At 38.0% G+C, this 144,179-nt stretch overlaps 2 protein-coding genes across 12 annotated transcripts; one reads left to right on the top strand and one right to left on the bottom strand.

The window, feature by feature from the left end:
- The first annotated feature begins 23,460 nt into the window (after positions 1 to 23,460).
- ZDHHC17 (zinc finger DHHC-type palmitoyltransferase 17) lies at positions 23,461 to 117,868 on the top strand. 2 transcript variants are annotated; one of them, XM_054506910.2, is made up of 17 exons: positions 23,461 to 23,689; positions 49,254 to 49,357; positions 55,986 to 56,108; positions 63,750 to 63,827; positions 64,429 to 64,573; positions 69,951 to 70,015; positions 70,664 to 70,826; positions 78,014 to 78,139; positions 93,747 to 93,889; positions 95,825 to 95,927; positions 103,399 to 103,521; positions 104,604 to 104,666; positions 107,371 to 107,464; positions 108,530 to 108,613; positions 110,082 to 110,239; positions 111,151 to 111,245; positions 113,957 to 117,868. In XM_054506910.2, the coding sequence occupies exons 1-17, from the start codon at positions 23,597 to 23,599 to the stop codon at positions 114,093 to 114,095; spliced, it is 1,899 nt and encodes a 632-aa protein (XP_054362885.1). In that variant the 5' UTR covers positions 23,461 to 23,596; the 3' UTR covers positions 114,096 to 117,868. The 2 variants fall into 2 exon arrangements, with proteins under 2 accessions (XP_054362885.1, XP_054362886.1); XM_054506911.2 differs by lacking the exon at positions 108,530 to 108,613.
- Positions 117,869 to 121,928: 4,060 nt separating this feature from the next.
- On the bottom strand, positions 121,929 to 141,056 carry CSRP2 (cysteine and glycine rich protein 2). 10 transcript variants are annotated; one of them, XM_064590854.1, is made up of 6 exons: positions 140,949 to 141,056; positions 130,196 to 130,308; positions 127,396 to 127,564; positions 124,038 to 124,167; positions 123,262 to 123,355; positions 121,929 to 122,235 (listed from the first exon to the last, which is right to left on the bottom strand). In XM_064590854.1, the coding sequence occupies exons 2-6, from the start codon at positions 130,305 to 130,307 to the stop codon at positions 122,159 to 122,161; spliced, it is 582 nt and encodes a 193-aa protein (XP_064446924.1). In that variant the 5' UTR covers position 130,308; positions 140,949 to 141,056; the 3' UTR covers positions 121,929 to 122,158. The 10 variants fall into 10 exon arrangements, 9 of the variants coding, with proteins under 9 accessions (XP_064446924.1, XP_045728877.1, XP_064446923.1 ...); XM_045872921.2 differs by lacking the exon at positions 140,949 to 141,056 and adding an exon at positions 140,488 to 140,729; XM_064590853.1 differs by lacking the exons at positions 130,196 to 130,308; positions 140,949 to 141,056 and adding exons at positions 135,794 to 136,022; positions 139,792 to 140,473.
- Positions 141,057 to 144,179: the final 3,123 nt, after the last annotated feature.

Here is a 144,179-nt window from a genome sequence, read left to right as displayed (position 1 = left end):
ACAGGAAAATGAAGTGCAGGATCACCTAGAAACCTGTCCTCGGCATTATGTTAGGTGTTTGATAAACACACACATATACACACACACCCCTATATGGATAAATAAATATATATCAATTTCTTTAGTTTAAAATTAACATTTTAATCTTGATATAATTTCAGACCTTTGTTGCAATAACTACAGAAAATTTCCACATATCCTTCACCTAGATTCCTCAAACATTAATATTTTATTATCATTTTCTCTGTGAGACTTTCAGACATGATGTTTCATTACTCTTAAATACTTCAGCATATATTTCCTACAAACAGGAACATTCTTTTATAAAACCAGAGCACAATGATTAAAATCAGGAAACTGGGGCACCTGGGTGGCTCAGTCATTAAGCGTCTGCCTTCGGCTCAGGTCATGATCCCAGAGTCCTGGGATCGAGCCCTGCATCAGACTCCTTGCTTGGCGGAGAGCCTGCTTCTCCTTCTCCCTCTGCCCCTGCTTGTTATCCCTCTCTTCCTGTCTCTCTCTCTGTGTCAAATAAATTAATAAAATCTTTAAAAAACTCCATTTAAAATTAGGAAATTAACATTGATGCCAAAGTATTGTCTGATATATGGGTCATATTCAAAATTTGCCATTTGTCTTAATAATGTTTGCTATAGCAAAACAAAAGTCTGGGTCATATGTTATATTCAGTTTTTATTTAATTTGAAATAATTCCACAGTCTTTTTTTTGTCTTTCATGACATTGACATCTTTTTGGAGTACAGGCAATACATTTTGTAGAATATCCCTCAATTTAGGTTTGTCAGATATTTCTTCATGATTAGATCTAGGATGTGGCTTTTGGTAGGAATATCACAGAAGTGATGTTTTCTTCTTAATGTATCACTGCAGGATGCATATAATACCAATTTATCCCATGTCCCTCTTTTTAAAGTACTTAGCATCTAGGATTGGTGACAGGCACACAGAGAAATAACTGTAATATAGTCTGCTTAGCACAATAAGAGAGGCATGCATGTGTGTGTGACATCTTTCATTCCTTCCTTACATTCTCTTGGCTCTCCTTTTTGCCCCAGTCATTGCTGCCACAACCAACTATGTACACTCTGCCATGGCCTTGCCTCAAGTGCATGGATCATCTCTTGCTTTTTTGCAGTAAGGGCTTTTCTGCTACCATCATGGGGAATGCCTGCAGAAGCCCATCCAGCTGTTTTGGCATAGGCACAGACTGAGGAGTGTGAGGGAGTTGACACTCACCGAGGCAACCTTCTACCACTGAGATGTAGAGCCAGGGAATCCATCATCTCCTCTTCTGTGTCAGACAATTCTGATGATTCTGAGACACAATTCACACAGCCCTCCAAGGCCTCTTCAGTAGAACCAAGCTCCAGGTGGCCACAATGGTGACAAGCTCAATAATGTACCCTTAGATTAGCTTTCTTTCTTTCCATTTATCATTCTTCTCCAGACCCCTCTGTCCCCTGCTTCTGCGCTATGGAACTATTTCCCAGAGTAAACCAACTGCATCCAAGTCCTTGTCTCAGACTCTGCCTTTCAAGGGAACTCAAAATAAGACATTTGATATGTGGAGTAGACCTAGAAAGCAGACCATCAGGAAGGGATTCTGGAATTGAATCCCTTGCCAGTCAGACTTACCACTGTGGGTAGAAAGTGTAGGTAGTGATAACTCCTAGCCTGAATCAGGATCACTAAGGTTTTCACTGGTAGATGTTTGGGATGAGGTATAGATGGAAAGTCAAGCATTTGCTTATGGACTGGGAATGTTCCTTGAACAGTTTAAAGACAGTGGTACTTTTTTTAATTCGAGTATAATTAACATACAGTGTTGTATTAGTTTCAGGTGTACAATATAATGATTCAACAATTCTATATATTTCTCAGTACTCATCAGGGTACCTGTACTCTTTTTTTTTTTTTTAAAGATTTTATTTATTTATTTGAGACAGAGAGAATGAGAGACAGAGAGCATGAGAGGGAGGAGGGTCAGAGGGAGAAGAAGACTCCCTGCTGAGCAGGGAGCCTGATGCGGGACTCGATCCCGGGACTCCCGGATCATGACCTGAGCCGAAGGCAGTTGCTCAACCGACTGAGCCACCCAGGTGCCCGGTACCTGTACTCTTAATCCCCTTTATCTGCTTTCCCCAACCTCCTACCCACCTCCCCTCTGGCAACCACCCATTTGTTTTCTGTATTTAAGAGTCTGTTTTGTTTTGTTTTGTTTCTTAAATTCCACATATAAGTGAAATTATATGGTATTTGTCTTTCTCTGACTGGCTTATTTCATTTAGCATTATACCTTCTAAGGTCCATCTGTGTTGCATAAATCTCTTTGAATTCGTGTTTTCATTTTTTGGAGGGGTAAATATCCAGGAGTGTAATTACTGTATCATATGGCAATTCTATTTTTGATTTTTTGAGGAACCCACATACTGTTTTCCATAGTGGCCATGCCAATTTGCATTCTTTGCCAACACTCGCTATTTCTTGTGTTTTTGACTTTAGCCATTCTGACAGGTGTGACGTGATATCTCATTGTGGTTTTGATTTGCATTTCCCTGATGATTAGTGATGTTGAGCATCTTTTCAAGACAGTGGTATTTATAAGACCTGTGGATTGACTCACTTTTGTTAAGGGCTTTTGAAGGCTTTAAAAAAAAAAAAACAGGGGCGCCTGGGTGGCTCAGTTGGTTAAGCAACTGCCTTCGGCTCAGGTCATGATCCCGGAGTCCCGGGATCGGGTCCCGGGATCGAGTCCCGCATCAGGTTCCCTGCTCAGCAGGGAGTCTGCTTCTCCCTCTGACCCTCCTCCCTCTCATGCTCTCTGTCTCTCATTCTCTCTCTTGCAAATAAATAAAATCTTAAAAACAAAAACAAAAACAAAACAAAACAAAAAACAAACAGACTCAAGTTACCAACCTTCGATTCAAGACAGGCTGTGAAAATCAGAAAGCCTCCAAAGCAGTATTTAAAGACATGCTTATCTTTTGCACCCATAGGGGAAAATGTGCTGATAATCAGATCCAAGATTGATCAACAAGGTAGTATAGCTATAAGGAGACTGAATGCACTGCCTTGACAAGTCCTCTATGCCAAAGAAGGGCCTTGGTAGGGAAAGAAAGGAACCCTAAGACTTGCTACTGTAGCATGTAGGTGGACAAGCCTGAGAAATTCAAACCCCCAGATTGTTCTGAACTCTGCATTAGCCTAACTTGAGAATACCCTCCCATTTTCTGGAGACACTACAAAAACCTCAGATGAGGCAATAGCATATAATTAAACAAAGAATGTTAAGACTTGGTTAATATTTTACCTGAAAGGACTGAGGATACAGGTATAGGAATGAATTTTTAAAGTGTTGGGCCAAGGAGGGCATAATATAAAGGTGGACAGGAGAGAATTTATTGACATTGAAAAATACTCTCATGACATAGCAAGGATACATGGAGCTAGTCCTAATATATTGCTAGGATGGTTCTCTAAAGTTTAGATAGAATGAAGGGCTATAGGAAATGAAGGAGAGATTCTAGAAGTGCCTTAACTGCCTTAAAGAAGGTGTCAGAAGGCTTAGGGAGGCTGGAATAAATTTAAAAAACGAGACCTGAGAATCTACCATCTGACTATGTTCCTTGTAAGGGCCCAGAAGACATACCCATCTCCAAGGCAGTAAGAAATACAGCAATGAGGGTACCATTGGCATCTTTGAAAAGCTCAGTCATAGCTATTCACTGTAGTTGACAGTAAGAGATGCTGCTGTGGAACTGGGCTCCCCAATATCAATTAGACTGATAAAAATCCAAAATAGCAGAGGCCAGATGGAGCACATGACTGACAGAAAGAAAGTTTACATAATTATAATAATGGACTGCAAGGCCACAGTGGCAACTAGAAGGTCTTCACCCACAGGGCTCTGTGATAATGATTAATAGACCACTGTGTTCCTCAGGGCAAGTTAAATGAGTGTCCACTAGGGTGTTACTTGACATATATGTATAATCATAAACAGTGAACAACTGGTGAACAGAAGGCTGATGCCAGTTAGCTCAATGAAAAGTTGCAAGCTCTCACCCACTTTACAGATTAAGCAAGTTCTCAGACTTAAAACTCATCATTTGAAGGGGACGCTGAGTAAAGACTCACCAATACTAAAACAAGTATATATACTACATATTCTCCCAATTATTGTCCAAAAGGACATATGCCCATTTATGGGGAAATTGTACATTGAGAAAAGGGAAGCGTTTAGGCATTTCAAGGCTTGTTGGATACAGGTTCTGAGCTGACACTAAATACCAGAAAGCTAGAAGCACTATCATAGCTTTCAGGTAAGTGGGAGCTCATGGAAACCAGCTAGCTCAGGTTCCTCTCACAGTGGTCCCATGGAGTCACAGACCCACTTTTGCTTATATCCCTGGTTTCCAAGTGAATGTTTGGAATGGATATACTCAGAAACTAGCAGAACCTTCACTTTGGTTTCTTGTCCTGTGCAGTAAAAATTATTGTAAGAGGAAGGACCAGTGGAAGCCCCTGAAACTGCACATTCTCCCTGGCTAAGATAATGCATCAGAAGGAATACAGGAATATATTTCCTCCTCAGAGGAAATATAGAGACTAGTGCCACCATCAAAGACTTAAGGGATGCATAGGTGTTGGTAGTCATCATATCCCTATTCAACTCGCCGATTTAGCCTGTTTGGCCACTGCAAAAACCATAGTAGAAAGTTATGGTGGACTACTATAAACTTAGCCTAAGAATAGCCCAATCACAGCTGCTGTGCCAGATATGATATATTTGATAGAATATAACCACACAGTTTTTGGCAGCTAGTACATAGTTATTGCTCTAGTGAATATGTTCTTCTCAATCCCTCTCAGTAAAAGGAGCAAAAGTGGTTATCATTTATGTGGGAAGGAGAGCAGAACATATTCACTCTCTTGCCCCAGAGCTATGTTAATTTTCATGCTGTCTATCACAATACGTATAGTCCACAAGGACATTGATCAAGTTGACATTCTATAGAACATCATGCTACACTGATAAGGTGAGTAGCAAGGTGCTTCCACACCCAATGATAACCATAAATGGACAAATGCAACAGCCTTTACCCAATCAGGTTAAAGCAACTAAGGGCTTTAGCCCCTCCAAGATTAAGAAGTGGATAACCCATCTGGTAAACAACCTAGGTAAAGCAGAGTGGTGGAAGAGAGAGAGGAAGAATGTTAATTATGGCCTTGAGATCAGTTACAGCTTGTAAGGGAATATTGCTTGTCTCTCTAACACTCCTATATCAAATCTTCTGTGGGCATTGCTGTCAGCTACCACCTTGAAGGCTCTCTGGTACACTACATATAAGGCAGGCTACTAGCAGATCTGAGTAATACACATAGTGGAGTATATCAGACATCTGTTCTGCCCACTTCATATCCAGTTGAGCCAACGTTGGGGTGCCTGGGTGGTGCAGTCAGTTAAGCATTCAACTCTTGGTTTCTGCTCAGGTCGTGATCTCAGGGTCATGGAATGAGCCCTGCATTGGGCTCCATCTTACTTTGTTTTCTTTGCTGGGGTTTTCTAAAAAGAAGAGCCTGAGACAAAGTTCACATTCATATTCACTTAGTTTGGGACATGATCCCAGGGAAAAAAAGTTGGAGGTAGAGGATTAGAAGTAAAACAGGATAACAAAAAATCAGTGCAGAGGTACATTATTGATCTAATTAACTTTACAGGCAATAGGGGCTTTGCCTTGCCGGAGAGCTTCTGAGAGGGCAGAATTAGTAACTGCTTGCTGACACACAGATGGTCTGTTTCAACTACTCAACAATACTGTTGTAATGTGAAGGCGGTCTTTAAGAATACTAAACTTTATCTATAATATGGAACTTCGAATTTCACTTAATTTTTAAAAAAACTGTTATAAAATTTTAATTCCAGTATAATTAACATACAGTGTTATATTAGTTTCAAGTGTACAATATAGTGATTCAACAATTGTGTACGTTACTCAGTGCTCATCATGACAAGTGTACTCTTAATCCCTTTCATCTGTTTCACCCATCCTCCCATCCACCTCCCCTCTGGTAATCATCAGTTTGTTCTCTATAGTTAAGAATCTGGTTTGTTTGTTTTTTTGTCTCTTTTTCTGTTTTTCTTAAATTCCACATATGAGTAAAATCATATGGTAGTTGTCTTTCTCTGATTGACTTATTTCACTTAGTGTTATACTCTCTAGATCCATCCATGTTGTGGTAATGGCAAGATTTCATTCTATGGCTGAGTAATATTCCATTGTGTGCGTGTATATGTGTGTGTGTGTGTGTGTGTGTATGTATATATATATATACACATACACACATCACTTCTTTATCCATTCATCTATTGATGGATGCTTGGGCTGCTTCCATAATTTGGCTATTGTAAATAATGCTGCAATAAACATAGGGGTGCATATATCTTTTCAAATTAGTGTTCTTGTATTCTTTGGGTAAATACCCAGTAGTGGAATTACTATATCATATGGTAATTCTATTTTTCATTTTTTAAAGGAAACTCCATACTGTTTTTCACAGTGGCCACACCAGTTTGCATTCTCACCAACAGTGCACAAGAGTTCCTTTTTCTCCACATCCTTGCCAACATTTGCTATTTCTTGTGTTTTTTATTTTAGCCATCCTGACAGGTGTGAGGTGATATCTCATTGTGGTTTTGATTTGCATTTCCCTGATGATTAGTGATTTTTTAGTATCTTTTTGTGTGTCTGTAAGTTATCTGTATGTCTTCTTTGGAGAAATGTCTGTTCATGTCTTCTGCCCATTTCTTAATTGGATTATTTGGTTTTTGGTGTTGAGTTGTGTAAGCTCTTAATATACTTTGAATATTAACCCCTTATCTGATATGTCATTAACAAATATCTTCTCCCAATCAGTAGGTTTTTTTTTTTTTTTTTTTTTATTGATTGCTTCCTTCACTGTGTGGAGGCTTCTTATTTTGATGTAGTCCCAACAGTTTATTTTTGCTTTTATTTCCCTTGCCTCAGGAGACATATCTAGAAAAATGTTGCTGTGGCCGATGTCAGAGAAATTACTGCCTGTACTCTCTTTCAGGATTTTTTTGGGAAAGATTTTATTCATCTATTTTATTTTAGAGAGAGAGAAAGAGAGAGATCAGGGGAGGGGGCAGAGGGAGAGAGAGAGAATCTCAAGCAGACTCCACACTGAGTGCAGAGCCTGATGCAGGGCTCAATCCCACAACCCTGAGGTCATGACCTGAGCCAAAACCAAGAGTCAGACACTCAACCAACTGAGCCACCCAGGATCCCCTCTTCTAGGATTTTTATGGCTTCAGGTCTCACATCTAAGTAATCCATTTTGAACTTTTTTTTTTATGTTATGTTAATCACCATACATTACTCATTAGTTTTTGATTAAGTAATCCATTTTGACTTTATTTTTGTGTATGGTGTAAGAAAGTGGTCCAATTTCATTTTTTTACATGTAGCTATCCAGTTTTCCCAGCACCATTTGTTGAAGAGACTTTTTCCTGTTGCATAGTCTTGCTTCCCTTGTTATAGATTAATAGACCATATAAATGTGGGTTTATTTCTGGGCTCTCTATTCTGTTCTGTTGATCTATGTGTCTATTTTTGTGCCAGTACCATACTGTTTTGATTACTACAGTTTTGTATTATATCTTGAAATCTGGAATTGTGATATCTGTAGTTTTGTTCTTCTTTTTCAAGATTGCTTAGGCTATTCAGGGTTTTTTGTGGTTCCATAGAAATTTTAAGATTATTTGTTCCAGTCCATGCTGTTGGTATTTTGATAGGGGTTGCATTGAATCTGTAGGTTGCTTTGGGTAGCATGGACATTTTAACAATATTATTCTTCCAATCCATGAGCATGGAATATCTTTCCATTTCTTTGTGTCATCTTCAATTTCTTTCATCAGTATTTTACAGGTCAGAGTACAGGTCTTTCATCTCCTTGGTTAAGTTTATTCCTAGGTATTTTATTATTTTTTTAAAAGATTTTATTTATACATTTGAGAGAGAGAACACAGCAGGAGAGGCAGAGGCAGAGGCAGAGGGAGAGGGAGAAGCAGACCCCTACTGAGCTGGGAGCCTGATGTGGGGCTTGATCCCAGGACCCTGAGATCATGACCTGAGCTAAAGGCAGACGCTTAACCAGCTGAGCAACCAGGTGCCCCGTATTTTATTATTTTTAATGAAATTGTAAATGAGACTGTTTTCTTAATTTCTCTTTCTGCTGCTTCATTATTAGTGTATAGAAATGCAACAGATTTCTGCATATTGATTTTGTATCCTGCGACCTTACTGAATTCATTTATCAGTTCTAGTAGTTTTTTGGTGGAGTCTTTCAGGTTTTCTATATATAGTATAATATCATCTGCAAACAGTGAAAGTTTTACTTCCTCCTTACCAGTTTGGATGCCTTTTATTTCTTTATTTTTTTTTTAAAGATTTTATTTATTTATTTGAGACAGAGAGAGCACATGAGAGGGGGGAGGGTCAGAGGGAGAAGCAGGCTCCCCGCCGAGCAGGGAGCCCGATGCAGGACTCGATCCAGGGACTCCAGGATCATGACCTGAGCCGAAGGCAGTCGCTTAACCAACTGAGCCACCCAGGCGCCCTGGATGCCTTTTATTTCTTTTTCTTGTCTGATTGCTGTGCCTAGGACTTCCAGTATTATGTTGAATAAAAGTGGTGGGAGTGGACATCCTTGCATTGTTCCTGACCTTAAGGGAAAAGCTCTCAGTTTTTCACCATTGAGTATGATGTTAGCTGTGGGTTTTTCATATGTGGCCTTTATTATGTTGAGCTATGTTCCCTCTAAACCTACTTTTTTTGGGGTGTTTTATCATGAATGGATGTAGTACTTGGTCAAATACTTTTTCTGCATCTATTGAAATGATCATTTGGTTTTTGTCTTTTCTCTTGTTGGTGTGATGTATCATGTTGATTGACTTGCAAATATTGAACAATCTTGCATCCCAGGAATAAATCCCACTTGTTTGTGGTGAATGATTTTCTTTAGTGTATTGTTGGATTCAGTTTGTTAAGGATTTTTGCATCTATGTGCATCAGAAATATTAGCTTGTAGTTCTCTTTTTTTGTAGTGTTTTTATCTGGTTTTGGTATCAGGGTAATGCTGGTCTCAGAATGAATTTGGAAGCTCTCCTCCTTCTATTTTTTGGAATAGTTTAAGAATAGGTAGTAACTCTTCTTTAAATGTTTGGTAGAATTCACTTACGGAGCCATCTGGTCCTGGACTTTTGTTTGTTGGGAGATTTAAATTACTGATTCAATTTCATTGCTGGTAATTAGTCTGTTTAAAATTTCCCTTTCTTCCTGATTCAGTTTTGAGAGATTATGTGTTTTTAGGAATTTATCTATTTCTTCTAGGTTGTCCAATTTGTTGACATATAATTTTTCATAACATTCTCTTGACATGGTTTATATTTCTGTGGTGTCAGTTGTTATTTCTCCTCTTTTATTTCTGATTTTGTTTGAGTCCTCTCTCTCTCAACCTCTTTCTCTCTCTCTTTTTAATGAGTGTGGCTAAAGGTTTATCAATCTTGTTGATCCTGTCAGTGAACCAGCTCCTGGTTTCATTGATCTGTTCTATTGTTTTTATAGTTTCTATTTCATTTATTTCTGCTCTAATCTTTATTATCTCCTTCCTTCTACTGGCTTTGAGTTTTTTTGTTCTTATTCTGCTCCTTTAGATGTAAGGTTAGGTTGTTTGAGATTTTTCTTGCTTCTTGAGGGAGGCCTGTATTACTATAAACTTCGCTCTTAGAACAGCTTTTGCTGCATCCCAAAGATTTTGGACTTGTATTTTCATTTATCTCCATATATTTTTCAATTTCCTCTTTGATTTCTTGGTTGACCCATTCATTGTTTAGTAGCATGTTATTTAACTCTATATATTTGTGTTCTTTCCAGATTTTTTCTTCTGGTTGATTTCTAGTCTCATAGCATTGTGGTCAGAAAAGGTGCAAGGTATGATCTCAGTCTTTTTGAATTTGTTGAGACTTGTTCTGTGGCCTAACATGTGATCTATTTTGTAGAATGTTCCATGTGCACTTGAAAAGAATGTGTATTCTGCTGTTTTAGGATGGAATGTTCTGAATATATCTGTTAGATCCATCTGGCCCAAGTGTCATTCAAAGCCCTTGTTTTCTTGTTGATTTTCTGTTTGGATGATCTAACCATTTTAGTAACTCGAGTGTTAACATTTCCTATTATTATTGTATTACTATCAATGACTTCTTTTATGTTGGTTTTAAGCTGCTTTATGTATTTGAGTGTTCCTGTGTTGGATGGATAAATATTTATAATTGTTAGAGCTTTTTGCTGGATTGTTCCTTTTATGATTATGTAGTGTTCTTGTCTCTTGTTACAGTCTTTGTTTTAAAGTTATTTTGTCTCATATAAGTATTGCTACCCCAGCTTTCTTTTCACTTCCATTGGCATGATAAATGCTTTTCCATCCCTTCACTTTCAATTTGCGTGTGTTTTTAGGTCTGAAATGAGTCTCTTATAGGCAGCATATAGATGGGTCTTGCTTTTTTATTCATTCTGTCACCCTATGCCTTTTGGTTGGAGTATTTAGCCCATTTACATTCAAAGTAATTATTGATAAGTATGTACTTGTTGCCGTTTTGTTACTTATTTTATGGTTGTTTTTCTAATTTTTGTTCCTTTCTTACCTTGTTCTCTTATCTCACAGTTTGCTGGCTTTCTGTAGTGATATACTTGTGTTCCTTTCTCTTTATTTTTTGGATACCTATTACCAGTTTTTGATTTGTGGTTACCATTGTTTATATATAACATCTGAAGATAGAGCAGTCTCTATTAAGTTGATGGTTGCTTAAGTTTGAACCCATTCTAAAAGCACTAAATTTTGAGTCCTCTCCCCCTCCATGTTTTAAGTATACAGTATCATACTTTACATTGTTTTATGAATCCCTTGACAGATTTTTATAGTTATACTTAGTTTTACTGCTTTTGTGCTCCCTACTTTTCTTACTCCTGCTTATGGTCTATCCTTTCCACTCAGAGTCCCCTTTAACATTTCTTGTAAGGCTGGTTTAGTAGTGATGAATTCCTTTAACTTTTGTTTGTTTGGGAAAATAGTTCATTTTATATTTGAATGATAGCCTTGCTGGATAGAGTATTCTTGGTTTCAGGTTACTTTCTTTAAACACTGTGAATATATCATGTCATTCTCTTCTGGCCTGCAAAGTGCCTACTGAAAAATCAGCTGATAGACATATAGGGTTTTCCTTGTAACTGTTTTCTCTTGTTGCTTTAAAAAATCTTTCTTTATTACTACTCTTTGCCATTTTAATGACTATTTGTCTTGGTATGGACCTCCTTGAGTTGATTTTGTTGGGGGCTCTCTGTGCCTCCTGACTCTAGATTTGTATCCTTCCCCAGATTTGGGAAGTTTTCAGATATTACTTCTTCAAATAAATTTTCTGCCCTCTTCTCTCTTGTCCTTGTGGGATCTCTATAATGCAAATGTTATTATGCTTAATGGTGTTGCTGAATTCCCTAAGTCTGCTTTCATTTCATATTTTTTTTCTCTCTCCTGTTCAGCTTGATTGCTTTCCATTACTCTGTCCTCCAGTTTGGTGATCCATTCTTCTGCTTCCTCTGGTCTACTCTTGATTCCCTCTAGTGTATTTTTTTCCTTCTAGAGTATTTTTATTTCAGTTATTGAGTTCTTCATCTGTGATTGGTTCTTTTTTATGCTTTCTCTTTGTTGAGGATCTGACTGAGGTCCTCCATTCTTTTTTTTTTTTTAAAGATTTTATTTGACAGAGAGAGAGAGAGAGAGAGAACACAAGGAGGCAGAGCGGCAGGCAGAGGGAGAGGGAAAAGCAGGCTCTCACTGAGCAGGGAGCCTGACGTGGGGCCCAATCCCAGGACCCTGGGATCATGACCTGAGCCGAAGGCTCAACCGACTGAGCCACCCAGGCGCCCCAAGGTCTTCCATTCTTTTCTCCAAGCCAGTGTGTATCTTTATTAACATTACTTTAAATGATCTACCAGGCATATTACTTACCTCTGTTTTGTTTAGCTCTCTTGCTGTGCTTTTTGTCTTTAATTTGGGATTTATTCCCTGTGTTCTCATTTTGTGTAACTCTCTTTTTTTTATGTGTTAGGAACATCAGCTATATCTCCTGTTTTTGAAAGTAGTGGTCTTATGAAGAAGAGGCCCTATAGTGCCTTGAAGAGCAACATCCTCTGGGCACCAGAAACTGGCACTTCAGGGGTGTCTCCTGTGTGTGTTGTGTGCACTCTATTGTTGTGGCTGAGCCATGTTTGCCTTTAGTCCAGTCATCTGCAATGGCTTTTTTTGATAGTTGTGGGCAGGGTTAGTGTTAGTGGTCCCTGTAGTGTTAGTGGTCCAGTCTGGGGCCACCTTAGGCTTAAGTTGAGTCAGACCCAGTATTTCCAGAGCTATGGTAGCACCAAACTGGAGGGTGCTCTCCCTGTGTTGTCCCCGAGAAGCTTTTGTTGGTGGTTGGAGCTGCAATCAGACCAGATGTCTGCCCCCTGTCCACTGCTAGGGCCCCAGTTGAACTAGTGTGTGTGGTTTTCTTCCATCTCCCTGGTACAGAACCACTTTGGGGTGGTGCTAGCCCGTCATGACTGTTTGCACACTGCCATCTTTGTGCTGCTGCTTTGGATGGACACCTGCCTTGTGTATTGAAGGGGGTGGGTCTGCAGGAGAACTTGGGGGAGGGGTGTGCTAGTCCAGTGCAGGAGGGGACCTCAGTAGTTCAGGAAAATGGCTGAGGCCAGACTGGAGGGGGCAGGCCTGCATAAGAGTATGGGGGCAGGGCATGCTGTTAGGAAGCTAGGTGGAGAGTGTTTGGGCTGTGCTATTTCCCTCGGGTATCAGTGTATCTAGGCTGGGGAGCAGGGGAGGGAAATGGGGCCCTCCGGCTCTTTTGTTCTTGGTGAGGTCTCCCAAAGATCCCTGCCCCTCCAGCACAGGCTCTGAGATTAGTAAATATATCTTCCTCCCATATATCCCAGGCATTTTTCAAACTGTTGCTTCTATGCTATATCTTCATGGGGCTATTTATTGTGTTGTCTTTTTAAGGGCAGGGACTCAGTTTTCTATAACCCTCTCCGCTCTCTCGGGTCTTAAAGTTCCAGGTGTAAAGCCCCACTAATTGCAAGAACTTGCAAGGTTAGGCCCCTCAAGTTTTTAAAGCCAAATGTTATGGGAATTCATCTTCCCAGTGCAGGTCCCCCCATGGCTGGGGTGAGGTCTGCTCCTCACCCCTCTCCATGCCTGCAGCATCCTTCCCTCCTGTGGATAGTCCTGTGAGTCTGTTTGACTCCTGATTGTGTCTCTGCTCTTCCTATCCTCTTTGATGTGGCCTCTTCTTTACATTTAGCTTGGAGAGTCTTCTGCCAGTCTTCAGATCATTTTCTGGGTTATTTATACTGATGTGGATATTATCTAGCTGTATCCATGGGACGAGGTGAGCCTAGGACCTTCCTACTCTGCCATCTTCCCCGGAAGTCACTTAATTTTTCTGTTTCACAAAGTAGTATTTTTCTTTTGATTTTTTGCAACTATTTAAGAATGTAAAACCCATAGTCTGTGGCCTATACAAAAACAGGCAATGAGTCAGAGTTGCTCATAAGCCACAGCTTGTCAACCCTTTCTATAAGTTAACCAGGGTGGTCTAATTTCCTTTGCCAAAGTTTGGCTTTAGCATGGACAGGTAGTTGCATCTTGACCAATGCAACTTGAGGGATGGTATGCTACAAGCTTTCCTTGATTTAAAAAAGAGGCCCATGAGAAGGAACAGTACTTTTATTGCCTGTAGATACTGCTATGTGATGAGTAATGCCTACAGCTGCTGTAACCATGTTGCGACCATGAGGCTTCTTGCCTTTTTACTGAGAACAGCAGAGTAGAAAGAATCTGAATCTTAATGATATTAATGAGCTGTGGAATTAACTTGGAAAATACTTGAATCTTCATGAAATTACTCGTGTTGAATTAACTTGACTCTAGACTTCTTGTTGTAAGAAACAATAAAGGTCCTTATCATATAAGCCACTTTTAGTCAGGTTTTCTGTTACTTGACTAAAAGCCAAAAATATTCTGATACTAAAGGACCCAGGCGAATACTACTTAAGCCATTAGAACTATAAATGCTGCAGTGGAAGGATATCCAAGTCAAATTCTTAAGTGGAAAAAAGCAAGGTATGGAACAGTTTGCACAGTTAGGATGTCATCTTTTTTTATTATTATTATTTTATTTATTTGACAGAGAGAGACACAGCAAGAGAGGGAACACAAGCAGGGGAAGTGGGAGAGGGAGAAGCAGGCTTCCTGCTGAGCAGCGAGCCTGATGCGGGGCTCGATCCCAGGACCCTGGGATCATGACCTGAGCCGAAGGCAGACGCTTAACGACTGAGTCACCCAGGCGCCCCAGGATGTCATCTTAAGCATATATAGGTATATACATTAAAATTTGGGGAAGACTATGATTAATTATGATTAACTCTCGGAAGTGTTATTGGGATGAATGGGGAGGAAAAAGAGACTTAATTTCAATTGTAGGTATTACCTTATTTAAATGTTTTAAAGGATGGGCAATTACTACTTTTCAAATTGAAAAGCTGGTTACAAAATAGAAAATTGTTAATGTCTAGATAAGCAAGTATTGTGAATAGGATTCTGCAGGATTCTGGAGATGTAGCAACTTGATGCTGATGCGTAAAATGTAGTAAGGCCGTAGATTCAGATAAATTATTTCACTTCTATTTTATTCTCTTAATGTGGTATCTTTATCTATGCCACCTTCTCTCTGAGTGAAGCTTAGAAAAGTATAATCTAGAAGGGAAGAGCAGAGAATAACAGATACTGCAACTACAACAGTTTATCTTTCTGAGAGACAGAATATCTAATGGATTGCCTTTTGGTGTTACAACTGTGTCTTGTCTCAATTACCATGTGTGTTAATGATTTAAAAGTGGGAAAAAGGGTACTTAGTAATGGAAGTCCTTCCTTAAGTTTCACTAGTGAGACTTACCTGTCTGGGAATGATTTGGGTAAGGAAGATAAAAGAGAATATTAAGAATACCGAGAAGATAAAAATAAAAAGAAGACCTATAGCATGAGGGATTTAGGATAGCAATCAGGAAGAAATTTCTGATAGTAAAAACTTACAAACAGAACAGAGGTTAATTACACACACTGTGGACTTTTCATTGTGACAGTTTAAAAGGAAATTATCATCTGTGTGTAGCATGGTATTATCATTAGAATCATAAAGATGAAAGAGAGTGTAGAGAGCACCTATTCCAAGCCCCTTCATTTTACAGATGACAAAACTGAGGCTGAGAAATTAAAGTGACAAAAATCATCCAGTTAATTAGCTGTAAAGCCAGAACCAGTGTTCAGTTTCTTTCTTTCTTTTCTTTTTTTTTTTAAGATTTTATTTATTTGAGATAGAGTGAGAGAGCACGAGTAGGGGGAAGGGGCAGAGGGAGAGGGCAAGGCAGACTCCCTGATGAGCTGGGAGCTGGGTGCAGGGGGTCCTTGCTCAGGGAGTCTTGAACCCTTTGATATTTATGCAAAATTATGTGTATGTATGCTTGGAAATCTGTGGTTTCCAGTGCCTTCTTTTGATGGACTAGTTTAACAGCAAGTATCCCAAAAGCTGAATTTGAGAGTAATCTCAGAGAATGAAAGTAGGAAAAACCATGCAATCAAGGAGGTAACTAGTTAGAACCCAACCTCAGCAATGAGGGGTGGTGGAGTTAAGGGGACTCTCCAGGTTCAGTGATAGGGGAATATTCTCTAGAGCATCTGATTATATCAGCATATCAAAAGTTGACTGGGTATGGAGGAAAACTCTCATGGGCTGGGGATTTTTCAAAAGTCCAGGTGGCCAACTAAAAGTGCACAACAGACTTTTTCTCTTTAATACCTGCCCCCCTCCCCCCAAAAAAGATCTAGAAAATTCACCAGTTCAACAACCAAAAAATGAAAGGGGCATACCCTAAAGTTAAAACAAGAAAAACAAAAAAACTTCCAGATACACAAAGAAATGTAACATTCTGAAACAAGTACCAAATTATGAGATTAGCATGGATATCCCCAAATTTGTAGAGTAATAAACCTAATGGATCTCCTTATATTTCTCATTTTCTCACTGTACATTACTAGAAATAGCTGAAAGAAAGGCTGGTGATATGGGGAAAGTGAACTATGGGTCTGACCCTAAAAAAGGGCTACTCACTAAAATGGGGAGACTATCTGATGTCTGAAGATTTTTTTTTTTTAATGGGATTAAGATATAATTCTCAGCTAGGACAAACACTCAGCAAAGAAAGTATGGCCTGAGTTTTCTAACGCAAATTTTATCTTTCAGAGCTTATCTCTCCTTCCTACCATTTCCTTGAGGTACGGAAAAGTAAACAGAAGATGAAATACTCTGCTAACAGAAACTGAGTGGAAGCCAAACTGGACTCAGACATGAAGGCAAGGAAGTAAAAACATCATTCACACCATATTACAGAAAAGAGAATGTCTATCAGACTATCCAATCCTGAGCAAGATGAAAAGAAATGACATGGCTACCATGCACACATGGTATAGCCAGACACTGTATGTAACTTTTCTCAGGTCACAGAATTAAGATGGTAGAATTGGGATTCAAACCCAGGTGGTCTGACTAGCCTGGAAAATCTGGATAGAAGAATATTTGATTTACTAAACTGTTTCCTAAATGAGATAAAGCTGTTGAGCCAACTGTAGTCAGATTTCCAACTCTGTTTGATTCTTAGGTATAAATAAGATAATGAGAGAAAAGCCTCTGGTCCCTGGTTCTTCTAGCCATAGGAGGCAAAAATCATTCAGGATATCTCTCTCCAATGATGGGCCAGAAGCCTGGGGAAGAGGTCAGGGACAGCAATGCTGGGGGACATTATGGGTGTGGCCTGGTCACAGCCTACTTCTACAATAGCTACCATACATTCATACTATCCTAATGAAGTCCTGCTATAAAAGTTTACGTCTTTTAATGTTCTCTTAAACAGGAGCCTTGACAGGGGTCCAGCATAGTGAGTCAAGGCCCTATTAGCACAACTGTCGCCTTTTCCATTACTAAGTTAAACATGTCTGAAACATGAGTATCCTGTTCTAGAATCTGGGTGACAAGAGAGTGGATGTCATAGTTGTGGCCATTTCCTTCATGCATGGCAACAACCAAAGCCCTATTCTTTTTTTAAGACAAAGCGTGAAGAATACCTAATTTGTTCCTGGCATGGGTTTGATCTGTAGTCCAGCAGTCATTCTGAAGAACTTAAATGACATTAACAATATGGCAGCATACAGGGTGCAAGCAGAGGGTGGGCAGAGATGTGGGAAAGATGTGGAAGATCACCGAAAACATGTTTTGACTTTTCTATATTTCCCCTGATTCAAACAGAGGGCTATGACACAAAGCTTCTCTCAACTGCTTTCATTCCCTAATGGTAGCAACATAAAAGATGTATTTTTAATAAGAATTAACTTCATTTCCTCTTAAAGTTGTGACTAATTTTAAGTACTATGTAGATAGTCAATGACAAAAAGTTTTCTGGGATTGTTGAATTGTCAGAGAAAAACTAATGAATAGTGTATCTGACATTGGATCAAAGAGGTAATTTTATGGCAACAGAGGTGTATCTTTCTATCCAGTCATGATAACATAATTAACTAGCATATATCAACCTAATAGCTTATTACCTTTTGTCTACATATTTGATTTCAGGGCCCGACGACGCATCATTAATTGTTTGCAAACTACCTAATATATAGATATCCTACAGAATCCCATGTAGCCATCATATTAATTCACTGTAAAGGGTCAATTTACCTGTAAAAGGGAGATATTTACAGTACTTACTTCTTAGGCTTCATATGAGCATTAAATGGGATCATGTGCATGAAGGATTTAGAACAATGACTGGTACCTAGAATGTGTATCATCAGTCAGAGCCCTTCCAGGAAATAGAATTGCCTCCACATGACCCAAAGGAAGAAGTGTTAGTGAAAGTACTACATACAGTGATATGGGCAGGGTGAAGGGAGCAAGAAGAGCTGCCAGCTGGAACTGTAGAAGAGGGACCACCAGGTAGGCACTGTAGTCTCAGAGGGATGAAACTGCTGACAGAGATGGTTTGTCAAAGCAGGGGAGGCGGTAGGAAGAAATACTCTGAGCTATTTCTTACACCAGTGCCTCCCATCAGCCAAACCCAAACAGCAGCCAACTTGGCCAGATAGCGCAGGACATGCAGTCCTTGGTGATCAATTTGCTAGAGCATAAGGCAGAAAAGAGCAAATAATGGATTGGGATGGGGGGGGTGTAGTAGGGAGAAGGGGTAATGCAGATTAACCAGCACACTCTGGTTCATTTTCTATTTTAAACCAAAACATACTACACCTGAATCCTAAAAAAAGTTGGTATAAATGCATCTTTTCCCTACTATGAGAAATAGATTATGTGGAATTTTATTCCTACCAAGGCTCATATATGCTTTCTTTTTTTTCTTCATTTATTATCTATTCATGTAACATAATTATGGAATAACTACTTTGAGAAAGCAATATGCTAAGTATTACGTATATGATTGGTATTCTTGTCCTCAAGGAGACTGTCATTTACAAATCACTCATGTAAGTTAATATCATGTAAATAATATAATAATATAGTAAAAATGCCCAATATAAATTTTCATTTATGTAAAAGGGAGCAGTACTTCTAAAACAATGGAGATTTTACATTTTAAATGTTCCTAGATATGAACAGCCTTTTTTGGATCATATACCCACTTGAAAATCTGATGAAAGCTATAGATTCTCCAGAAAAAAAAAGTGCATATGCATGTAAGGGCTTTCATTGATCACTGTCTTAGTCTCAAGCTTGTTCACTTGAGCCTTTCTTACTCTTCCTATCTACCCACTGGCAGGTGCTCATATGATCTTTTTGGGCTTAGAGGTGCCCAGGAACATTGCAGAGGGTGGAGGGTCAAAAGACAAAGAGTAAAATAAAACTTAGTGGCACTGCCTGGCATGGCCATACCTTGTTATTCCTAAGGAGTAGTAAAATGGTGGAGCCCTGGTGCCTAACAAGAAAAATTTGCTTCCATGTACAGAATGGCTGTTGCAAAGGGCTCTGATCCATGAGGCTCCTGGGCACTCAACATGCCTTCACAGGGGACTCTTCCCGTCTTCTATGAGTGCACTCACTCCCCACAACTCCCCATTTTCTGGCAGCAGGATATTTTCTTAGACAAATTCAGATCTAGCACTCCATACTCTTGCTACCTGGACAATCCTTTCTCCTTGTTCCCCCTTCAAAATTACATTGTTATTTCAAATCCTCATTATTTTTCAACACAAAGTTCCATTATCTTTCACATTGACGGTCCTTGAAGGCTGACCCCAAGTTACTAGAACTGATTCCATTCTCTTTAGGGATGTGACCAGCTCAGTTTTTAAACATTCCCTGGAAAGGAAGAATTTGCATGCCACACTTCCCTCTCCCCCACCAAAAATAACAACAGGGGAGCCTGGGTGGGTTCATAGGTTGAGTCTGACTCTTGATCTAAGCTCAGGTCTTGACCTCAGGGTCAAGAGTTCAAGCCCCACATTGGGCATGGGGCCTACTCAAAAAACAAAAAACAAACAACCCCCCAAATTCAGTTATATATTCCTTTTAAGGGACTAAAACTTAGGAAAAAATTGAACAGTTCTTTTAAATCAAATTGGATGTTTTGATCCTGCTGTATTCTTATAAACACATAACTCTGTAAATGATTTCAGGGGTTTCAGGCTTTACATACTGATTATCTACTACTGCTATATAATAAATAAAATATATATAATATAATAATAAAATATAATATAATATAATATGTTATCCCAAAATTCAGCAGCTCAGAAAAATAAACACTTAATATTTTACACAATTTTAGTGGTTGAGGAATCATGGTGCAGTTTAGGTGGGTGGTTCTGGATCAGGGTCTCTCATGAGCTCATAGTAAAAATGTCAGCTGGTGTTGCAATCATCTGAAGGCTTGACTAGGGCTAGAAGATCTGCTATTAAGGTGGCTCATTCACATGCCTGCCAAGTCAATGCTGGCTGTTGGCAGGAGGCTCCACTTCCTTGCCATGTGGACCTCTCCATAGGGGCTGCATGAGTGTCTTCATGACATGGCAGCTAGATCCCCGAGAGTTGGTAATCCAAGAGAAAATGAGACAGAATCCACAATGCCTTTGATGATCCAGCTTCCAAAGTCACACAAAATTTTTCTGCAATATCTTATTGGTTATGCATATCAGCCCTATTCAGTGTGGGAGGGCACGACCCAAAAGTGTGAATACCAGGAGATGAGAATTGTTGGCTTAGCAGTTGACTATCACACATGTCAAGTTCCACATGTTTCCTTTAATTCTCCTGCTTAATTTTATTTACATCAGTGATTCCTACAGAAGATGAGTACAAAAATATTGTTCTCATTTCATTTAAAATAAGATTATAGAGTATTGCTATATGTCCTTGCTTTTCTGTGTTAAAATACCAATACCTTGCCCCATCCAAGTTTTAAGTAGGTAGTATCTTATTTGGTTCTAGAGTCCACAATTCTAATGAGATATAGAACTTTATGAAATGGCTTATAGGAAAATCTTACAATCAGTGGATCTCATTAGATTTCAAAGGACTATAACTAAGAAACAGCATTTAGCTAAGTCAAATAATCTGTATGGTATCTTAAAAATTATCTTTGTTGTGGTTACTAATTCTAGCATTTCACAGAAAAAGCATTTAATAAAGTATTAAATAGACCAAATAATAATTCACTGAGGGTAATTGCAACAGAAAAAATGTGGGGTAGAACCAAGAACAGTAGATGGGGAAGAGTTAGAAGGCTCCTAGACATGGTTCTGCTGCTACCTAGTTTTATGACTTTAAGCTGATTTCTTAAATTCCCCAATTATCATTTCCCTATTTGTGAAGTGTTAGAGTTTGACTAGAACTGGATGACCTCTAATGATGTCTTTAGCTCTAGTACTCTCTGAAATTACATATGAAGCCACATCTATACAATAATTCCCCATTCCTCTCTGTTTCTAAATCCATTTCATAATTCTTCTCTAACAAGGTCCATCTTCTCTTTGTATTTTATTCTCTTTCAGCAATTATTCTGCATACCTCCCTAATTCTATGGTATTCTTTTGCCAATTTATCCATTGACATGTCTACTTTCTTGGCTGTACTTCACAGTAGCCTGAATATATTGACTCAAATCTGCATGTAGATAAGAACTATGCAATTACCGAGATGGACTCTGACTATATCTATAGGGTTCATTTCGGTCGATATTGAACCTCACCCAAGCCTCAACTTCAACATATTTTCCCAAGAATGGCTGCTCTTACTCCTGATTTCTTTCTTTCTTAATTTAATAACTATTGTTTTCCGTCATACGGCAGTGATCTCTGGGAAGGCTAAACATCTCCATTTTTTGAGAACTCATACACCCCAATGTTCCTAATATATGGGCACCGGTGAAACATTCTTTCCTGTTATCTATACTTGTCTTTATGTCACTCCCCCACAATTCAGTATCTTCTTTACCCCATCTCCCAACTGTTTCTTTTCTTTACTCCCATCTTCTATTTCCAGTAAATGTATGACATAGGGTAAGGGGGAGCAAGATGAAAATTGAATTGTTGAAGTGAAAATTACTTCTGTCCATGTTAAAATGCATCTAAAAGCAGTTTGGAGCGCCAAAGGGAGAACCCTAATTCTGTCTAGTTCTGCATGCTGAGTGAAAGAGTCAAACCAAAATTTTTCGTTTGGGCTAGGACCCAAAGAATTAAAATCAGCTCAGACTGAAAGGAGAAAAAGCAGCAGTGCTGGGAGGACAGACAGATACACCAGCTGCAGTTAACAGAGAATCTTGTTCTTCCCACGGCCATGCAGCAGCTGTAAAAAGCTGTATCCACCTATCTGAGTGATACTGCTCTCTTACCAATGACGCCAAGGCTATTTATTAGCTCTCTAGCTATTTAATAGCTAATCTCTAGCTAATATCTAGTTCTTTAATAGCTAATAGCTAGCTATTATTAGCTATTCAGCTATTTTTATTTATTGCTGGGTGCACCCAATTAGTGAACGGTCCTCTCCTCATGATAGCATCCAATCCCCAGTTAATCCCTGCTTTTCCTAATCCCACCTCACAAACAGCGTCCAATCCAGAACTGGTACTCGCTCTCCCTAGATCCTCCTGACTCCCTTTGGCGGGAACCTAAACCTTACAAAAGACACTTCATCCTCCCTTTTCCCGTGGTCCCCACGCTTCCTCTGGAGTGCCCTTCCTCCTGATTTACACATAAATCTGACCTTATCAGATGGCAGGCTTCTTCCCGGTGGTCTTGGCTGATGTGGCTTTAACAGGAAACAGGTTAGTATCAGAATCTCTCTAATAGGCATATTTCGTGATGTCTCCTAAGTCTTTCTCTGAGCAGTTTAGATTTACAGTTCTTAATAGCTAAAAGCAGAGATACATCTTTTCTATAATTGTTCCATCAGCACATTTCTAGGAAGGAATTCCCCCCACCCCCATCATAGAGCCCTAATATCCGTTTAAAAATGGCTTTAATCGTTTTATCGGGTTCGAATTTCAGCGAATTCAGTTTAAATGACTCCCGCTCTGCATTCCTGGGTTACATTAAAATGTAGCAGATGGGGGTGTGTGGGCTTTGAGGGTGTAAATTTTTTATGTAGTTACTGTTAATTCAGTTAATTCAAGACCAACGAAGGCAGGTTGGGTCATTTAAAAAAGGCTTCTCTAGGAGGAAGCCTCAAGCTTCACCCATGTTTTTCCGAGCGCCCCCCGGAGGCATGAATTGCGGGATGATCTTTTTGAGTGTGGAGAAAGGGGGCGCGTCTGTAGTCTTCAGGAGCGATGCACGTCTGGATTCAAGCCTAAAAGTCCAAAGCCTTGTACCTGGAGCCTGGTGAAGGTTCCGCCCCGGTCTCTGCGAAGGAGTCCCGGGGGTCTCGGAGCCGGACAAGGTGCTCGTGGGCGTGCGCCGCCTCGGCAGCCCGAGGCCCCCAGTTCTCCGCTACGCGGTGCCGCAGCTTCGTCTTGCTCCCACCGGGCGGCCAGCTTTCCCGCGTTACCGAGTCGTCCCTCGGCCGCCTCCCTCGAGCGGACAGTGGCGCACATCTGCCTCGTGCCCGAGGCCCGCCCCCGGGCCGCGCTGCCCACGCCCAGAGCCTTCCGCCAGTCTGGCCCCGCGCAGTGCAGCAGAGCGCGCTCCCGCTCGGGGCCGGCCCGGCTCGCGCGCACGCGCGCAGGGACCCCCGCCCTCAGAGTGGGGTGGGGGCAAAGGGGGGCGGCACGGGGGGAGGGGAAGGAGGCGGAGGAGGCGGCCGCATCGCCTCCGGCGGGGCTCGAGCTCGCCCTCGCGCGTGCCCTCCGCCGCGCCCGAGCCCCGCGAGGGTGAAACGCTTTCTCCCGGCATGCAGCGGGAGGAGGGATTTAATACCAAGATGGCGGACGGCCCGGATGAGTACGATACCGAAGCGGGCTGCGTGCCCCTTCTCCATCCAGAGGTGAGGGACCGCACCGAGCGCATTCCTCGCCCTTCGGGCCCCGACCTTTCCCCTGCCCCCCCGACTTGCGGAGGGCTGTGGCCTAACCGTGTCGGGGTAGTGGAACGTGCCGAAGTTGGGGAGGGCGGGGAGGCAAATCCAGGCCCGAGCGCAGCTGCGAGCGGATAACGGGGTGGAGATAGCGGGGCGGGCCTGGTCGGGGCGGGCTCTGGGACGCGGTCCCTGGCTGTGCCTAGAGGACAGAGGTGGAGATGTTGATGGTTCTGCTCTGTCGCCACGCTGCTCGCGGGTGCACAGGCAACGGGGGCCTGGTGCTGGTTTGGAACCGCAACTTACGCCCCTAGTCCTGCTACAAGCTTCTCGGGGGCGAGGAGGGAGCGCGTCTGGTTTTGATTTCTTCTCTTTTGCTTCGCTAGGGTGAATGACAGTATCTGTTCCTCCCATTTAGCTCATCACTGTGGGGGGAGAACACAGTTTTTGGATAAAGTGGTGTCCTTCCAGGTTATGCCACAGGCAGCACCTCGGGCACCTTGTGTCCTTATTTGAGCGTCTGTCTTTAAGCGATTAAAGAGAGAGGTCAGAACTTTGGGGAATAGACCCCCGATTACACTAGCTTGTCAAAGTACCTTTTTTTTTTGTTTTGTTTGTTTGTTTTTTGGAGCCAGGGGAGGACAGTGCAACACGTTTCCCATCACAACATGAGTATCTTCCCATGTAAGTAAACAGTGCCCCGCTCCAGGATCAGTCACATTCTGTACTTGTTTACCTCTTAGTTTATAGCTGAGCTAGTGCTAGTTCAGTACTGGAAGTAATTTGTGATACATTCAAGTTTTTAATGATCCACACTTAGGTGCGGATCAGGCAGTGGCAAAGCTTCCTGAAGAACTCCTGTAGTTTTTATGAGGCTAAGGGAAGAAGACAACCTTTGTGTTGTAGTGGGGGGAACAAACATGGAAGTCTCTACCTGGTTACTTTGCAGTAGAATGATTCTGCTTATTTCTGAATTTTGGGCTAAAGCATGTTTTTATTATTTAGTAAAATGTAAATAAAGACGCACACTTAAACATGCTATATATTAATACTCAACCACCCTCTTATTCATCACTTTGATTTACCAGAAACAGATGGGACTGTTCCTTAGGAATATGCTTGAGCCACTCTCAATAGAAAAGGCTCCTCTGGATTCCTGAGAAACAGAGCTGTACAGTAAAACTAAATATTTTTGTGACCAAGGTAGTACCATTTTTAGAACTGGCATTGGACGCATCCTTTCTTTTAGTTCACACTTAGGCCTTAAAAATATGCCAAGAAATAAAGTTTTCAGATGATGCATTGAAAATATTGCTAAGGAATATTTCTATTCATCTATTCCTGTGAAAGTTTCAAATACTTAAATGTTGATTTTATGTATTTTAACATACTGTTCTTTTAACAAACCTTTGCTTTGTGAAATAATACATTGTTTGGTATTTTAGGAATAATTTTAACTGGTAACAAATCCAGAGAGATATTGCTTGTAATAATGAAATGGCCTGTAGGCTTGAAATTTAGAGACCAGTCTTCAGGTTGCTATTTAAAGAATATTATTAGAAGATAGGCTTATCATTGAAAGTGGAAGTTGATACAAGTGATATCTACTGTTCTTTTTCTTTCTTTCTTGTGTCAGAGAGAGACACAGCCAGAGAGGGAACATGAGCAGGGGGAGTGGGAAAGGGAGAAGCAGGCTTCCCTCTGAGCAGGGAGCCGGATGTAGGGCTCAATCCCAGGACCATGGGATCATGACCTGAGCCGAAGACAGACCCCCAACGACTGAGCAACGCAGGCGCCCCTACCATTCTTTTTCACCTAGCAAACACAAGGTCTGATTAATTTAGATGTTTTGCATCTTAAGCTTAGAATTATAAGAGCTAAGGTCTTTCTGCATTATTACTGTGGTTAGTGTTGCATGCACACCTGGTGCAGATCTGGTAAAGTTCTGCTTCCTTGCAGTATGTTCTTGGGCAAGCTACTTCTCTGAGTTCTAGCTTCATCTTTTATAATAATAGTATGAAATGATAATGACTAATAGGCTATTGTGAGGATTGTGATAATGTATTCTTTTTTTGTTGTTAAAATAAGCAGTGTTTTCAGTGTCCCTTGGAAAGAAACCCATTCTATGCTTTGGTGAGCAAATAAAATAATACTTTTAACTTCTTTTAGAAGAGAACATAGACTTTTGGTCAGACAGACTTAGGTTCCAATTCTGTAATTTGTAGTAATTAGCTAAGGGACCTGAGACAAGTACTTAATCTTTTAAAGCCCAAATTTGTTCATCAGAAATGGAGATGTGGCCCAGTTCAGTTAGCTGTAAGGGATTAAGCGAGACTGTATGTTGAGGATTAAGAACTGGCACATTGTAGGTGTTCAGTTAATGTTATTTCTTTTTCCTCTACCAAAGAAGGAGGGAGATGTACCACATGTATTTTGATTTTGGTAAGTAGTTTAGAGACTTGTGTGGGTTTTAATTTATGGAATAGAATCTTGTAGGAAAAAGTTTTATTTTACTTATCTTCGAATTTAACACTGAGGAGAAACAAAAATAGTTTCTCACTTAATATTTGTTGAACAGTTGAATTATTTGTAGGATAAGGAAATTAGCCATTCTTTAAATCTTCTGTTAGTATGCAAACTGCTCACTATTAAACCCTTTCTCAGGGGATTATGTAATTAGATGAACAGTGAAACCTTCTTTTTAGAGGTATTTACTGTGAGAGAACCTTACTTTTTAATTAATTAAATGACCCATCCATTTAGTCAGTCTTTTAAACATTTCTTTATTTTGTTTGGGTCAGGTACTGTGCTGGACTCTTGAGACTTTGGGATTTTTGTGTTAAATTCAACGAGAGGTGGTATAGGATAGTGGTTAAGAGCCACTGGTGACAAACAGAATCTGGGTTCTGCCACTTGCTGTTATCATGGTCAATTTACATTTGTAAAATTGGGTTAATACCTCTTAGAGTATTTATTGTATTAAGTAAAAAAAATAATGTTTATAAATGTTTATATAATGTTTATAAAGCAGTCATCCCAGACCAAGGCACATAGGCTGCCAAGCAGATCTGGCCTTCTGAAAGTCCTAGCATGTAGTGAATACTGGTGCTATTACTTTGTTTTCTGATGAAGTAGGTGATTATTCATTTTATCATAATGGAAGAAATTAGAGGCTATTTGGAAAAAGATGAACTGCTTATCATGGGATTAGGGATGTTAATCCTACCTCTGTGACTTTAGGCTATTGGACATTTAACTACTCTTAGTTTCTTTGCTTTTGAGATAGGCTAGGGGTACCTGAGTGGCTCAGTTGGTTAAGCGTCCGACTCTTAATCTCAGCTCAGGTCCTGATCTCAGATAAAAAGAAAGAGGCTAGACTAGATCTCTTAAGATTTCTTTTAACTCTAATGTTGTGATTGTAGGTTTGAGCATCTACTATATGCATAGTACTGTGCTAGGTTATATGGGTGAAAATAAAATAGCTAGGATAGGATAGCTTCTGCTCTCCAGAAGTTAATCATCTAGTTGGGAATATATACATATGTGAAACACTTAACAGAAGCCAAATAAGTGCTGAATTGATTAGCCTATAAGCAGTGTCAGATTTCTGTCCCCTCGAATGGTTAGAAGAATGACTTCAGCAGGGAGATAGAGACCATATGTTGGTCTACAATCCAGCTGACTTGCTATCACCACTCTTCCGTTTCATCTACTAGTATATCCTCAGTAAGCCGTCCTAGCTCTTTCATTGAATGAGGCCACAATACCTCCTTTTGCCAGAGTATTATTATAGGGGCTCTCTGTTTCAGCAAGATCTGACTCAGAGCTTTGAACTGGATTGCCTAGATTATCTAGGGCTTTCATCTCTTGTTTGCTTCCCTTTTTAATCAATTTCAAAACTTCTGTTACTGCCTTTTCTCTAGTTTCTCTCTTTTTAAAAATAGCAACATTTTTTGCTTCACATTAATTTTGTCCATATTCATGTCTCATTGTTTTTCCTTTGTTTAAAACGTTAAGTCAAGGGCACCTGGGTGGCTCAGCTGTTAAGCGTCTGACTTCAGCTCAAGTCATGATCCCAGCATCCTGGGATCGAGCCCTCCATTGGGCTCACTGCTCCGCGGGAAGCCTGCTTCTCCCTCTCCCACTGCCCCTGCTTGTGTTCCTTCTCTCGCTGTGTCTCTCTCAGTCAAATAAATGAATATAATCTTAAAAAAACGAAACCAGAACAAACAAAAAAAACGTGAAGCCAAAGTATTACTACTTCTCTTGCCATCAGATTTTATAAAATCTCTTTTTTGAAGTTTTTCTTTAGTGAAAATGATTTTGCCTTTTTCCATTACTATTTTTTGCCCTATAATTAGAGATATACATGTATACACATAAATAAATCATTTGCTTTCAGAAAATAGATAGAAAATTCCTTTGAAAATTGTTTTTCTTCTTCTGATAGGTTACTGGCATACTCTTTATCTTTAAAACATGTCTTTCTGGAAGTCTTTAGAATCTGATGCCTTTTTTTATTCAGGAAGAATGCTATAGGTCATGTAGTTGTAATTTAGATTTAAAAATACTGTACCTTAAGTCTAGTAACCACTGAATCAATAGATATAAAATGAAAATGCAACTAATTGGTGACATCATAGATTGTGGCAAAAGCCAAAGTTGAAAACTACTGACCTGTAAACCAAAAAATAATATTTGGCTGTGAGAAATGCCACTTGTAACAGTTTTGACTTCTTTGTTTAATTTTGCTCATTATTTTGATTTAGTTTGAGACCATCATCCCAAAAGTATTTATTAAGAATGGACTGTGGAGTGGGTAGATTTAAGAAGATATAGATTAAAAGTGTGGCTGCTTGAGTTTAAATCCTAGTGTTGCCACTTACTAGCTATGTGACCCTGGGCAAGTTACTGAACTGTGTCCTAATTTTCCAGACTAAAATGGGAGTATAATAGCACCTACCTCATGAAGTTGTTGTCAAGGTTAAGTTAGATAATATATATAAAGTTGAGTCTGGCGCTTAGTAACACAATACATGTTAGTATTAATGTTGTGGTAAGAAGTTAGTAATTCTTAAGCAAAGTAGTATACATAAACTGGATATGGAGGCAACTAAGTAGCTAAGATAATTAAAATTGGGGATTGAGGAGAGGATGGGCAGAGGACTTTATTATTAGCTTTTTTCTTATTTTGATTTTAATTTTCTTAAATTTTCTTAAAAATGTGTGCTTTGTTATGAGGAGAGTTTATTGAACATCTAAGTATGATCTTGATGCTTTGATAGGCTACAAAGTAATGGGGAATATAAAATAAGGCATTGCAAAATGACAAAAGATTAACTGTAGGCCTTCAGATAGATCCCTCACAGTAGACAAAAGTGAGCTTGTTAAAATTTTGTTAAAAATTAAAAACCCATGGCAAAACTCTTTTCCTTTAGAGAGTATCCTAAGGTTATGTTAGGATAGTTAGGATTTGTTAGTTAAGGCATCTTGATACAGTGTGCTTTTTAACAGAACCTCTTACAACCACATAATCCAAAAAGCATTTCAATATCAGGGTTATGTGAAGTGCTCTTTCACAGCATCATCTAACTCTAGTATTATTTTGTAATTAGATTCTAGTACAGATAGGTAATTTAAAATTGAATATCAAATACTTTAAACTTTGGAGTTTGAAAATTTGATTCAAGGTGATATTGTATTTATAAAATATACAAATAAAATTTTCATCCAGTATAATAATTTTCCAGTGGTAGGATAATATCTTCTATTAAAATATCCTTAAGGGGCGCCTGGGTGGCTCAGTTGGTTGGGCGACTGCCTTCGGCTCAGGTCATGATCCTGGAGTCCCGGGATCGAGTCCCGCATTGGGCTCCCTGCTCAGCGAGGAGCCTGCTTCTCCCTCTGACCCTCCCCCCTCTCATGTGCTCTCTCATTCTCTCTCAAATAAATAAATAAAATCTTAAAAAAAAAAAAAAAAAAGAACTACACAGGCAGCTAATTTGAAAGTGTGAAACTTCAGCTTTCAGTAAAGGAGATATTGCAAAGAACTTAATTTTCTGAGTTATAAAGGGATATTATTTTTTGCTTTTGTTTTAATTGGTGAAAATTTGTCATATGATTATTGCATTTTCTAGGGTTAATAAGCACTAAATTAGAATCTTTGGTAAATCACAATATTATAATGTCTTAAGCTTGTCTTTCTGATTATCAATGATTATTATTGAGGAGATGGAGATAAGGGGGATAAGTGTACCTGAAGTATGGGTTGTTTTTTTTTTTTTCATATATGTTAAATAGGTTATATTTTTAAAAATCAGTTTTTTTTTTTTAAGATTTTTTATTTATTTGAGAGAGAGAGAGAGTGAGAGAGAGAGAGAGCCCAAGAGGGGGTAGGGTTAGAGGGAGAAGCAGACTCCCCACTGAGTGGGAGCCCGATGTGGGACTCGATCCCGGGACTCCGGGATCATGACCTGAGCCGAAGGCAGTCGCTTAACCAACTGAACCACCCAGGCACCCTAAAAATCAGTTCTTTAATACTAGGAAAAATCAAGTGAAAAATAGTAACTACTGATTGAGATGTTACTGTACTGTACCCTTGTCAAATTTTTTAAAAAGATTTTATTTGAGAGAGTGCATGCATGAAGTGGGGAGGTGCAGAGGGAGAGGGAAAAGCAGACTCCCCGCTGAGCAGGGAACCCAATGTGGGGAGGCTCCATCCCAGGACGCTGAGATCATGACCTGAGCCGAAGGCAGATAATAAACTGAGCCACCCCGGCACCCCTCCCTTCTCAATTTTTTAAAAATAAGTTTCTGTATTACCAACATTTGTTAACTTACGAAGGATTTAATGAGGGATGAGCAAAACTATCCCTATTTTCATGAAAAACGAAAAAAATAAACCCTTCTGTGAGCTAAAGAGAGAAGTTGCTTGTTGTGTTAGAATCCTTGAATTACAGGGGCACCTGGGTGGCTCAGATGGTTAAGCGTCTGCCTTCGGCTCAGGTCATGATCCCAGAGTCCTGGGATCGAGTCCCGCATCGGGCTCCCTGCTCCTTGGGAGCCTGCTTCTCCCTCTGCTTCTCTCTCTCTCTGTCTCTCATGAATAAATAAATAAAAAATCTTAAAAAAAAAAAAAAGAATCCTTGAATTACAAACCCTTTTAAAACTTACTTGGGAAAAAGGGAAGTTACTGATTTACATAACCCTAACTTAGGATGGCAGGGATGCTTTTGGGCTCAAGGATACCTGGAACTTGAGCCGAGAATGTCACCAAGACTCTGTTTTCTATCTAGTCTCATCTCTGCATTTCAGCTCTATTTTCTCCTAAGGTAGAGCAGCTTCTTTCTTCTCTATAGTGGCGACATGGATGCTGACTTTTTTTTCCCCATATATCTCAAATTTTAACTAACCATTAGAGAGGGACTGCATGTCTTGCCTTATTCCATGGTGGGAAGTGGCACTGCGTTTTCCTTATTTAGGTTGTTTCCACTCTTATGACCATGAAATAGGGCCTCTAATTTGCTAAGATCTCTTGGTTGGACTTGGGGGGAGAACGGTTTCCTTAAAGAAGGAACGCTAGCAGGCAAAATTATTTCTGTCCTCTATATTCTTAAGTGAAAGAACTGTTTATTTGCTTTGTTTTGTCATCTAGTTTTTTACATGCTTTAAGAGATGTTGTAATTACATTGAACTCATTCTTAATGCCAAATGTTCTAGTAGAGTTACTGAATAGCGTTCTGTATGAATAATCTGGACCAGGAGTTGGGAAACTCTGTAAAGGCCACGTAGTAAATATTTTCAAGTTTGTGGGCCATATAGTCTCTGTAGCAATTACTTAGCCCTGTGGTGGTTGTATGAGAGCAGCCAAAGACAATATGGAAATGATTGGGTGTGCCGTGTTCCTATAAAACTTTATATGTAAAACCAGGTAGTGAGCCAGATTTGACCTGTGGGTTGTATTTGTCAGCCCCTTATTGGGACAATACAAAGAAACTCCAAGAAATTTATATTAAAATATATGTTTCAGTGCATGGAATCCCATTAGTCACTGATATTCAATAACTTTATCAGAACTGGATTTGTGTGGGAGATGGGTTGGGTGAACTAAGAATATGTGTGTGTGTGTGTGTGTGTGTGTGTATTAGAATCTTATGGAGAACTTTGTTAGAATACATCTATTTCCATGCACACCTCTTAAAGTTTCTAATTTAGTATGTGGATTTGTGGTATGTATATTTTGAAGAAGTTCCAGAGATGATTCTTATAAAACTCTCTCATATTTTGTTCTCCATTCATTGATACATACTTGATATGTGGGAAAAGTTTTACTACAGGAGGAGGAAGGAAGCTGATTTGACATTTAATGTATGAAACATTGTACTGTATGCTTTTCATGTTATCTCTTTGGTTTGATAACAATAATGGTAATTGCTAACATTTATCAAATTATGACTATGAGCTAGTCACTATCCTGAACAGTTTTGCATATATATTCATTCATTTAATTCTCACACTTTTTTATACCTATTTTACAAATGAGGAAATGGAGGCATAGAGAAAGTTACTTGTTGGTAAGTGGCAGAACTGAATTAGAATCCAGGTTTAAACTGCTTGAACTCAATTGCTCCTTTTTTATAGTGCAGCGCAATGTGAAAGTGATAATACAGTCATGAAGTTGATTGACTATTATTTGCCAGGCACTGGTTAGCAATGATTGCAAATGCCCTCATTTACTTTTTAAAAAATTCTTGAAGTTTTTTTTAATAGGCTCTATTTTTTAGATCAGTTTTGAGTTCACAGCAAAACTGAGCAGAAAGTATAAAGATTTCCCATATACTTGTTGTCCCCCACACCTGCACCACCTTCCCCTGCATCAGAGTTACATTTGTTATGAACCTACATTGACACATCATTATCACCCAAAGTTCATACATTACATTAGGGTTCACTTTTGGTATATATTCTTTGGGTTTTGACAAATGTATAATGACATATATCCATTGTTACAGTAGTATACAGAATAGTTTCACTGCCCTAAAAATCCTCTGTGCTCCATCTATATTCATCCCTCCCTCCTTGTAACTCTGGCAACTACTGATCTTTTTACTGTTTCCATAGTTTTGCCTTTACCATAATGTCATGTAATTGGAATCATATAGTATGTAGCCTTTTCAGATTGGCTTCTTAGTAATATGCATTTAAGTTTCCTCCATGTTTTTTCATGACTCAACAGCTCATCTTTTTAATGCTGAATAATGTTCCATTGTGTGGGTGCACCATAGTTTAGTTATTCATTCACCTACTGAAGGACATTTTGAAGTTATTTCAGTATTCTGCTCATTTACTTTTTACAGTTCTGCAAAGCAGATATTGAACTGTTTACAGATTAGGACGCAGAGTCAGAGGGGTGAAGTAATTTATTCGGGTTCACGTCATTAGTAGTTGGCAGCTTATATTAACCTAAACTCTCTCTCTGACTCCAACCCCGTAATCCTCATATATATTCTGCCATATAATTTAATAGGTCAAAACACAAATTATTTTTGACTATATAATTGAAAAGCTCTGTCAGAATCCCACATCGGGCTCCCTTCTTGGTGGGGAGTCTGCCTTTCCCTCTGACCCTCTCCCCTCTCATGCTCTCTCTCTCTCAAATAAATCTGATTGCAGAAAGTTCTGTTGGACAACACTGATCTGGATGGCTTTTTATGTATGCCTTTTAAAAATATTTTCTACTGCATAACTTTTTTTGTTAAGGCATATTTTATTTATGATAAATTGTGCAAATTTAACATTTTTAAGTTGATAATTTTTAAGTTAAACTTTTTATTTTGGGATAGTTTAGATTCACATGCAGTTGTAAGAAAAAGTACAAAGAGATCTTGTGTACCCTTTACACAGGATCCCCCAGTGGTAACACCTTGCAAAATTATAGTATAATATCACAACCAGGAGATTGATAGTGAATCAGTAAAGATATGGAACATTTCATACCACAGAGATCCTTCGTATTGCCCTTGTATACCATGCTAATCTGTTATCCATTTCTATGGTTTTCTAATTTTAAGAATGTTATTTAAATGGAATCATAGTGGTATGTAACCTTATGGGATTGGCTTTTTTTCAATCAGCATAATTCTCTGGAGATTCGTCTGGTTGTAGCAGTCAGTCATTAGTTTGTTCCTTTTTATTACTGGGTAGTATATGGATGTACTACAGTTTGCTTAACCATTTACCTATTAAAGGATATCTGGATTGTTTCCAGTTTTGGTTATTATAAATGAAGCTTCTTTAACCATTTGTGTACAGGTAAAGTAAAAATAAGTTCTCATGGGGCACCTGGGTGGTCCAATCAGTTAAGTGTCTGACTCTGGATTTCAGCTCAGGTCGTGATCTTGGGGTTTTGAGATTGAGCCCCAATTGGGCTCTGCCCTGGGCATGGAGTCTGCTTAAGATTCTCTCCCTCTCCCTCTGCCCCTCCTCCCCATGCACATGTTCTGTCTCTAAAATAATAAATAAATCTTAAGAAAAAAGATTTCATTTCTCTGGAATAAATACCCAGGAGCGCAATTACTGGGTTATATGGTAGTTGTATGTCAGTGTTTTCAAGAAACTGTCAAGCTGTTTCCAGAGTGGTTGTACATTTTACATTTCAGTCAGCAGTGTATGAGTAATCTGATCTCTGCATTTTCACCAGCATTTGGTATTGATACTTTCTGATTTTAGCCCATTTGAATAGTAGATGATGATAAGTCATTGTGGTATTAATTTGTATTTCCCTAATGGCTAATGATACTATGTTTTCATGTGCTTATTTGCCATCTTTATATCCTTTTGGGTGAAATGTCTCTTTGTATTAGTTTGCTAGAGCATAGAAATACCACACACAAGGTGGCTTAAGTAATGGAAATTTATTTTTTCATTGTTCTGGAAGATGGAAGTCTAAGATCAAGGTATTAGCCAGTTTGGTTTCTTTTGAGGTCCCACTCTTTGGCTTATAAATGGCTGCCCTCTTGCTGTGTCCTCACATGGTTTTTTTTTTTCTGTGCTCACAGTGCCCCTGGTATCTGTGTCCAGATATCCTTTTCCTTTAAGGACACCAGTCAGATTGGACTGGGACTCACCCTGGCGACCTCATTTAAACTTAATTCCCCCTTTAAAGGGCTTAGTTCCCAATACAGTAACATTCTGAGGTACTGGCATCTTGGCTTCAACAAATGGATTTTGGGGGACACAGTTCAGCCCATAACAATGCCTTTTGCCACTTTTTTTCAATTGATTTTTTATTTTACTGTTGAGTTTTTAATATATCCTAGACACTAGTTCTTTGTCTTGGCTTGCGGATATTTTCTCCCAGTCTGTCAGCTTGTCTTTTCAGCCTCAGTAGGATCTTTCTCATGGCATAAGTTTAAAGTTTGATGAGGTCCAGTTTATAAGTTTTTACCTTTATGGGCTGTATTTTTTTTTTTAAGATTATTTATTTATTTGAAAGAGAGAGAGAGAGAGAGAGAGAGCACATGAGAGGGGGGAGGGTCAGAGGGAGAAGCAGACTCCCTGCTGAGCAGGGAGCCCGATGCGGGACTCGATCCCGGGACTCCAAGATCGTGACCTGAGCCGAAGGCAGTCGCCCAACCAACTGAGCCACCCAGGCGCCCCTATGGGCTGTATTTTTTTAATTCTTAAGATTCTCCTTCCCTAGCCATAGATCTCAAAGATTTTCTTTTTCTTTTTTACAGTTATAGTTTCACAGGTAACACTAAAGTTCAGGATCAGTTATTTTTTGCATAAAGTGTGAGAATTAGGTTGAGGTTTTTTGTGTTTTGGGCTTTTTGTGGCCTGTAAATGTCTAGCTGCTTCAGTACCATTTGTTGAAAAGCTTATCTTTCCGCCATTGAATTGTTTTTACATTGTTGTCAGAGATCAGTTGAGCATATTTGTGTGTGCTTATTTCTGGGTTCTGTGTTCTGCTTCATTGATCTATGTGTCTGTCCCTCAGCCAATAGTATACCATCTTGATTACTGTAGCTATATAATAGGTCTTGAAAATGAGTACCTGCTTTCTTTATTCATTTTTTAAAAAATTATTTAACTACTTTATTTGCCTTCCCATATAAATTTTAAATTAATCTTGTCTATATCTACAAAAAATCTTGCTAGGATTTTGATAGGAATTGCATTAAGTTTATATATCAGTATGGGGAGAATTGACATCTTTACCATATTAAGTCTTCCAATCCATGAATATGGTATGTCTGTCTGTTTTTTTAGATCTTCTTTGATTTCTTTCATCAGTGTTTTGTGGTTTTCAACGTAAAAGTACTGTATATGTTTGGTTACACTAATTTCTCTTCTCTCAGGCTGACTTACGGCATCTCTCCAGCAGTTCTCACACTCCTCCACCATCAGTTTTTGGCTTTATCAGATTATATCTACTAACGATCATTTCTCCCATCCTAAAAAAAAAAAAAAAATCCCAAAATCAAACCATACTTTCTTTGATCCCACTTACCTTCTGTCTTCTGCCCTATTTCTTTGCTCTTCTTTATAGCAAAACTCCTCAGAAGAGTTACTTATATTTGCTGTTCCCAGTTCCTTTCCTTCCCAAATTTTCTTTAATCAATCCAGCCTGGCATGTGCCCCACCTTGTCAAAGTAAAGCAGCATCTAGATTGCTAAATCCAGTGGTCAGCATGTGGTCCTTAGCCTTCTTGAGTTTTCATCAGCATCAATAGAGTTGATTTCTCCTGGATAAATTTTCTTTGCTTCAGGGAAATGCAGATTAAAACAAGGTGTAATTTGGTACCCATCATATTTCCTCAAGGTAAATCTAAATATAGTGAAAGGAAAACTCAGACATTACTAGTGAGAGTTTAAGTTGGTACTACCACCTTAGAAAGCAATTTAATGGTAGGGAAGTTGGAGATACTAAAATCTTTTTATCCAAAAGTTCTATTACTAGGTGCTTACCCTAGAGAAACTTTTACAGGTGAGATCTGTATAAGATTGTTCATTGTAGTATGGTTTATAGTAGCAAAAAGTCTCAGTAGGAAACTGGATATGGTTTATTCATATAACAGTGTACCATCTAGGAGTTGCATTGAACTACATGTATCAGCACAGAAAAATCTCAGAAACATAATGTTAAGTGAAAAATACTAGGTAAGAAAGAATAAGTAATTTATGATATACTTTTGTATAACAGGATATTAAGTGGGACTTTTTTTGTGTCATCTAAGCATTTTTCCTGGAGCTCAAAGCTGAGGACAGTAGCTGACAAAGGATCCCTGCGGTGTAAACAGAGATGCTGAACTTGCTGGGAAATGGCCATGATTTGTCCTGGAACTGTGTTACCTCCAGCTTATACAAAATAAAGGGAGACTTAATTGAGAGGAAGGGCTCTTTGAAGGGTTATTAATCCAAAAGGGAATGCTGTAGTGTTTGTATTGTCCTCTATGCAGGTTGCAAACAATTTCTTTGAAAGACTGGGGGACTTTTCAGGAGGGAAAATGTGTCTATGGCTGGATGCCTGCTGGGATGCTGTCTTAGTGGAGTGTTAGAGAATTCATGGAGAAGTGTGATTTGGGTCCCTTGCAGTTATTGAAGGCCCAGAGACTGGGGGCCGCTGCTGCTTTCCTGGGGAAGCATAAAGGTAAGGGATACATAAAATAGTCCTATAGTGGAAAAGCCAGAAGAGAGGGCTTCCTCTGTTTGTGTAGTGATGTTGAGTTGTTTCCTTTGGACCAGGTGAACACTTTAGAGGCTAGTTAGGCTAGAGCCATCATGAAAGAAACTTACCAAAAGATAGTTACCTGCTTGGTATAAGCAACTCCAGTAGCATAAGAGCTGAGGAGGAGTTTTTAGAAGTGAGCTGGAGAACGCCTCTTCTACAGCAGAGGATGTTACAGAGATTCTGTCAAAGAAAACCAGAGCTGGACAGTAGTTAAAGTGGTAAAAATTAATTTCATTCAGGAACTATTGCAATAGGGGGAGAAGCAGCCCCTAAGAACAGAACTGGGCTCAGTTCTGAATATAGCAAGTACAATTGGGGATTTATAGCCAATAAGCAGAATGAGGGGGGTCAGTGGATGGAAATACTAAGAGGAGACATCAAGGATAGGGGGATTCTTGCTGAACTGACTTAATAGGACTTTTGCTGAAAGCAGGTCAGGATGATCAGAAATCAGGGATGGGAATTTCTCTCTGAGCTGCTAAAGCTGGACTGTGCAGTCCCAGTAAGGATATGGGAGGACAAGGTTGAGGCCTAGTTGAGAAGAGACTTCAGAGGACTCTCACCAAAGTTTGGTCAAGGAGAGAGTTATTGTTTATCTCTATGGGGTGAATTTCAGAATTCTCAAAATGCTCCACAGAAGAGAGCCACATTATCACCAATGATTGAGGGTATTTGATAGCCAAGAGAAAACTACAGTCAGCACCAGCTTATATAATATGAACTTGCCTCTTTACTTCTCATTTTTCTATCTTTATTCCTGTCCTGTGGTAGGCAGAATGATGGGCCCCCAAAGATCAAATCTTAATCCCTGGAACCTATTATTATTATTATTATTATTAATGGAAAAGAGTCTTTGCAGAGATAATTAAATTAAGGGTGTTGAGATGGGGAGGTTATCTTGGATAGCCAGGTGGACTCTAATTACAATCATATGTATCCTTATAAAAGGGAGGCAGAGGGAGATTTGAACACACATGCACAGAAGGTTATATGAAGCAGACTGGAGAGATTTGGAGATGTGGGCCTGGAATATTGGAGTGATATTGCCACAAGCCAAGGAATGCTGGAAGCTACCAGAGCTGGAAGAGGCAAAGAATGGCTTCTGCCCTAGTACTTCCTGAGGGAGTGTGGCCCTGCTGACACCTTCTGATACTGATGTTTGATTTTGGACTTCTGACCTCCAGAACTATAAGATGATATATTTGTGTTGTTTTAAGCCACTAAGTTTGTGGTAACTTATTATAGCTGTAATGGGAAACTAATACACCATCACGCAGTACTGTAATTATTTGTTTGCAGAGCATTGGGAACACAGAAAACTGGATTGTTGACTCGTCCTGAGGGAAACGAGGAAGGCTGTGGTGACATTTGAATTGTGAATTGAAGGATTTGTAAAAGTTTGCCAGATCTGAGATGGGGTGTGCCTTCTAAGTGGAATAGCTAACATGAGTGAAAGGACCCTGAGGTTTTTAATATACAAGACTTCTTGGGATGGCTGTTATACATAAACATTTAGGATGCTTAGAAGGAAATGGTGGATACTAAAGCTGGAAAAAGTAAGTTGGGGCCAGTTCATGCAATTTTGCGTGATTACTGAAATGTTACCGCTTTACTCTGTTTAGGATTATAAGGATTTTAAGCAGGGGAGTGATTGGAAGAGCAAGGTGGATAGACCATTTGAGAAGATATTTTAGAGGCAAGACAAAAAAGAAGTGATGGATTTGTTTTGAGAAAAGAAGTAGTAAGACTCGAGGGGCGCCTGGGTGGCTCAGTTGGTTAAGCGACTGCCTTCGGCTCAGGTCATGATCCTGGAGTCCCTGGATCGAGTCCTGCATCGGGCTCCCTGCTCGGCGGGGAGCCTGCTTCTCCCTCTGACCCTCCCCCTCTCATGCTCGCTCCCTCTCATTCTCTCTGTCTCAAATAAATAAATAAAATCTTTAAAAAAAAAAAAAAAGAAGTAGTAAGACTCAATAGCTAATTAATTGCACCTGAAATTTTGGGGCCTTGAATGCGATTTAGTGTGAACATTTTGCTAGTTAGAAATGCCTTTTAATAAATTATACGGGAAGGTGGAAGAATATATTGTGGAGATGGTGAGGAGGAAAAACATCAGATTATCTTTTAAAATTGTATATCTAATCTGTAATTTCCTTGCTCAGAACTCCCTGATTAACTATTGCCTACTGAACTGGATGCCTAATAAATGCCTTTATTCTCAATTGAAGATGGGATTTTTGCATTTCTTCTTTTAGGATTTTCAGTGTTTATTTGACATCATATTTGCAATTTGGTAATTAAATTTAAAACTTACTGTACATGTGCACTTGACTCATACATTTAAAAAACAAAACTTAGAGTGCTTCAAAGGTACTTCCTCAGATTTGCCACATATGGGACATTTTATGTCTGCCCTAGCTTTTGGGTGCCAAGTTGGTAATGTGGCCAGCACTTGAGCTTGGGCTGCTGGTTAAGAAGAGTTGGCTGTATGTGAAGGTCAGGAAGCAGAGAAGTAGAGAGAGACTTCCATAAGATTTTCAGGCCAAGTAGGAGATAATAGTAAAAGAAGGCTTTTCAGAATCCTATAGTTGGAGGATAAAATTGAGAGTTAATCTCAAGTGAAATATGAAATTGGACATATTTTATAGTGAAAGGGTGTGGTGGTCGGCTGGGTATTTATATCCAAGTACAATGTTACTCATTCTCTGGAATGTATTTGAATACTATTTAACAACTTTATATATAATGGAGAAACAATAAAGGCATTGCCTTTTTAAAGTGGAAAAAAAAAGGTAAGGAAATAAGGATGTACTGTCATCATTTTTTCCCCAATATTGCATTTGATGTTTTTGCCAATGTCATATGCCATGGAAGTGAAAGACCACATTTACTTGGAGGAGTAAATGTTTGGAATACTTGTATTCTTAGGCTACTCAAAGAAATCATCAAAAAACAAATTAATATTTTTAACCATGTGTCCAGATACAAGATAAATTTGAACATTAGCAGTACTCCTGTATACTAGTTATTACATTAAAGGTCTTGAGATGTGGAGGTTATCCTGGATATCAAGCTCCAAAATACAATGAAAATGCTTTAGGTAGCTCTCCATTGCATACTCTTTACCAAAATAATTCTCAGAGTTGTATGGTCAGATTAGGCTAGGTTTTTCTGGAGTAGTCACGCTAAAGTCTTAGTGGCTTACATGTCAGTGTGCAGTACACATGCATTGTGGGTCGGATAGTGGCTGCTTTGGGACTTGGACTGATTACTCTCTGGAATATTGCCATTTTCCATGGTAGAGGGAAAGAGAATGAGGAATTGCATACTGGCTCTTAAAACCTGTTCGCTGAAAGCAACATGTCTGTTTTATTCATATTATATTAGTTAAAAAAAAAAAAAAGTCACTTGGACTCACTTAACTTTCAAGGGGCCATGGTGTATAATCCTGCTATGTGCTTGGGAAGAGAACTGGAAATATTTAATGGGTAGCACTAATGATTGCAGTAGCATTTAAATGTAAAAGTCAAGACCAAAAAGCCCAAGAAAAAGATTGTATGTGAGTATAAAAAGTATAATTCTTGAAATATATTGAAAGGATAAATAACTCAAAAAATACAACAGAAGTGTTTAGATCAGTATGAAAAAGGTTAATATCTAATCTTCTCAATATGTGAAAATCTGATTCAAATCTATTAAACAAATTTCAGGCCTCAAATAGAATAAAATGGCCAAAGGATAAGAACAGGCAATTCTCAAAAGATGACATAGAATAGGAAACTATATTAAGGGTTAAAATATCAAGTATTTTTTTTAAAGATTTTATTTATTTGAGAGAGTGAAAGAGCAGGTGCATGAGCAGGGGTGGGAGGGTGGGGGGGGCGGGGGGGGTGCCTGGAGAGAGTGGGAGGGGCAGAGGCAGAGGGACAAGCAGACTCCCCACTGAGCAAGAAGCCTGACATGGGGCTCCATTCCAGGACCCAATCATGACCCGAGCCTAAGGCAGATGCTTAACCGACTGAGCCATCCAGGTACCCAGTATTAAATAATACATCAAGTATTATTTACTTTATTTAAATTAGGGGAAGAATTCAATGCAAATAAGAGTAGTTCTAGCGAATTTATGGAGAAATGGTTAATTATACGATGCTGGTGGGATTATAAGTATAATCCTTTTGCAAAACAATTTACATATTGTATCAAGAACCATAAAAATACTCATTCTCTTTAAGAATCCTCTTTAGGAAGTTTATTCCAGTTAAAAAGAAGAAATATTAAATGAGTTAAAGGTAGTATTTTTTAGTAGTGGGGAAAATCCATCCATTTGTTTTGTAATTTCCTTTAAGGGAACCAAATACTATGCCAGGCTGTGTTTGTGCTAAGCACTGAGAGTGCATCATTGATTTAAGATAGGCTTCTTGACTTGTCATAGCTTATGTTCAGTGGTGAAGAGATTGTTAGAAGACGAAGAATGGAATGCCTAAGAAATAACATCTGAGTTTAGTTAGGAAATGTAAGAATAACCTAAATTTTCAGTGATTGGGAAATGTTTAATTAAATATTTTGCAGTGGTTCAAAGCATTACTTACAAAAACTACCTATAATGGTATGAAGAAATGTAAAATGGAAGAATATAAAATGAGTACTATGATTACAGACTACATGAAGATATTTGGACAAATAAAGATTGTTATAGCAGTGTTCAAAGAAATTGTAAAAATTAGGTTAAATTAGAAAACAACACTTTCTCCTAAAAACACATAACTCTAGACCAATAATGAGAAAAAATCAGACAAATCCCAGTTGAGGGTCATTCTGCAAAATGCCTGACTACCTCTCTTCAAAAAACTGTCAAGGGGCTGTCTGAGAAATTGTTATAGCCAAGTGGAGCTTAGGAAGCCATGACAACTTAAAATGTGGTGTGATGTCATAGATGGGATCCTGGAACAGAAAAAGGATATTATGTAAAAGCTAAGGAAATGTGAATAAAGTATAGACTTCAGTTAATAATGTATCAGTATTAGTTCCTTAGTTCATTAATTGCAACAAATATGTGGTACTAATGTGCGGTGCTAATGTTGGATCTTAATGCTAGAGGAAACTGGGTGTGCAGAATATGAGAACTCTGCATTGTTTTTGTAAATCTTACATTATCCTAAATAAAAATCCTGAAAATAAAGTTTATTTTTAAGGAGATAGGGGAGAGAGAAAAATGTACATATAGGCATTTGTTCATCAAATGCCTTGTGGAAAGAAAAAAATGTATGCCAAATTTATGCATATTGTTACAAATATCTGTATATGCGTGGATTAATCCTAGAAGGAAATGAAGTGGAAACCAGTTTTTAAAGAAGCTAAAAGGTGATGATGAACATTTTCCTACTCTAAAATTTGTTAGAAGCTAGCAAGATTAATTTGATAGTTTGGATTGAGGCAGTGGTGGTATTACTCCAGTATGAGAACCTGTGAGTCAGGTTGGACTCTATTAGAAGCAGCAATCATGTAGTGTTAGGCAGGGATCTGGAACTGCAGCTGAATATATAATATATGGGACCTGTTGCTTACTGAAAAAATTGATTCTTAATCTTTCCATTTTATAATCAAATCATTTTTGTCTAACTTCCCTTAAAGAGAGAGCATCAAAAAAAAGTTAGAAAGCATTATGGCTTGAGTGTAGTGCCATCTGCTGGCAGTATTAACTAAATACACTTTTTAAATCCTTTTATAATCATGTGATGGCTACTGCTTTTCCTTATTTATTGTTCCCTTGGTATTTGTTTTATGCTTATGCTGTCTTTTTGTTATATATAATTGATATTCCCTTTTAAAAAAATCCTTATGGTATACATAGAATCTAGTTCATCACTACCTCAGGTTTTAAGTTCTCACATTTGGCTTGTCAGTTTTAGTTGGGGCTTAAAAATAAGTCAAGTATGCATAGACCTTTTTTCCTTTCCTTTCTTCTTGTCAGTAACCCTTTATGGTGCTCTAATTTTATCTCATACATTTAACGGAATTAAATTTGAACGACTCAAAATTATATAATTAAGTACATTTAACTTCTCGATTCAGAGTCTGCCTTATTAGAGTGATACCTGACAGCAGACATTTACACAGTGCACATCATAAGCATATAGTTCATCCCTGCTGGCTTGCTAATTCTCTGTGTAGTGTGGGCTATGCACCAGAGATAGGCAGGTAACATGTGCCTTGTGGGTAACATGTTTGTGTGCTAGAATGTTGTTAAATTGATTTCTCCCTCTTTTTGGAGGGAGGGTTTGGGAATGCATTTATTTAATTAACTTGGAATTGTGGTGTCTTTTTCATCTCTTTTGCATGTGCATGTGTGCTCTCTCTCTCTGGCAATTACATTTTGCCCCCGTTGAATTATCTTCATATCCTTTTCCCATTTTGTCAAATGTGATGTTATTCATGCTTTTCTCAGAGCTTTGTTTTGTTTTGTTTTGCTTACATTAGGACTGTTATTGCCAGTATTCTTATATTTAAGTCTTTGGTCTGGCTGGAAGTTACCTCATATGTATGAAGAGCGAGGTGGGAATTAGGTAGGCTGGAGCCTGGTCCTGCCAGGAGATAGTCACATTTCTGGGAAGCCTGGGAAATTGACCTGCAATTTACCTTGTCCTGTAGTAAACATTGAAGAAAATCCTAGAGCCTTTTGAACAAGTTACTTAGACTTGGTATTTGGCCAGAGTTTCCAGAACAGTCAGGAGAGTCCAGGAGGGGCACACATTCCCCAAGAACAGGAAGATGCATCCTTCTCACGAGGAGAACCCTATCCTTTTCTCACATAGGCATCTGTATGTTCTTATGGGAGTGTGGCTGACCTGGGAAGCCTCCATTCATGCTGCCCTGAATTCTGTTTTGTGTGGCCCTGTTATTTTCAAACACATTTCAGTATCATCTGCCATTAAGGAAACTATATCTTTGGCTATATTTGTTAACATCTTTCCTGCAAGCATATCAGCCTTTATGTTGCAGATTGCTAAATTATTTTTTTAATCCCAAATGGCTAGCCATTTGTCCATTTATACCATTTATTGAATAATACATCTTTCCCTCCTGATTCTAATTCTCATTCTTCAAGCTCTATTCCATTGCCCTGTTTATTACTGCGTTGCTCCTATTTTTGCGTATGTTTCCTTCCTAATATATTGTAGTCAGTGGTAGGACATATCTCTTCCTTTACCCTTTTTTTTCCTGAATATTCCTGAATTTACTCTTCTTGCACATTTATTCTTTCAGAAATACTCTACCATTGAATCAGTTCTTAGAGAACCTTTTCTGCTAGAGCACTTATAAAACATCTGTATTCAGTTGCTAATTAATAAACATAATAAGCACTGGGCCATAGAGGATTCTTTGGTCAATGCTGCGTCCCTCTTTTTTAAAAATAAAAATAAATGTAAACTAAAGATTTAATAGGTCTAGCATTCTAAAAAAAAGTTAACTAGATTGCATACGGACACTTGGTAACTAGTTGATTGGTTATATTCCACTGGAGCATGCCTCCTTTCGGCTCCTAGCCGATGGGGATAAAAAATTATCGCTAGGGGCGCCTGGGTGGCTCAGTCGGTTAAGCGTCTGCCTTCAGCTCAGGTCATGATCCCAGGGTCCCGGGATCGAGCCCTGCATCAGGCTCCCTGCTCAGCAGGGAGCTGGCTTCTCTCTCTCCCTCTGCTGCTCTTGCCCTGCTTGTGCTCTTTTTCTCTGTCAAATAAATAAATAAAATCTTTAAAAATCAAAACAAAACAAAACCTTTGGCTGTTAACTAGGTATAACTTTAAGGATCTTCCTATGGCTGTACTTTCTTTACTCCAATATAGAAAATCATTGTGTGTTAGCCTTAGAAGGCATCTTGGAGGACTGGTGATCTAGTAGTTTTTGAACTTTTTTTTAAAAAAAGCAGCTGCATCTTTTTTTCAATTAATCTTATGCAAAACCTCAGTATCTAAAGATAGGATAAATCACACAGGCCTTTGTTTAAGAAGTAAATGAATTGAGAGTAGGGCTTAAGCCTTAGAGCTCTTGGACACCCTGTTGTTGGTCCTTGAGGCACCTCAGAGGAACTGTGTCCTTGTCTTATTTATCCTTCTCTTTTTACAAATAAGGGACCTGAATCCTGTAGTAGTGAATTGCCTCCCTGGGTATAACCTAGATAAGAAGGTGGCAGACTTTGAATTCAGTAGCCTCCCAGTCAAGGACTTTCTCTATTACACCAAGCTGCTTCTAATGGATTTACTGCTTTCTTAAAAGTTACAGTGATCTACATATGTATTTTTAAATTCATATTACTTTTCTTGGCAAGTATCAATTAAGTTGCTTCTTGGTTCCCATAAAAATCAAGGAAAAATTATACAATTTAAAATTATTAAATATTTATGTGTTGAAAATGTATCTGATATGTAATAGCAGATTTGTAATTAAAAGTTAATATTATCTGTACATTTATTGAAGATATACTTATTTACATGAATACAGTGTATTTCTTTGTTTTTTAAAATTTTTTATTGTTATGTTAATCATCATACATTACATCATTAGTTTTTGATGTAGTGTTCCATGATTCATTGTGCATAACACCCAGTGCTCCATGCAGAATGTGCCCTCTTTAATACCCATCACCAGGCTAACCCATCCTCCCACCCCCCACCCCTCTAGAACCCTCAGTTTGTTTTTCAGAGTCCATCGTCTTTCTTTATGTTTTTGAAATTAAAAAATTACAGTTGTTATTCCTAGGCCTAGTGATAGTGGTGATTATCTTAATAGAGAGTGTTGTCATTTGTCACAGTGATGGGGTACTATTTCTATAGACGAATCAGTTTCCAGTCTGTTTAAAAGTGAAAAAGATAATTCAAAATCCGTATTATAATTTTTTTTTTTTTGGAAATGAAATAGGCTGGAGATTTGCTTTAACATCATTACTTCTGCCTTTTAGTGGGAATAACTTTACCTCTCTGGAATTACTGTAGGGATATATTAGAGCTATCTTTTAAAAATCAAGTTTCTGGGGCACCTGGGTGGCTCAGCCAGTTAAGCAGCTGCCTTTGGCTCAGGTCGTGATCCCGGGGTCCTGGGATCGAGCCCCGCATCGGGCTCCCTGCTCAGCGGGGAGCCTGCTTCTCCCTCTCACTGTCCTGTTTCCCTGCTTGTGCTCTCTATCTCTCTGTCAAATAAATAAAATCTTAAAAATAAATAAATAAATAAAAGTCAAGTTTCTTGGGGCGCCTGGATGGCTCAGTTGGTTAAGGGTCTGCCTTCAGCTCAGGTCAGGATTGATCCCCTATCAGGCTCCCTGCTCAGTGGGGAGCCTGCTTCTCCCTCTCCCTCTGCCTGCCTCTCCCCTTGCTTGTGTGCGAGCTCTCTCTGTCAAATGAATAAATAAAATCTTTTAAAAAAGTCTAGTTTCTTTTACCAAAAAGTAAAAACAAAAACTTTATAGATGGATAAAACAGATTTAATTTAAAAATGTAACTGGAAGAAAAAAGTCATTTCTAGAACATTTGGCAATGTCACTGAGGCAGAATGGTCTGTGGAGAAACTAAGAGTACAACTTAATCATTTTGTACAATGAGTGAGGTTTCTGGGGATAAAAATGGAATTAAAGTCACATGGAAACATTAGGATAGTAAGCCTTAAAAAGAGATTTATTTTGCATTTTATGAATATTTGTTTTTTTTGTCTGTAAAAGCAAAACGTTAGGCCTTAGTAAATAAGAATAGCAGTTTGCCCTAACAGATTTTCAAATTGAAATAGGTTTTAAAGTTACTACTTTTTAGATCTTACGTTGTCTTTGTTTAGGTTTTAACTTATTATTGGAAGGTTCTTCTAGTATGGGACTTAAGTTTCTTGCCTACTTTGTCCTTCCTCTCTGGATTGTAAAAGGCAAGTGAATGTATTTGGTGTATGTTTGCAATGCTGCTACGAGCCACAGTGGAGCCTGGTGCAAAAGGAAAAATCAACAATATTGATGCTATCTGTATTTAAAAGGTTGATGTTTGGGATTTTTTTTTTTTTTTTGCATTGGCTTTTTACTTTTTTTAAAGATTTTATTTATTTATTTGAAAGAGAGAGAGCTAGTGCATGAGCAGAGGGGAGGGACAGAGGGAGAGGGAGAGCCACGAGGTGGGGCTCCATCCCAGGACCCCAGGATCACAACCTGAGCCGAAGGCAATAGCTTAACCACCTGAGCCACCTAGGCATCCCTTGGCTTTGATTTTTAAAACAGAACCCATTAAGATATATTTTAAAAAATTCCAGTATAGTTAACATACAGTGTTACATTACTTTCAGGTGTCCAATATAGTGATTCAGCAATTCTCTATATTATTCAGTGTTCATCATGATAAGTGTACTCTTTAATCCCCTTTGTCTATTTCACCCATCTGGTAACTATCGGTTTTTCTCTGTAGTTAAGAGTCTGTTTTTCAGTTTGTCTCTTTTTCTTTGTTTTGTTTCTTAAATTGTACATATGAGTGAAATCATACGATATTTGTCTTTCTCTGACTGACTTATTTCACTTAGCATTATACCCTCTATCCATCCATGTTCCTGCAAATGGCAAGATTTCATTCTTTTTTTATGGCTGATATACCACATCTTCTTTATCCATTCACCTATTGGTGGACACTTGGGCAGTTTCTATCTTGATTACTGAATTTTTTGGCAACCTCTTAAACTTTGTATTGGCCTTACCGTGTCCTGGCCTGAGGTTGCAGTACACCATATAGTGCTTTATGTGTAGCAGGCCAAACATGCTTAGTTTTCTGTTGTCATATAAAGGAAAAATAATTGTATCTTAGTGCTGTGTTATATTGAGGGAGCTGACCATGCGTAACAAATTTTGTATTTTAAATAGAAAATTACAGCATACGAGCTTTGAGTGGATGTAATATTCTGTAAAAGTTTAAAATTAAGAGTGTTGACCTTTTTAGAACTATTTAAGTGGATTTACATTTTATCAGAGCTGCCCCATTGTTCCTTACTCACCTAATGGTAGATGTTTAACAAGCCCTCAGCATAAAGGAGTATAAGGAAAGATAGTATCTGAAAATAATAGAAGAATAATCTCCATTGGTTTGTTTCTTTACCACCTTAGAGTTTATTTGGCATGTGATGAAGGTTTTAAAGTAGAGTGCTAGGTGTTAAAGTAGAGTTTAGAGTGTTGGGGTGCCTGGGTGGCTCAGTTGGTTAAGCAACTGCCTTCAGCTCAGGTCATGATCTCGGGGTCCTGGGATTGAGCCCCGCATTGGGCTCCCTGCTTGGCAGGAAGCCTGCTTCTCCCTCTCCCACTCCCCCTGCTTGTGTTCCCTCTCTCGCTCTCTCTGTCAAATAAATAAATAAAATCTTTAAAAAAAAAAAAAAGAGTGTTGTTGAATCACTGTGTTGTATACCTGAAACTAATGTAATATTGCATGTCAGTTGTACTCAAAATATATTTTAAAATAAAAAACAGAGTGTTAAAGGTAGGGGTTATGCTGGAATAAAAAAAATTGGTCTGAGAGAATGAGAGTTGATTAAGTAAGAATTCTATGGAGCTAAAGATATATTTGTTTCAGATTTGCCACTAATTTCTAGTCTCACAGCTTTTCTGTTTTGAGAGTGTGCACAAGGGGGTAGATCTATTGAACATGCTTTTTCTCTGAAGAGTACAGTCTTCAGAATAAGGTAAAACTTAATTTCAATAGTGAACATTCTTCAAACAGTGCAAAAATGGTAGTAAAATATTGAAACGTTTTCTGTACCTCTCTTCTGAACTTTTGCCTTTGTGTGATTTACTCTTTAACAGGAAATCAAACCCCAAAGCCATTATAACCATGGATATGGTGAACCTCTTGGACGGAAAACTCATATTGATGATTACAGCACATGGGACATAGTCAAGGCTACACAGTAAGTTTTTTGTTGTAGTTGTTTTCTTCTTTGACATCTGTATTTCAAGTGAAATATGAGCACATGCATTTATTTCTCTTTATTGGTAATTCTTTATTTGGTGAGACATTGTTCTCATACTTTAGCTCTTTGTACAGATTTTTTTTTTTAATATTTTATTTATTTGACAGAGAGAGCACAAGCAGAGGGAGAGAGAGGGAGAAGCAGGCTCCCTGCTGAGCAAGGAGCCCATGTGGGACTCGAAGGCAGCCGCTTAACCGACTGAGCCACCCAGGCATCCTGCTCTTTGTACAGATTTAACATAGCTGATTAAAGTCTTTCTCTAGTCAGTCCAATGTCTGGGATTCCTCAGGGACAGTTTTCTATTAATTGCTCCCCCGCAATGGGTTATACTTTCTTGTTCCTTTGCATGTCTTGTAATTTTTTTTATTGAAAACCGGACTATTCAAATTCTATGAGGTGATAGTTTTTTTTAAAAAGATTTTATTTATTTGAGAGAGAGCAAGAGAGGGAGAGAGAGCACTGAGGGAGAAGGAGAATGGGAAGCAGACTCTCCACTGAGCAGGGAGCCCAATGCAGGGCTTGATCCCAGGACCCTGAGATCATAACCTGAGCTAAAGGCAGATGCTTAACCGACTGAGCCACCCAGGCACCCCTGAGGTGATAGTTTTTATATCAGATTCTCCTGGGGTTTGTTGTTATTTATACCATTTCTAAACTAATTCTGTAAAGTCTGTATTTTTGTCATGGTGTGGCCACTGAAGCCTCTGCTCAGTTAGGTAGTGGTCAGTAAATAACTGAACAGAAACTTCTTAAATCCCTAGAACCAGTAGGCCTGATCTTTGTTGAGGAACTGTGTGTGTGTGTGTGTGGAATTGTGTGTGTGTGTGTGTGTGTGTGTGTTAGGACACTTAGCACTCTGCCAGGCAGCTTACTAGAGGCTTAGCTTTCGCTTTTTGCTTGCCCAGAACCTCAAGGTCAATTAGACCTGAGAGCTTCGGGCCTTCCTCGGTCTTTGTTGAACATGTGCACACGACCTTAAGCTTGTGTATGGCCTTCTAGACTTCCAGGGATATGTCTGAGCTTTTCAAAGCCCCTATGGATATCTTATTCCTCAGCTTTTGCTTTTAAGCTTTTTGATTTGTCTCTTGTTGGACCCAACTGCCACCCATCCTCTTAAGCAGCTGTGATGTTAAAACATTTGACAAACAACCCCCAAGGTGAAGCTTTGAATGAGTTTAAGTGAGGTTCAATAGATGAACCTTTCGAGTGGACTCTTCCCTGTCTGGGAACCACCAGACAGGTCAAATAATGACTTCTCTTTTGGAACGAGGCTTTGAGAGAACTCTGGTTACTAGTTACTAGTGTAACCAAACCAATGTGAGTTCACTTCTTGGTGAGTCACAGATACACCAGGTGGAGTTGTTGCACAAGTAAACATTATTTGCAGCAAGTGAGGGGATCACAGGGAATAACTTGCAAAGCTGTGATTCCCTGAGCAAGTTTGGATGGGTTCCTTTTATGTAGGGTTATGATGAATGAATATTTTAAAAGGGATTCTTGTCATTGCATGTAGAGGTGGGTATAAGGTTGCACACTTGCCTTAAGGAAAAGGAAACATGCCTGTGCATACATTGTATGTTATGTAAATGAGGCTTGTGCTCCTCTTTGGGCGGAGATTTTAGTATTATAATGAATAAAGGTAGTTGTCAGTCATTCTAGAGGTTACTCCATAGTCCATCCATGCAGTCCGGGGCTTAGAATCGAACTGGTCTGGGTGGTGTGGGCCAGCTGGTGGTCTTGTCAGGGCAGTCGCTATCACTTGAGGGGGGTTTCGGTTTCCATTTGCCTGAGTTGAGATAGCTGGAAAGAAGAGCTTAAGGAAAAATGTGGGACAAAGGTCAGTCAGTTCAAGCAGGTGGGCAATAAGAGGTCAGGTCTTGGGGTCGAGCTGGTAACACTAGTACCAGGAATACAAACATTTTTTCAAGCAGAGAGGCTGGTACTATGATATGTTAAAGTACCACAAAGTTCTCTGTTCTTACTGAAATTCAGCTGTTTTTTTCACTTGAATGCTCCTTGGATTGCTGGACGCCTTTTGTTAATTCCCAGAGTTCTGAAAAAGTTGATTTTGACACTTTCTGGCAGTTTTTTCATTACTTTTGTGGAAGGACAAACTTTTGGAGGTCCTTACTTCACTGGTGGCCCTCTTACTTTCTTGAATGTTATGTATAGTCGAAAATCAGAGCACATCGTGCCACCTGTATTTAGCAAACAAATTGCGTTACATTCATCTTTCCTTTTGAGACTGCTCCTTTTGATAGCTCCTTTCACTCATTTGGGATTAATCTGTCTCACCCAAGTGCATCATTTCCATCAGCAAATAGACTCCAGTATCTTTGATCTTAAAAAAAAAATAACCACCTTTCTTTATACTTCACATACTCTTCTATTTTATTTCTTGAAAAGTATGCTGTCTGTAATTTCTACCTTTAAAAACACTTTTTTAAATTAAGAAACATTTCAATTCTACAGTATAGAGAAGACGATAACTGTCAGATTAAGCAGATGCTACCTACATTTTGCTGTAATTGCTACAGGTTGCTCAGTGTGCTCTCTTCATTCTCCCTAAGGAAGGCTCTCTTGAAACTGCTGTGAATCATTCTCATGAACATTCCTGTACATTTATTTCTACAAACATCTACAAACAAAATGTCATTGTAATATGTGCCTAAAATTTATATAAATTGTATTCTACTCTGCATATCACTTTACAGCTTTTTTTTTTTTAAATAAAAAAACTATAGCTTTTGTGATTTATCAGTGTTGACAAATAAGGACCTAGTTTATTGTTTAACTGCTTTGTATTATTCTATTATTCCTTACTGAGGGGACACGTAAAATTGTTTCTACAGTACTTTTTTATTATAACAAACTTTGCGTCAATGAATGTCCTTTTTCCTGTTTTCCTGTGTACATAAACAAGAGTTCTTCTCAAGTGGAATTTCTGGCTTCAGTATGTTCTTTCAACTTTACCAACTATTGCCAAATTGATTTCCAAAATGGCTGTACCAATTTGTACTTGCACCTGCAGGAAATGAGTTCTTCTTTGACTACTTCTTACTAACTCCTAGTTTTGTCACACTAATAATTGTTGTCAATTTAATGGTTGTGAAATGGTTTTCTGTTTTGATTGGCCTTTCTCTGATTACAAATGGTGTTGAATGTATTTCCTATGTTTATTGGCCATTTGGCTTTCTTCCTGAGCAAACATTTGAGTTCTTTTGTCTTTTTGTAATTGATTTGTAAAAGTTCTTTATGTATTTTGATGGAGTTCACAGAGAAGTTAGTGGGATTTGTGTCCCCTTAATGTTCTCTAGAATCCTGTCTTGCTGCTCTCCTAGCCCCTTCTCACCCCCTGCCCCCCAGTCATGTCGCTCACTATTTGGTACTCCTATTCATTGTGTCAAAACTTGTATTTCTTTTCTGCAATAATGTGGCAGAACATCTCCTCTGGAAACCTGGACTTCCACAATGGTTCTCTCATCTGTGGGTGGTTGTCTAAGACAGTGTTGTACAGGGTTCCCAGACCACTGTCAAGAAGGACTGGAGCCAGTTCATGGACCACTGCAGGATCCATGGCTGGGCTGAAGTCTGTATGCCTGTTACCCAACACGTGGGTGGCTGAGACTTCTCAGCTCCCTTTGAGTGTGGTACTGGATCCTACAACTCCAACAGAGGCACTTTTGTCCATGACTAGATGCCAAATTACTGTTGTTGGAAGGGGGACAAAACGATGGATGTCTTATTCTACTCTGATGCTGACATCACTCTGGTCCATTTCTAAATACTCTTTCATTTGTTTCATCTTGTATAGTACCACATTGTTTTAATCGTTTCTTAGTCTTCACAGTTGTCTTAGCTATTTTTGGCTTTTTACTCTCACAAATGAATTTTAGGTTCTACTTGAGAAGTTCGTGAGATACTACTCATTTGTGATTTTAATTAGAATTTCATTGAATTTGCAGATCAATCTGGGGGAAATTGGTATATATATTTCTTTAGGTCTTTAATATCTTTCATAAATCTTATTTATAGGGAGAGTAGTATAATTAAATATGCTTTTCATTATTATTTTAGATGGTTTAATATTTCATATTATAATGATATAGAATCTGATCCTAAATTTTTTTTTGCTTGGTTACTTTGTTGTAATGATTTTCTTTTGCTGGAAAAAAGATAACCTCACAAAAATACATAATTACATGATGGGAGAATTACAGCATATGCTGCATTTACTAAGTCATAGTAATTACTTTTTCAGCATTACTCACTAGGCAAATATTTTACTGAACTTTACCTTGTAAATATCCATTTTTTCATGCCAATTCTTGCAAACTATTCAGGTTTTAGTGTTTTTATAATTATAATAAATGGGTTTGCAGGTGTTAACAAGATTGTTTCAAAATATTTTAGTGCATTCACGAGGTTTTTATAGGTGATATATTTAGATCTTTCAGAAACTACATTATATAATGATGTAAACATTTCCCAGCATACAGTTTTTAAAAAATACTTTATATCAAGTTTTTTTCTGAAGTAAAAGTAGTTACTTTCTCACTGTGTCTACAATACCCCTTTGCCTTGAAGGGGAACAGACTGTCTTTACCCATTTTAAGAATATATGGTTGATAGTATACCGTGTATTCATTTGCCATCACTACTGCTCCCAGCCCTTGCCCCCCCAAAAGGCAGTAAATTTGATATACCTTTCTTTTTTGTTAAAGGGAAAATGCAGTTCACTTCTTTGTATGGTTAAAAAGATTTGTGGGGCACCTGGCTGGCTTAGAGGATTGTGCAACTCTTAATCTCGAGGTTGTGAGTTCAAGCCCCACGTTGGGTGTAGAGATTACATACATACATACATTAAGTTTTAAAAAATGATTTTTGTGGTCACTTGTCACTTCTCTCATTTAAAGTGTGAGGTAGAGTCTGCTCTTTAAGGTAATATGTCTAGTTCACTTCACTAGGCACATGTAGGCAGCTTTCTGAAAAAGAACAAAGAACTTGAGGTACCACCGTCATCTCCTGTGAATTATGGAACTCTTGCTCTTGCCGTAGGTTGATTACCTTGTGCCTGTGTGTGTGCCTGCGTATGCACACAGTGCACAGCCCGTGAGGGCAGCAGTGTGCAGGCTGTGTGAAGCTTAGTTTATTAACTACACCATGGATATAGGTAGATGTTTTAATATTTGCTTCTAAAGTCCCATTATGTCCCCCAGCCCCACCCTTTGGTGTGCCTTCCCCATTTTGGAGACCACTCTGAGAAATTACAAATATAGTCAAAGCTCGTTTAAGTTTGTTTTTGTGTCTCATATTTCCAAGGACCATATATTTTGTTTAGAATAAAGTTGATGGTCTTGAGGCTCCATGACGGATTCTTGGAGGTTTATTGTACTGCTTTCTCCATTTTTGCTTATGCTTGAAATTTTCCATAGTAAAAAGCTTAAAAACTTTATGTTGCCACACAGTGATCAAAAGCTGAAAGGGAGAAAAGGATCAGGCTCTCCACAAGTGCCTTTCTTCTTTATCAAATAAAATCATCTTTCCTAGAACTCTCCCAGTATACTTTCTCTTCTGCCTCATTGGCTTGAACTCACAGGACTCTTCCCCTACCCACCCTGCTTCCTGTCCCCACACATCCTTTTTCATTTGCCCTCAGGAATATCAAAGCTAAATTTGTAAACAAAGAATCCTGAAGCTTGGGAAGCATCCTTCTTTTCATTTTTAAAATCACTGATAAGCTCTTGTAACATGTTTCTTTGTGTGTATGTGATTTAATATTTTTTTAACATAATTTTATTATTTTTATAAGCAGCCTTAAGTGTTTTGTGGAATAAGTGGTGATATTAGTAAAAACAAGCAATCTCTAGGCATTTTATTTCTGGTATCCTAGGCATTTTATTTCTGGTATCCTTTTCTCTTCCAACTGATGAGATATTGCATTCTTATAGATGAGACCTTTAAAACTAAAAAGTTTACTAACTGGATTAGTAAAAGCTGTTGGAATATTGATTTTTTTTAAAAAATTTTATTTATTTACTTGAGATAGAGTGAGTGAGAGAGAGAGCACTAGTGGGAGAGCAGAGGGAGAGGGAGAAGCAGGCTCCCCACTGAGCAGGGAGCCTGATGTGGGACTCGATTCCAGGACCCTGGGATCACGACCTGAGCCGAAGGCAGACGCTTTACTGACAGAGCCAAGGTGCCCCGGAATATTGATATTTTTAAAGTAACATTTTACCTTGAGAAGTCCATTTTAGTTTCCAGGTATCAGGATGCCTGGGTGGCTCAATCAAGCACCTGCCTTTGGCTCAGGTCATGATCCCGGGGTCCTGGGATCGAGTCTCACATTGGGCTCCTTGCTCAGCAGGGAGCCTGCTACTCCCTCTGCCTGCAGCTGCCCCTTCTTGTGCTCTTTCTCACTCTCTCTCACTCTCTGACAAATAAATAAAAAATAATAATTTCCAGGTATCAAAATGGAGCATTATTTTTTTCTGGAAATGTTACTTTCAGCTTTAAATTTTTTGTCAAATAGTAGTAACAATCTCATATTTTCTTTCTTTCCCAGATACGGAATATATGAACGCTGCCGAGAATTGGTGGAAGCAGGTTATGATGTACGGCAACCAGACAAAGAAAATGTTACACTCCTCCATTGGGCTGCCATCAATAACAGAATAGATTTAGTCAAGTATGTGTTTTCTGTATTTTAAAGTAATTATTTATTATAAAATTATTACAAATAATTATAAAAGTTAATACTTTCTAAAATTCATTGCTTTTAAATGTAGTTTCTGTGTACCTTTTTTCCCTGAAAATTGTTTCTAACATATATTGAATATGCATTTGTACAAGGTGTTGTGCTGAGTGCTTTTTCATGTATCTTTCCTTTAATTTTAATTCTTGAAATAATAATTGCTGTCCTCCTGATGTGGAAACTGAAGCATAAATAGATTAAATATGTTACCGATGACATGCAGCTAATAAAAGTTGGAATCAGGATTTCAGCAGTGTAATTTGCAGCTCACATTCAAAATGTGAATTCTGTGGGGAAAAAGCTACAAAAGAAAAGAGGGGTTACCAAAATAATAGGTAATAATAATCTGTTTTAAGTATTCATGCCAGCATAAGTGATGAGTACATATTAAGTATAAATGATTTTTGTTACTTACTGCTAATCTGCTTGCTTAGTATTAATAAGAGGTAGGTAGATAAGCAAGAGTCAGGGTAATAGGAAGTCTTAGTAAATCTAATTTAGCAGTCTCTGACAATTTGGACATAAGTTCTTCAGATGAAGACATGAATCTGAAATAAACTAGTTGCAGATGTGCACTTAAGTACAGCATACAGAGTCTAGAGACAACTAGGATATTAAGGCTAGGGAAAAGAAATTGCCCTTTTGAATACTAAAGGAAGGTTAAGCAGGTAATCACTTTCTTCAGAGAGCATACCTCCATTTTATTTGTTCCTTTTTTATTCTTGTCTGTCTGACCTTCCCTCTGCCTTTGATAATAGGTCTCCTGGTGTCTAATTCTGTTTTTGTTTGTCAGAAAATGTTTTTATTTCATCTTCATTTGTGAAAGAAATTTTCACATGGTATAGAAATCTAGGTTGGCAGTTTTTGTTTGTTTTATTTTTGTGTTTTACTCATTGAAAATAACATTCCTCTGTTTTCTGGCTATGTTACTATTGAGAAATCAGTCTAAATATTGTGCTTTTGAAGGCTTTTTTTTTTTCCTGTCTGCTTTTAAGATTTTTCTCTTTGTTTCTGGTTTTCTGCAGTTTCATGATGATGTAAGTAGGTGTGGATTTCTTTTTATTTACCCTGAATGAGATTGCAAGGAATTCTTAATTCTTTGGATTGATGTTTTCATCAGTTCTGGGAAAAATCTCAACTGTTATTTCTTCAACTATTGCTTCTACCCCATTCTTTTTTTTGCTCTCCTTCTGGAACTACAGTTAATGTCTATTTGACCTTTTCATTATACTCTGTGTCTCTTCTCTTTTGTATGTACTGTCCTTTGGTGTGCTTCATTCTGGAAACTTCTGACTTACCTTCCAGTTCATTTATTCTATGTATAATCTGCTGTTAAATCTATTCAATGTGTTCCTAATTTTATTTTCCAGTTCTAGAATTTTTATCATTTATCTTTTTCAAACCTGTATTACTTAAATCATCTGTGGCTGAAATTTTCAATCTTGTCTTGTATACTTGAATATAGTAAATATAGTTACTTTATAATTGTATCTGAGAAGATAATCTGTATCTGTTAATGTTGTTCCTTCCTGTGCCTGATTATCTTTAAATATGTACTAGACATTGTGTTTGAAAATTATTTGTTGAATAATTTGAGGCCTAAGATGAGATTTCCTTTTGTTTCTGCTAGGCCCACCTTTAATTTAATTTCAAGGCTTTAGATTTTCTGGATTCCTCAGGTGGCTGAAGACCAGGCTAGAGCCAGGTTTACTTCTGGTTCATAATTACTGGTACAGTGTAACCTTTTGGGGTCCCAACCTTTGTTTTGCTTTTGCCTGTTTAGCTTGCTTCTTGGCCAACTCTTCTGTATCAGCAAATTATCTCTAGGGCAGGTGGTGCCCAAGCGGTTTTCTAACTTCTCCAGATTTTAACCCTCTCCTGAATCTTGGCCTGGTTAATGCTCTTAATCTCCTTAGGTTTTACTTTTTAGGAAATGTTTCTTAGATTTCATTGACCTTTTTTAGTTTTCTTTAATGGGAGAGTTGATTCAAATGATCTAACCTTCTCAACCTCTGTTTTTCAGTTAGTGTTATTTTAATCAAAATTGTGTATAAGCACTTTGAAAACTCAAATAGTAATGTACTTAAAGGCTTACAATGGAAAATGGCAGTCCCTCCCCACCCTCTCGGTCCTGTAGCCCAGAAATAACTATTTTTAGCCCTTGAGCTGTTTCTTTCAGTATTTACTCTTTATTTTATATATTTATGTTGCTACATTTATCTAGGAAAAAATGACAGCAAACATTTTTTCTGCTTTTTCATTTAAATATATACCTTCAAGATTTCTCATTGTCAGTACAAATAAGAGCTGCATCATTCTTTTTAAACAGCTATATAGTGTTCAATTGTATGGGTTTAATTTATTTAATGGTTTTCCTGTTGATGGACATTTAGATTGATTTTGATGTTTTTACCATTAACAACCACTGGTGTAATTGTTATCTTGGTCACATATCATTTTGCTATGTTCATATATATCTGTAAAATTTATAGGAGTAAAAAAGTTAGAAAGCTGAATGTTGAATTTTAATAAATATTGCCAACTTTTATGCTGTTATTTCTTGATTTATCACTTATTATATTTTGACTTTCTATTTTTGGGATATCTAGATGTCCTAGATCTCCTCACCACTAATAATTCTTCCATCCTCTACTATAGTTTTAGTTAAATCACCATGCAAAGTTTAAGTTGTTGTATATAAATTCTCACTGCTAAGTCCTGAAGTGTTCTGTGATTATCTGTTTTTTCCTTGTGGAATTTTGATTTTTGCCTGAAGTAACAGTTATTTCATTTTTAAAACTTTCCCTATGTTGTAACTAATTCTTCCCATACTCTTAGAAGTGTAAAATCCCTCTGTATGCAAACAGTATCAGCTAATTTATCTGTTCCATTTTTGGAGGTGGGGGATAGAGGAAATCATTCCTGAATTCTCCACTTTTCTGCTCCAACCCAGATTGTTTGCTCTTTAGAGCTACTATGCAGCCATTATCGTGAGACTTTGCCATTATTCTGGGAAATCCCTTTGCTTCAGTGTTGGTCTCAGTTTCCTGGATCTCAGGTTTTTGTCTCTTTTGGGTTGCTACCTGGTTTTAGTAGTTTTGGTAGAGCACAATTTCTGATAGCTTTCTGAGAGAGACAGAGTACTTGGGAGGTAAATGTTTTGAAGTTACTATCATTTCTGCCCTTACACCTTATTGGTGAGTTGGCTAAGCATGGACTTACAGATTAAAAATAGTTTTCTCAGAATTTTGAAGCATTACCTTATTATTTTCTTAATTTGTATATTACTGTTGAGATTCTGTTGGTTAAAAAATTTCCATTTGTCTTGTGTTTAAAAATAAAGAAGAAAGTCTGAAGTGAGAAATACAGACAAAAAGACTTGATACTGCCTGCCTTACAAATGTTCCAAGCCACTTGTGAGCTAGTGAGGTTATAGAAGAAAGTCAGTAATTGTAGAGTGGGTTAATAATCGGTTCTGTGCATATTATATCTTCAGGTAGATCAACTTAATTTTTCACAATGCATAATCTAGCAAGTTACTTTCCTAAGACAAACATGGTGAGTAAAGGCAGTTTCCAGTAACAACTGGTATTCATAGCCTCAAGGTTACTTTTTCTGCTGACTCTGGAATTACACTCCTACTTAAAAGTTATAGCATATCCATAGCGCAGCAAACAGTATGAACATCATATTTGCATAGGACCCTCATACTCCTAGGTTCTGTGGGAGTGGCTTGAGGTTATCCAGATGGATACAGCACACGTAGTGGGTTTGTATTGCATCTTGGGGAATTCAGTGCTTTTAGATAAGAGCAAGCTTGCTCTTTGTTCCAGAGGGAGACATTACCTCATCTCTCAAGGTTGTTTGATACAAACACAACTTGGAGAATGACCTGTGTAAAAGTGGTCAGGGCCTTGCATTCTACTCATATACCTAGCAAGACATATGGGAATGTGAGGGATCCATGGAGAAGTGTCTCTTCTAACAGTTATGTTCCATCAGGGTATATTAAAGGGACTTACTGCAAACAAAGTAGTTGGGTCACTTTCATGATGATAAGGTATAAAGTAAGTATAATATGGAAAGGAGGAGACCTTCACCTTAGCCTGGCTTGTTCGTATTTCTAATGTTTTCAAGTGAAAGTCTTTATTTCTCAGCTTTTCCCCCAATATAATAAAATAGAAAAGATTATCTCAAGCTCTTGTCTTCAATAATCTCTTGTTACCTTAGGACTCTTCTTCAAGAGTAACTAATAATACTTGATTTCAGTTTGATTTCAAGTCAAAGCTTTATTAAGGAATATGGGGCTTTGTTAAAACATTGAGTTTAAAATTTTCTGAGAACACATTATATGTGTGGCTTATTCTTCTTCCCTGGGAACATTACATTTTTTTTTTTCTTTATCCCTGACTTTGTGAAAGCTCACGTTATTGTGCACTGATATGGCTGGCTGGCTGCCTGGCTTTATTAATTAATTAATTTATTTATTTATTGACTGACTGACTGACTGACTTTAAATCCAGTTTATGGCCATAATATGGCCACTTTTTCTGGAAACTTGCTTTTTTGGATTAGGGAGTTGTTCTTGCATGGTGCCCTCAAGAGTGCCTCACTTTCGTTTTCTCTGTTTTCCCCCCAGGAACTCAGATACTGAAACCAACCAGATTGATTCTTTTTCTTATCATCATCCCAAGTACTTTTTTTTTTCCACTTTATTTATTTATTTTAGAGAGAGGTAGAGAGCATGAGTGGGGGTGGGCGGGTGGGGATGGGCAGAGAGGGAATGCCAAGCAGACTCTGCACTGAGTGTTGGACCCCCACGTGGGGCTTGATCTCGCAGCCCTGAGATAATGACCCGAGCTGAAATCAAGAGTAGGATGCTCAACTGACTGAGCCACCCAGGCACCTCATATACCAAGTAATTTTTATCTCCTAGTATAGCTGTTGTACTTTGGGGAGATTTTCTTAATTTATGTAATTTATCTTCTAATCCTTCCTTTGAATTTCTAATTTTATCTATTTCATTTTCAATTTTCAAGCATTTTTTCCCTGATTTCTGCACCCCCCCTTTTAAGAAAATATTTTGTTCTTCATATCATGAGTATATTATCTTCTCTTTTTGGAGGATATTAATTGTAATTTTTGTTTTGTTTCTTTTTTCTTCTCTATTATCTGTTTATGTTAGGCTTCTTCTCTTTATTTGGTCTCCTTCCATATTTGAAACTTTCCTCAATTATTTGGTCATATTTAGGAGAGACATAACAAAGCTGATTGGAAGTTGTAGAACTTAGATCATAACAGGAACCTCCCAATATCTGTTTCTAGAAATTTTTCTCTGGGGTTGTTCAGTGTCTCTTAGAAAAAATCTTCTCATCTATTTGTGGGAAGGAGTTCAATTATGTCTGCCAGCTGACCTGAACAAGGAGAGGAGCCGGGGGTTGTAGTTGTTTAGAGTGTAAACTTTCATTGAATTGCTATTTTCAGTATAGTGTCTCATATGGTTCTCTGATTTAATTTCATGAGTCTCAAATTTCTCTGGTAAAGGTACACTGAATACACTTTTCAGCAAATGCCAAATGGTTGAGTGTTGAAATCAGTGTGAGCCTGAGGCTGGAGCCAGAAATCATCATACAATGAAGCTTAGGGACATAAGAATGAATCTGAACTTGAAGAGTTTGAGTTATTATTACAATAATGTTAAAATTTTGAGTAGTCACATTTTAAGATTGAACATTACAGTACACAAAGAAATACTTGTCTAGCAGCGTCAGCTGCTTGTTTCAGTGTCACTAAAATGCCTGTTTGTGATGCTAAATACTGAACTTTCAGTGAGAACGTAAGTTACAAAACAATAGTTTTTTCAGCAATTTTTATTAACTTTGAACCAGTGTTTCTGTTTATACTCTAGTTTTTTCATTGCATTCTACAGAGGTAACAATTACCTTTAATCCCTTAGTCTTTTTAGGGTTTTATAATATATTCTGGTTTGCTTCTCAATGGTGTCCCCCTCTGGAGACATTTGAGTTTTAACTATTTACTTTTCATCTTTCAAATACTTGTTGATATCTCTTGTTCATTGATGATCTGGTCTCAAAACCTAGGGATCACTAATTGGTACCTACAGGAACATTCCTTGATAACCTTGTAGTATGCAGGGAGGCTTGAGTTTAAAAATAAGAATTACATGATCATTTCAGAATTGTGTGGTTTTGAGCTAGGGTCTTACAGCTATAAAGAATAACATGTAAAAAGTTAGTACTTCCCTTCCAGTAGTTTACAATGAAAAGGTGATAGAAGTTGTTCTTTAGTTTGCAGAAAAAAAAATTCTCCTATCCCTGTGGGGGTAAAAAAAAAAAAAAAGTTGTACTTTAGAACCAGTCTGGAAATCATTCATTACTGTAGCCCTAGCAAAGATTTGAAATGTGAGTAAAAATAACTCAGGAACAAATATGTTGACTATAGAGAAGGTAATAAAATTGCCTTAAAAAAACATCGCAGCTCTTGTCAAAGTTGTTCTTTGGCTGAGCTATACTTCTCTTCGGGCTCAAAAAACCATTTTCAACTATTATATAATGTCTACCAAGTTCCTTAAGAAAGAATTTAGGAATAGTTAAATATTTGTGTTCAGACTAATGTCTTTGATATTTTGGGCTGGAAATATTTTAGTCTGGAAATACTTTGTTACGTCACTTTAAACTATTTTACATGATGGAGTGGAGTTTGGCCCTTTGTTACATAGTGCTTTAAAAACACCAATTTAACAGATACATAAAGCAATAAATTTCTGCATCAGGCATGTAAGTATGAGTATATTAAATGTTTAAAACTGTGTACATTAGAAGTAAATGCATTAGTGATCTGAAGCAGTAATCACTTAGAACAGTTTAAGAATCTTAGTAATATTCACCATCAAGCACTTGACATCAAAGGCTTGAAATCATTTATATTCAAGATTCATTCATTGAGCAATCCAAAGTAAACATTATGGTAAGCAGCTAGGTCCTGTTCATTTCAGAGGATATCAGATGTTATTATGTTAATATATTAAGCAATGAGGTGGTTCTTCCTTTTTAAAGCAACACAGCTTTAAAGGTATAACAAGGCATTGTAAAGAACCTCTGTGTTATACTTAAAATTTATAAGTCTTGTACATATATTGTTTGATTTAACCTACAGTAATTTTGTGAGGAAAGTAAAGCTCATAAAGCTGAGCTTCTCCCTATAGTAGACTAAGTGGCCTATTCTACAACTTTCTATCTGCTGCTGCGCTCTGATCCAAGTCTTTGTGGTTCTCTGACTGCCTTCTTCTTTATATGATTGTTATTGGCATTACTATTCTTTTTTGTAACTTTAAAAAAAAATTACTTTCCTTTTACTTCTAGAACAAAGGAGTAATGTGTTTGATATAAAATTCTACTAAATATATTTTTTAAATATCACAAAAGATTGTTTATCATCAAAGGCATAAACTAGCATGAGGTCTACAATGGAAAACATTTTTTTCTTTATTTTTTACATAATTTCTTAAAATTGAAAATGAAAGTTGTCTAAATTATTTAAAATTTTGTCTTATAGATACTATATTTCGAAAGGTGCTATTGTGGATCAACTTGGAGGAGACCTAAATTCCACTCCATTGCACTGGGCCACAAGGTTTAAATTTGCTTCTGGATTTTTTTTCTTTTGGTTCCTTTATTAGTCTATAACTAAAAAACTTTTCCTTTTTTAATGATATGCTAAAATGAATGAGAAAACTTATGCTAATAGTTAATATCAACAGTATACTACTATATTGCTATACAGTATGGCCTGCATTGGCAGCAAAGTTTATTGTCCCAAAGTGTCTTTAGGGAATTCACCATGCTGATATTAATCCAGTTAGTTTACGATTGAGTTAAACTTTGGATTTGTAAATGTAATACTTATGCAGCCTCTATATATTTACAATTAAAGAAGTTGCCCAGTTCATGGGACAATTAAGATTATATTTGAATAGGATTAATAGAATATAGTAACTATTTGTTACATATTTAAAGAAGTTATAAGTATCTTTATAAAATTTAAAAGCCTCTTATTTCAGTTGAGACTTAAGAACCATAAAATCCTAAGCATGTCTTGACATATACATATTTTAAGAAATTAAAAAAAAATTGTGTAATCTTTTCTACCATTGCCCTATTTAAGAAAGATCTTTCCAGGAGATCCTGTTTGAAATAACATTATATATTTAAGTGTTTATTCTTTTATGTTTTAGACAAGGTCATCTATCTATGGTTGTGCAACTAATGAAATATGGTGCAGATCCTTCATTAATTGATGGAGAAGGATGTAGCTGTATTCATCTGGCTGCTCAGTTTGGACATACCTCAATTGTTGCTTATCTCATAGCAAAAGGACAGGTAAAAAAAATCACAATGGTGTGGATTTTAATCAGATGTTCTTCATGGTTTAAATGCCTAATATCATTGGTGTTACAAGTGTAACAACCTGATGATATTTAAATAGTATTTTCTGGTGGATGAAGAGAAAAGATAATATAGTTAGTTTGAGATTGAGGTAATAAATATAGTTAAGTTAAAAATAAGATATTCAAGAACCAGGTAATGATCCATTAAGCTGTATCTTTTATTTCTGAGAATGATAGAGATGAATCCCAGAAAGTAAGAAAATTTAGGTATCTTTTTTTCCCTTTACTTACATCTTTTGAATATAATCTGAATTCATTTAAGCTTATTTGAACATTTTGCTGGTTATTTTCTCTATTAAGTTACTTCTCAGAGTGGGGGATAAATTCTTTAGGATCAGTTTCTCATTTTCTGCTGCATAAAATAATGCTGCTTCTTAAATGTCAGAAAACTTCTCATGATTTAAGTGCTTCTTCCTGATTTTTCACGAATGTGTACTGACTATAATCACATTAAACAGGTACCAGTCTATCTATGCCATGTTTTTGTGATAAATGTATTTTGTTGAAATTAATGTCACTCAGTTTTTCTTTCATGTTTTTTCTCTGGTTATACTTAAACATTAGCTTTATAGCTAAGGATCTCATCATAAGAGTAAGATAAATGATTTTAATTCATTGCTGTTAACGTATTTATTTTAAATTTTACGCAGATTTGGAATTTGAGTAGTATTTATTTTATAAATACTTCAAGATATTTGTTGTTGGCAGTGCCACACAATGACAGTTGTGTGTTGTGCATTATAGTGTAAGAGGCATAGACTGGCTAATTGCTGGAAGAGGGGGGTTATTATCTATTACGGTGTTTACAGACTCCCCCCCAAATCTAATGGCTTTAGAACAATACCAACCATTTATTACCTTAGCTTGACTGGGCTTGGCTGGGTGGTTCTTTACCTTGTGATAATGGCTGGGGGTTACAGTTATCTGGGGGCTTGACTGGAATGGAGGATGGCTCACTCATACCTTATGCCTTAATAGGAATGTAAAAGGCTGGGTTCAGTTGGAGTGCTGAGATAGCAAGTCCTCTCTTTTACTCCATGTAGTCTTAGAATTCCTTCTCCATGGTACCCCTGCACATAGTCTTTCTAAGCAGGGAAGTAGACTTCTTCTGTGGTGGGAGCTCCCAAAGGAACAAAAGTAGAAGCAGTCTGCCTTTTTTTTTTTTTTTTTAAGATTTTATTTATTTGACAGAGACATAGTGAGAGAGGGAACACAAGCAGGGGGAGTGGGAGAGGGAGAAGCAGGCTTCCCGCTGAGCGGGGAGCCCAATTCGGGGCTTGATCCCAGGACCCTGAGATTATGACCTGAGCCGAAGGCAGACGCTTAATGACTGAGCTACCCAGGCGCCCCAGCAGTCTGCCTTTTATAAGTCTTAAGTCTTGAACTGGCACAGCAACATTTCTGTTCCATTATGTCAGTTAAAGCAAGTAACTGGGCCAGCTCACTGTGGGAACAGATGGGTAGAGCAGCAGGTGAGGTTTGTTGGGGGCCATGTTTGGATACTAGCTGCCACAGGAGATTACTTTCGTTCTCCCAAGTTTCTTTTAGACTGGGGTTTGGAGCAGTGGATGGTGCTGTAACACATGATAGTGTTGTTAGTGGCCTTTTATTTTGCAGGTATAAATTTACAATATGCGTTCACTGTTTCTTTTGTATTTTTAACTGGGTAAGAGAAATGGTATAAGTTTTTTGTCTTTTTGTTAGCTTATTGGTTTTGGGGTTTGGATGTTTCAGTAATCTTTTTTAACTCTGGTATAGGATGTTGGCTATAAAATTCTTACGGGACAGGGATTTCTACCTGTCACAGTACCTTTTGTATAATAAATGCACGATGATAATAAATGTCTGGCAATTTGTTTTCTTTTTCATGAGTAAGTTTGTTGTTTTTTTTTTTTACTACAAAACTAACATGCTTATTGTAAAATAGTCGAACATAAGAGAAGAGTATGACTTAGAAAATGAAACTCCACCTCTCCCCTTACCCCTCTGCCCCCAGAGATCACTTACTTTAACAGTTTAGTATATTATTTTCCCAGAATTTTTTCCATGTATACACTAATTATAAAAGAAACTCCTCTAGTGTTCATCACATCATACTTTGAATGGAGTCCAAAGTCCTTCCCTACAGAAGCACTACAGAACCATGTGTAGTCTAGTCTGAGATACCTCACGGGCCCATCTTTTGTCATCTCCCCCTTACTCTGCTTTGACACACCAGTCTTCCTGCTGTTCCTTGAAGAGCCATGCTGTTGTCTTTGGGCCTTTGTGCTTGATCTTATCTCCTGCTTGGTAAATCCTTTCCTTAGTTACACAGTTCTCTTTCTGTCTTATTTCAATCAGATGTTTGCTCAAATCTTACTAGTTTTGATTAGTTCCCAATTATAAGTAATAATAAAATTAGTATATTTTTATTTTTTCTTTCTCTTTTTCTTTCTTTTCCCTGTCTTTTACTGACTTTAGTCTATAATATTGTTTTTTTAGTGTTAACTTTGTTCTGATAGATGTAACTACATTTCTATTACTTGATTTTTCAGCTTTAATATTTAATATTCTTTGACTCATAGCTATTACAGATTAGGTACTTATACTTTCTTTTCAACCTTTTTCCATTTTCTCCATTTTTTGTTAATTGTATCAGTTTTACATTCTTAGGGCATGTAACATTTCCATTTAGTTTGTCATTCTGTTCTTCACATTTGTTTCATTTTAGTTATACTGTTGAAATATATGTAGTGCTCACTACCAATTCTTTTGGATGATTTTCAGGAGAAAAGGGAAAATGCTAAGTTATGGAGCCCTGTTGATCATGGAATCCCCATAAGCTTTTGATCTGGGCTTGTTAATTCTTCCTAATAGAGAATACCCATACGTCCAGGCTGAACTTGGAAAAGAAGTACCAAGTTTTAAATCCCGACCCAAAGAAAGAAAAGGTTGAATTTCATTTTTCTTTTAGTACTCTAGAGATGTGGCATTATTTTACATTTTTAATTTTACTTATTGATATTTTTTAATACCATCACTTTTTAAAAAAGATATGAAAAAACAACTAAGAAGGAAGAAGAAACTAAAACAAGAATTTACGTGTTTGTTTTAATTGGACATCAAATTTAGTTGGGCTCTCTTGAAATTAGGACCCTGAAGGAAGTAAAATAGTTAGTACTTGACTCATATAAAGAACTAGGAAGCTTCTCATTTCTGAGATTTTCTTAAAGATTTTTACTGAAAAAAAAAAAAAAATCAATGTGTATATTGGAAATACTGAGTGAGGTTACATAAGATGTTCCCAACCAAAGTTAACGTAAATCTGTAAATGGATTTATAATGAATAAGGTGTAACTTTTGATTACAGTATTCATGATGAGGGACTAAATCTAATGATGTCCAAGGATGTGTGTTCTAGTTTGTCTAATGTACTTATTCTCAGCATTTTTTCTGCTTCAGTACACTTGGCTAATGTTCACGTTTGAGACATATTCCCATCGGTAATAGTGGCTCACAGAGAACTGCTGTATAGAAGTATAGAGTGTTTTGCAGTGTACTCTGTCCTCTCTGCACTGACTGGTGTATTAGATAGATAACGCAACTTGGATTAGAACTGCTGCCTTTATATAATCCAGGAATGGGCGATAGGGAAGGGAAGAAGAGGAAACTTATTATCTATTGAATGTCTATTATGTTCTAGGCTGTGGACTAGGTGCTTTACACACATTATTCCATTTGATCATCACAGGGATCTTATGAAGCCATTATTTATATTTGCCTTTTTAGATGAGGAAGTCGAAGCATAGAGAATTAAAGTAATTTTGCCAGTCTTATAGCTGTTAAGTGGCGCAGCTAAGAATTCAAAACCATGTCTGTCTTATTCTAAAGCCTATGCCTTTCCCAAACGAGTAGGTAGATAAACATGTCTTTTCACTTAGCAAATGGTTTTTGATCATTTACTCTGCTGGGCACTGGGAATACAAAGATGAATTTAATATAAGTTCAATCGTCAAAGAACTCCTAGTTAATGAGATAGATGTCTCAGGCATATAGGATAATTAATCCAGATTGGAGTTAGGAGAGATAATTTTAGGGAAGTGAAACTGATAGAATCCCTGATGCATCAGGATGTCTTGAAAGGAGATTTAGATAACTAGGGAAGAGTTTTGGTTGAGTAGATGGTAGTTTTAATTGTAATGTGTTAAAAAACTAAGGAAAGCAGGGGGAAGTGCCATAGGAAAGCAAAAAGTTGGGTAGGAGAAGAAAAATAATCATGGTTTACTACACTATTTTGCTGGGAATAGTATTCAGATACATTTATAATAATATAAATATCAAACATTTATAGAACCAAAAATACAATAGATCTCTTGGAAGAATAGAGAGGTGCATTATTTGTGATGGCTCAGGAAGAGTAAAGAGAGAAATTCTCATTTTGCATTCTGAAGAGTCTCAGAAGATAATGCCTAAAACTGAAAAATCAGAAAGTAGTAATTCAAGCATCTTATTTTAAGATGTGGAGGACTAAAAGAGGTGAAAATAGTGGGGAGTAAGGCAGAGAATTGCTTTGTCACCACAAATTTTACAGAATTATTTGTCTCTAAAAATGTATGTGCATAACAATAAAAAGCAAACAGACTTTTTTGAGTTTATTGAAAAGATACGTCTTGGGCGCCTGGGTGGCTCAGTCGGTTAAGCGGCTGCCTTCGGCTCAGGTCATGATCCCAGGGTCCTGGGATCGAGTCCCACATCGGGCTCCCCGCTCTGCGGGAAGCCTGCTTCTCCCTCTCCCACTCCCCCTGCTTGTGTTCCTGCTCTTGCTGTGTCTCTCTCTGTCAAAAAAATAAATAAAATCTTAAAAAAAGAAAAAAAAAAGAAAAGATACGTCTTTTTATTCTTTGTTTTGAAATGCCTAGAAATAAAGAGGGTTTCATTATTCCCTCTTACCATGAATTAGTATAAATCAGTTTTTCACAGACTTAAATGATTTAACTTATCCTTTATGGATGAAAGATGAAGAGTAGGTCAAGGTCTTTAAATGCAAAACATTGAAAGGGTGATTAAGGCATCTGAAAAAGGAAATCTATAAATATATGTTAATTAAATACATATTTAATGTATAGTCAGTTAAATACGTGCCTATTAATTAAAATATTTAGTGACAATAGTTTTATTTTAAAAAGTTAAAAAAATTTTTCATAAATCAGCCTTGATTGAGGAGTGTTATATTGGCTTCTCTTGTGATATGTAAATTAGATTTTTCTGAGTAAATTTGGTAGGAACTTAGAAATTTTTACTGTCTGACTTTTTTCTTTTTATTCTATCAGGATGTAGATATGATGGATCAGAATGGAATGACACCTTTAATGTGGGCAGCTTATAGAACACATAGGTATGTAATCATTATAAAATATTTATTCAGATCATTTTCAGCATATTAAAATGTAAAATAAATGATGAGAAAAAGCAGTGAATGTTCTGTTTGTTAATATTTAAAATTCTTATTATGAGTACATAGTATATAATAAATTACCTTTTTGAATATTTGAGTCTCTGTGCTTACCTTGACCTTGGTAACTGTAGTATTCTTAATCTATTCCTCTTTTAGCAGTTTTTAAGAATGAAAGATGTTACCATATTTTTAAGAACTATTTTTTTCATGTTATTTGTATACTGGCAGGTTTAATATATTAATTAGTAAGTCACCTGAAAACATTTTTGGAATAATCCAGATTTAAACTTAAAAATTTAATTGTTTAATTATGTAGATATTAATGACCTTACTCCCTAATCAAAACTAGAAAATGTCAGGACCAAGTATGCCCTCTTTTGAGGGGCCATACTTTATATGGTGTTGCACATACTTAATACTTCATATTAGAATGTTCTCTCAATACTGATTATAAGGTTGAGTATAGGTTAGATTAGAAGTGTTCCAAGATGGAATGCAAATGCAACCACAATCAGTTTAGTGTCTGTAATGATTTCTATAATTGAAATTAGGGTTGTTGTTGTTGTTGTTTTTTTTTTTCCTTTTCAGTGTGGATCCAACTAGATTGCTTTTAACATTCAATGTTTCAGTTAACCTTGGTGACAAGTATCACAAAAACACTGCTCTGCATTGGGCAGTACTAGCAGGGAATACCACAGTCATTAGTCTTCTTCTGGAAGCTGGGGCTAATGTTGATGCCCAGAACATCAAGGTAAAAATATCCTGTATTGATTATGCTATGTGAAACGTTAAGATCTTAATTCTTCAGTAAAAACTAGGTTTTTTTCACAGACTGTCAAAAATGGAAGAAACCTCTTATTTAAGCTCAACCCTTTGCTTCCATGTGAGAATTTCTTTGGAAAGAATGATTTATTTACTTTTGTCTTTCAGTATTGAAGTAATTTTCAGATTTTGATGGCCTTTTCATTAGTGAATTCTTACTGACTTTTGAAAATTAAATTATATAATCCCTGTCTTTATAGCTGAATGGAATAGTTTTCTGGTTTCTTTAAGAAGGTCAGTACAGAAAATCACAAGTTTGTAGTTAAACTACATTATGCATAATAACTTTTAGTAATTCTTTGACTGGTTATTGTTTTATTTTAAAGGTCAAGACCTTTAAATATGATAGACAGCTTTATGATGTTTATAGGAAAGTCCCCACCTCCCTCAGATGTTGGACTAATCCAGGAAAAGTATACAAAATTATCTAAGAACAAAACACAATTAACATTTACACCGTGAACCATTTAGAAATTTGTAGACATTTTATGAGTACTTGAAAGAAAATTCTATTGGTGGTTTTAAATTTTAGTTAAGCATTCTCATTTTTAAAGCTTCAGGATCCACCACGTCTTTCAGGAACTCTTTCAATGAAATGACTTTCAACTTTTAAATATCATCTTTCAGTAATGTGAATTCATAAATAACTTCGTGCCCTTTGACGAATGTTCTTTAATTTTGACTATAAACCATAGTATTTTCTGAGTCATGTTTCTTAAATTTCTAAGGGATATGTGCTAATTAAATTTGGAAGAGATTTGAGCCACATTCTAACCCAAAATGGCAGTCAAAAAGTAGGTTATCTCCTGCTGGATCAGGGCATCTATTTATGTTCCAATGAATAGTTCTTTCTGTATTCGATTACTTTGAGCTTGAGCTACCTAAAATAATACAGCTTAGACTAGCTATATGGAGCCTAATGTACTTAAAATTTTAAGCAATTTTTAAAAATGAGTTTAATTAAAAATAGTTAAAAGTAAATATCAAATATCATGTTGGAAACCATAAGAAATTGAGAAATCCATATCTTTTCTTTCTTTTTAAAATTTCGAGTCCTGGGGTGCTGGGTGGCTCAGATGGTTAAGCATTGGCCTTCGGCTTAGGTCATGATCCCAGGGTTCTGGGATCGAGCCCCGCATCAGGCTCCCTGCTTGGTGGGGAGCCTGCTTCTTCCTCTCCCTCTGCTGTTTCCCCTGCTTGTGCTCTCTTGTGCTCTCTGCCAAATAAATAAATAAAATCTTTTAAAAAAATTTTTTTGAGTCCTTTTGTCTCCACCCAAAGTGATCAGAGTGGCCTAATGTCTACCAGTAAATACGAGAAGAGGAAAGTCAATATACCATAGTGCCTGACACATGATGGGCACTCTATTTGTTGACAGACTGAATGAAGATTTATGTAGTCATGAACTTTACCTCTAAGCTAGTTTTCATGACTCTGCTAGTATACCTGTCTGCCACTTCCGAAATTATAGATAGAAAATTTTGCTTTTCCAAATGTTTTTAAATAGGAAGCTCAGAAAAGTTCACAACACTGTAATTAGTAAATTAGGCCAACCTCAAGGCCTAAAGGATAAGAAAGAATGAGTTTGACTAAGGCTAACCAAGATCCCCATAAGAAAAAATTAGGGAGCTTACCTTCTGTTTTATAACTGAATTGCTTTAGAGCATTATTTTTCTTCTCTTTGGTACCAGACAACCATTCCTAAAATGATCATGCCCCAGGTATATATTTCAGAATATTTGGCATTAATATTATTGAAAAGGTAGAACCAATTTTACTGTGGCAAATATTGAGTCTCCCTAGACTCTGCCAAGAGCCACAGCAATATATTGAAATTACAAGAATACTAAAAATTGTGACAACATGACTATACAGTTCTGAAATTTGAAGCTAGTAGTATGTATTTTTAGACCATTTAAAAATATCTTTTCTATCCATATAGAATTTACGTATCTTCACTTGGATCATGATCTTTAAGTATTTGAAGTGCAGTTTGTAAATTTAATGTCTTTTCAAATAAATAATGAACTTCACATTAACCATTGCATAAACTTTTATTAGACTTAGCAGAAGAAATAATCTATAATGAATTTCAACAGAAATGTAATGATAAGAGAGATATTTGAGATGATTTATATGGTTTGAACCTTATATTTTTAGTATTTTGTAGGTTCAGGTGCATGAATTATTTGGTACCAAGATAGGATAAGCTCCAATGTAGCTTTTTATTTACTTATTTATTTGAGAAAGAGAGCACTCATGAGCAGGGGGAGGGGCAGAGGGAGAGGGACAAGCAGACCGCCTGCTGAGTGGGGAGCCTGATGCGGGGCTCAATCCCAGGACCCTGGGATCATGACCTGAGCCAAAGGCAGGCGCTTAACTGACTGAGCCACCCAGGTGCGCCTCGAATGTAGCTTTCCTAACTAGTGCGGTTCATGTGAATACCTGCCAGAGCTACAATGTCATATAATTATTGTGCATGTAGAACTTTTTTTTTTTTCTTGAGAGAGAGCATGGGTGAGCATGTGTGGGGGGTGGGGCACAGAGGAAGAGGGAGAGAGAGAATCTCAAGTGGACTCCTCGCTGAGCGTGGTTTTGCACACGGGGCTTGATCCCATGACCTGAACCAAAATCAAGAGTTGGACACTTAACCGACTGAGCCATCCAGGCACCCCCCAAAGGAAGTTATTTTAAATGTAATTCTCTGGTAGCTTCTGGAGTGACATCATCATCATTGTCATCATCATCATCATTATTTTATTTTTTAAATTGAGGTATAGTTGGCATGCATCTTTATGCTAGTTCTAGGTATACAACATAATGATTTGAACATGTTGTGGGATGACCGCCACAGCAGGTCCAGTCAGCATTGTCACCATTACATAGTCACAAAATGTCCTTTTTCCTTATGACAGGAACCCTCAGGGTTTACTCTCTTAGGAACTTTCACATATACAATAGAGTAGTATTAACTATAGTCGCCATGCTGTACATTACATCCCCAGAACTTAACTTATTTTAAAACTAGAAAGTTTGTATGTTTCAACTCCCTTCACTCATTTCACCCACCCCTGACCCCTGCTTCTGGCAACCACTATTCTGTTCTCTGTATTAGTGAGCTTGGTTTTGTTTTGTTTTGTTTTGTTTTTTAGATTCCACATACAAGTGAGATCATATGGTATTTATCTTCCTCTGACTTATTTGGAGTGACATTATTTTTAAAGGAAATAAAGTCTAAGGAGTTGCTTCAGTTCCTCAGGGAATATTTATACTTTCAGAGTAAAAATCATCTTTTTATCCACACTGGTGGAAAAGTAGATTTTTTTTTAAATGCACTTTTTATGGAAGTTAAAAGATGAAATAAGTATCAGCTGTTTTTTCTAATGGAATCTGGCATTCCTGATATGCTGCGGTCTAGTCACCACCTTCTAATGGAAACCATTTATTCATTCAACAAATATTAGTGCTGGGGAGTCAAGGTGTTCAAGACAGATGAAGTCCATATTCTCTCAGAATTTACATTGTATTAAGGAAATAGACATTAAGTTAATTAAAACACGCGTGTGCATGCACACAGGCACCTGTGGTATAGTGATGAGGGCTGTGAGCGACTTCTGAATACCTCTGAGGAGATGACATTTGCTTTGAGACTTGTCTGATGAAGAAGGGATCAGTTATACAAAGATAATGTGGGAAAAAACTTTCCATATAGAGAAGCCTGCACGTGCAAGTCCCAAGGCCAGGAGCAAGCTTGCCATGTTAGAGGTGCAGAAAATGACAGTCTGGACTGAGTGCAATGAGCAAAGGAGTGAAGTCACTGAGAGAGCCAGGTGCCAGATCACGCAAGGCCATGATAAGGAACTTTAATTATGTTGTCAGTCATGAGAAGCAGTTGGAAGGATTTGCGTAGGTTGGCTTTGTAATCTTTGTGTTTTAAATATTTTTAAAAGACTACTTTGGTTCCTGATGGAGAATGCATTGAAGAATTAAGAAAATGGAGGGGATGGTTGAAGATCAGTTAGGCCATTGTAATAAATCAGGCAGGTGATGTTAGTTTAGCCTACGATTGTAGGAGTAGAGATGGAGAGAAATGAATGGATTTGGAAATGATAGTGTAGAGTAGATTAGATATGAGGGCGAAAGGAAGTCTTGATGACTGAATAAATAAATGTCTTGTGATATATATTGAGGTTGTGAAGACTGAAGGAAGACTTTCTTGGGGCGAGGGTGATAGGAATTGGTTCTGTTTTAGTCATATGTAATTTGAGGTGTAGTGCCTTTTAGCTATGTGGAATGGCAGGCTAATTAAGTAAATTTAAATTGCTGTGAATTTCAAAAGGGAAAAATTCATTAATTAAAAACAACCTAGATTCTTTGTCCAGGAATTTGACAAAGTTTATCTATGCCTGTATATTTTTCCATTTTTCATTTTAAGTGTTAAGAAAGAGAGTCTAGTTGATAATCATGAATTATAACAAAAAAGATGTGGTCTGCAAATCTGGATATGGCTGTAAGAGGAGTAAAAGTTGCATTCTTCAAAGAATATGAAAAATTATACTTTGTGTTATAGTTATACAACTGTTAGTTGATCCTTTTTCTTCTAAAATAGCTATTTGCTAAATAAGATTAAACTTGTTTCTTAGAAATCTGTCTTTATATTAGATATTTACCCTTGTATGTTAGTTATTTGAGTAAGGAATTCAATTCTTTTAATATATAAATAAGTGATTTTTTTCCCCAAAATAAGATTACTTCAAATTAATTATTTTGATCCTTAGAAGGAACAGGAATGGCCCTATACCTTAGATTAGAAATTCTTAATCTGGGACCTACCAGTGAATTTTGGTTAGGGGGTGGGCCCATAAATTGTTACAGAGAAATTACTTGTATCAGTACTTTTTGGGGAGAAGGTCAATGGCTTTCATCAAGTATGACTCAAAAGAATTTAAGAACCATGGCCCCAGATAATAGTTACATGGAATAAATCCAAATCTTGTGAAGTGATAACAGTAAGGGAAGGAAAAGTGACTTGGGATACTAAGAATTTTTTTTTTTTTTAATGACCTATGCAGTAATCCCTTTTTATGGTAGCTCTCATTTGTGAATTTTTAAAAAACAGTATTGTACTCCCTTCCACATGTTTTGGTTATACGATAAATTTAGATGAATTGAATTTTGGGAGAACAATTAATCTCTGAGTGCTGCCCAAGCATTTCTGGTTTTTTCTTTCTAAAAATTATCAACATAATTTAGTTTGTGCAGGCTGTATAATTACTGAGCTTTGTTAATAGATTAAAAGACTCTTACATGGTTTCTTGAAATGAGGTAAGAAACTTTTTTCTAAAAATAGTTTTCTTTACCTCTTAAGTACCCGACCTAGATGGTCTCCGAGAAAGAATTTTCCTTAGTTTTAATAATGAAATTCGATCTCATGCAAAAAGTTATCTTCCACCCTCCACCTTCCATTACGTTTATCTCACCAAAACCTTTGAAAATTTTCTTTTATTACTAGTTACATAGTCTGTAAATACTCCATGATTCTTGTTGTTATTGCTCTTGTTACTATCATTTACTATTTTGGCTGACACATGGAGTAATCAAATATAGACTTAATTCAGAGCCCGGGCTTTAGTGTCATTCTTTAAATTAATTGCTTGTTTATTTTACCAGCTGAATAAAAGAACTATACACAAGCAGTCAGAAGACTAGAGGAGTAGTAGTTGGAAGATTTCTTAAAGCTCCCTCCATCTTTTTATCTAGGCAATCCTTAGGTGTCACATGGCCCTCTAGTGGAAGGGATGCTCAGCTGGACCGAGGCAACAGCAGGATATTCTCTGGGAATTGTTACCCAAGGGATTGCTTTTATTCAGGTAATCTTTATAGTTTGGATTAATTAGCTGGTTCTTACAACTTAGGTGGTAGAAGTTTTGAATAGGTAGGGAGAGATTTTACAGTAAATACCCCTATTTGTGGAAGACTCACCTAGATTAACCCATTCCTTATTAAATACTGTTGACCTTTTATTAAAGGATTGGTTGGGCTTTTTGTTGTTATTGTTGTGTTATAGTTGTTGCTATTGGTGGTAGTGCCGTGCTTATTTTGTTGTTTGCTTTTTGTTTTTTAGTGTTTTTCTTTTAAATAAAGTGTACTTTATACTTGATAATAATCGTCCCTCATAAGTAAGGCACTTCAAGGCTTATTTTTTTAATTCAGTTTTTCAAAATAAAATTTCAATATTTTCCTTTTTTATTAACTGATTTTGAATATTCATCCATACATTCTTAAAATTTTGGCACACAGAATTTTTCATTTTGCTTTTCTATTTAAAGAAGTAGATAAATAGTACAGAATATTAAATAAATAGAAATGTAGGTGTCTGACTAATGAGGAATAAGATTTTAAATTAATAATGGCAAAAAGAAGCGTGGATCTAAAATTGGGGGCACTTATGTTGTCTTTCTTTAAAACACTTTAGTTCTGTTCACTTATACTCTTTGGCATTCTTCTTGAGATTAAAGGGAGCTGTAGGTCCATAACTTGAGTTTCTCTATTTTTTGTTACTGTTCTCATTCTCTTTGGAAATTTCTGGATGGGTGAATGAATTTAAGAAGATCAGAATGCCAGTACAACAGTAGTAGAAATAGAAGCTGACTTTTCTTTTTCTTCCCTGTTGTCTTCAGACCTTTGTCATTACTGAAATTAAACTGAGAGGTTTCTGGCAATTTGATATCATAGTAGGATGTTTTGTAGTAATAAGTATTACTAATAAAACCCTTAAAGAATATGAAATACCTGATAAACTGAATGATAGCCTCTGATCCAGCAGGTGCTAAAATACCTACTTTTTGATTTACTTTAATATAAGTCAAAACGCAACCAGAAATAGAATCTATAGAATAAGATGAGTAAATACATTTACTGATTGTACCTTGAATGGGAAAGCATAATAATAATATGTAAAGATTTAGACTCTCTTAGTATCTGACTTTGCCCAGTGTCAAACAATGTTAATGAACTAATTGTTCAATTTATTTTTGTGGGAGTACTTTAAAAGTTAGTAACTAAAATATTTTACTTTTTCTTTTATTTTTAATGTGAATTTTTTCTGCTTATCAGGGCGAATCAGCACTTGATTTGGCAAAGCAGAGAAAAAACGTGTGGATGATCAACCATTTGCAAGAGGCGAGACAAGCAAAAGGATATGACAATCCATCCTTCCTTAGAAAGCTGAAAGCTGATAAGGTAAATTCAGGATTGAAGATTTTCAGTATATAATCTTTTTAAGTAAAATTCATAGGCATACTTTCTTAGCTGAGCGTTTTTAGCTTTTAGTTTTGCCATTGGCCAGTGTAATTTTTAAAATACTATATTGCCCAGGACAAAATGAAGTTGGAAGCAGAGTTTTTCAGGGCTCTGCCTACTAGGTAATTTGATAATTAGGAAGGATGGTTATGTGTGAAATTGTTTAAATCTCCATAAGCTAACATAAATTTAAGTTCATTGATTCAGCTGGCCTTTGTTATTAAGTAATAGATAATAAGCCCGTCTTGTTTAAGTGCATTTATTAATATGGTAATAAATTATGAAAAATTGTAGTCCTAATACATATCTTTTTAAACTGCTCGCAACTTTAATTGATTCAAGCTTCCCATTCTTTTGTGATATGTTGTAACTTTTTTTAGAGTGAGAGAAACTTACATTCTTCACTTCTCTATGGAAAGCCTGTTTTAGATCTTCTATATACCTTCAAGGTTAAACTGTATAATTGATGGTTCAATTGCCTAGTTATAATAATATCATTTCAAAACTAAGAATATTTCCCCCAAAGAAGGGTCTATATTCCTTAAAAATTTCTTTCCTTTAAAAAGGAAAAATCATCTGGCAGTTTCTTTTATAATACTTAAATAATTGACAAGGTATTTGGCTAATTCGTCAATAATCACAAGTCGAATGGCATTAAGCCTTCAGTACCTTTTTATTCAGGCTGTTCTAGTGGTACTACTTTTTATTTAAAGTTAATGATGTATGTGTTAGCAGGACAAAATGACAAGATTTGGACAAAGGGAAACATGAGAAAATGTCTCATTTATAGTTCAGACTCCCTTAGTGCGTTGAAACCACTGGTCATTGCTTCGACATGAGTAGAGTTAGATTTATAGTGTATAAACTTGCCTTTTGAGGCGCCTGGGTGGCTCAGTCAGCTAAGCATCTGCCTTTGGCTCAGGTCATGATCCCAGGGTCCTGGGATCGAGCCCTGTGTTGAGCTCTCTGCTCAGCAGGGAGTCTGCTTCTTCCTCTTCCTCTCCACCCCCTCTTGTGCTCACTCGCTTTCTTTCTGTCAAATAAATAAAATCTTAAAAAAAAACTTGCCTGGGGCGCCTGGGTGGCTCAGTTGGTTAAACAACTGCCTTCGGCTCAGGTCATGATCCTGGAGTCCCGGGATCGAGTCCCGCATCGGGCTCCCTGCTTGGCAGGGAGTCTGCTTCTCCCTCTGACCCTCCTCCCTCTCATGCTCTCTGTCTCTCATTCTCTCTGTCTCAAATAAATAAATAAAATCTTTAAAAAGAAAAAAAAAACTTGCCTGTTTTCAAACCCATAGTTGAGAATAATGAGCAGTTTTTGCACATTGTGTTAACTTTCATTTTACTATTAGATATAACATAGAAAATGGTTTATTTTTTTATTTTCATTAATTTTGCTCTGTCCTCTAGGATTTAAAGCAGTTTTTCTCAACACAGTGAACAAAGGCTGATGTCTCATAGTAACTAAGCTTATAACAAAAGTGTCTTGTATTACTTTGGAAAATCCCATAATATTTATACTTTCATTTTGTTTAGTGTAAATATTCTAAAGGATTTTTTTAAAAATACATTGTCAGATAAAAATGACTTTATAAATTCTAGATGTTTAATAATATATAGTTACTTATTATAGCAATATGAACTATGTGTCACGTTTATGTGTTTGGATACAGTTTCTTTTATTTTTTATTTTTCATTTTTTAAAGATTTTATTTGAGAGAGAGAGAATGAGAGACAGAGAGCACGAGAGGGAAGAGGGTCAGAGGGAGAAGCAGACCCCTTGCTGAGCAGAGAGCCCGATGCGGGACTCGATCCCGGGACTCCAGGATCATGACCTGAGCCAAAGGCAGTCGTTTAACCAACTGAGCCACCCAGGTGCCGTTGGACACAATTTCTTTTAAAAAAGAGAGCTTCACGGGTGCCTGGGTGGTGCAGTCAGTTGAGCATCCAACTCTTGGTTTCAGATTGGGTTATGATCGCAGTCTGTGTGGGGCTCTGCACTCACTGTGGAGTCTGCTTGGGATTCTTTCTCCCTCTGCCCCTCCTACTCATTCTTTGTCTCTAAAGTAAAATAAATCTTTAAAAAATAATAAAAAAATAAAAGAGAACTTCATTAAAGAGTTTAGCACAATTTTATTAACGTGTATATTATTGTGATCAGTTCAGAAGTCGAGTATTCCTTTGTTTTTTGTTTTGGTGTTTTTTGCATTAGTATTTTTAAATATATTACATTTTTATTTATTTTTATTTTTTTAAATTTTATTTTATTTTATTATGTTATGTCAGTCACCATGTGGTACGTGCCCTCCTTGATGCCCATCACTGGGCTAACCCGTCCCCCCACCCTCCTCCCTCTAAAACCCTCAGTTTGTTTCTCAGAGTCCATAGTTTCTCATGGTTCATCTCCTCCTCCGATTCCCCCCCTTCATTTTTCCCTTCCTTCTCCTAATGTCCTCCATGCTATTCCTTATGTTCCACAAATAAGTGAAACCATATGATAATTGACTTTCTCTACTTGACTTATTTCACTTAGCATAATATCCTCCAGTTCCATCCATGTTGATGCAAATGTTGGGTATTCATCCTTTCTGATGGCTAATACTCCATTGTATATATGGACCACATCTTCTTTATTCATTGATCTGTTGAAGGGCATCTTGGCTCTTTCTAGAGTTTGGCTATTGTGGACATTGCTGCTGTGAACATTGGGGTGCATGTGGCCCTTCTTTTCACTATATCTGTGTCTTTGGGGTAAATACCCAGTAGTGCAATTTCTGGGTATAGGGTAGCTCTATTTTTAATTTTTTGAGGAACCTCCACACTTTTCCAAAGTGGCTGTACCAACTCGCATTCCCACCAACAGTGTAAGAGGGTTCCCCTTTCTCCACAACCTCTCCAAAATTTGTTGTTTCTTGACTTGTCAATTTTTGCCATTCTAACTGGTGTAAGGTGGTATCTCAATGTGGTTTTGATTTGAATTTCCCTGATGGCTAATAATGATGAACGTTTTTTCATGTGTCTGTTAGCCATTTGTAGGTGTTCTTTTGAGAAGTTTCTGTTCATGTCTTCTGCCCATTTTTGGACTTGATTATTTGTTTTTTGGGTATTGAGTTTGAGAAGTTCTTTATAGATCTTGGAAATCAGTGCTTTGTCTGTAGTGTCATTTGCAAATATCTTCTCCCATTCTGTGGGTTGCCTCTTTGTTTTGTTGACTGTTTCCTTCACTGTGCAGAAGCTTTTTATCTTGATGAAGTCCCAAAAGTTCATTTTTGCTTTTTTTTGCTTGCCTTTGGAGATGTATCTTCAAAGAAGTTGCCGTGCCTGATGTTGAAGAGGTTACTGCCTATGTTCTCCTCTAGGATTTTGATGGATTCCTGTCTCACATTGAGGTCTTTCATCCATTTTGAGTTTATCTTTGTGTGTGGTGTTAGAGAATGGTCGAGTTTCATTCTTCCGCACGTGGCTGTCCAATTTTCCCAGCACCGTTTATTCAAGAGACTGTCCTTTTTCCATTGCATATTTTTTCCTGCTTTGTCGAAGATTATTTGACCACAGAGTTGAGGGTCCATATCTGAGCTCTCTATTCTGTTCAGCTGGTCTATATGTCTGTTTTTGTGCCAGTACCATGCTGTCTTGGTGATCACTGCTTTGTAATATAGCTTGAAATCGGGCAGCGTGATGCTCCCAGCTTTGTTTTTCTTTTTCAACATTTCCTTGGCGATTTGGGGTCTTTTCTGATTCCATACAAATTTTAGGATTGTTCGTTCCAGCACTTTGAAAAATGTCATTGGAATTTTGATCGGGATGGCGTTGAAGGTATAGATTGCCCTGGGTAGCACAGACATTTTAACAATGTTTATTTTTCCGGTCCATGAGCATGGAATGTTTTTCCATCTTTTGTGTCTTCTTCAATTTCTTTCATGGAGTGTTCTGCAGTTCCTAGAGTATAAATCCTTTACCTCTTTGGTTAGGTTTATTCTGAGGTATCTTATGGTTTATGGTGCTATTGTAAATGGAATCATTTCTCTAATTTCTCTTTCTACAGTTATTGTTAATCTATAAGAAAGCAAATGATTTCTGTGCATTGATTTTGTATCCTGCCACATTACTGAATTGCTGTATGAGTTCTGGTAATTTGGGGGTGGAGTCTTTTGGATTTTCTACATAAAGTATCATGTCGTCTGCGAAGAGAGAGAGTTAGACTTCTTCTTTGCCAATTTGAATGCCTTTTATCTCTTTTTGTTGTCTGATTGCTATTGTTAGGACTTCCAGTACTATGTTGAACAATAGTGACGAGAGTGGGCATCCTTGATGTATTCCTGATCTTAAGGGAAAGGCTCTCATCTTTTCCCCATTGAGGATGATATTCGCTTGGGTTTTTCATAGATGGATTTTATGAACTTGAGGAATGTTCCCTCTATCCCTATACTCTGAAGAATTTTAATCAGGAAAGGATGCTGTATTTTGTCAAATGCTTTTTCTGCATCAATTGAGAGGACCATATGGTTCTTCTCTCTCCTCTTATTAATGTGTTCTATCACATTGATTTGCAAATGTTGAACCACCCTTGCATCCCGGGGATAAATCCCACTTGGTCGTGGTGGATTATCTTTTTTAATGTATTGTTGGATCCTATTAGCTAGGATTTTGTTGAGAATTTTGGAATCCATATTCATCAGGGATATCAGTCTGAAATTCTTCTTTTTGATGGGGTCGTTGCCTGGTTTGGGGATTAAGGTAATGCTGGCCTCATAGAATGAGTCTGGAAGCTTTCCTTCTGTTTCTATTTTTTTGAAACAGCTTCAGGAGAATAGGTATTATTTCTTTCTTGAATGTTTAGTAGAATTCCCCAGGGAATCCATCAGGGCCTGGACTCTTGTTTTTTGGGAGATTTTTGATCACTGCTTCAATCTCGTTACTGGTTATTGGCCTATTCAGGTTGTCAATTTCTTCCTGTTTCAGGCATCCATTTCTTCCAGCTTACTTAATATTGGCAATATAGTTGTTGGTAATAATTTCTAATAATTGTTTCTATTTCCTTGGTGTTAGTCGTGATCACTCCCCTTTCACTCATAATTTTATTAATTTGGGTCCTTTCTCTTTTCTTTTGGATAAGTCTGGCCAGTGTTTTATTGATCTTATTAATTCTTTCAAAGAACCAGCTTCTAGTTTCATTGATCTGATCTGTGTTTCTGGTTTCTAATTCATTGATCTCTGCTCTAATCTTAATTATTTCTCTTCTAATGTGTTGCTTAGGCATCATTTGTTGCTTTTTCTCTAGTTCTTTAAAGTATAAAGTTAGTTGGTGAATTCGGGATTTTTCTGTTTTTTTGAGTGAGGCTTGGATGGCTATGTATTTCCCCTTTAGGACCGCCTTTGCAGTATCCCATAGGTTTTAGACCGATGTGTTTTCGTTCTCATTGGTTTCCATGAATTGTTTAAGTTCTTCTTTGATGTCCTGGTTGACCCAAACATTCTTGAGCAGAGTGGTCTTTAGCTTCCAAGTGTTTGAATTTCTTCCAAATTTTTTCTTGTGATTGAGTTCCAGTTTCAAAGCATTATGGTTTGAGAATATGCAGGGAATAATCTCAGTCATTTGGTATCGGTTGAGACCTGATTTGTGACTCAGTATGTGGTCTATTCTGGAGAAAGTTCCATGTGCACTCAAGAAGAATTAGTATTCTGTTGTTTTAGGTTGGAGTGTTCTGTATATATTTATGAGGTCCACCTGGTCCAGTGTGTCATTCAAAGCTCTTGTTTTTTTGTTGATTTTCTGCTTAGATGATCTGTTTGTTGTTGAGAGTGGAGTATTGAGGTCTCCTACAATTAACGTATTATTATCAATATAACTCTTTATTTTGGTTAACAGTTGGCTTATGTAGATGGCTGCTCCCATGTCGGGGGCCTAGATATTTACAATTGTTAGATCTTCTTGTTGGATACTCTTTAAAAATGATACAGTGTCTGGGGCACCTAGGTGGCTCAGTCGTTAAGTGTCTGCCTTTGGCTCAAGTCATGATCTCAGGGTCCTGGGATCAAGTGCCGCATCCGACTTCCTGCTCGGCGGGAGGCCTGCTTCTCCCTCTCCCACTCCCCCTGCTTGTGTTCCTGCTCTTGCTCTCTCTGTCAAATAAATAAAATCTTTTTTTTTTTTTTTTAAAGAATGATATACTGTCCTTCTGTGTCTCTAACTACAGTCTTTAGCTTAAAATCTAATTTGTCTGATACAAGAATTGCTACCCCAGCTTTCTTTTGAGGTTCATTGGCAAGGAAGGTGGATCTCCATCCCTTCACTTTCAGTCTGGGTGTATCTTTAGGTTCAAAATGAATCTCTTGTAGACAGCATATGGATGGTTCCTGTCTTTTTATCCAGTCTGCAACCCTTTGCCGTTTTACGGTAGCATTTAGGCCGTTCACATTGAGAGTGATTATTGAAAGATACGAATTTATTGTCATCATGCTGCCTGTGAAGTCCTTGTTTCTATACATTGTCTCTGTAAATTTCTGTTCTGTATCACTCCTGGGGTCTTTCTCCTTATATAGAACCCCTCTTAACATTTCTTGCAGGGTTGGCTTAGTGGTCACATATTCTTTCAGTTTCTGCTGGTCTTGGAAGCTCTGCATCTCTCCATCCATTCTAAATGACAGCCTTGCCAGATAAAGTATCCTTGGCTGCATGTTCTTCTCATTTAATACCCTGAATATGTCTTGCCAGCCCTTTTGGCTTGCCAAGTCTCTGTGGATAGGTGTGACGTTATTCTGATGACCCTCCCTCTGTACGTAAGGAATCTCTTCCCCCTGACTGCCCTTAAGGTAGTTTCCTTGGTTCTAAGATTTGCGAGTTTTACTATTACATGCTGGGGCGTTGGCCTGTTTTCCTTGATCTTGGGTGGTGTCCTCTCTGCCTCTAGGACACAAATGTCTGTTTCATTCCCCAGATTAGGGAAGTTCTCAGCTACGATTTGCTCAAATATATCTTCTAGTCCTCTCTCTCTCTCTCCACCCGCTCAGGGATCCCAATAATTCTGACATTGGAACGTTTCATAGTGTCACTTATTTCTCTGATTCTGTTTTCATGGATTTTGAGTTGTTTCTCCCTGGCCTCCTCTTTTTCCTTCTTTTCTATCAATTGGTCTTCTAGATCATTAATTCATTCTGCCTCGCTTACCCTAGCTGTTAAGAGTATCTAGATTGGATTGGATCTCATTGATAGCATTTTTAAGTTCTGCCAGTTCAGCTTTCATTTCTGCCCTTAAGAGACTATGTTGCCATTAATCGATTTCTCCATTTTAGCTATTGTCTTCATAACTGCTACCCTGAAGTCCATTTCTGACATCTTGGTTATATCTGTATCCATTTTTAAATTTGTGGCAGAAGTCACAGTCTCTGAGTCTTTCCTGTTTTGGGGGTTCCTCCTCCTAGTCATTCTGTTAAGGGGTGGTTGATGGAATGTACAGAATCCAAATTATTGACCACAACCCAAGCAAAATGCACCTGTTTTCTAGGGACCTTAGGGTTGCTGGCCTCTTGTTCTCCCAGCCTGTTTTCGGAGGGGGAGGGGGCTTGCCATGCTGTTACTCAGGCAACCCTGTTTGGCTAGAGTTGCCCTGCCCCCTGTGGGGGGATGGGCTCAGTGAAAAACGGTTTTGGGGGGCTTTTGTTCTCTGGAGGCTTTCCCTGGCGGCTTTCCGAAGTGTCTCTTCCGAGAGTCAGAGCAGAAGAGATCTTTTCCAACCCTCTGCCTCAGAGCAGAGAGATCGCAGTCTGTTCTTCAGTGAGCTCTCCAGGCCACACTATCTCAGTTTCTGTCTGTGCTGCTATAAACTGCAGCGTCCTGGGTTGTGCGCCCCTCAGCAGGGCTCCCAGTCCTCGCCTCCGGTTCAGGGCTTGGGGGGGAGCGTCTCTGCTCTTTGTGTTTCTAAAACCACCAGCCACCCCCAGTTTACGTGCGTGGCCCCGCTGCTCCAGGTTTCAGTCCCGGGGACTGCCCTAAAGTCCTTTCCCTGCCACTACTGGTCTGCGAATCTGTGCCCCGTCCCCAGTGCGGGAGACTGTTGCTCACCAGCAGTGCTGGATCCCCATGGCTCCCTCCCCCTTTCGTTTATCATCCAATATCTGCCTGGGGAATCACAGCTCCCCTCTTCATACCTTGAAACCAACCGCCTGCGATACTCTGTAGAGATCCAGAGATATCTTCTTATATCTCAGGCTGATTTCGTGGGTGTTCAGAGTGGTCTGGTAGATATCCAGCTCATTTCAGGGGACCGGTTGGAATAGGGTCCCCTACTCCTCCTCCATCTTTTCTCTATATTACATTTTTAAAAAGGATTACTAAATAAAAATATACAATGGTTGGGTGCTTTTTGAAATTAAGTATTTGTAATTATATAGGCTATTCTCTTTTCATCTCATTTGAAATATTTAAATCATAAACATGACTTAATTTGCTAATCTGTAAAGTATGTTCTGTATTTAAAACTAAACAAGAAATAGTCACCTAGGATTCAGTAGTATTTTACTAAAAATAAGTCATCCCAATGGGGGAAAAATATTTTTGGACAGTGCTAGTAGGTAGATGTGGAGGGAATCTTAATTTTAGAAAACTATTTTTAAAGTGCTTGGATTTTTAAGGTTAGAAGATTTTAGACATGGGGGAGGAGCAGAAGGAGAGAGAGAGTGCCTCCTAAATAAATGCTTAATAATAAGTTAGAAGGAAATCTTTAAATTGTATTTTTCAACACTTAAAAACCCACAATCCCTTTTGTTAACTGGAATCTCACATATTGTCTTCTTTAATATTGTTTATTGATCATGTGAAAATAAATCTGGAAAGGTGGAGTAGCTGTACTTTTCCTATTCGTCCACACTAAGCACAACTGAAAAACTTGGACATTATGTACAAAACAAATGTAGGAAAATTCTGGGAGATGGAAAGAAGAAGGCAGAGTGGCTAGGTAGCTCAGGACCTGAAAAATATATTCCCTTTTTTGCCTCATACATCCCAAAAACAGAGCTGACAAAGCGAACAACCTAGAATCACAAATGGATATAGACAAAAAGGGCTCCAACAAAATCCTGCTCTCTGGTCAAAGAACCACAAAAGAGACAGCTTAGCAAGATAGAGGCTTTTAGAAGATAACTTTCTACCACAGCCAAATATTGCAGAAAAAGCTGTGGCCCCACCTTGAATCACACCAGCAAAGGCCTAGACTTCCACCCTTATCAGGCTGTAATGAGGTGCCTCAACTTCTTTCCTGGGGTGATGTCAGAGAAGTTAAATAGGGATTTGGGACTTTTATCCCCACTGGCTATTAGTGAGGTTCCATCCCCTGCTCTATGAGGGAAGACCACATAGGACACAATAATGAGGCACTCCTAACCTTCCCAGCCATGGAGGTATCAGTAGAGGTATAATGGGGAGCTGGAAGTTCCACCTTTGCCCAACAGTAATGAGGAGTCCCCTCCTCAGGTGTCATTAAAGTCCAAGTTGAGATCTGAACTTCCACCCCACCTGGCAGTAATGAGTAGGTGCTTTCACTCCCCTCATTCTGCCAAGCTACAGCAGAGGAATCCATCTAAAAGAAAAGGTTTGAATAAGATCCAGTGTTTCATTATACCCCAAATGTCCAGTTTTCAGATGAAAATCTCTCATCATACCAGGGACCAAGACAATGTGAAACTGATGAAATGAGAATCAAATAGACGCCAACAAAATGATGACAGAAATATTAGAATTATCTGACAAAAGATTTTAAAGTGGCCACTATGAAAAGGCTTCAATGAGTAATTATGAACATGCTTGAAAGAAATGAAAAGTAGTCTCAGCAGTGAAGTAGAAATACAGAAATAGAATATACAGAAGAACCAAATGGGAATTTTAAAACTGAAAATTAGAATAAAATTTACAAAACTCAGTGAATGGGCTCAACAGCAGATTAGAGGGGACAGAGGAAAGAATCAGTCACCCTGAAGCTAGAACAATAAAAATTAGACATTCTGAACAAAAGGAAATAAATTGGGAAAAAAAAAAATGAACGAGCCTAAGGGTTATAACAGAGTATCTAACGTTGATATGATTAGTGTTCCAGAAAAAGAGGAGAGGGAGTGTGGAGCTAAAAAAGTACCCAAAAGATACAGTGGCCCATGAAATCCCCAAATTTGACAAAAGACCAACCTCCAGATTAAGAAGTGGAACATACCCTAAACAGAATAAACTCAAAGAAATTCTGCCTGAACACAGAGTCAAACTTGTGGAAACCAAAAAACAATAAAATTCTTGAAATCCCCTTACCAGTGGGAGTGAAGCAGTCCAAATGACAGTGAATTTCTCATCAGAAACCAGAGAAGCCAGAAGAAACTGGCACATTTTCCAAGTGCTGAATGGAAAGAACTGTCAACCCAGAATCCAGTATCCAGTAAAAATATCTTTCAAGAATGAAGGAGAAATCAATACATTCTCAGATAAAGGAAAATTAAGAGAATTTGTTGCCAGCAGACCTACCCTAGAAGAATGTCTAAGAGATGTTCGCTAAACACAAAGGAAACGATAAAAGGAAAAATCTTGGAACATCAGATCATAGTAAACAAATTTCTGAGTAAATGCAGTAGACTTCTCATCTTATGCCTTCCAAATTATGCTTGGTAGTTGGAGCAAAAATTATAATATTGTTTGGTGTGTCTCTAAATGTAGGTATATATGTGAGGCAATTTATAATATAAACGGGAGGGTAGAGGGACATAAAGGCAGGTAAGGTTTCTACACTTCATTTGAACTGGTAAAATGACACCAGTGTGATAAGTTATGTTTGTATAATTAGAGTAACCACTAAAAAAGCTCTACAGAGGGATAAACTGGAAAACACTATAGATAGAATTCTAAAAAGCTTTCCAGTTACCCACAAGAAGGCAGGAAAAAGAAAGCAGAGAAACTAAAACATAAGAAGAAAACAAAAAATAAAATTATAGACCTAACATGTCAATAATCACATTAAATTAAAATACTCTAATTTACCAAGAAAAAGACCGTTATCGGCTCTGTGTATTATAAAGCATGATGCAACTATATACTGTCTATAAGAAACTCACTTCATGTGTAAGAATATTGGCAAATTGCTTATATAGGTAAGTAATAGATTGGAAACAGTATGTGTTAGTTACCCTGATACCAAAACCACACAAAGACAGTACAAAACAAAGGACTATAAACAAATATCCCTCATGAATATACAGTTGACCCTTGAAGACACAGGTTTGTATTTGGTAAATACAGTATTGAAATGTATTTTCTCTTCCTTATGATTTTCTTAATAACATTTCCTTTTCTCTAGTTTTACTATAAGACTACAGTATATAATACATATAACATACAAAATATGTTCAGTCAACTGTTTGTGTTATTGCCAAGGCTTCCAGTCAAAATAGTAGGCTATTAGTAGTTAAATTTTGGGGGAGTCAAGTTATATGCAGGTTTTTGATTGCAAGGGGTTGGCACCCCTAACCCCTGTTATTCAAGGGTCAACTGTACACTTAAAAATTTTTAACAGGGGCGCCTGGGTGGCTCAGTTGGTTAAGCTTCTGCCTTCGGCTCAGGTCATGATCCCAGGGTCCTGGGATCGAGTCCCGCATCGGGCTCCCGGCTCAGCAGGAAGCCTGCTTCTCCCTCTCCCACTCCCCCTGCTTGTGTTCCTGCTCTCACTGTCTCTGTCTCTGTCAAATAAATAAATAAAATCTTTAAAAAAAAAAATTTTTTTTAACAAAATATTAACAAATAGAAATCATCATTACATAAAAGGAATTGTGCACTATGACCAAATTGGGCTTATTACAAGAATGCAAGGCTCATTTAAATATTCAAAATTATTTAGTGTAATCTACCATATTAACAAAGAAGAAAAATCTCATGATTATATCCATATAGAAGAAAGCATTTGATAAAGATCAATATCCATTTATGGTAAAACTCTCAGAAAAATAGGAATAGAGGAGAATTTCCTGAACTTTATAAAGAGCATTTCTAAAACCTTCAACTAACATCATACTTTATGGTGAAAGACTGAGTGATTTCCCTCTAAGGTCAAGAACAAGGTTGGGCCGCCTAGGTGGCTCAGTTGTTAAGTGTCTGCCTTTGTCTCGGGTCATGATCCCGGGGTCCTGGGATCGAGCCCCACATCAAGCTCCCTGCTTGGCGGAAAGCCTGCTTCTCCCTCTCTCTCACTTGTGTTCCCTCTCTCACTGTGTGTCTCTCTCTCAAATAAATACATAAAATCTTAAAAAAAAAAAAAAAAAGAAGGCAAGGATATCCCTTTTACTGTTCTATTCAACTTAGTGCTGCAAGTCCCGACCACTCAGAGACTCTAAATGCTGGAAGTTCTAGCTAGTGAAATAAAGCAAGAAAAGGAAGTTAAAAGGCATATAGTTCAGAAAGGAAAAAATAATAAAATTGTCCCTATTTGTGGTTGACATGATAGTCTGTATCCCAAGGGATCTACAAAATAAACTCCTAGAACTAATAAATGAGTTTAACAAGTCACAGGATATTTTATTTTATTTCTATATACTTGTAATAAACATGTGGACACCAAAATTACTACAATATTACTTAGTTGCTCAAAAAAAATCAGAATACTTAGGTGTGAATCTAGCCAGACATGTAAAGTTACTTGTATACTGAAAATTTTTAAAATGTCAATGAAAGAAATCAAAGATGATCTACATAAATGGAGAGACATGCTGTGTTCATGAAATGGAAGACTCAACATAGTGCCCAAATTGTTATACAAATTTAATGCAATTAAATAAAAATTCTGGTAAGATTTGTTTGTCTGTATAGCCAAGATCATTCTAAAATTTATATGGAAAGGCAATAGATCAAGAATAGCTAAAACAATTTTGAAAAAAAAAATCATCCTGTGCAATTTTAAGATCTTCCATGTAGCTACAGTAATCAAGAATGTGTGGTATTGGAGGAACAAATTCCTAGATCACTGGAACAAAATAGAGAACCCAGCAATAGAACCACAGAGATATATGCCTCCTGACTTACAGAAGTGCAAATATAATTCAGTGGAAGAGAAACAGCCTTTTCAACAAATGATGTTGGAACATTTGGACCTGCATAAGCAAAAAAATAATAAATAAACCTCTACTCAAACCTCACACTGTATAAAAAAGTTAACTCAAAATGATTCACAGACTTAAATGTAAAACTATAAAACTTTTAGGAAAAAACAAATCATCAGAATCTAGGGCTATACGAAGAAACTTGACATGAAATGTATGATCCAGGAAGGTAAAAACTAATCAGTTAGACTTCATCAAAATGAAAAACTTTTGTCCAATGAGAGGCTCTGTTAATTAGGATGAAAAGACAAACTGCAGACTGGGAGAAAATATTTGCTAGCCGTATATCCCAATAAAGGACTAGTTTCCAGAATGTATGAAGAATTTTTCACAACTAACAGTGAAAAAGTCAAACAACCCAGTTAGAAAAATGGGTTAAAGATGGGATATTTCACTAAAAAGTTATAAAAATGGCAGATAAGCACATGAAAAACTGTTCAACATCATTAGTCATTAGGGAAATGCAAATTACTATAAAATTCTTTCAAACTTACTATATATTTGAAAATTTCCATAATGAAATTCAAGAAAAAATAGATTTTTCATATCTACAAAAGCAGCACATCACCATTACATCTCTCTTTTTTTTAAACATCTTTATGGTATCATAAATACCATATGTTAAATAATATTTTGAAAAAAAAAAAAACAAAACAAAACACTCCAGAAGCCCACACATAGGTATTTATCCAAGTGAAATGAACTAGGTTCACACAAAAACCTGTATGCAGATGTTTATAATGGCTTTATTCACAGTCTTCAAATTTGGAAACAACCCTAATCCTTTAGCTGGAGATGAGTAAATAAACTGTGATACATCCTATAATAGAATACTAGTTAGCATTAAAAAGGAACAAACTGCTGATACACACAACAGCATGAGTGAATGTCAAATGCCTTGTCTGAGTGAAAGAAGCCAAACTTAAAAGACTGCATCAGTATGATTCCATTTATAAGACATTCCTGCAAAGCAAAAAATACAGGGGTAGAGATTAGTGTTTGTTAGGGGCTGGGACTGGGAGCACAGGATATTTCAGGGCTTGATAGAACTGTTCTGTGTCTTGATTTTCGTGCTGACAAAACAGTGTATGTTAATAAAAAATCAGAGAACTCTGCCCAAAAGAGGGTGAATTTTACTATATGTAAATTGTATTTTTATTTTTAATAATGAAAAAATGTGGCTGTTGCTGAGGGAGAACAAGCATCTTAACTAAAAACAAGGCAAATTACAGATAATTTTAGAAAATACTTTTCCAATGACCTATCTGCCTTACACTTTGTCCTCCCAGTTATAAATCTTTTCTAATGTCTTGATACAAAATTCATGCATACTTGAGATGAAAAAAACAGATCAGCAGGGTTAGTTAGTTTACTACAGCATAAAATTAAACTCTGAAGTTATGTTTAATTATTTTTCAAGTTAAAATTAGGCAGCATTCAGAAAATGAATTACAGTGGTTAAGTTGGGGAAGACATGGCCATTTATATGAAAAAGTATTTCGCTGAAAGCCAGCAGTATAAAAGGGGCGCTAAAAAAATGTAGTATCTTAGCCTTCAGAAAGGTAAATAGGGAGAAAAGTAATGTTTAATCTCTGAGCTTTGTTAGATCACAGCTGGAAGATCTTACATTGTTGTTACTTAAGGTACCTCCAGAGATTTGATAGCTGCCTGTCAGTTTGTGAGGGGCTGCTATGTGGAGGAGGCAGTAGACTTTACTTTGTGTTGTTCTGAAGATACAACTGTGATAGATGGTATAAGGAAGTAGATATAGATAGGTTTTCTAACAACCTACAAAGTACAGACTTTGTAACAACTAGATCAGTACAACAATGAAATGGAACTACCTCCAGAGTATTAAGCACTGTGCTTTGATATGTGTTTAGAGGCACATAATCTTCATTCTTTGGACTCTGGGACCCTGTAGATTGTTTGATTTTTATTTTCTATCTCATTTTAAGATTTTAGTTTACTGTTTATATGTATCATTCAAAATGTTTTCTTCAGGCTAAGCATCCTCAGGTTTCTTTATCTGATGTAGCTCTTAGAACTTCAGGTCGTTCTGGTTCTTATCTCTCTAGTTATCAATGGCCCTGTTAGAGGGGTAGTATCATCATGAACTATTTTCTAGTTTATCCATGCGTTGGCAGGTGGTACTGCTGTCTTCTATATCTGAATATCTAGATCCACTCCTATAACTTAGATTCTCATTTTCCATAATTTTACTGAAGTACTTTTAAATTGTCTTTTTAATGCCTGTCTGTAGAAGACTGAGACTAGCACCTTGAATAGTACCTGTGCATAGTAGGCGTATTTGAATGAATGAATTTCACTCTCTGTTGCACGTTTTCACAAAGATAACAATGGTTCATATTCAGATTACTTGAAACACGCAAACTTTCTAACTAATTTTTTTTTTTTTTTTTGTACAGGAATTTCGGCAGAAAGTAATGCTAGGAACTCCATTCCTAGTTATTTGGCTCGTTGGGTTTATAGCAGACCTAAATATTGATTCCTGGCTCATTAAAGGGCTAATGTATGGTGGCGTTTGGGCTACAGTACAATTTCTTTCAAAGTAAGTATGTTGTTTTTAACCATATTTTTAACTGCAGGAAAGGATATAATTTGGACCCTGCTATGTAAAATTAATGTTTTGTATGTTTAGAACACTGCCTTTAGGTAATATGTTTCATTTTAATTTAATGTTAAAGAATTTTGGTAGACTTATATCTGAAATCTTTTAAGTTTTTTAATGTTGAAATTCTTTTTTTTCTTTTTTCTTTTTTTATTTAAATTCAATTAGCCAACATATAGTACATCATTAGTTTCAGATGTAGAGTTCAGTAATACATCAGTTGCATATAACACCCAGTGCTCATCACATCACGTGCCCTCCTTAATGCCCGTCACCCAGTTACCCCATCGCCCCCCACCTCCCCTCCAGCAACCCCAAGTCAATCAGAGAAAGACAATTATCATATGGTTTCACTCATATGTGGAATATAAGAAACAGCACAGAGGATCGTAGGGGAAGGGAGGGAAAACTGAATAGGAAGAAATCAGAGAGGGAGACAAACCATGAGAGACCCATAACTGTAGGAAACAAACTGAAATGTTGAAATTCCCCAGGTACTTTCATTGACCAAAGTCTAACATATAATTTTTAAGGCTAAAGTACAATTTTAAAGATTTTTTTTTTAAATTTATTTATTAGAGAGAGAATGAGAGAGAGAGAGCACATGAGAGGGGGGAGGGTCAGAGGGAGAAGCAGACCCCCTGCTGAGCAAGGAGCCCGACATGGGACTCGATCCCGGGACTCCAGGATCATGACCCGAGCCGAAGGCAGTCGCTTAACCAACTGAGCCACCCAGGCGCCCCTAAAATACAATTTTAAAACATTTCAGGAGAAGTAGACTTGAGTTCGTTCAACTCTAACTGCAGTATACATATTGTGTATTTCTAGGTGATTATAATGGTTGAGCTTACCTTTCCATAGGAATTATATTTTCTTTGGTCATAAACAATATGCAAGAAAGAGGTTTGATTTTAGTACTAAGGTAGAGAGAGTCTGAACATGCGCAGTAAGGCTCAGCCTTTGTATTTTCTCCTCCCTCATTTTTCTTTAAAACATTGTGATCTTTCCCTTTCTTCCTATCCTTAGATCTCATTCCTTTAAGTTGCTCATTCAGCAAACCTAAGCAGTAGTCTATGATCTAGAATTTTCCACGTAATCTCCATTTCTTTAGTACTTTGTTTTCACGTGAATTTCAAAAAAAAAGGAGTTGTGAAAATAATTCACAGAGATGAGGATGACTGGTAATACACTAATGTGTTAACTGTCAGGAAGAGGCTTAATTCTAGGTAATGAATCTCATTGTAGTGTTTCTAGGAGCTCCAAGGGATCCCGTAAATAGGAAGACTTCCTACTTAGCCTACATGGATAGTTGATCCTGCTTATGTTTAATAAAATTCATTAATACATATTTTTCCCCCAGTGCTAAATTCTGTACATCATGACCTTCAGTTCCATTACATTGGCCAGTTCATTCTATTTGAAAAGCTGTACTAAAAGCTTAACAAGAGTGTGTAGGTAAGGAGAAATAGTGAAACATAAAAACTTGAGGATTGCTTTGTACTTGTTTGTCAAAATTATGTGTCTTTGGTGAATAATATGCTGAGTGATAGAGTTACTAAATATACTAAAGTGATTTATTGATTTAAGAGAATAGGAATAGACTGAAATTCTGAGGTTGAAAAGTACATAGAATAGAATAGAATTCCATTTCTCGGCAAATTAGGAGCTTCAGCATCTTGCTGACTGATTCAGCTGTGTCCTCATTTGTTATTGATTACCATGAAAAATGGTCTTGGTATTTAAGCATCCTGGATTTCTGGATTTTGGTTAAACCAGAGTTTACTATGTGGAATGTGTATAATTTTCATTTAAGTAATTACTCATTTTTATAAAGAAACCTAGAGCTCAAATTTTATAAAAACTTGTATTTTGCAGATCCTTTTTTGATCATTCAATGCATAGTGCATTGCCCCTTGGAATATATTTGGCAACCAAATTCTGGATGTATGTAACGTGGTTCTTCTGGTTTTGGAATGATATCCTTTGGTTATAAAGGTCATATCTAAAGCAATTTTTGTTTGTTATTTAAATGAATATTTTATAATAATTTAACATTAGGACTGAACTACTTATGATTTGCTGCAGTAAAACAGTATTTCTAGGAAAATACTAATTGTGAACCAAAGTAAATATTGTTTTAAAATCTTTCATATTTAATAGTTTGCTTTTGAAAGCTGCTTTTAATGACTACATCAGTAATAATAGTAGCTATTATTTATTGAGTGTTTAAAGGGCATTTTCTTAAATACTCATTTGTACTCATTTAGTACACATTCTATATATTAATATTTTTATCTCCACATTTTATAGATGAGAAAATTTAAGCTTAAATAGGCTAAGCTGTTATCCTTGCCCAAGGCCACATAGCTAGTCCCTGATAAGGCTGGGATAGAAACACACACTAGTCTGATTCAACAACACGTATTCGAAACCTTTTTTACTAAACTGTGATTTTCATGTTTTAGTATCAAACTATTTTCTCTAAATACTTTCTTAATATCACAACCTTTTATTTTGTTGTGGTTGGTAACAGTTAATTTTCTCTTTTGCATTATGAAAAGCATGCAGTACTGTATCTTCAAATATTTGCTGATTATTTCAGTGTAGTATGCTTTTAAAAAGTAATAATTTGAAATTGTAAACATGTGTGTGTGCATGTGTGTGTATCAAAGAAATAAGACCAATGTCAAGTTTTGGATATTTTTATGTAGATGAAGCTCTATCAGTAAGACAGTCTGTTTTATTAAAATAAAGGCACATGTTTCACAAATGTCTTTTAATAAATCATTTTTTAAAACATTACCATAAAAAATATGATAGGTTTTAAATGGAATACAGTTTTTGTTGACTTATGACTGTTCTGAACAATTTTAATTAATACCTAGTTTCACTTCACAGTCTTGCATGTTACAGCACTGTGTTCTTTTTATTGTCTTGTGTTTTAAACAAAAAGTATTGAAAAACAAAAATGCTTATTTTGAGACTGAGGCACAGAACTGTGGCTATACTTGTCATTCTTATATTTTTATATCATTATATGATTACTTTCAGAAAGTATAGTGCTTAAAAAATACTTCCTTAGCATAAGTTTCTTTTGAAATATTTCCATGTGGCAGTTTTTGCTAGCTCATTCTGCCTTGTACTAAACTTTGACATAAAAATTGTTCTTCAAGGATTTATTAAACATTAGAATTTGTCTTATTGGAACATTTAGTCTAGGTAAAACAGATCTGCTTATTTTTGTTACCTCATCTATTTTAAATTTATAAAAAGCACTGACCTCTGAAATGACATTAGTATTCCAGACATATTTTCTCATTTTGTTACCTAAATTGGACAGTAAATTTTATATCATGAAAAAAGTCAGATTCACATCTCAAAATAATTTTAGACTGTTGCTGTTCTCTTAATCTATTGTGCATATAAGTGGAGAAAAGCAGGAAAATTAGTAAATTACAGATAATGAAAACTTCATGCCAGAGAGTTTTTATGTAGTCTGACTTGAATTTTTTCCTTTTCTTTCTTCCTTATTTGGAGATAGAATAAAATAGCTATGCAAGTTTCCAGAGTGAGTTGAGAATGTAAGAAGTAGATTTTGAAAGGAAGGTCAGCACAATAAAGCAATTTAACTTGCCCTATTTGAATAATTATGCCTTTAGAATAGATTGGCATATAGTTCATTTTTTAGATGCACTGAACAAATTGCATGTATTTAATTTTTCAAATAAAAATTGTAGTATGAGAATACCAAGTTTTTATACTTGTCTGTGAAGGAGTGATGATCATAGTACTGTCTCACAGAATTCTTGAGAAGATGAATTTAAACTTAGGACACACCTGACATGTAAAAAATGTTAAATAAGTGTGTGTTACTATCTTATGCATGACTTTTTGGATCATTGTGTCCACATAGGCTTTAAGTGCGCATTTATGATTTCTTTTATTCGTATGTGTGTATGCTGCTCATGGAATGTGGAATGAAATCACAAATAACTTTAAATTCTGATAATAAAAAAAAGCTTTACGCTTTTCTATGTTATAAAAGAACCAGATCTCTATGCCGTATGTGATTTTAGAGCTATATTTTTTTTTTCAGTATTAAACTTTGAGGCCAGAGATAAGAGCTCAGGAAACCTATATAGGAAGGGAACAGAAAGAGCCCAGAATTATTTATAATGGAAGCACAAAGGATGTTAGACAGGAAAGAGTCATAAGGTTCATGATATAAGATAATGATTAAGACAATGGAGTTAAAAATGGCAGCTCTTGTCAGGGACTGTCTCACTTGTTGACTTCATCCTCTTTGCTGTTGATTCTACCACTTTCCTCATGCAACTCATGACTACATATGTAATTAAAACTGATTAGACCAGTTGTGAAAAATAGAGTTACTGTCAATTTTCATTATATGTGGTGATTATGTTCTATGAAGTTGCTGCAAACATTGAATTAGCAAATACTAAACCTGTTGCTCCTAGGAGAAAAAGAAATGCAAACCTCTGGTCATAACATTTTTGTCAGCCAGTCAGTACATAACCTTGGTTTTATATGTGTTTCTGTATAAATATCAGATTTAATATTTATCATTGATTGACTGACATTGAACTCAAAGCCAGCTTGCATTATAACCCGTGCCTGAACAAAGCGTATCTAACACACCTATTTTCTCTGTAAGGCACATCACAGCCCTCTTGTGTTTAGGAACATTAAGATAACACTTCAGCACTACCCTAGGAGACCATTTTAAATAGCAAAATGGCCAACAAAAAGCACAAATAGGCAAAACGTGTGACACAGAATAGACCATGAAAAGATACTTGTTTACAATATGAGAGCTAGGACAAGTAGGCTGACTGTTGCCTTGTTCAGCTCGGCTGGCATTGTGTACATAGGGTGACTCATAGTTTTTGCTACTTTGCATATATCCATGGATGACTGTAAAAGCACCATGAATATTGATTTTGGGATTACAAATAAATTTTAGCAAGTAGGCATGAGGATCAACTGTATAAACTTCATTTTAGTTTCTCATAATAGGATACCCAACTTATGTGTTTTGTGGTGTAATGAATTTTATATTGATATAAATTATTTGTCCTCTAACAAGTAAGTTTTTATTCTTTTCTACTGTTCATTAAATAATTATCATCTCATATATACCTTACATTTATTCAGTGCTTTTTGGTTTATAGTTCTTTCAGATCTGTTGTTTGACTTGGTTCTCAAAGCAGTTCTTTGAGATTAGAAAAACAAACCATATAAATCCTAATCCTGTTTTCTAACTGATGGAAGCGTTGAGGTTCAGAGAAGTTGTATGTCTTGCCCAAAGTCACATAGATAGGTAATTATCAAGAGTCTTGCCCAGCTTTTTGATCTGATAACAGTGTATCTTCAAATGTCTAATTTTATACTCTGAACATAATTTTAAGTTTTAAACCTTCCTGAAAAGCAACATGTAGAAAAAGCTTTAAAAATACCCTGAGTCATTCATAAATAAGTTATCAGAGATAAGATCTAAAATTTATTTACAAAGTTGTTTGCCATAGTACTATTTATAGTAGGGAAAAAGTGGAAACAACCTGAGTATCCATCCTGAATGGGGAATAGTTGTTATCAATTAGCTGTGTGTAGTATGGGATAAAATAGCCATTACAATGCTTTTCTAAGACTTAATGTGGGCTTATACTTAAGATGTAATAAGTGAAAAAATATTGATGTTAGGCTATTAGAAATTTTATGTCTAAAAATAAACTAGTTTTCAGTCAGGTTTTAAGTTAAATTAAGCTTAAACTAAAGATGGATATAAAGAACTTCTGGAAGCTGGTATGATTATATATATAAAAATGAAGACATTGCTAATTATCATTTTCACCATCTTCTCCTATACATTTTCCTCTTAAGCATTTTTTCCAGCCGTTTACGGCTTCTTCAGGTTTTTTTTTGTTTGTTTTTTTGTATCTTTTCTAGTTTTCTTACAATATTCTCTAAGCTTTTTAATACCTGTCTTCAGGTATCCAGTCACTACTTCTGTGAATTCTGAAAGTATTGCTGTAAATATTCTTGTATATCATTTGTGTGTGTGTGTGTGTGCACGTGCACATGCAGGTGTTTCTGAAGTCATTAAAGATAATCTCTAATTTATTTCTTAATTCATGTGTATTTGAGTACCGTGTATAATGAATGATGTTGTGCGGGTGGGCGTGTCTATCTTCCTTTTTGCTTATTAGGGAACTCATTACTCCAGCATACCCTTTCCTCACTCAGTTGCAGTGTCAACCTTGATATTTATCAGTTTTCCTGTACTCTATTCAGCTTATTGATCTCTGCTGTGTCAGTACTATTTTATTACTATAGCTTTCTCCTTCCTTCCTTGCGTCCTTCCTTCCTTGCGTCCTTCCTTCCTAACTTCTTAATTTCCTAACTTCCTTCCTCCCTCCCTTCCTCCTTTTCTTCTAGTACAGATAACATACAGTGTTATATCAGTTGTAGGTGTACAATATGATTCAATAATTCTATATATTACACAGTGCTTATCATAAGTGTACTCTTGATCCCTTTCTCCTATTTCACCCATCCTCCCCCCCCCCCCCGCCCCACCTCCCCACTAAAGCTTTAGTCTTAAATATCATGATCTGGTAGGCCATGTTTTCCAGCTTCTTTGTTTCTCAGGAATATTTTAGCTTTTTTGGCACTTTGTTCTTCTGTTCAGATTTTTTAGAATCAGCTTTTTAAGTTCCATGAAAAGCCTAATGCAATTTTTTTTTTTAAGATTTTATTTATTTATTTGAGAGAGAGAATGAGAGAGAGCACATGAGAAGGGGGAGGGTCAGAGGGAGAAGCAGACTCCCTGCCGAGCAGGGAGCCCGATGCGGGACTCGATCTAGGGACTCCAGGATCATGACCTGAGCCGAAGGCAGTCGCTTAACCAACTGAGCCACCCAGGCGCCCAAGCCTAATGCAATTTTGATTGAAATTCTATTTAAGTTGAAGAATAATTTGATGTTTAGATCTGTGCCATTACTAAGTAACGTAGACTGGTTAGCTTACACAAAGAAATTGATTTTCTCACAGTTCTGGATAAGGATGCCAGCATGATAACGTTCAGGTGAGGATTCTTTTCCTGGCCTACAGCCACCTCCTCCCTGTATCCCACATAGCAGGGGGAGAGAGTGAGATTTCTTTCTTCCTCTTAAATCTTATACAGTTACAATCCTCTTGGATTAGGGTCCTACCCTTATGACCTCATTTAACCTTAATTACCACCCTAGAGACTCTATTTCCAGAAATAGGCACATTAGAGGTTAGAGCTTCATATGAATTTGGGTGGGGGGGGTTAGGGAGTGGGACGTGATTCAGTCCACAGCAGAGGGCCAGGTGGGACTGATGAGAATTCTGACTTTATCTTCTCATCTGCATTTTCCATACTGTTTATACAAGTGGAGGTGGGATTAAGAACTACCCCAGGCAGCTTGCCTTACCAGAGTTGTCTTTTCTTGACCTCCAGTTGAACTTTATGGTATAGTGTGGCTTGTCCCCTTTCTGAAGTTGTTGCTGGTATTTTGCAGACAGTTGATTCATTTGATTTACTATTTTTGTTTTGTTTTGTTGGGTATTATGGTAAGTTAGAGCTGCAGTTCACAGCAAGCATCAAAATAACATCCAAGTAGATTAAAGAGTTAAATGTAAGAAAGGATTCCATAAACATTTAAATGAAAACATTGATGACACATACTTCTTTATCTAATTGGAGGACTATTTAAACATAAAAACAAATACAAATTAAAACAATAAAATAAGGTTTCTTTTGCTTCTAAAATTGACAACTCTTTTCTTTGCTCAAAGCTGATGAAAATGTAGTAGTCAAGCAGTATGTGATGTTAGTGGGATTTTAAGTTGGTGTATCTTTCTGGAAATAATCTGACAGTATAAAAATATACATCAAGCCATACCCAAAGATATTGTTCTCATAATATCTAAGGACCCAGTATCTTCTGCTGAGTGCATTGGAGAAGCAGAATAGCACAGGTAAAAAGAGCCTGGATTTTAATACCTGCTCTACCTTTAATTTAGTCTGCAACTTTGGACTACTTCGTTAACTTCTGTCTCAGGTTTGTCATCTGTAACGTGGGGATAGAGTTTTTGTGCAGATTAAATGGCATATAGTTGATTAATAGGTGTTGTTTTACTGATGTTCATAAAAACACTATGATCTCAATTATTAAAAATGCAGAATACCAAGTATAAAAGGAATAGTCCCTGGGTTGTGGAGGTGTTTTTGCCTTTATACTTTTTAGTATTTTCTGATTTTATAGGGAAAAAAATGGTTGTTTTAAACCTTTACAAAAAACAACCATGCCATTTGTGGAGAGTTTGTAAATTTTTGTTTGTAAATTTAAAAAATTAACTGGTGTGACCTATTACTAAAGCTAAGTTCAAACTACCATTTAAAGATATCTAATCTCTTTACCTTTAAAGATAAGCAAAGAAATTCTCTAAGTTCATGTGATATTTAATTCTTGAATATCCTATCCCTTTTAAATCTGTAGTCATTTCTTGAGCTGCTGTTTAGCCCCCTTGCAAATTTAATCCAGGCTTTAAGAGCCTGAGCTATTTACATGTTAGCACCTTTTGAAACTTACAGTGTATAAAGGTCCTGCTCCTGAAAAATACCAGAGTTCAGTATTCTTTGCATGTACATTTACCCAGCTTTATTCTCAAGAGATTTTTAGCTGTTGATACTTGTACCTGCATAAAATCTTGAAAATAGTATTTGAGTATTTCAGATATTTTGTGCCTCAGAAATATGTTGCTCTAGCAACATTATTTTTCCTAGTGTTAAGTAGTTTTTGATTCCTCATTTATATTTATAAAGCCTAGTACATTTCTTATATTTTCATTAGGTAGAAAAAATGTAAACATAGAAACTTCTGTTTAGAGCAAGTTTATGAATACTTTTCTAAAATTAGGGTCAATTTGAATGTATTCAGAAAGGCAATGGAGAGAATTTAAAAGCAGTCTTTTAAATACCTGGGTGTGATATGTTAAGTGGTAGATTAATATAAAGACTTTAATGCATATAGATAAAGTAATATGTTAATAACTTTGAACATGAGAAGTCCCTTCATTTTTGATCAGAAGAAATAATGATCATATAAAAATAATGTATTCACTGAATTTTTAATGCATTACTGACTTTTTTAAAGTGTCAGAAAGCTTATCCTACATGACTTAAAGTTTGTAAAGAAATCACATTTTTACTTTTTATATTCAGTTATGAATATAATTTAGAAGCGTATTTATTTCGATGTAATAATAGATAAATCAACTTGTATTTTTTTCTTGGTTGGTGTTCCCTGTGTGTGTGTGGTAAAATTTTACAGATTATAAGTTTCCCTATGATAGTAACTCATTTATCATTGCTTCTTTGGATTCCTTAACTTCAGGCACATCTCAACTTTTTATTTATCCATCTTCCATTCCTTGCCAATAGTGTTGCACTTTTCTACAATTTTGGAAAATCTTGGAAATCAGATCCAGGGATTATTAAAGCTACAGAAGAACAAAAGAAAAAGGTAGCAAGATAGAATCTAACTAGTCGTATGTGTTTAATCGCCAAATTATCAGTATTTATACCAGATATTAGAGCACAAAGAAAGTAACTATCTTTTAGAACATAAAAAAGTTTCAAACCAAATTGAGATTCTGCATAGTTGTTGCTCACCCTTGGAACTCCTGAATGCCTGTCCTTACACTTTCATGACATTTTAAAATTTCATGTTTCTCTCCTGTATAAGAATTGTGATTGCTTTGAGGGATGAGTACAGCATTTTAAACATCTCTGAAAACCCTCAGCAGATAATATGAATTCAGTAAATGTTTATTAAATGACTGTGTAACTGGAAGGTCAGTAAACTGGTTGATAGTTCAGATACTCTGTTTCAATAACATATATATATTTATGTCTGTGTTCAATAACAAATATATGTGTGTGTGTATATATATGTAAAATCCAGGGCATCCCTTATTAAAGCCCAGGTACTTTAGGAAACCAAATTTACAGTCCGAAGGTGTCCTAGAAGTAGAGAATTAGATTAGACTGGAGGCAGTTAAACTATGTTAAGAGCTATTTTATCCAGTCTCTGAAAACAAAACAAATCCTGATGAATTATTACTGTCCACAATAAACTAAAACAGTGGCAAGTTCTTAGGGTCTAATCCCCCCTTTTCTAGCCCGCATAGAGATTGCTATCCTTATGTTTACAGTATTCTTCAGACATTACTGCTAATTGGTTTGCTAGGTTTTCTTAGTCATAATCCAGTTCTGAAGATTAAGGTCTTTACTGAACTTAAGTTTATTTTCATGTCTTAGTCATCAAAACCTATACAGACCAGTTCTTAGGGTAGGTAACTTAGTTTTATTCTCAGAGTATTCCCCTAAGTTTAGAGTTGCATTTTCATATACCCAAGAAATAAAATTTCTATATTCATATTATAATATAATAGCAGAAGTAAATAAATAAAAGATTTTATTCTGAGCAGAAAACATTGGTTAATTAAAAATGAACATCATGTTTATTGATTCATATTGATGGCACTATAGTTGGTGAACATTGTTGAGTTTTGAATAAAATACATATATTTTTTTAATTCACAGACAATAGTTGAACTTGCAGAGACAGGAAGTCTGGACCTCAGTATATTCTGCAGTACCTGTTTGGTAGTATTTTTTTCTTTATTCTTCCCTCTCTCCTCTTCACATAGCAATGGGATAGCATAGAAGGGGTGGGGAACAAGAACAGTTTCTTCTGCTGAGCACATTTCATGCCCTCCCCACTCCCTCCCCCCCTTCCGTGGCGACATTCCTTTTAGACCATAGTGTAAGGAGAAAGATGGTAAAAAGACGTCTCCTCCCAATGTGCTTGTTCCCCCTGATGGTAGACCTTGACTGTACTTCTGATTCAAGGTACCATTCATTCGTATTCATCCTTAATCTGTTTTTGCTTTTAATATAACTCAACAAAGAAAAAACTAAGTAATAAAATATTAAAAAATCAAAGGTTTATTATGCTTACCTAATATTGTTTTCCTAGGTATTTTAGGAAAAAATTTATTCTTATATTTAGAGGTCACATTGGGAAAATCTGTTAGCTAACTTAAGACAGCATGGCCTCTAAAATGGTTCTGTTTGAGTAGTTATCTCTTTGTCTTAGAGGATTTATGGAACTTTGAGCACTGTTTTATCATTGATATTAAAAGTTGTCATCTTCAGGACATAAAGATATAAATGAAATTAAATAGCATTTACTTATGGGATCAGGTATAGTAATACATTATTTGTGTTATTATTATGGGTATCAAATTTCTACAGAATAATACTGTTTTGTGTTTTAATTATTTTCTGCTAATTTTTATAATTCTTGAAAAAATATATAAGTTGCCACAGTGTTAAACCATGTTTTCCTACATGGAAATGGAAATAATCCCTAAATCATCCATGAAACTAAATGTCCTTTTATACTTTTAAGTTACACACTATCACTGAACTAATGTCTTAACATGTAAATAACAACAAGAGAATTGACTTAGTTTGGGATCCTGGAATAAGTCTTTGAAATGGAGCTCTAACTCTACAGATTCTTTAAGTTGTTCCACCTAACATTCCATTCCTTAACCAAACAGTTACAATTTTGAATACTCAAAATGTATAGTGCTTTACTTTTGGTAGCAACTTTAAGGTGCTGACTAGATTCTTTTGAATTTTCAAGCATTCTTTAAAAAGGTTTTTGTTTCTGTGCTTTACAATGGTTAATTTACAGGACTGGCACCTTAATGTTCAGAACATTTTTATATTCTGCTGTTCTCTGGACATATTACTCCATTCCACAAAGCCAAGTATGCATTGCTCATATGTTTGCCATGTGGCAAACAAATTCTTTATAGAGTCACTCAGTATGGTTTCATTGTTAAATAAATATCTGATGGCAAGAACAAGACTTTCTATCCTTCTAGCATAAATGTTTTATTATATTATTGTAAGCCGTGTACTTCTGGATAGATAATTCGGTGTTGTAAAGAAAAGAGCATATCCAATTATAAAATAATTCAAATTGGCAGAGGTATTTGTCATTATATGGGTATCCTTTCCTTTGATAAAAAGACAGGTCCCTAAGAAGCCACATGTAAATCAGAATTTCCTAAAAATGAATTACTCTGTAAGTGAACCGAGGAGCCTATCATGTTCAGGAGCCTTGTGTCAGTCTTTGTTTAGAATTCACTGACAAGTATTGCCCAAAGGGCAAGTATAGCTGAGGGTTGGAAGTGGGGATAAAATTTAATACATCCTTCTTCTTTCTCCTAAATAGATGTAGTTTCATATCTGTGGTAAAGAATAAGTGACCCTTTATAAAGAGCCCACAGATCATTTTAGTACGTGTAAGGACTGCATAGTCAACCTGTGCTTTTTCTTAGTGCCTCAGAATGATATATAACCTTATGCAAACTGGTGGAGAAATGGCAATGCTTTTCTGAAACACCAATGAAGGATGTTACAAATTTTGTTTCTGGCATGGGTTAATAAATAGCTCTTGTCATGTATCCAGCATTAGGACTAGCAGCCCTTCAAAGATCAATAATGAGTTCTTTATTCACTTGGCTGATTCAGAGTGATGTAGAGTGAAACATTTCACAACACCTAGAACAGTAAGGCATCATAAACATGAATTCCTTATTGCCTGTCAGGAGCTGAATAATGAATATATTTTATGTTTTTGAAGTAATAGGGACTACCTAAATTTGCTAAGCATGGTGTACTTTCTTAGATGGGTCATGAAGTTCAGCAGAGATGTTGTACCTTAATCTGAGATTTCAGGAGCCACTGAAAGAGAAAGGTGTGTGTACACTTACTGGTTTTTGTTGGATTTGTTAACTTTGGGAAGACATTTTATTAATGATTTTGAATTTTAAAAGCTGCTTTTGTTCACTTCTAATTTGGCCTTCCTTTTACTAAGGAACAGTTTCATTTCGTTAAACAAGAACCAGTATCATGACCATTAATCACAATAACTTTTCATTTAGAAGCCTGGAGAGTGATGTTTTTATTATTCAGAAACTTGAGGGATGTGAATTAAATATAGTACCATTCATCATAACAGCAAATTGGTCTTTGAGTCTTAATTATTTTTGTAAAATGATGGTTCTACCCCACCCTTAGGCATTTATATTCCACAGTAGCCTTATCCTTTTTATCTTTTTTGTTGCACTTAAAATCTCATTTAACAAAACAGTAGTGGTTTTTGTTTTATTTTATGCCTCTGGAAATATAGTTTTGTTTTCTTCATAATTGTATTTTGAGAAAATCAGTGTTCAGCTTTCCTTTCTTCGGTGTAGTGCCTTTCATAATCTTTTAAAATGCTTATTAACAGATACGGAAACCAGTGAGGTCCAAACATTGTGGCGTGTGCAACCGCTGCATAGCAAAATTTGATCATCATTGCCCATGGGTGGGTAACTGTGTAGGTAAGTTTTATTAATAATTTCTAAGTGCATTGTTCATTTAAGTTATTCTAGATAACTAATGAAGTCCAGTATTAAAGTAGATGGTAGAAACTTCATTCCTACACTCTACGATAGCCCTGCTCTCCTCTGCCCCCCAGTTAATCTTCTGGTTGACAAACAGCAACTCAGTTGTGAGAAAAAGGGGGGGAAAAGTTATAAAATCAGTGTCTAGAAAAGATTGATATTTCTCTATCAATTCTTTCTGGTGCCTATTCTTTCCTATTTTCTTTATTGGATAATAGTGGAATCAATAAGGATGCAGAGACAGTATTGCTTTTTAGTTAAAGTGGAAAAAGTTAAGGCAGTAAAAATATTTGGAAGGATGTTGTGTACAGAAGCAGAGAGGAACGACAGATAAAAACTCTATATACCTCAGTGTTCAAGAGTGGTGTGGTCTGAGGAGGTGAACTAAGTGGTCTGAGAGATGGCCCTGGGTTTTTATGAGGTGACAACAGGGAAACATTGCAGAGATTGCATGACCGTTGGGGAGAAGCCTTTAAAAAGTTGGATTATAAAATTTATAAAAGTAAAGATAAAATAGGTTATTTAAAACCTCACAAAGCAAACAGTAGGTTAAAACTCAAAAGTTGTGATTCATTTGGTTCATTGGGACTTAACTTAAGAATCAATGTCATGCAGTCATCACATCTTTGTAATTATAAACATTCTTATTTTAAGACTTCTTTTTAAAAAGATTTTTTTATTTGAGAGAGAGAGAGAGAGAGCACAAGTGGGGGCGGGGAGAGGGAGAAGCAGGGAACCCGATGTGGGACTCAATTCCAGGACCCTGAGATCATGATCTGAGCCGAAGGCAGATGCTTAACTGACTGAGCCACCCAGGTGCCCTTATTTTAAGACTTTTATTAAAACATTTATTTTCCTGAAGAACATTTTGTAAAATAAATAATGTATATCATTATTGTCCAAATTGTATCATTCATGGCATTCCTTTACCCCCATCCCCAAAAGGCGCATTTCCAGTTGTTTTTTCTTAGCTGAAAAAATTGCTTCTGTGTTGTTCTTTAGGTGCAGGCAACCATAGATACTTTATGGGCTACCTATTCTTCTTGCTTTTTATGATCTGCTGGATGATTTATGGTTGTATTTCTTGTGAGTACAGTTAGCTTTTTACTTTCTTAAAACAAATGTTTGTGTACTTTAGCTTACCATATTAACAAAATATGATAATGACAAAACTAAAAATTATGATTTGGGGCACCTTATTGCAATGAAGCATAAAGAAAAGAACAGATGTAGAACTATAAATGTGTTCAACATACAGTATAAGCAACAGAATTATCAGTTAGCTGTGTTTTAATATGTGTGTCCTTTGATGGTTTAATAGGCTTTGAAATGCTTCTGGGTAAAATACACCAACATTTTTCACATCACATGCTTGCTTTACTCTAGTAGCTTACAGATTTTGTGACTATGCTAGTTGCTCTTTAGTATCAAACAGCTGGGAATATGCAGTTAGCTTCGCACAGAACTTGAAATATTTCAAAAAGTAAGGTGTAATTATTGCCGATTAGAGAATATTAAGAGGTGTTAGAAGATACGTTTTTAGGAATAAGTTGTCATTCACTTGATCATATGGGTATAAGGGCAGTGATGGGTTTTTATTGCATTGAGAACATGATTCTCATGAAGAGTTTAAATGAAGGTATTAGTTACTATGCTTCAGGGCTTGGTGGTACTTAGCATAAATATGTATTAAATCCTGGCTTAAAAATAAGTTGTGGAAGGATGATTTCCTAGTCCTCCTGTTTTCAGACATATTAAAAATAATGTCTGTTATTGCCCTGATGAAAAAGGCTACTTTCTCAAATACAGATTAAGAGAGAGAAAGATTTGGTCAAAGATCTTGACTTAGTTTCTGGCCCAACAAACCTGAGGGAGAACATGGGCCTGCTAACAGCCGAAGTTCCCGCTAACAGCCGAACGTAGTTCCCGCTAACAGCCGAACGTAGTTCCCGCTAACAGCCGAACGTAGTTCCCGCTAACAGCCGAAGTTCCCGCTAACAGCCGTAGTTCCCACTAACAGCTGAAGTTCCCACTAACAGCCGAAGTTCTCGCTAACAACTGCAGTTCCCGCTAACAACTGTAGTTCCCACTAACAACAGTTTTTTATGGCAGCAGCTCTAAAAGAAGAGATTTTTGTTTTGGAAAAAGCCCTCCCTCACCAAGGTGATCTTTTTGTGTTGTACGTACCCACCACCCCAAAAATTTTCACTTATATACATATATTATCTTATATTATATAGAGGTAATGTTAACTATTGTATGTATGCAAGACCAATCCAGATAAAAACTGTGTATTGTTAAAATACAGTAGTATTTTTTTTAAGATTGGCTGGTGCTTTTTCCATTTCTGTCTTTGCTGTGTTTTTTCACTAATTATGTACTAATTTTTCACTAATTATGGGGTTATTTAAGAGTATAAAAAAATTTGCATTCCAAGTCATTGGCTAAATGTAGACTTTTGGATCATGGCTTCTAAGTGGTGCCTGCTGCAGATGCCTTTGTGAAGTGGTTGGATGAGTACTGAGTAAATGTGAACCTTCTGTTCTCATTTTAGACTGGGGACTCCACTGTGAGACCACTTACACCAAGGATGGATTTTGGACATATATTACTCAAATTGCTACATGTTCACCTTGGATGTTTTGGATGTTTCTGAACAGTGTTTTTCATTTCATGTGGGTGGCTGTGTTACTCATGTGTCAGATGTACCAGGTATGTGCAAGTACAGGATTGATTCTTCAGTGCGCTAACTGAAACCTCTTAACACTTCATTCCTTGTGAAAAGATAATAATGCATTCTCTTTCTAACCACTTCTGCTTTTCAAGGATTAAAATTTTCAATTTACTTTACTTACTCTTCCTTTATTCTTTCTTTATGTTTCCTTTACTCTTCCTTTCTTTTTTTCATTTCTACCTCCCACTTCCCTTCCTCCTCTCATTTTGATATGAACTTTGTTCTTACATTATGAATTTTCTTTTTTTATTTTAAAATTTTATTTGACAGAGAGAGAGCACAAGCAGGGGGGAGAGGGAGAAGGAGAAGCGGGCTCCCCGCCCCCTGTGGGGCTCGATCCCAGGATCCTGAGCTCATGACCTGAGCCGAAGGCAGACATTTAACTGACTGAGCCACCCAGGCACCCCTGAATTTTCAGTACTACTTTTGACAGAACTTATTTCTGTTGTTTCTGATTCAGATATATCCAGTTGGATATAGGTGTGAGCTTAGATCGATGATGCCATTAGTTTTGTGTTTATTAGTAATGTTTTATTACCTACAAATATCAGTATTTATTCAGGAACCTTTTTTTAATTAAGGATTTTTTTAAAAGCTCAATTTTTAAGGGGCTGATGGAGAGGTGGTCTGTGTACATAATGTCCATCTCTCCCCATGCACAATGCCAGATAACCTGTTTTTTAAACATTTGTCCTGTTTAACTGGCTACTTTTCACAAGAGTTCAAAGTGATATCATGTAAACTAGCTTGATGATCTCCTAATGGAAAAGCAAAAACAAACTTCATCATTTTTTTCTCCATCCTGGTCCTCTTGAGAATTAACTTATTTCACATTAATACTTATTTTACATCAGAGAGAGTTAATGGTTTGCTTTCTCTTACCTTTTAGATATCATGTTTAGGTATTACTACAAATGAAAGAATGAATGCCAGAAGATACAAGCACTTTAAAGTCACAACAACATCTATTGAAAGCCCATTCAAGTACGTACATGTTTATAAATTTAGTATTTTATTTTGGCATATAACTTAGCAAATATCTAGTGAATACATCAAAGAGAAATGCCATCTTTAAGTATGTCAATAGGATATGAAACAGGGAATATTTCTTTTGCTTAGCAATATGTAAAATAGCTTATAAATCCTACTGAATTCTAAGATTTCTGCCAGACGTAGCATTGGTTAGTTTACTGTAACTTTAAAATTCATCACATTAACTATATATAAATTCATGACATTCTTTTTTCTTAGTTGCACAATCCAAACTCTATTGACCTACTAACATTTAGTATAAACATGTATTATTATACATTAACAATACAGCTTTAATATTGCCATAAGTTTCTACAAATTTTTGTTGCTAAATGAATGTATCCACAGAATTAAAATATGATTTTAAAAATACAGTCAATTGAAATTCATATTTAGGGAAATTTTCTAGACTCTAGGGCAGCTACTTTTCAGTTCGAATTATTTTATTTGCCCTCTGCATGACACACAAATTTCCAAACATGGATTTATTTTTCCTTTTTTAAATTGAGGTATAATTGACATACAACATTATATTAATTTCAGATGTACAGCATAATGATTCGGTATTTGTGTATATTGCAAAATGACCCACACGATAAATCTGATTAACATTTGTCACCAACCATAGTCAAAGAATTTTTTTTTCTTGTGATGAGAACTTTTAAGATGTGTCTTGGCAGTTTTCAAGTATGCAACAGAGTAGTATTAATAATACAGTGCTGTTCATTATATCCCCATGACTTATTAATTTTATAGGTTTGTACTTTTTGACTCCCTTCACCCATTTCACCCACACCCGACCCTCAGCCTCTGGCAACCACCAATTTATTCTCTGTGTCTATGAGTTTGGTTTTGTTTCTTTGTTAAGATTCCATATATAAGTTAGATTATATGGTTTTTGTCTTTATCTTTCTAATTTATTTCACTTAGCATAATGCCCTCAGAGTCGATCCCTGTTGTAACAAATGGCAAGATTTCCTTTTTTATGGCTGAATAGTAGTCTCTCTCTGTGTGTTCGTGTGTGTGTGTGTGTGTGTGTACACATACACATACATACCACATTTTCTTTACCCATTGATCCATTGATGGACGCTTAGGTTGTTTCCGTGTCTTGGCTGTTGTAAATAATGCTGAAGTGAACGTGCAGTGCATGTATCTTTTCGAGTTAGAGTGCGTTTTTCTGTTTGTTCCTTTTTTTATTTTTTGAGTGGTTTTTTTTTGGATAAATACCTAGAATTGGAATTGCTGGATGATATTGTAGTACCATCTTTAATTTTTTTGAGGACTTCTTACTGTTTTCCTAGTGGCTGCACCAGTTTACTCTCCCACCAATAGTGCACAAGGGTTCCCTTTTCTCCACATCCTCACCAACACCTGTTATTTTTTGTCTCTTTGATAATAGCCATTCTAACAGGTATGAGGTGCTATCTCATTTTGAGTTTGATTTGCATTTCCTTGAATATTAGTGATATTGAGCATCTTTTCATGTATCTGTTGGCCATCTGTATATCTTTGGAAAAATGTCTATTCAAATCTTCTGCCCATTGTCTAATTGAGTTTTTTTGAGTTGTATTAGTTCTTTATATGTTTTGGATATTAATCCCTTAGTGGATATATGATCTGCACAAATTCTTTCCCATTCAGTAGGCTGCCTTTTCATTTTGTTGATGGTTTCTGTACAGAAGCTTTCTATTTTGATATAGTCTGACTTGTTTATTTTGCATTTGTTGCCTTTGCTTTTGGTGTCATATTAAGAATTTCACCGCCAGGACCCCTGTCAAGGAGCTTACCACAGGTTTTCTTCTAACAGCTCTATGGTTTTGAATCTTGCATTCAAGTCTTGAATCCATTTTGAAGTAATTTTTGTGTGTGGTGTAGAATAGTGGTCCAGTTTCATTTTTTTGCACTTGGCTGCCCAGTTTTCCCAACACCTTTTATTGAAGAGATTGTCCTATTCATTCATATTTTAAATATATATATTTAATCTTACATTTTGTTTGATGTTGAGTAGTAGCTTCCTAATGAAATAATGAAATATTTAAAACTTTTGAGTTTTACTCAAGCTACTTGCCTAGCATACAAACTTTTAAATAAAAGCAAAAATAAAGGAGTCAGTTGGGTAATTTTGAGAATTCTCCCATAGGCACAATTATTATATAAAATGTAAAACTGTGACTGCTTTTCCAGAGATGTTCTTGAAGTCCTAAAATTCCCTGAACTTATCCTTGACATACCTTTTCTTAAATTGTTACTTTTAGATACATTGCCAGCTTCATGCTATTTATAATTACTTTGTTTTACTTTCTCAATTTTGGATATAGTTTGTCTCCTTGCCAAAGAGCCACCCATCAAGGAAAGGTTTTATCAAATATTACATATGACACAGGAATGAAAGAAATGCAGATTTGAATAACTTTAAAATATCATTGTGTAACCCATTAAATTAGCAAAAGAGAGAAGAAAAATTAGTGTTGGCAGAGCTGTGAAGAAACACGAATGCATATATATTTTATAGAGTTATAAACAGGTTCTTTCTGGCAAGTAAGCTGAGTTTTTAAGTTTAGAAAAAAATACATTTAACACCAAAATTATATTAAATTCATATATTAAATAATTGTACTAATAGACTTTTTCTTTTTCTTTTTGTTGGGGGGGTGTTTTAGCCATGGATGTGTAAGGAATATTATAGACTTCTTTGAATTTCGATGCTGTGGCCTCTTTCGTCCTGTTATCGTGGACTGGACCAGGCAGTATACAATAGAATATGACCAAATATCAGGATCTGGGTACCAGCTCGTGTAGCAACATCTTTATCCTATGAAGCATATTGCTGAGTGGTGCCTGAAAATTGTGTCTGTCCGTGTCTCTCTCACACTCGAATCCACATTTTTTGAACAATAGCATGCTATATGTAGGGCTAACAGTGAATTTTACAGTCTTTTTTCCAACACTTTTATTAACAAAAGTAAACATGGACAGAGCACACTGCCACTTCTGGGAAGAATAAAGATCATAAAAGGAATTTTAATGGTTCTTAATGTGGGAATTCACAACACACTCAACTTTTTGGTTTTGTTCTCATAACACTTTTCATGAATAAAGAGTGAACTTATTCTGGTGACAGACATGGTATACTGATCAGAAATGTTCGATTCTAGCTAACACTAAATTTATGGTATACAGCTAAATTTTATGATGCAATCTACTATGACTATTGCATTTAATTCCAAGAGAGTTGTCTTAAATTGATTCAGGCTAGTATTATGTACATTTTAGAATGTACATGTAAATACTGTGATAAAAATCATGTGGTTTTATTAGGGTTCTACTGTAATATGTCTTCAAGGGCACAAGAAAATAATGTTCACAAAAATATGTGCTAACAATATTTTATTGCCATCAGCTGTTGCAGTATATCAGCTGATATATTTCTAGTTCAATGAAATAATTTGTAGTAACCTTGCTCTGAGGTTTTATGGTCTGATAATAAAGCACTTGCATGAGTATAGTAAGTCATGTTATTTTGTTCAAACTTAAAAGCCCTACTAAGTGCATGATACACCTCATAGAATGTATACTAGCACATACTATCCAGTAAAGCTTAAATTAGAATTTAATTTGATGTGCAAACAGTCCAATTTTTAAGAGTTGAGGTAATTTCAAGGCAGAACAAATAAGTTAATGCAAAATTCTCAGTAATAGAGATAAATGGATATACTTCTAGAATTCTGAGCTGCAAAATAAATTGTAGACAAAATAATGGAGTTTAGCTAAAGATGGAGCATGATCTCTGTACATATAGCACATGTGAATAAAAGAAAAGCTAATGGTATATTCTGGTTTTTAAAAAGTGACCCATCAGAAAGAATTTAATCCTCAAGATTATTTCAATTTTCCCAGTATTGAATGTTTTAAAATTTGTTAATGCTGTCTGAAACAATTTCAGAAAGATTTTCTTATTGTTAAATGTGATGCACTGATCAGTTTTTGTTGCAGCATTTCCATACTCTCACGGTGAACTATTAGTCACTGCTTCCATAAATATTGTTTACAGAGTGAGACTTGGTTTAGTCCTCTTAAGTGCTGTAGCAAACTGTGGTTCGAGCAACCTGTGGCAAACCTGTGAGAGGGAATGGGCTTGGGGGAGGGTGGGAGAAGGGTGGTCAGACTGCTGACAGATCCTAGACCAGTGTAAAGATTGTGTATCTGTATATAAATAATTTATCAACTAGTTTTCTCTTTGTGTCTCTATGTGTTAGTGTATTTAAAGCTGCTCATTTCATTTTATCCAACCAAAAAGAAAAGGGAGATAACTAATGAGCTTCTAGTGATGTTCAATATTGCTGTTAATAGGCATTATACCCTGCAAGTTCACTGCATGTCTGATGCTTGGTAAAATTCGTATTCTCTGTAAAATGCAGATTAAAGGTATTAAAGCAATCTAGTGGTATACCCGCCCCTTGCCTTAGTAAGACGAGCAGTGAAAATGTATATAGTTGATGTTCAGTATTTCCAAGTACCATTTTTATATAGTAGTTTCTTTGACCATAAGTCACACATCAAAAAGATTACCTTTAGTGTATTTGAGTGTTTTAATATTAGAAAATTGGCATATGTACTTTATTTTTGAAAAGGGAAGAGAGGGGTGTGGGGTGGCAATAGCATTGTGCCATTTTGTCATAGAATGTAAAAAATTGGTTAACTTTACAAATGTCTCTGCTAGTTTTGACTACTAATTGGGGGAAATTTTAGATAATTTTTAAATTCAAAGTTATTTATAAAAGGCTAGAATTTCTTTTAATTTTTTTGTATTTTGAGCCACTTCACGTGAAGACTCAGTTGCAGTTTTTATTGAATACATTTTTATTAACAGTCGAATACAATGGTGGCATTCTCAGAGTTTGGATAAGAGTGTTGTTACCATGTTCTTTCTTTGTGGTACAATATTCTTTTCAGTGCAAAAGAGATGTCTTTCAGTTAAACGGAAAAAAATCCTCTAGATCTACAAGTACATGGAACATGTTAGCACTGTTAATGCTTTAGTACTAACCATCTCACAGCACTGGTGAAATCCGTAACTTAGAGATGGTCAGATGGTCAGGAGCCAACTATGCAGCAGCGTACTGTACCGTCTGTTTACTTATTTTGTAAGTCTTGTGTGTGGAACCAGCTTAACCCGGTTCTAAAGTTGGTATGAAGGTGACCCTTCTGGGAATAGTTCATATCAGCTTCATTGGATACTTTTAGCAAATAGGAACTTACTTCTCAGCCCTGAACATGCATTACTTCTTTGGAGGTTTTTTTTTTTCCTTCATATTTTTTGTTGTTCCCAGGAGTTTGTGTGAAATACTAATAGGCATAAAACAGCATCATTCTACTTAAGCTATGGGTATTTTTGTTTTATATTTTCTTTATTTATAACTGTGCCAAGTATTATTTTGCTACTTACCATGTTACTCTATGGAAAGAAAAACCTGTAAAGTGTTTAATAAATTAGCTCTCCTTACATAAATTAAATCTGTCAAAATTTTGTAAAATATTAATCAGAATAAATATTGACTCTTAAGTGTGTGCTTGTTTGTTATTTCGCTCCGTTCACTTCAAGAAATTGATGAAACACTGGCAGTGGTACCTGTGATATGAAAAGATTATTCTGTGTTTTTTTATCTGGGTCAACTAGGATTCACATGGCAGGACTAGAAATTAGCAAAAGTAAAAGGTGGTAGCATTCTTTCAAAATATCCAATTCTGTGTGTATGTATGTGTATGTAATTAATACTTTTTAAATAAAAGCAATAAATTTGTCGTTGAGAATTTTGGATTCCAGGGCGCCTGGGTGGCTCAGATGGTTAAGCGTCTGCCTTCGGCTCAGGTCATGATCCCAGAATGCTGGGATCGAGTCCCCCATCGGGCTCCCAGCTCAGCGGGGATCCGGCTTCTCCCTCTGCCTCTCTCTTTCTGTCTCTTTCTCTGTCTCTTATGAATAAATAAATAAAAATCTTAAAAAAAAAGAATTTTGGATTCTGTAGAGTAATTAGAATGCTCAGGGATTGTAGGACTCTCCAAGTTTTAAATATAAGTATTGTCTAAAGACACTGTGGTGAAATTTTGGAAAAGGAAACCTATCGAACATTGATCTCAGTTACTTGAAAAGCTGTGCATGACAACTTCTTTATTGGGGAATTTAAAAAGCAAAATTTGTGAAGGGACTCTTTCCTGCCTGTTCAGAGGATTGTTTATGGTTTAACTGAGAACCCAGTGGTATTAAATATTTTCAGATTGGACTGATACTCATTTCATAATTATTTTATGATACTTAAAGTGATGCGTACAGAGCTGTGTAGAACTCAAGTAACAATATTTTGAACAAGTGTAAAAATGAAGCAGATTCTACAGCAATCCATCAGTTTTCATTGCAGGTGCTTTCTTCCTCCTTAGCCCTTTCCAGTTTGGTAGATTGTACCTAACCTATGATAAGGATATTTGGTTCTAAGGGTTTATAGAGATAACTGGAAACAAGTGATACATATCAGGACAAGAAGTCTTAGCTTCTTGTCAAAAAGTAAATCTTCAGTTCCATAAAGTTGTTGGTATAAGAGTTATTTATTAAATATCTTTATGTGATGTATAAAATAGAAAAGTCTGTAATTCCAAGTAGAATATTCAAAATGTTCCTTGATCTAGGTCAGCTAGGTCACAAGCTCCAGGAAACCAGATGTGCCTTTTTGCCTTTGGAGTATGAATTTTTTACTCAGATAAATTTTACAAGAGTATCTATCATCAGACATTTATTTGGGTTGAAAAATACTTTTTAATAGATAGCAGTATTTCTAGTACTCAGAAGGAGGAACTGTTTCCATTCAAAGCATCAGAAAGCCTCATTGCTGCTGGTGCTGCTTGGATCTGTAGGTTTACAGTTTTTCATCAAATTTGGAAAAATTTCAGTCATTATGTCTTCAAATATTTTTCCTCCCTTGCCCCCCTGCTTTTCAGGAAACTCCAGTTACACATATATTAGGCCACTTGGGATTGTCCTACAGCTCACTGATCAGTTCATCTTTTAAATTCTTTTGTCCCAGTGTTTACTTTGGATCATTTTTATGTCTTTAAGTTCACTTAAACTTTTTCACTTATATTGTTTAGTCTGTTGTCAATACCATTCAGTGTATTTTTCATCTCTGACATTATATAATGTTTTCACCTACAGTGTTTGATTTAGACCATTTTTTATATCTTCTGTATCTCTACTTTTTTGGAGCTATGGAGTATACTTACAATTAACTTTTAATATCCTTACCTACCAATTTCACATCTAGGTCAGGTTAGGTTGGTTTTGATTTTTCTTCATTATTATGGATCGTATTTGCTTGCTTCTTGGCATGACTAATAATTTTTGATTAGATTCCAGACACTATGAACTAGGTGCTGGATATTTTTATATTCGTACACAAAGTGCAGAACTTTGTTCTGGGATGGAGTTATTTAGAAGCTTCAATCCTTTCAGGTTTTATTGCTAAGCAAGATTTGTTAGGTAGGACCAGAGCAGTGTTCAGTTTGGGTTAATGATTCCCCATTGTTGAGGCAAGTAAGACATGTGTGCTCCATCTAAAGCCCCATGAATCGTGTTTCCTCATCTCACTGGTGGGAATGAACAGGTACTATTCCCAGCTCCGTATGAGCACCAGTCTGTGTTCTAAGTCTTTCAGTTGGTTTTTTCTCTGGTCTTGGATAGTTACCTTACATGTATGCACTATCAGCACTCAGCTGAAGACTTGCAAAGTGGGGGTTGGGTCATAGTGTGCATGTTTGTGGAGTTTTCTGTGCAGATCTCTCCAGTCCCTTGAACCTTAGTTGCCTTGGTCCCTCTGGACTCGGCTCAGTCTCAGCTCGGAATGCCTTCCAACCCCACCTGTGTTCTCCCTCTTTGCACTCCAGCTACACCCTAGAAACTCCCAAAGCAGTCAGTTTTGCTAATCCTAAGACTAATCTCATTTTCCCCATAACTGTTCTTTGTTGCCTGTTGTCCAGTGCCTGAAAACCATATTTTTTTCATGTAATTTGTGGTTTTGGTTGTTTCAAGTGAGAGGGTAAATCTGGCCCCTGTTGTTTTCACTTTGCTTTAAGTAGAAGTCTGAGTTAATATGTTTTTTAAATTTTTGTTTTAATTTCTAATATGGAAAATATTGGTAGATGTAATTGGTCATAAGCAAAAGCTCCTTGGGGTCCTCAATAATTTAAGAATGTAAAGGCGTCCTGAGATTAAAAGGTTTGAGAACGAGTGGTCCAGACCAACATTTCCCAGTGCTTCCTTAAGATGTTAGTGGTTCCATGGACAACTAATTTGGTGTAAGACTCTCAAGTTAAAGCAGACTTCTCAACCACAGGCTCTCAAAGCCTTCAATATGCTGGTGTGTCACATATGTGTGTGTGTGTGTGTGTGTATGTGTATGTGTCGATATGGATTGATAGCAGTACTTGCTAAACTTAACTGATCTTGAAGAACTTTTTGGAACTAGAGTTGCCAGCAGTCCTCCTCAAATATACCAAACCAGCACAAGGGGCTAAAAACAATCCCAAGTGGGTTGTTTTAAAAATAAAAGTATATATTTCCATACAGCCCTTTAATATCACATTTGGATTACTTTGGGGCTACCCTATTGACTTACATCCAGATGTTGAAAGTGATTCCTCCCAGAGCAGTCTACTCAAAGCCAAATTCCCTTTTCCACTCCTGGAACCACTGGTAACTAATTTTACAGTTTGGGAGGTGTTGTGTCATGGCTCCCAATTTAAGAATAATTTTAATTATGAGTGGATGTCTCAATTGTTTATTGGGTAGAAATCTCAAATGACTAAGCACCTGGCATTTAGAGTGTTTTCCTCTCAGATATCTATGTGTATCTCTGATTTTGGAAACTTGGTTGGTAGGTATGGGAAATGTTGGTTCTGTGTGGGGAACAGTTTAATATATACATTTTGGTTATCTATAGCTACCTAATGAACCACTCAAAAATTTAGTGGCTTAAAACAGTATTTTTATTCACAAATCTCTAGTTTGGTCAGAACTCAATAGGAATAGCGTGCTTTGTTCCACTTGGGTGTCAGCTGGGATGGTTCAAAAACTGGGGACTGGAATAACCTGAAGGCTTGCTTACTCATGTCAGCTGATGCTGGCTAATGGGAGAGATCTCAGCCAAAGCTATGGCTATAATTTCTACATGTAGCCTCTTCGTGTGGTTTGGGCTTCCTCAAAATATGGTGGCTGAGTTCCAAGAGTAAGCATCTAAAGGGAAAAAGGCAGGCAAAAGCTGTACTGTCTTTTCTAACCTAGTCTTGTCCATCATATTGTGCTAGTTAAAAATGAGTCACTAAGGTTGGCCTTTATTCGGGGGGTGGGGGGGTGGGGCGGGGAATTAGTCTTCATGTCTTGGTGGGAATGTCCAGGTTTTAAAACTACCACATAGAGAATTAGAAGTTACTCCGTAACTCTTCTTCAATTCAGCCTATCTCCATTTATTGCTGATTAACTTCCCCAGTCTTCTTAACAAAAAGGCCTTCCCCTCTGCCACAGTGGAACTTGCCTTATAAGACCTATATGAGGCACTGAAGGCTGATGCATGAATTCCTTCACTTAGTACATCCTCCAGATTGACTTCTTCCCACTAAGTTTCTGCTTATGTTTTTAATGTCCTACATAGCACACCCTGTAGCTTTTCAAAATAAGCAATATAGTATGTTAAAATAGGCTTTGGGAAAGATTCATATGTGCTCACTGATCATGCTGGTTCAGTTTTACCAGTACACATTTACAGACCAATTTCACACCATACCTCTGAAAAATAAAAGTTTGGATTGAGTCTTTGATAAAGAACTAAAAGTTTCTGGGGAAATAATAAAAATACTCTGTGTATACTTAACACTCCTTTTCTACCTGAGCCAGCTAAATGTGCCAGGACAGTGCAACATTCTTTGCAACTTATGCAGGATTGAAATTTTTGAGAAAAGCACTTCAGTTTCCAGGATTTAGTAAGTTACCATCTATCAGATCAGAATGGAGTCTAAAAAGTCATACCAAGCCTCAGATTCTAAAGTTGTCCATAGGTAGCTGTTTGTAATAATCTTTAGGTTTAGATGAATCAAAAGAATTTCTCAGTGTTTTGTTTAACAGCGTGCTTACCACCCTGGGTCATTGTGCCTTTCTGAGGAGCTTGTTAGAAGGGCTTCTATGGCCCCACTTCTAGAGAGTCTGCTTCTGTACGGTCTAGGAGTCCGCCTTTTAATACTCCCAGGTGATTCTAATGCAGGTGGTCTAGGAGCCATGCTTTAAAGAGAGGAATAACCACCAGCCAGAGTGGGGAGGGCAGGCAGGCAGGCGGGAGATGCTGCTGAATGCCATCTCTGAAGAGCTAGAACCCGTTGCCTAGCAACCCCCATTCTTGAGGCATTCTTCCCAGGTTAAAAGAGATCTTTTCCAAGAGCCGTAACGTAGACATTAGCCTAGTAAGTCAACTTGTTTAATGGGGTGGACTCTCTTTAACCACTAACGTGCACGTAGGGACCTACAATGATTTTCCACTGACTGAAATCACAGCAGCTTCTCCAAAAGGTAAATTGAAAAGATGCTGAACCACCAAATCAAGCTGAAGTTTTATTTAAAATGTAAAAGAAACAATTCTTGAAAATGCTGATGAATAAAGCAAAAGGACACCGTGCTCTCTTCCTACGAGTCAGCCAGCCTCTCCACGTACGGGACAACAGACAGTACTTAAGTGCTGGCAGAATTTCACAGTAGTTTAGTGGTAGATTATCTGTGCCTAGAGGATGTAGAGGTTCTCAGTGTGCGATCTTGGTTCTGGGCTTACACTCTACTGAGCATGAACGAGGGCTCCTGCTCCTTGGCCATAGCCAAATCCCTTGGGTCCAAAGTTCTTTGCATAGCATCCTATAAAAGAAAAAGAAGAATTAGTAGAAGACCATTAAGCTTTGCTAGCATTGCTTAAGACCCACGAAACAACAAACCCCTCTAAGTTAAAAAAAAGTTTGCCATGCCCAAGAGTTCAACCTATTGAAGATCTAGAATGAGCGATGTAGGGGCACCTGGGTGGCTCAGTTGGTTAAGAAGCTGCCTTTGGCTCAGGTCATGATCTCAGGGTCCTAAGATTGAGCCCCACATCGGGCTTCCTGCCCAGTGGGGAGTCTGCTTCTCCCTCTGCTGTGCCCTGCTTGTGCTCTCTCTCTCAAATAAATAAAATCTTTAAAATAAAATAAAATGAGCCATGTAGTAAATATCTTAGAGCTGCAAAGGCAAGTCTAAACATTCTGATGCCACAGTATTCAGCTCATGGTCCCACCTGAGTTATAAGCATAAAAATTGGGCCGGGCAAGTGACATATTTGTCTACTACCTTCATATATTCATATGCTTTGCTGAAAACATAAATTTGAAAGAAGACTCTTTATAGTGAGGTTTTTTGTCTTATTTGTTGGGGAATCTGAAATGACCAGAACTTAACTTTATTGCATCATCTCAAATTGTTCTATGGTTCTCTGTTCTAAGCATCTCTAGATCCTTTCTTATTTTGTTTTATTATTATGTTAATCACCATACATTACATCATTAGTTTTTGATGTATTGTTCCATGATTCATTGTTTGCGTATAACACCCAGGGCTCCATGCAGAATGTGCCCTCTTTAATACCCATCCCCAGGCTAACCCATCCCCCCACCTCCCCTCCCCTCTAGAACCCTCAGTTTGTTTCTCAGAGTCCATAGTCTCTCATGGTTCGTCTCCCCCTCCGATTTCCCTCCCTTCATTCTTCCCTTCCTGCTATTTTCAAATAGCCAGTGGCAATCCCACCTTTCCCCACTGTCAGAGTATCTTTTTTCTTTTTAATGCTGGTGACATTTCCTTAACCAATAACCAGTGTGAGATATTCAGATGGACAGTAATAACAGAAATTCATTTTACCTTTACAATAGATTTCACCTTCTTTCTCAGTCAGGGTTGTGGATTCAAGACTCTTCCCACACTTGGCACACCGGAAACAGTTTTTGTGCCAGGGCTGGAAGAGAAACTGAGTTAAGTCTGAGAGGTCGGTTTCTTGCAGTACAGTTTAGACGCTGCAGCAAGCGGCTCACGAAGATCAAGCCAGCGCGAGCTCCTGACTGCTGTGCTTCTGCTCCAACAAAAAGCCTGGCACTGGACCTCCCCATACCTACGTTCCTAGCCACCTGCAAAAGGGCCGAGTTCAAACCTCGTTCACAGAAGACATGGACTGGGAGCCCTACCACGCAAGGGCTGTTTCCCCAAGAGTGGTCTCAGACCTTGCCGCAAGCACAGTGTGCTCCTTTAAAGACTGTCCCTTTGGTGGCTGAGAACAGTTGCAGCTCAAAGAGGTGAAGTGGTTCCGTAACTTTCCCAAATGCACACAACGAATGAGCATTGGGTGTCCTGACCCTGGTTTCCCACTACCTGGAGTAACCCACAGAGTCCAGGTGTGTTAACCGTAACAACCTTCAGGAGCGCCCCTTATGAAAACAAGTTTCTTTCAAACATAGATGTGATTTGTCAAGTAAGGGCATCACTTCAAAAACTTAATGATTCAGCAGCAATCTAAGAAAAATGTGAATCCAAGGCATTTATTTATTTATATAAAGAGTACCTGAAGGGGACAGGAAGGGGACAAGGGAGAAAGGGAGCGGAGAGCAGTCATTCGCGGCTACTAACTCCAGATAGCACTTTACCTTTCCAGCTCCAATTATCTTCTCAGCAGCATACACAGAATCCCCACATCTGGAACACTTCTCAGCACCTCCGTATTTCTGAGCAAATTTAGAAGTGTTTGGATTTGTTGTAGGCCTGTGAGGTTGAGCACTTGTAGAAAGGGGGAAAAAATTAGGCAAGATTTACCAAAGGCCCCTTTTAGCCCACAAGGCAGATTGCCACGGGAAGCGGGGACTTCACTGCTCAACTGTCCCATAGGCGGCGGCCTTCTTACAGGTCAAAGAAAGGACTGAATCTCAGGTGCTGGTCAGCTGGTACTTTAACCTATTTATGGGCTCATTTCTGCCCCAAAAGACAGACGAGGCCCCAAACTTAAGTATCTCAGTCTAAACTCAGAATTTATTGAATCCCCAGTGCTTGCCTTCCACTAAACAATTATGCTTTGCTTTATAAAAACCTACAGTGGACATATTTTTACCTTATATTCATAGTACTGTTCATATTACCACTGGAATCACAGCTAGTTTTTTTTACTTTACCAGAGTTTGAAAAATCACTGTTAACCTAAGCAGTTAAAAGTTTTTGCAGACAGGTCAGTGGCCTTAGGTAGTCATTAAGAAAGTTAAGCATGATTTACAGATTAATTTCCTAATATATCTTAAGTAGGGGAAAGTGTGAATAAACTGCTTTCTTCATGGAAAAATATTTTAGAAAGTTTGCCTATTACTGTATGATGTTTACGTTTTCTCTGGATAGAGTTATTTTTGTCACTTATTTACAAGTCACTGGGTAAACTGTTTCCCTCGCTTTCTCTAATGTTTTCCCCTTCAGTATGTAGGTGTATCTACTCTGCAGAACAGTGTTGTGGGCTCTGAGATTTAAAGACCCCTCAAATCTTACAGGTCAGTTGAGCAGATAAGAGGACAACAGCTCGGCAAATGATACAAGTGCCCCCTTTTTCCCATTGGAAAAATGGTTTTTTTCCTGATTATAGTTTAAGTTACATACATATTTAACATAAAATGTTAATTTAGAAATACTGCCTTTTCATCAAACAATGTATTCAAACTCTTCACCTATATCTTCCATTTATTCATCTCCACTGTATCCACGTTTGGGCCATCTCACAGTTTTCTACACATCCATGTGAGGGGTTTCATATACATTTTTTGAATCATGTTTGCTGCGGCCACTGTATTTTAAGCAACAAATACAAGTGCATTACTGACTCACAATATTGGTGTTTCCAATTGTCCCTAACGTATGCATATTTTTTAAAAAAATCTCTACAACCGACTGTATTTACTTTCCTTTAAGAGTGATCTTCAAAAGCTATTCACAATGATATCCAACATTTGGAGTTAGGAGTTGCCCTGGAAAAATTTCCAACACATTATGTTAAAATAACTTAATGGAGATCTTCTCCCACCTCCCTGCTAATGACATCACAGGGTGTGGGTAATTGTTTAACCCCATGACAGATGAAGAAATAGGGGCTCAGATATTACATAACTTGTTGGAGAGCTAGAGGAATAGTAAATTGGTGAGTCTGAACTGAAAAAAAAAAAAGCAGTTCTGCCCCAACGAAATGTTCCTGCCCATGCAATGCTGTCTCCCCGGGAGATCCCTGTGAAGATATATGGTCCACATATGTTATCATTACCATGTCCCACAGGGTGCTCCAGACCACGGGCACTCCCAGAATTCAATCACTGAGAGAGGCTTCTGGAAAGGGAAGTCTACATCTGGTCCTAGTATGTGGCCAGGCTACGATGGAGAAGAGACAAGGGCACAGATCGACAGGCCAGCACAGAGGGCTTGTCAATTATTGGGAGAAGGTGGAGAAGCAGGAGGAGGTCAGGAGGTCAAGAGGAGGGTCCACTGGTCTTTGTGACTCTAAAACTATGGCCACAATCACTGACTGTTGGGATTATGGATGAATTTGGTTTCGTTTGTGGGAAGGGATATAGATACATGTGTTTTGAAAGATTTGAAATAAAACCTTAGAAAACAAGAGTGGATTTTAACAAGCTGGAAAAGGAGCGCAGAACAAGAACAACGAACTTCAACAAAGACCAAGGTAAGCTGGGCTCCCACAAGTGACGGTGCGCAGTGCTGAATGAGTCAGCCCTTGTACACAAGGCACCATGACTCAGAAACTCCGAGTGTGGGAAAAAACCAAAGAACAGACAGGTGGGCCTCAATGCAGTGGAAAGAGCACAGGTGTGGGAGCCAAATGGACATGGAGTCAAATCCTGTCTGTGTCACTTAACTGTGTGCCCTGAGCCTTAGTGTCCTGTCTATAAACTACAGACAAAATATCTAAACTCAGGGTTACTGTAAGGACTATAAAAGGAACAAATGTTCAGCAGACAATAGACAAATTATTTCAGGCATACCATAATGCACCGTGTTTAGGATTGTAAGATCTGGAGTTACACTAGGTTAATTTCCAGGCTCTACGATTAACTAGCAATATGACTATAGGAAGATCACTTCATTTTCATTGTCTAAGTTTGTTGAGTAAGATGGGAAACCCTACCTTGTCAGGTTGTTGTGAGGATTATATGAGGTAACGTGTTAATATTGCATGGTGGCCAGGTCACAGGGCAGGATGAACGGTCTTGTCCAACAAAAGGCCATCTTACTGGAATATTACACCGGTTTGGGCCTCTTCAGTATAAAATGGATGTGAAAAATGTGAAGTTCAGATGAGGGAATTATTGGGCCAAAAATAGGAATTAAGAGGAAATTATGAAATGAAAATGAAAAAATTATGTAGCCTGAACATGAAATACTAAGTGAAGTTGAACAGAGTTAGCACTTTGCTATTTTGGTACTGGACCCTTTTAAAATTTAATACTGAGCTCTCGAACAATCAAAAACAGGAAATAATTTCCATTTTTAAATAAGAATTTGTAAGTTAGAGAAAAGTCATTGCTTGGTGAAATACTCTTACATGGGAGGAGTGACTGAGGACTTTTCATTGACTGCTTAATTGTACCTGAGAAATGCATCTCATGATTCAGATACTATGTTTCTGTATCATTTGATTTCATTACATCTGATCTCTAAAACACTGTGAGATGGAAGTAAATGTAAACCATGTGCTTTTGAGAACATGACTCCTTGATACACCGAAGAATGCAACAAAATCAAGGCTAGAAATCACTGGAATAATGAATACGAATTTTGTTAGGTCCCAAACGGTCCATTTCAAGCTTGAAGAATAGTTACTCATTTATACTAGAAAATTGGAATAATCTTGTGTTCAGTTATTTTAAGCTAAACATCTGTTCTGTCCCAGACTCCTGTTCACCAAGTAACATTAACTGTTATGACTCTTTTCTGAAGGTAACAAACAGGGTCCTAACTCACCTCTCTGGCTTGATGCCCAGCCTCTCACCCCGGTCCATGTTGAGCGTGCCGGCGCCCTGGCCGTAACCGTAGCCTTTGGGCCCATACTTCTTCCCGTAGCAGGATTTGCAGTAGATCTCCTCATCATGAATTGCCACTGTTGTGCTATCTAAATTTTTCCTGCAAACCACTGGGGGGGAATAAGTTAGACCTTTAGAAACGTGCCAGAGATGCCTTTTTCCTTAGAACAATGGTGGCCCTGACACATGGTCTACAAATGGTAAAGGCCTAGGCTCTCTCACATTCCTTTTTCTCCCGCGGCTTCCCAAACACCAGGGACAGCATCTGGACTGGGTCAGCTACAGCTGAGGACGATTTGCCCTTCTCCACAGATAGGATCGTTGTTTCAGAAACATACCAGAATTTTAACTGCCCGAAGCCTCAACCTTTTCTATAGGCTTGGCCTCTCTGGGAGGAGGGAGAGAAGTTCGGAGATGGCTATAATTACGTGAACAAAAGGAACACAATTAACACGTTGCTCCCAACCCTCAACACAATCTTTTCCACCTCTTCCTAGTATTGCGAAATCACAACCTAACAAAGAACCAAAGGGTGGCTGAGTGCCCTGTGGGAGTTGGCTCTGCACCCCTCCTCCCCTAAAGAGCACCCCGGGCATAAAAACGGCTTTCAATCCAGAATTGTAGTTTTCATCATGAGCCTAGAAGGGAAAAAGCATTATTTTTTCATCTCGCCACTGGCTTCTCCAGCAGTGATGAGTATGTCTGAAAATTGTAAAGTGGTTTGAAGTCTGCATTTGTGTTTCCCTTCTGTCCCCAAAGAGAACACATTCTTTCTTGATGGTTTTCTTGCCACAAGACATTTCCACGTATCCCACTTCATAAAACTGCCAAATGTCATCATGTTTTACCCAGACATTATTTCACTTTCTAAAACTTCACTTAAGTTTGAGAAAAAAAGGAAACTATGAGGGAACTTGCTGGTAGCACAGCTGGGCAGCTGGAGATCCAAGATTAGGAGACAAGGGGATTGTTTCCCTCCTATTTCAAAGGGTGGGGGGGAAATGCAAGGCGCAAGAAAGGAAGGACAGAAAGACGGGGCAGGGAAAGGCGACTAAAATAGTTAAAATTACAAAGTTTCTGTTAAGACTACCGTCTTCTCGGGTAGAAGAGAATGATGTCATCTGCTCTGGAACCTTGCTGTTGAGGCTCAAGAACTGAAATACATTTGCTGGGAGACACTGTTCACCTAAAAGCATACATTGCTAAAGAACAAACACCCTTAACAGAATATGCAAAAATACAAAAACTGTTTCAAAGGCCACATATCTATTAACCAAAGCAAGTTCATGAAAACTGTACCGTCTTACTACCCTTCCTTCCTTCTGTCCTCATCTCTCTACAGTAAAATTCTCCTGGGTTTGCCAAGTGCTCCGAATTATATCCTTAACAGGCTTTAGTCAGCAGAGACCAATACTCAGAAGTAGTAGTAAAATCGCCAGGAAAGAAGTTGACATTAAGTAAACAGTGACTTTATTGCGGTGGAGAGACTATCCTGGCTTAATGTAGATGAAGCTAAGAACAATTTCTCAAGTATCTGTATTCTTTGTTCACATACTCTTGGTTTCAAACCTGCTGAAAAATAATTCCTAAAAAAAAACCCCAACAAACAAAAAAGTAACTTCTAAGAGAAGAACTGCTTAAACCAGATCTGAGACATGGTAGCTATTATGGGGGCCTACACAGTAAACATGTTATATTTTTATTCTTTGTAACTGCGACTTTCTGTTGTCTGTTTATAGTTGCCTGCAAAACAGCTACACTGTAACAAGGTCCCGAGTGTCGAACGCTGGTGCCTAGAGGGAAAAGGACAACTAAGCACACTTAATGCGAGCAATTTCTAGCAATAATCCTCACTGTACAGGACTACAGACATGTCTGCACGCACGGGTGGGTTCCTCACATTAACAAATCGCTCATCAAAGAAAATTTTGTCCTTTGAGTCAGAAGATGATGCTTAGTGAAGAGCTTTCCAAAGCGGCTTCTCTCCTGCTTGCAACTGAAGGCTGAGCTGTCACTAGAGAGGGCACGCAGGGGGAGGGGGCCTGGGTCTCCTTCTGTGTCTGTCAGCGAACACACATGTGCTTCATGCCCTCCTGCCTGTCCTATCAGAGGCTGATCATTTCCCATCTAGAAACAGTAGTAATTCCCAACTTGCCTTGATGGGATTTTCATACCCTACGTTCCCTTCCCTCAATTAGGATATCAATAACCAGAAATAACTGAATTTTCACTACCAGAGAAGATGGGAATTTCACTTGTAGACATTTGATTTCAGCGAGTCGTGGTGTGCCAAGAAACAAGCGAGGAGGTTTCAAAGAGAAGGGGCCCCGCCAGGAGGAGAAAGCTGGGGGGGTGGGGGGGATGAGGAGTGACCTGCTGATTCGGAAATCAGAGCCCAGCCCTTACCCTGTGCCAGAAGCCGGGCCCAGCTCCAGGCTAAAATCGACACCGCGCTCTTCGCGAAGCAGGGGAGACAGAAGGGAGAACAAGCAAAATCCAGTGAGGGCCCAGCGGAGGCTAGGAGCGATGGGGACACGGCAAGGCCTCGTGGGGCCGGTCACCCCCGCCGTCCGTGCCGCCACGCTGGGCCTTCACGCTGCCCGGGACAGGCAGGCAAAACCCGCCGGCGCTTCTAACATGACCTCCGTTAACATCAGCGCAGTGTCCGGTTAAATAGGTAAATGGAGGCTTGTTCCGGACACACGCGTTCCGTGGGACGTCGGGCCCCGGGAGCTACTTACTGCACAGAAAGCAGCAGCGGTGGAAGCTTCGGCCGTCACACTGCACCTCCTCCGCGTGGTACACGGTCCTCCCACAGGCCCCGCACTTGTTGCCACCTCCCCAGACGGGCATCCTGAAGGAATAAAGGGCTCGTGAGAAGGTCCCCGCACCCTACGGGACGCCTGCCACGCTCCCAGGGGGCCCGCGGCACATTGTTTCTTTAGGCACTGCTCTGACCACCTCTGCAGAGGCCCGCGTTCCTCCAGGTTCGCCGCCTCTAACTGCAGCTCCATTAGCGAGCTCGGGCTTGTGGGCACAAGCGCGTTCCTGCAGGACAAAGGAGCTGCGTTCCGAACGGTACGGGTCGCCGGCACAACCCAGACGAGGCCACCAGCGTCCCGGGAGCTAAGAAAGGAGAGTGGGAGTGGGACGAGAACACTGGCGCCCCCACCCCCCCCAACCCCGCACGCCCATCTTAATGATGGGTTCGGAAAACTCCGCTGAAGAATACACACTCGGGGGAGAGGTTTGTATTGCTCGTTTAACTCACTGTAACACTACCGGGTTCTTAACATAGACCGTACACAAGCTGTGACACTTTCGAGGGAGGAAGAAAGTGTCGAGCTGCCCTGCAAGAACTAGTCTTCTGTCTGGCCGCTGGAGTCGTGCAAGATTACAGCATCAGCGGCTGGGTCTGCCTCTGCAGCTGCGGGCATGCAGCCTTGCTGTAACCACAACAGACAGCCCTCCAGATGGCTACGATTTAGGTTCTCTGCTTCACTAATCCCCAGGCCCCCAGCCCAGCCAGGGGGTGTTGGCCCCACTTTGATAGGCCTGTCAGTCCATACACAGGGCGCTACCAAGTTCCCTCCCCGGCGACGTGAAGGGTCTGGCGAGGCCGTCTGAGCGCCGTGGCCCGCCTCTGTGGGACAGCTCCAAGTCGAAATCCTGCCATCTTGCTAGGATGTGGGGCCAACGTGTTCTGATCTCCCTCCCCAACGAACTGGTCCACCTGGGCGCCGTTTAAAATGCCTACTTCGGCATGGCCATGTGCACAGTCGGCTGTCTCTGCAGTCCTTCAAGAACGGTGTGTTTTGTCTGCCCTGCCCTGAGAGGTGTCTAAACACACAGGGTAAGAAGAATGCCTTTCTTCCGCACCATCATTTTCAGACCTCTCTTGTGAGTGGTATTGGCAGCCCTTGGTGGTGAAGTGTCCTTGGATGAGATGCATGCCTCTGTAGGACGTAGCTGGATGAGAAACAGAGACCTCCTTCCTAACTCGGCCGTGGCTAGCTAAATAAGGGAAAAGGAGGGCTGCTTCGCAATCCATTGAAGAATCTTCAGTCCTTAAAAAGGAAGGTGGTAAATTCCCATCCTCCTGCCCATCCTACAGCATTTAAATGATCCAGAACCCAATGACTCCCTGAACACGGAGATGAGGGCTTTCTAAATGCAAGTTGTACAGAATCAGTCACCGTGTTGGGCACATTTCTGGATGTACGGCATTCTCTTGACCCTCTTCTGGTCACACCACGGGGAAGCAACCGTCTCTTTCTAGGTCCATATGCTTTAGGGCAGTCTTTATTAAAATGTGGTCTCCTTGTGATGGTCCACCACGCCTGGTACCAATTCAAGATGAAATTCAGGTGAGAATTTAGAAACTTTAAACAATTTTACGCCCCAACAATCAAGAGCATGATCAGTGGACTCATCCTGTTGAACAGCATAGAATCAGAGAATCAATCTGCACTTGGAAATTAAAACAAAAAATGGTCCTCTACCAGATAGTTTGAGAAACACTTGTTTAAAGGGTATTGACTCTACCCTCAACTCCAGGGCTGGGCGTGTGACTCGGTCATGGCAATTAGGTCACTGCGGCCCCCACCCTCCATCACAGTGATTGATGTGGGAATGGTCACATGACCCTAAGGCAGGTCAGGGAAAGTTAAGCCCAGGGCCTTTGGTTTAGGACCGTGTGGATGCAGGGGTGGAGATGCTAGCAGCAGTCTAGCCATTGTAAGAAAAGAACCTAAGAATGAAGCCAGCACAGAAGAAAAGAGATGGAGAGAGTGGACTTAGACACTTTTCAGCTGCGTCTTGTCTTATCCTGGGTGCTATGAGAGCCAATAAATTGCCTTTTCGAGTCATTTGGAGATGGAGCTCCTGTTCCTTGAAACAAACACATATAAAGAGACCTGACCGATAGGACTAGATATCACTCAACTGTTGGCCTCAGCTTGCAAAACGCCTCCTTCTTATTCAGACAGGACCAGGGTAATTCCAAGGGTCCACCAATGTCACCGGCTACTGTGAAGGCATCCACAGAGGATCAATAACTAGCAACAAGGGAAGAGATCTGCAAGCTTTCCTTTAGTAGTTGCATAAATCTGTTATTCCCTTCCCTGGAGACAGGTGCTCCATTGTTTAACTCCACAGTGAAATTTGAGCCTAACTGTAGAACCTCAGCCACAAAGCCCTGGTTCCAAAGGCCTTCCACTGGCTGGAGTCTGGAGTGCATTTAGTAACACGGACTTTGCCCCACGGCTCCAAAGTTACCAGAGTTCTGGAATGCTCACAGAGGCCACAGACATCTGCAGGAAGTACCCTCGTGATTCCAGAGGAAACCTAAAACCAAATCCAGGCCCGCAGGTAATGACCTTACAATTACGTAAAATTGGATCCCAAGCATCAACAGCCCGGCTGGCTTTGGAAATCCTTTGTGATTGTCAAGGCATTTCTCATCATATGAGAAAGCGTACTAGTTATTACCAACGTGTATTTTACATTTTCACCCATATTCGCTTTGGTGCTATCACCAGTAAGGAACCAGATTTCCATCAAGACTAATGCCCTCTTGGGTTATCTTTGAATAGCATTTAAAAGCACATTTTTCAAAAACAAACTCATCACTTTATGTTATTCTCTATTAAAAAGCAGCCTGGATTTTTAAAAAGGGTTTTTTATGTAATTTTATGTAATTCAGTTACTTAAATTCACTTCTTGTAAGTCAAGTCTGATTTCTACTGCCCATGCCACACGAGCCAAAGGAGTCACTTTTCAGGAAATACCCAGCGAAGTGTTACAACATTCAGCCTTCTGTGTGAAAAGTCTTTTCCCCTCTAGGGTGGGGACCACACCTCTGTCTTCCCCACCATCTACCAGAGTACTTGGCACATGTCAAGATAACTTCTATTGTTTTAAAGAACTCTCCCTTTTTCAACCTGTCTGTACAGTTCTCAGTCCAATCTTATGCTGATCAACACAAAGGTAGCACTGGTCTACTTCTCTTTGTCACATTTTTGGATTCTAAGTAAAATTTCCAAGTCATTAACATTTTAAAAGTTCCATCCAGTTTCAAGGCTTTCGTAAGGATTTCTGCATAACCCTCTCTGTGGTCCAAGCAAACGGTATAATAGAAAGAGCATCCTCACAAAGCTTCAGCTGGAGTTATGCTTTATTTTTTATGCTGGATACTGAGTAGTTGGGTGTTCCTTATAGGATTCTCTATTTTGTGTGTCTGAAATATTTCAGCATGGAAATAAGGGAGGGAGGAAGGGAGGGAGGGAGGGATGGAGGAAGATTGGTTTGGGTAGATCTGGGTTAACATCACTGTTAAGATGGTTCTGCAAACTTGGGCTTAGTTTTCTCATCTGTAAGACAGGGAAAGGTAGCTCTCTCTATCCAAAGGAGATATTGTGAAGATATAAGAAGGTGAGCAAACGTTTTGGCAGACATCTAGTAACTGTGAGCTTGAAAATGGAAGGGGCCTCTCATATTGTCCATCCTGCTGTAAGTACTCCAGTAAGGAAACCCACTATAGAAGAGCGTAGCTCAGAGCCACAAACACAGTAAAGAAAAAACTTAGCTGATGAGTCACTCATAAACCTTCTTTGGGAACATTCAAACACACTGTAAGTGTGATGATAGTTCCATTTGTGGTACCAAAGAAATGAAGTTCAAATTTATACTTTTAGGGTGAACCCCAATGGACATTTCCTGAATTTGGCAGGAGGAAGTGTGATGATCTTCCATTTCTGTCACTCTGGGCATGGTTATGCACAGAACAAAATTCTAAAGCTTCGCGGTTCCTACAGGCCTTTGGCTGCACTACTCCCCAACGGCTGACGTTAATCACAGCAAACTGGATTTGCACTGAGCAATCTGGGCTGCATGCCTTTCCCCAGTCCTATGCATTAATTTACAGAATAGTGAGAGGAGGAATGAAATCTCACTTTGCACATACCACGCGAAAGAGGCCAAACACAGGCTTATTCTCTGTTTCTCCGTCTGTTCTTTGTTTTTCAATGTCTGAAAGAGTTCTAACGCTAGGATTTATCCGCTGTGTTAGATTAAAAAGCTTGGTTTACATCTAAACACCTATATGCAGTTTCTCTTTGCTGCTTCTCCCCAGGCAAAGACACCACCCAAAATTTCCTAAGACTTACCCCTAGGAGAAAATTACTATCATCTAAATCTGAGTCACCTTGTGGTAAAGTTACCTCATTCTCTAGATAATCAACAAGAGCCACAGAGTGACCACATGGATCATTCTCACACCACCTGTTCTGCATTTAGCATCTTATTTTAGAATCTAAGTGTCTTGAATCCATGAGTCTAGAGTCTACATGTCGCCACTTGCAGTGTAAGTTTTTTGCTCTGATATTAGAGGTTTGGAGTGAATCCGTCTATAAACCCAGATTCTAAATACTTCCAGAAGCTTTGACATTTTATTACTACATACAGGGTTTTGTTATTACCCTAGATCCTGGGTAGAATCCAATTTCCCAAAAGGGAGATTTATTATAAACCAGTTTCATCTTGAGACACATCCAGAGGGGTCACTAGTGAAAGAATATGTAGTTAGTAGCATTGTCCCAAATTACAATGATTTTTAACAGAGTTTGAGAGTTGTAGTTAATTGGAAATTAAGCTTTACTCAATGCCCATTCTAAAAATGCTTCCTTCTACTTAACCAAACTATCTGGTTAGTCTACTTCCCATATCTAAGTGAATACCACTGAACCAAGGATAGACTTCATGTCTTAGTGAGCAGCTCCATGTTCCATTTGGCTCCTTCTACCAAAGCCAAATCTTCAAGACAGCTCAGCCTAAGGGTGAATTAAGAGCATGGATTTTGAAGTCAACACAGTCTCATTTCCTTCATATGTAAAATGAGGATAATGTGCCTTTCTTATAGAGTTATTGAGAGAATGAGATGAAAACATGCTTATAGGAGGCCCTCAATGTATAATGATATACTCAAGGTAAAATGTTTTGTTATCAATCCTCATCTCCCACTCATCTCATATAGCCATTCCTTCATGACACCTCTAAATCCCTCCCCATCAGGGAAACTGACTTTCTGCCCTCCCTCATCCAGCTAAATCCTAACTTCTTTTCTGTATTGCCAGTAATTCTTCTAGGGTAGGGGCAGCTAAGAAACACTGTACAATGCTTTCCTGTCTGAAGATTTCACATAAGTGTATTCATCCAGCATTTCATAAGCCATTTCCTGGGTTAGGCACTGAGGCTGAAATGGTTGGTTATAAGGAAGGGGGCCAGTTCCTCAGGGAATTCTGCTTTGGTGGCAGAACGATGGAAACAAATAATGGCGCTACCATAGAACGCATGACACAGAGGCATGTAGAAAGGGATTCGAACGTCTGCAGGGTCTACTTGTACAGGGATGGCAGAAACCGGTTCATCTTGTAGATTTACTGATAGTGGGCTCCTGGAACTATATTCGAAAAGATTCTGAAGTTCCATCAAGATGCCGCATTAAAGATGGCTATGATTACGAACGTCTGCCACGGAAGCTGCGGTGCGTGTGCCAGATTTAAGACATTCCTGGTGTAAGAGAAAGAGCGTGGAACTTACGTATAAGGTTGAAAGTCAGTCAGCAGCTCTGTGATCTTGGCCAAGTTCCTTAATCTCAACTTCCTTGCTATACATACTTGGAAACAGACGACAACGGTCTCTCATCGGGTGGTTGGAGGATTCAATGAGATAACGTCTGAGGTACCTGGCAGAGAGCTGGTACCCCACAAACGCTGGCTTCCTTTTCCTTCAGCAGCACTGCGGGGCCTGAATCTGGCTACAGAAGTTCAGGCGTTAGGTGACCTGCTGAGGTCACTGACCTCTAGACATGCAGATCCGGGCTCCACTCACTCCTGTTTGACTCCAGAACCACAAGCTGTCCCCCAAACTCCCATATCTGATGGAAGGGTTGAGACCATCTCCGATCACCTGAGAATGATCAATCAGTCCTCGAGTTACCGAATTCCTTGTACACAGGAATGCCTTCCTCTCTGACCAGTCTTCATGGATCCAGCTACCAGTGAGTGAGCGTCTGCTACTCTCAGCCAAAAAGCTCTCTACCCCTCCTCTCTGCCTCCCTAAGTCCATCCTCACTACAGAGGAATCCCTCCTTCTCTCCAGTAAGTTCTCCTGTGTCCACTTCAGCCTCACCATTAATTACTAATTCTATATCCTCTTTCCACTTTTGTCTTCAATGTGGGGTACAGCAAAATCCTTGACACAGATTTGGATACTACTTGCCAAATCACATATTGCAATTAGAGTGCAACTAGGCTAAAAATGTGTTCACCATGACCCCCAGCATCTGCCACAGCAATCCACAATCTGTGTGAACTGCAAGATATTTAATTATTCAAACAATTTAACGTTTGTGTGATTTTTACATGGACTCAGACTGAGATTTATATGCCAAGACTACTGCTTATTTGCCAAATGATCTGATGTTGGTTATTTGATCTGCTAGTTTTCTCATTTTAAAAATGGAGATAATGCTTATTCATATCATAAACTAGTTCTGAGGTTAAACAATATATGGAAAGCATTTAGAATACTGCTTGCCACGTGGTAGGTAATAATAATTACAAATACTTATATAAAGCTTACATATGTGTTACTTATATTAAGTAGTTTACTTATACTAACATTTAACCTTTATCACGACGAAGGGAGACATTATCGTTACACCCATTTTATGGGTGGAGAAGCTGAGGTATAGAGACATCAAGTGGCTCGTAACTGTGAAACCAAAACAAAATTACCAATTCAATTTAAAAATCAACACCAATAAAATTCAAATAAGCTACAGAGTTTGTTTCATTGATTTTTTTTTTTTTTAAGATTTTATTTGACAGAGAGAGACACAGCGAGAGAGGGAACACAAGAAGGGGGAGTGGGAGAGGGAGAAGCAGGCGTCCCGCGGAGCAGGGAGCCCGACGCGGGGCTCGATCCCAGGACCCTGGAATCACGACCCGAGCCGAAGGCAGACGCCCAATGGCTGAGCCACCCAGGTGCCCCTGTTTCATTGATGTTTTGCTAGAAGTAAACCACTGTTGGCAACACAAATATAGTAGTGACTTCTCTGGCTCTGGCGCAGGTTCTTTTTAAATTGGGCATTTCTTGTACTACGTGAGGATCCGATTCTCTCTTTACTTTCCTCTTTCAGAAGTACTGGGAAGTCACCATGAAACCTTCTTTCCTATAGTGAACCGGGAAGCTATTTGGCCTTAATGTATTTATTACCTGGCATCTGTCCTCTTTTTATTAGTGAAGGACAATTAGTAGTACCGTTGGCACAACGAGATAGTAAACAAAAAAGCAAGGAACCTGATATCCTCTGCAAATGATTCACAGTGTAATTCTATTGGTTCTTCCCCTTGATTTACACCAAAACTTAAAATTTTTTAACAATCAGAACTGTGCCAGGTTCCTCCACAATCTAGTCTGAGAAAACTTCAAGTCAGCGTTCTTAAAGTGGGACCACAGTTTCCTTGGAATAATGGGAACTGGTGAACTTGGTACCACGGACTTTATTTTTATACACTTAAAAACATTTTGAGAAAGGGTTCAGACGTTTCACCGGATGGCCAGAGGGTTCACCACACAAAAACAGTTAAGTGTCACCTTCCTGGGTAATCAAGGCCCCAAGGGAGTCTAGAGATCCCCACCCAACAGAACCCCAGGTCCGCCATGCAAATACCAGCCCAAGAAATGACACAGTACCTGGAGGAAACCTGGGAATATCTGCAAAGGGAAGAAACCTGCTCCTCAGGCAAGGCCAGTAGATACTGTTCAGTTCAGGCTTTCACTGAGAGCCATTTCCCCATATATTCAACAAAGTTCACAATAGTGTCTAATGACAAGGAATCTCTCCCTGGCTGAGCTGGGCTTTGTTCAAGGATCAAGATCAATAAGGCTTATGACAACCCTGGTGTACATGCTATTACATCCATTTTATAAGATGAGGTAACAGAGGCCAGAGAGTAAAGTAACTTGCCCAAGGTCATCAAACCAATGGGCTGGAGCTGCAAGAGACTGGGGGGACTGGTCAGTCCTGTCCTTTTCACCAGGCCATGACACCAACCCCTAGGAGGCTGGCTCTCCACAGCTCATTCGATTTACCTCATTCTTGGCAGAGAAGCAAAATCAGAGGCCCTCATTTCCATGGCCATGTAGTGGCAATGCTGAGGCTGGAGCTAGGCTTCTAAAGCTCCTCATTTATTGCCGTTCCCTTTATGCTATGCCAACATTCTTGCTGTTTTAGTATAAAATTGTATTTTATCGTATTAAATTGTATTTAGTACAAAATTGTTTTTAGTATAAAATACAATTTCCCCCAAATCCAAGTTATTTGGCAATTTCATCAGACCTCCAATGAGTATTGCCTTTATCACAGTATTTAGCATATCAGTATTTGTATCAATCAGTATTTGAATACATTTGAAGGAATTCGTTAAAAATCTATAATCAAAACCTTAGATCAAACCTGCTAATGTTATCTATTGCCTGAGTCCAATGAAATATTTGTCCCCGACAATTGCAACCTTACTCCTTCCTTTCTTCATTCAATTAACCAATACTGGCTCTGGTCCAGCTGTGTTTAAGGCACCCAGGCAAGTACTGTGAGTCTCAAAGACTGATGAGATGCAGATCCTGCCTCTTGTAATTTCACTCTAAAAGAGTAAAGAAAACTAGAATCCAGAGTAGAAAGAACACTGAGAAATACTGATCAAGTACTAGCAGCAGTCAACCTGAGAGAACAATGACCAGGGATAGTGAGGGTGGACCGGGTGGACTTCATAAAATCAGTTATGGTTTGGTATGTAGTTTTGAAATTATGTGATTCATTTTTAGAATCCATCGCCCATCTCTTTCCTGAAAAATCTGAGTCAAATTATAGCCAAATCTGTAGTTGTCCTATTTGAATTCTTGGCATTTCCTAAGTAGAGCTTGAAAACAGGTTAATTAGAAAAGGACTAACGAGACCACTTTTACTGCCTGAGTTAAAAAACTTCTACCCCAAATTACAAGATTTTCTATATTGAAAGCACATATAAAGTGAAAATGTGCTTAGCCTGCAGCCTGCAAATAAAACAGGTTGAACATTTTGGGTAACTATTTAAACAAATATCCTTCAACAAACGTCCGGGCTTGGGGAAGGGGGAGGAAGGTTGAGTGTCTCCCCGCTTGGAAACCCCCTCCCCCCAGGGGCTGCCTACGTGGAGCTTTGGAACTCAGGATGTGATTTTCAGGACCTGTTGCAGAATTTCACAACCAAGCATTCTGGCTTTCCTGTTTGTACCTGAATAGTAGAAAGTTCCCGGGAAAAGCTGGGAGTGATCGACCTGATGTTTCACTGCTGTTCTTCAACATTTAAGGTTCAGTGCTTGGTGGGCAGAGACCACCAAACAATGGGGCTGCCAGAAGCTCTGTACCGCAGCAGGGGAAGGATTCTGGGCTCAGCGGGCTGTGGAAGCCCCCACCTCACTCCCAGGACTCCCAACCAGCCCCCGGTAAGATCGCCCTCAGAGCAGCACACTCCGGGCAGAGGAGACCCCGAGACTCGGATCCCGCCCTCCCCTTCGCGGAGAGAGAACCGGCTGCTGGAGGAGGGGGCCCAAAGCTACTAAAAAGCGGATTAGCAGCAACGCGAAACTCTCGGCCCCGCCTCTCTCCCAGAGAAACCGGTACGGGGCAACCCGTGGGGAGGTCACGCGCGAGTATTTATCTGCCCTAAGGGCCTGGGATCCGAGGACGGACAGGGCCGGGGCGGCCGTGGGGAGCCGGACAGGTGTGTGGAGGGGGGCTGGGGGGACCGGGGCGCCGGGGTGAGGAGGATGGCGGGGGGCGGCAAGTGGAGCTTGGCAAGGGGATGTCAGAGGAGATGGGGGACCACCAGCAGGACGTCCTGAGGACCCCGGGAGACGGTGCAACCTCCCTCCCCCTCGGTAGGCGGAGGCGCCCCCTACCCCCCACCTCCCCCCCCGCCACTACTCACTCGAGTCGGGGCAGACCACGCACGCCGGCGGAGATAGCAGAGCCACACCAGAGGGAGCCCGCGGCAGTCCCGGAACACCGACGACGCGAGCGCCCGCACCTTTTAAAGACTCCCTGGTGGGCGTGGCCTGCGAGCCCCGCCCCCGCCCCGCCCGGCGGATTCCTGGACTCGCTCGGGAGGGCCGGGGGCGTCTGGAGCGGGGGCCGCTCGGGGCTCAGCTTCGGGCTAGGGCCCGAGAGACAAAGGGCAGAATCCCGCCTCTTCCTGCTGTTTCCCGCCCGCCTGGCATCTTCCCACGTCCCGAGACCCTCCCGCCGGCCCGACCCCTCCTCCTTCCCCACGGGACCCGGCAGTTTCCAGAAGTGATTAGCAGTTGAAAAAGGAGACTTCCTTAACCTGCAGAGAGACCGAGCCCGGAGACTGTCCTGTCGGGGAACAGCCCCCGCCGCCCTGAAACGTACCATTCCCACCGCGGGCGCCAGTTCTCCTTCAGGAGGGAGCAGTCCAAGGTCGAGGAGGCTCCCACAAGTAGAGAATGGGCCGAATCGGGGCTTTCCGCCACGCTCTCCCTTGCCTTACCTTGTAAGTAAACTCACGTGATTAACTTCCCCAGTGGACAGTCTCTGCTCCCATTTCCAGCTTCTGGGAATCCGCAACCTTCCTGTTCTTAAAGAGCAAAATATCTCATCTAGACTAAATAAATGACGTTGCGAAAACGCCTCATTCCCCAAGTGTTTTGCTTTTCCCACCGCGAGGGCACACGCTGCCGAGGGGGAAGAAACCTAAACCCAGCCAGAAGAAACCAGGGCACCGAAGAGTCCAAGGATGTCAGTGACCACGCAGGGGACCTCATACCTGAGCTGCAGGATGATTTATTGTTTGAGATGGAAAGAACAATGCCGCTCTCTCTGGTTCACATTCTAGGCCTACTGATGACATCTGTGCCAGAAGCCACGATCCCTAAGAATTGATACATGGCAGAATGGGGAGCTGGAAAAAGGCTGTTACTGAAACTATTCCTCCAACCGCAAATGCAGAGCTTCTCAACCTGGACACTTGACATTTTGGGCTGGGTAATTCTTTGTCGTGGGGGCCTCCCCCCACCAGATGCCAATATTACCCTTCCCTCCACTTTGTAATTATCAAAAACAAAATTTGACCTTGCCAGATGCCCTCGTGGGGAGAGGGCCGAGGGCATCGGTTGAGAACCACATCTGCAGGACAACTTGCAGCACTTGATACTATGCTGGGGCTAATCCAGGCTAAACTCATTAGAATAGCAGCCTTATAGTCTCCGCTCACCAAGTACTGTGCAAAAACACATAGTGGTGACTGACATGTCCTGATACTGTGGCCGGAGTCTGGAAGTATTCCTGCCTGCTGTGAGCTTTTCTAAATATGGGCAATCCATGTCTTCATGATATCGGCTAATGTAAAAGTGACATGACTCCTGGGGCTGACGGGACGGTTCTGTTCTCAGATTCTACATTCACTCTAACTCTGTTGCTTACCATACTTATTTTTTCTTGCACAGGTTTCTGTAGTGTCTCTACTGAATGAAACTCTGTGCACGTCACTACTGTGCTGATTTTCAGCGAACCATTGGTCCATTCTCCCCTACCCTTGGGTTCTTGATGTCTTCAGGACCTGACCTGTTTGCTTTCGGAGGCTCATGTTGTCCCTCAATTTCACAGCCTCATTCTATCCTTTGAAGTTTGGCTTACTTCTAACCTAGAAGTATTTCTGCTCTCTGATCCTGAATGTATTTGTCTCAGCGTATTTTACAGTGAGTCTGGGGATAAAGTACTAGATTTGATTTTGAATAAATCTGTATTTGTATTTAATTATCAACATTTTAACAAGTATTTTATTTCCCTTTACACATTTCTTTAAACTGTTGACTCTTTTCCTTGTAAATATTAAGAAATTATTTCGGATGATTAGAGAGAATGGTGCCAAAAGAAAGAGTATGAGCTTTGGAAACAAACTGATATGGTTTCAACATACAGCCCTGCCACGTAGTAGCTCTGGGAGCTTGGCCCAATACTTGACTTCTTCACATCTTTTTTCTTTATCTGTGAGATGATGATACTACACAACTCGTAGGATTGTTTGGAGGATTAAGTCAGATTATGTATGTAAAATGCGTGTCTGGCTCGTGGTAAAGTCTCAATAAATGTAGGTTGTTATGTTAAGCAAAGCTATCTCGATGTCCTTTTCTGCCTTGAGAAAGAAATAGAAACTGTGTTTTGCTGAGCATTCATCTTATGTTGTCTACTGAAAGGTTTGGTAGTAAGACAGTATTAAGTGTTTCCAAAATAATTAAGAGCCTTCTAGTAGAAAGTAATTTGTGTGCCTGGGGAAGAGCTAGTGGGAGAAGAATAAGCCCTTCTGAATTCCATATGGCCCTAGTCTGTTTGACCCCTTCAGTCTTATAAGAGGCAAAAATAAAGGTTAAATGTGTCCAGCAGGAGGTTTCTTTTTCCCAAGACATGCACATTATACTTGTAACAGCTCTTTCATTCTCTGGAACCCATTAAACAATTTCAAATGAAAGTTCTTCATCAAGGTCACTATCCTAAGGCAAGTTGAACCAAGGTTGCTTTTCTTCATGACCTTGTGCTCAAGTTCAGATTTTTCAAATATTTTTATTATTTTTATTTCATGCTACTTTTTCTTAACAAAACTCTGAACCAGATGAGTGTGAATATAAACATAGAGCCTCTTTGTTTTATTTTAGGGCAAGGATTCCTTCCCAGAAGCCAGCTAGGCTACAGTGAAGAGGAATTTTTTAGTATATGTGAAATAAAGGAAAATACAAATTCTCACTTTGCTAATCTACATGCTTAATGATAATAATAATAATAATAATAATAAAGCAGCTGTTCCATCTTGTTTCTTAGCCAAGATTTAGCAGCAGTGGTAGGAATTAAAAATTACTCATATTCAAGCCTAATAGTCTGTGATGCATTTTCTGTCAGAGAAAAGAATCATGTAAGTTACATATGCTTAAATTTTGAAGGGTAGATTAGAGTATCTTATTCTTGATATTTGTCATAGTTGCTTTTTTCAAAACTTATTTGAAACTCCTACTTCATTATAACTTGCATTATTTCTTACCCTTCTTTCTCCAAAAAATACAATATCCGGGGCACCTGGGTGGCTCAGTCGGCTAAGCATCCAACTCTTGATTTCAGCTCAGGTGATGATCTCAGGGTCTTGAGATCAAACCCCATGTCAAGAGTCAAGATTCAAGATTCAAGATTCTCTCCCTGTGCCCCTCCTCCCCCTCACGCTCTCTCTCAAAAAAAAAAAAAAAAAAGAAAAAAAAAACAACCCACAAACAGATAAACAAAAAAACTATTTCCTTCAGTGCTATCACTTCTGTTACAGGATTACTGATGTTTTCTTTCCTCTCAGAGCTTTCTAGCTTTTCCAGCTAAACTTATGCTTTCTTATTACAGCAGAGTTTTCCTAGTTGGACAAGTATGAGAAATATGGTTACTCTTAATCTCCAAGATGGTCTGTTCCATCCACCTTCTCTCAACCTCGTGAATGCCCTGTTTCACTTTTCTCCCTTATGTTCAGTTGGTGACCTCCCCTCCTTCATTCACATTCCCAACCACAGCCAACATATGCTCAGCCTGCCTTCTCTAACCGGCTGTGTTTTCTCCCATGTTTATACTTGCTGT

The sequence above is a fragment of the Mirounga angustirostris genome, unplaced genomic scaffold (genome assembly GCF_029215605.1).
Source record: "Mirounga angustirostris isolate CCGP_5_RB_7025 unplaced genomic scaffold, mMirAng1.0.hap1 SCAF_5, whole genome shotgun sequence".
Classification (NCBI taxonomy): Eukaryota; Metazoa; Chordata; class Mammalia; order Carnivora; family Phocidae; genus Mirounga; species Mirounga angustirostris.
The sequence above is the reverse complement of the archived record's forward strand: the minus strand, read 5'-3'. Positions and strand labels throughout refer to the sequence as shown.

Bases quoted from the DNA above. Each gene is read 5' to 3' on its own strand.
- ZDHHC17 (XM_054506910.2), top strand. From the start codon at position 23,597: ATGCAGCGGGAGGAGGGATTTAATACCAAGATGGCGGACGGCCCGGAT. The intron at 63,828-64,428 runs GTTTAAATTTGC...TTTATGTTTTAG, and splicing joins CCATTGCACTGGGCCACAAG to ACAAGGTCATCTATCTATGG. The intron at 95,928-103,398 runs ATCCTTTGGTTA...CTTCAGGCACAT, and splicing joins TCTTCTGGTTTTGGAATGAT to CTCAACTTTTTATTTATCCA.
- CSRP2 (XM_064590852.1), bottom strand. From the start codon at position 139,862: ATGTTGAAGAACAGCAGTGAAACATCAGGTCGATCACTCCCAGCTTTT. The intron at 127,565-130,195 runs GTAAGTAGCTCC...ATTCCCCCCCAG, and splicing joins CCGCTGCTGCTTTCTGTGCA to TGGTTTGCAGGAAAAATTTA. The intron at 123,356-124,037 runs GTAAAGTGCTAT...TTTCTCTTCCAG, and splicing joins AGATAATTGGAGCTGGAAAG to CCCTGGCACAAAAACTGTTT.